Source organism: Nyctereutes procyonoides, unplaced genomic scaffold, assembly GCF_905146905.1.
Source record: "Nyctereutes procyonoides isolate TBG_1078 unplaced genomic scaffold, NYPRO_anot_genome, whole genome shotgun sequence".
NCBI lineage: Eukaryota > Metazoa > Chordata > Mammalia > Carnivora > Canidae > Nyctereutes > Nyctereutes procyonoides.
Genome location: NW_026575052.1, coordinates 30,453,434 through 30,597,612, shown reverse-complemented (window position 1 = coordinate 30,597,612; position 144,179 = coordinate 30,453,434). Strand labels below are relative to the sequence as shown.

At 46.4% G+C, this 144,179-nt stretch overlaps 1 long non-coding RNA gene across 3 annotated transcripts; it reads left to right on the top strand.

Moving 5' to 3' along the window:
- The first annotated feature begins 40,418 nt into the window (after positions 1 to 40,418).
- On the top strand, positions 40,419 to 121,440 carry LOC129513827 (uncharacterized). Of its 3 annotated transcripts, none has more exons than XR_008665306.1 (3): positions 40,419 to 40,899; positions 104,020 to 104,172; positions 120,891 to 121,440. It is a non-coding gene; the product is annotated as an uncharacterized LOC129513827 (long non-coding RNA). The 3 variants fall into 3 exon arrangements; XR_008665307.1 differs by having other exon boundaries at positions 120,878 to 121,440; XR_008665308.1 differs by lacking the exon at positions 40,419 to 40,899 and adding an exon at positions 94,424 to 94,512 and having other exon boundaries at positions 120,878 to 121,440.
- The last annotated feature ends 22,739 nt before the right edge of the window (positions 121,441 to 144,179 follow it).

The following is a 144,179-nucleotide window of genomic DNA, read 5'->3' as shown; positions in this document are numbered from 1 at the left end:
AGCCTAGGATGAGCCTGGAATGAGCTAAAATGAGCTAGAATGGCCTGTGCAGGGGTTGTCCGAGGAGCGGGCAGGGAAGATTCGTGAATCCGTGGCTTGAGGGAAAAGTGGAAAAACAGAGGCAGGGCTATTCTTTCCCTCCTAAAGCTACTTTGGTTCAGGAACATCGTGAATTTGGTCACTAGCCATGATTGAAGACAGCCCTTCTCTTCTCATCATGGATCTTTCTAGCTGCAGGCCATACCAGTCGGAGATCAAGCCTGCTGGGCCAACTTGTGTGGAGGAGAGCCATCTACACGGTCCCCTCTGGCATCGAGGGCCGGAAAAGCCCCGACCTTCCAAACCTGGAGATCGAGATGATCTTTTCGCTGCTCCTGTCCAGCTTGGGCTACGGGGTCGGGCCGTGCTCCTCGTCTGCCTGCTTCCCTCGGGGTGGCCTCTGGGAGCAGGACAACCCTTCGCGCCAGGCGTTGCTCACCACCCCCCACCCCCGTCTTCACCCTCCCAGCCTCGGCTCCCCACCCGGTGCCGTGTGTCCCCCTATCCTGGCAGCTGGGAGTCTGAAACCGAGGGGTCAGCAGGGTCAGGTTCCCTCCGAAGGCTCCAGGGAAGGATGCTCACTGGCCTCCTCTGACTCTGCTAGCAGTTCCTGACAGCCCTCAGCGTGTTGCTGCAGTGTCCCCGTCGCCGTCGTCCCCTGGCGTCGTGCCTCGTCCGTGTCTGAATGTCCTTCTCCTTATGAGGTCACGCCATTCATCGGATGGGGCCCCCGCTCATTCGGAACGAACTCATTCTAACTTGATGACATCTGCAAAATCCCTGTTTCCTAATAGTTACCTTCAGCTTCTAGGAATTGGGACTTGGGAGTCACAGTTTGAGTCACAGCAGGGGAGTGGGGCCTGGCGACCAGCATTCACCCCGAGTTCCATCTCCGGCTTCTCTGTATTGCGGAGGCTGGAAGCAAGGGACTATCTTTCTCATACCCCCCTTCGGGCTCTTGGTTGATTTTCTGCCACTAAGAAGCGCTGCGCAGTGAGTGTCACCGCTCCTGCGGTAGCAGCAGGGGAGCCTGTGGCCCTGCCAGGCGGCAAATGGGAGGTTGTGCAGTGACCTCTGGGTGTCCTCCCGCAAATCATCCCTGTGGGCGCTGCAGGAAGCCGGGATCACCAGCGGGAGCTTTCTGAACGTCCTGTAATTCCATTAGCTCCTTGGAAGCTAATGACCTCTTTCCCTGACCTCTGCTTCCTCAGCCTTAGTAACCGTTCTGCAGACCTCCAGTTCCCTGAATTGAATTCATTCCTTGAAATACCTGGAGTAGTCCCTGCTTTTCTTTTCTTTAAAAAATATTTTATTTATTTATTTGTTAAAGAGAGAGACAGAGATAGTGAGAGAGCACATGTGCAGGGAGGAGAGGAGAAGCAGGCTCCTCCCTGAGCCAGGAGCCTGGCCCGGAGCTCCATCCCAGGACCCTGGGCTCACAACCTGGGCCAAAGGCAGATACTCAACCAACTGAGCCACCCAGGCGTCCCGGTAGTCTCTGTGTTGTGTTGTGTTTTATCAACTCCTAATTTGTGTGAGAGTGGAGGGGCGGTATCATTCTGTCTTAGAGACACATCTCAGAATCTCTAAAGGCATGTTAATTTTCCATCCAGTCTGAGGTCGCCCTTCAGATTTCTGAGGGGTGGGAAAACACCTCGCCCCTCTTCATCAACATCAGAGAATCACCAGTATAATGATTTCGTACTTTCACATTTGGCTTAAAAGAGAGGCCGAAGGAGGTGTCTCTGGAGGTCACAGTCTTCAAGGGCCAGCACCCTTCATAATTTACGGTAAAATAACGGCTAACTCTGCTGCTCTTAGATCCCATGGAAGCCGCACCTCATCTGGCCGTGAGGACCTGCACAGAAGAGCCTCCTAGAACATGAGCTCCGTGTGGACAAGGACCGGTCCGTGCAGCCCTGCTGGCTGAGACTAGGCCTGGCATGTAGCGAGTTTTAAAATGATTATTGTTTAATTAATGAATGTACTTGGGCAGCCCCGGTGGCGCAGCGGTTTAGCGCCGCCTGCAGCTTAGGGCGTGATCCTGGACACCCGGGATCAAGTCCCATGTCAGGCTCCCTGCATGGAGCCTGCTTCTCCCTCTGCCTGTGTGTGTGTCTCTCTCTCTCTCTGTCTCTATGAATAAATAAATAAATTATCTTTAAAAAAATTAATGAATGTACTTATGTTTCTAAATATGTTTCACTTTGTTCCCCTACATCCCTATAGACTGAAGTCAGACTAGTTGATCATCCATCCCAACCATCTTTCTTTTGTTCTTTCTGTCTTTCTGGACATGCGCTCACATTCTTGGCTCTGTAGCTCCTTCCCTCTTCTGCGTTTTCCTTGTTGAATCCGAACATCTTTTAAGGCTTGTCTCAAAAGCTACCCTCTCCACAGGTCTTTCTAGATCTGTCCTCTTGATGGGTTGGGATCTTTGAGCTCTCATATACTATTTTTTAAAAAGATTTTATTTATATTTATTCATGAGAGACACACACAGAGAGGCAGAGACATAGGCAGAGGGAGAAGCACGCTTCCTGTTGGGAGCCCGATGCAGGACTTGATCCTAGGACCCAAAGGCAGATGCTCAACTACTGAACCACCCAGGTGCCCCTGTCATATACTTTAAAAAAATTAATAATTTCATTTTCTTTAAGAGACGGAGGGAGGGAGGGGTGAGGAGAGGGAGAGAGAGGAGAGTCTCAAGCAGAATCCACGCTCTGTGTGGAGCCCATCAGAGGGCTCAATTCTGTGACTCCAAGATCATGACTTAAGGCAAAATCAGGAGTCAGATGCTTAACCAACCGAGCCACCCAGGAGCCCCTAACTTTCGTCTTTTGGACCCGTTTCAGTTCATAGAAAAATTAAGAAGATAGTACAAAGAGTTCCTATATACTCCCCACCCCTGCACACAGTTTCCCCTATTATTATCATTGTTTATTGTGGCAAAATATGCATAACATAAAGTTTACCATTTTAACAATTTTTAAGTGTAATTTTTTGATGTATTAAGTACATTCACACAGTCATGTAATGGTCACCACCCTCTACCTCCTGAACTTTTCCATCTTCCCAGACTGAAACTCTGTACCCATTAAACACTAACTCCCCACTTTTCCTTTTTCCCTTTTCTAACTCTGCCCTACTTTATGTCTCTATGAATCTGGCCATTCTAGTACCTCATATAAGAGGGATCAAACAATATTTATGTGTGTGTGTGTGTGTGTGTGTGTGGTGTGTGTGTGTCTGGCTTATTTCACGTGGCATAATGTTCTCAAGATTCACACATGTTGTGGTATATGCCGGAATTCCATTTCTTTTTAAGGATGCATAATATTCTATTTTATATACATATATCACATTTTGTTTATTTATACGTCAGTGACCATTTGGGTTATTGCCACCTTTTGACAATTGTGAAGAATGCTGCATGAACTTAGGTGTATAGATACCCGTTCCCATCTTTGTTTTTAATTCTTTCAGGCGTATACTCAGAATTGGGATTGCTCAATCCTATGGTAGTCCTAAATTTGATTTTTTTTGAAGAACCTCTACACTGTTTCCATAGTGGCTGTGCCATTTTGCGTTCCTATCCGCAGTGCACAAGGGCTCTAATTTCTCCATATCCTTGCCAACACTTGTTAGTTTTCTGTTTCCCTTTTTTATTAATATCTTGCATTACTGTTATACGATTGTTATAATTATTGAACTGGTATCAGTACATTATTACTAACTGAAGTCCACAGTTACCACGAAGGTTGACTTTCTGTATTGTACTGTTCTTTGGGTCTTGGCAAATGCAAAATGTCAGATATCCACCATGACGGTATCGTGGAGAACAGCTTCACAGCTCTAAAAATTCTCTTTTCATCTCCCTCCCTCTGAAACCCTGGCAACCACTGATCTTTTATTGTCTCTATAGTTTTGCCTTGTCTAGAATGTCCTACAGTGGGAATCCTATAGCATGTAGCCTTTTCAAATTGGCTTCTTGCCCTTATCAGTATGCATTCAAGATTCTTTTTTTTTTTGCAGCTTGATAGCTCATTTATTTTTATTGTTGAATAATATTGCATTTTATGAACACAGCACTGTTTACCTATTCATCCATTGAAGGACATCTTGGTTGCTTCCAGTTTTTGGCAATTTCTCATGCACTTTTTAACCTGCTATCATACTGACAGAATTTTACCTGCCGTTGCAGTATTTTAATGTGCAATTTCATCAGGCCCTACCTCCTTGAGTGCATTATATGATACATTCCCTGGTGACAGAGCCTAATGTCTTTCTCACATGATTAAGCATAAAGCGCCAACAAAGGTACCTTGCCCATAATAGGTACTCAGCAAATGCTCTTTGAACTGAATAGAGTTTTCAATTTCTCACCTTCCTGGAGGACCTGAAGCCATTAGGGATGATTTTTCAGGCTTATGAGAGTGGCAGGCCAAGTTAAGACAGCTTGTCATAGCATTGGTAGGACTTGTCATTGCCTGGTCTTCAAGGGCAGTCATGTTAACTCTGCTGAGGTTCTGATTCGACTCTCACACCAAAGAAATGATCAAATTCAGCTTTTGGCTGGGACTCGTTCCGTGATATTTACGGAGCTGTCCTTGTAGCCATGAGAGGGGCAAGTAGAAAGAAAGATGCATTCTGTGGAGCTGGGGACTAGGGCACAGAGCCCATTACTGCCCATGGGGCCCTGGCCAAGAGTGCACATAGAGACCCTATTCTCATGCCATCCCTAGTTCCATGTAGCACCATCGAAGGGCATTGCCCACGTATAGCACACATATCCTGGCTGGAACATCCAACCTCTATCCACTGCCACCAAGAGCCTGCTCTTGGTCACCACTCAAGCCAATGGGTGAGCACATGAGCAGCAGTGGAGTTTGCCCTTGGGAGGACAGATCCAGGGAAGAGGCCTGCAGAGTTCTGGAAGCAGGCGCATGGTCATTGCGGGAGGGGAATACTGTATTCCTGATAGATGGGTTAAAAGGGAAGGACCGAGGTTCTTGTGGGCCCCTTTCCCTCCTGAACTTCGCATCCAGTGAGGAGAGGCAAAGATGAAGCAGAGCCAGAGCAGGGCCTTCCAAAAAGTAGGGTCTAGGGCAGAGGTTGGTTGACCAGGTGTAAGTTAAAACTAAAAGAGATGTCACTGAGATACTTGGGACAAAGAACAGCCAACCTCAGAATCAAGCATTATAGATCAAAAATTACTATATCTCTTTAGATTTGGAAAAAACCTGTAGCTTTGTGTTGCCTTTCTTTCTTTTTTTTTTTTAAAATCATTGAAAGAGAGGATTTCCTCATGAATTCTACCCTAGGGGTACGGGGAGGGGAGGGCAATGGTGAGCTGGAGCAGGTTCAAACCAGCTCACCAGAGCCAACTGTTACATTTCTCTAAGTCTCGTGAGCCAGTTGTTAAACCCAGCTATTACTAGAAACTCATCTAAAATTATATAACTTATTTAAACTTACAATGAAATGATATTGAAATAAAGATAATAAGTACCCAAAACATCACTTCCTAATAATTTTACTATTCTCTATGCTCTTGGAGTTATTTCCATCTACTGTATCTCTGCGGTAGAAACACTGTAGAATGACTTCCCTCCGCACATTTCTTCCCAACTCCATGTTTGGTAATATTATATTGGTGGCTTGGCATTGGCCTCGGTGAGAATACGCCGTAGAAACTAGCAAACACCACAGATCAGGGTTCCTTCCCCCTCTGGATGGATGGTTGTGGAACAGTTACCAGTGCACCACGGGTGGGGGTAGAGGTGATGATGGAGGAGACACAGCATTGGCGGTTAATCATTGTAAAGCCTTTCCACTTTAAAACAGTCTTTTTTTTTTTTAACAATTTAATCAATTCCAAGTATTCACAAAGCTCTCAAAGTTGGTTTTCCCCCAATTCCTTTCCTTTTCTCCTCCTCCTGGGGAGTAACTGGGTATAGGGTTAGAGCCATCCTTAGGCTCAGCAGCCCCTACATCCTCACTGGTCTGTGCCTTGAGGTGACTGCACGGGCTGCTGCTGAAATCTGGGGCTGGTGAACTTGGATGATCCTTCTTGGTTGATTTCTCTTTGACTCTTGCTTAGTACCTTGGATCATTCTAGGGTTGATTCCTCACTCAAGAAGTGATCTTTCCTAAGGCTCTGGCTATAGTCTTGATCCTCTCCTCGATCCCAGTCTCTGCTTTTAAGGTTACCAGCTACCATCAGCTGCCCTCCAGGCAGGGAGAAACTTCTGGATTCCTTCCCTCATCCAGGAGACAAGCACTGGTTGTTGAAGCTTCTCTGGAGGCAAACTCAGGCCCTTTACCCACCTACCTTCCCTTTACTCTGCTTGTCCACACCCCCTCTAGCTGTCTTGGCAACCTGGTGGTGCTGTCCTCATGGAGTTTTAGACAGACAGTGGGACACAAAACCCCCTCTCTGCTTTTGGCCAGAACTTCAGCACACCTATTTTTTTTCTTTTTTTGAGAGAGAGAGAGAGAGTGAGCGAGCGAGCTAGCAAGCAGGGTGAGGAGGGGCAGAGGGAGAGAGAGACTCTCAGGCAGGCTCTATGCCCAGCCCGTAGCCTGACTCAGGGCTCCATCCCAGGATCCGGAGATCATGACCAAAGCCAAAATCAAGCATTGGACGCTCAACCTCCTGAGCGGCCCAGGCGCCCCCAGACCTTCACCCCATCGAAAGCCGCCCCTCTCCATCCGGGTTGTGCCACATAGATGTTCATATGTGTAATCCTTGCCACTCCCCTCCTCTCCCTGCTCCCCAAAGGTGGTGTATAGGGCAGTCTTTCCCCTTCTTCCAGTCGGGCAGAGACCTCTCTGAAGTCATGTTCCCTCCCCTTCCTGAGGTGGCTTTCACCTCCACCTCCTCTGAGGCAGAAAGGGCGGATAGGATGCAGAGAGAGAAAGAACAAAGAACCCCACCTGTTACCCCTGAACCCCTGTACCTGCCTGGGTACAGCCTGTGCCAAATCGGCGTTTAGGTACAGACGGCAGGGAATGCCAACTATGGCTTTGCTTTTTTTTTTTTAATAATAATTTTTTTTAATTGGTGTTCAATTTGCCAACATAAAGAATAATACCCAGTGCTCATCCTGTCAAGTGCCCCCCTCAGTGCCCGCCACCCAGTCACCCCAACCCCCCGCCCTCCTCCCCTTCCACCACCCCTAGTTCGTTTCCCAGAGTAAATGGTGCTGGGAAAATTGGACATCCACATACAGAAGAATGAAACTAGACCACTCTCTTGCACCAGACACAAAGATAAACTCAAAATGGATGAAAGATCTAAATGTGAGACAAGATTCCATCAAAATCCTAGAGGAGAACACAGGCAACACCCTTTTTGAACTTGGCCACAGCAACATCCACGATGGCTTTGCTTTTATCAGCCTTAGCTGCCCAGGCTTTTCCTTCCCCCCACCTACCGACCCCCCTTCTCTTCTTCCTCCTCTCTGGTGCCAAGGGCATCCTGATTGCGGATGATTGGTGGAAAGGAAGCAGATCTTGTAACAGCTCACCCTGTAGTCTTGGGATTCTCCTCCCTCAGCAGAGATGGCAGGAGGAGGCGCAAAAACAAGTGACCCTGACCTTCCAGGGTGTTGGGGTGTGCACTGCCAGTGCTTCTAGGGGAGGAGGCCAAGTGCTCTGGTTGGAGCAGAAAGCAGGCCTGGAGACAGACCTGGGAGTCCAGCGCGGGGCTCAAAAGAGCCTAGAAGAGGGGCCTGTGCACGGGAGTGGCTATGAGGGCAGGAAAGGCCGGGGGTGTCAGGCTCTGCCTATTGGGGTAGTGGGGGCCTGGGCCCCGGTCCTGTAATTCCCGGGGCAGCGCTCTTTGCTCTTTACCACCGTTCTCTGGGCTTTGCTTTGCTTTTCTTTCTTCTTTTTTTTTAAGCTGCAGAATTCTAAAATGTAAGCGATGGAGGCGAGGCCGCTGTAGGTGTAATGGAGGTGGAAGGCGCAACGCGGCCCCGGCTCCCCGCTTTAGAACCTGCCCGCAACCTCCCACTCCCCGAGCACAGCTCCTGGGGCTAGGAATAAAGCGGGACGTTACCACGGCAACCCGCCCGGTGCGCTCGCCCCTCCCGGACCCATTAGCGAGGGTCGAAGGGAATCGCTCTCCCTTTGTAGCCGCGGTTTGGGCAAAAGATGGAATAAGCCGCGGGGCAGAGGGCGCGAGCGGCGCAGGCAAGTGCTAGTGCACTCGGGCCCCCCCGCGGGCGGCTCTGCACCCCCCGCCCCCCCGGGGGACCCGCGCCCCCCCCCCCCCGCAGCTGTCGCGGGAAAGGACACTTGCGTCTGGAGCATCCTGCTTCCCCGGGCGCGGCTGTCACGTGACAAGTCACCGGCTGCGGAGAGGGACAGATTGTAGATGACAGTCCCCGGGCGGGCTCGGGAAGCGGCCTGGAGCAGCTGCGCCCCGCCTCCCGCGCGGTGCTGATTAAGAGGCCCCAGTTCGCCCGGGGTGCTGGGGTGCGGGGTGCCAGGGTGTGGGGGTGCAGGGTGCTGGGGTGTGGGGTGTGGGGGTGCGGGGTGTGGGGGTGCGGGGTGCCAGGGTGTGGGGGTGCAGGGTGCTGGGGTGTGCGGTGTGGGGGTGCGGGGATGCGAGGGTGCGGGGGCGGGGTGCTGGGGTGCGGGGGTGCGAGGTGCCCGGTGCGGGTGTGGGGGGGCGCGGGGGCGGGATGCTGGAGTGCGGGGGTGTGGGGGCACGGGGTGCTGGGATGTGGGGTGCGGGGTGCTGGGGTGCGGGTGTGGGGGTGCTGGGGTGCGGGGTGCCGGGGTGTGGGGGTGCGGGGGTGCGGGGATGCGAGGGTGCGGGGGCGGGGTGCTGAGGTGCGGGGTGTGGGGTGCGGGGTGCCGGGGTGTGGGGGTGCGGGTGTGTGGGGGCGCGGGGGCGGAGTGCTGGGGTGCGGGGTGTGGGGGTGCGGGTGTGTGGGGGCGCGGAGGCGGGTGCTGGGATGTGGGGTGCGGGGTGCTGGGGTGCGGGTGTGGGGGTGCTGGGGTGCGGGGTGCAGGGGTGCGGGTGTGCGGGGCTGTGTGGGTGCGGGGTTGCACGCGGGTGCGGGGGCATGGGGTGCGGGTGCGCGGGGGTGCGGGGTGCGTGGAGGGTGCCTGGTGCGGGTGTGCGGGTGTGGGGGTGCCGGTGTGTGTGGGGTGCGTGGGTGTGCGGGTGCGGGGGTGCGTGGAGGGTGCGGGTGCAGGGGTGCGGGTGTGGGGTGCGGGCCTGCTTGCTCCCCGGGACGCCGGGCAGGAGCTCCTGCACCCCCACAGCCCACAGAACCTGGAGGAGCGGCTCCAGGAGGACGCGGGGCTCGGCTTGGCTGTGTCTGCGGTGGGGGAGACCGGGATGGCTTTTCCACCTGCGCGCTGACCATCGGGCCAGACAGCCCTCAATCCCAAGCCATCCTCCACCTGCGCAGCTGCTGAAATTCTGTGTCGTTTACTGAAAACGCAGACGCTCCTGGGAAGGGTGACAACGTGAATTAATTCCCGCTAAGGTGTCAGGCTGGGGTCTGCCCTGGGCACACCCCCACTTGTACCCTCCCAGCCGGGCCTTTAACCCACGCGGTCACCGAGGCCTCCCAACAGTTTTATGACTTGTGCTTTGAGCTCTCTTCTCATGTGTGTCTGTCGGTCTGTGTCTGTCTTATCATACCCCAAAGCTCAGTGCCTCCACTTTGCTGTCACAGTGACCCCGTGTTTGGGGCTTGGACTGAGGCTTGCATTTGCACGCCAGCTCTGTCCCCGTCTGGGAACCCAGTCGTGGCACCTGGCATAGATTGTTTGTTCGTTTTGTTTTTTGAATCTGTCATTTCCCTTCAGTCATTGATGATTTGTATGGATTGTCTCACCAGAAAAACAAAACAAAACATGACCTGTTATTTTGCACATGATTTCAAGGGTTCAGGAAGCCCCTGTACTTAGGTGCTCCTGGGATATAGTAGATTTGGGGACCAGAGAGAGGATAAGTGCTGGATGTCCAGGAGATGCCCAGGAAGTGGCATCAAAGAATTGAGTGATCATATGTGGCCTGAGCACTTGCACAAAATCACCAAAATTACTGCCTGAATTACATTTCCCAGCCAGGAATAGAAGCAATAGATTGACTTCAGGTACTGTTTAAGATTTTTTTTTCATTAAAACATTTTTTTTAATGTAAAAAAACACATAGCACGAAATCTACCACATTAACCATTTTTAAAGTGTATAGTTCAGTAATATTGTGTATTCACATCATGCAAGAAGTTTCCAGAATTTTTCCATCTCTATCTAGTAAACAACTCCCGAGTTTCCCTTCCCTTGGCCCTTGACATCATTCTACTTTTTGTTTTTATGAATTTGACAACTTTATTTATTTTTAAATTATTTTTATTATTTGTAAAAAGATTTTATTTATTTATTTATTCATGAGAGACACAGAGAGAGAGACAGAGACAGAAGCAGAGGGAGAAGCAGGCTCTCCACTGAGCAGGGAGCCCGATGCGAGACTCGATCCTGGGACCCTGGGGTCACGACCTGAGCCCAAGGCAGATGCTCCACCGTGGAGCCACCCAGGTGCCCCAAATTTGACAACCTCAGATATATGGAGTCATACAGTATTTGTGTTTTTGTGATTGGCTTGTTTCACTGAGTATATAATAGCCTCAAGGTCAACCAATGTTGTTCCATACGACAGAATTTCTTTCCTTTTTAAGTTTGATGCTAACATTCCCTGGTGTGTATATGCCACGTTCAGTTTATCCGTTCATCCACTGATGGACATTGGGGTTGCTTCCACCTCATGGCTATTGTGAGCAGTGCTGCTGTGAACACGACTATGCTAATATCTCTCTGAGATCCTGCTTTTCATTCCTTTTGATAGATTCAGAAATGCAGAATTGGGATTGCTGGATCATACGCTACTTTTATTTATAATTTTTTCAGGAAACTCTCTACCGTTTTCCATCCTGTCTGTACCATTTTACATTCCCATTAACAGTGCAAAAGGGTTCTGATTTCTACGTATCCTTATAAACACCTGTTATTTTCTGTCCTCCCCCGACCTCCATCTTTCCAGAGGTACAATTGACAGATAAATCGTAATATATTTAAATTGTACAATGTGATGTTTGATGTATGTATGCCTTGTGAAAGCATTCCCACCATCCAGTTAATTACTACGACTATCACTTTGCATATTTACTCTTCTTTTTGTTGAGAACTCAGGTTCTATTCTCTTTGCGAATTTCAATTATACAATATAATATATTGTTTTCAACAATATATTCATCATGTTATACGTTAGGTCCTCGGACTTTATTCATCTTATAACTGAAATTTTGTACCTTTTACCATCCTCTCTCTAGTCTCCCCACCTTGTAGCCGTTGGCAATCATCATCCCATCTCTCTTCGAGTTCAACTTTTGCTTTTGTTTTTAGATTCTGCAAATAAGCGATACCATGCAGTATTTGACTTTCTCGGTCTGACTTATAATGCCCTCTGGGCTTATCCATGTCACATTTGGCAGGATTTCCTTCTTTTTAAAGGCTGAAGAATATTCCATTGTGTGTATGTCTGTGTGTGTGTGTGTATTATATATATATATATATATATATATATATATATGCCACTTAAAAAAAAAAAACCCATTCATCTGTCAATAGACACTTGGCTATTGTGAATGACCTAATGAACACAGAAGTACAGACCTCTCTTTCAGATAGTGATTTCAATTCTTTTGGAAAACCCAGAAATGGGATTGCTAAATCACATGCTAGTTCTGTTTTTGTTTTGTTTTGTTTTAGGAAATGTCATACTCTTTTTCATAGAGCCCGCACTAGTTTACATTCCTATCGATAGTACACACAACTGTTTCCTTTTTGGATATCCTCACCAACATTTATTTCTTTATCTCTTTTATAAAAGATACCCTAACCAATGTGAGGTAATATCAGATGGTGGTTTGTATTTGCATTTCTTGGATGCCTAGTATTGTCGAGTACCTTTTCATATAAATGTTAGCCATTGGTATGTCTTCTTCAGGAAAATGTCTGTTCAGATCCTTTACTTATATTTTTTTAATTGGGTTGAAACCAATAGACCCTTAACTGACTGCACCACCTTGGCACCCCTATCTCTCTCTCTCTCTTTTTTAAAGATTTTATTTATTTATTCATGAGACACACACAGAGACAGGCAGAGACACACAGGCCGAGGGAGAAGCAGGCTCCATGCAGGGAGCCCGACGTGGGACTCAATCCCGGGACCTCGGGGTCATGCCCTGAGCCGAAGGCAGGCACTCCACCCCTGAGCCCCCCAGGTGCCCGTGTCTCTTTATGCTAATACCAAACTGTTTTGGTTGCTATAGCTTTGTAACATAGTTGGAGATAAAAAATGTGTTACCTCCAACTTCGTTCTTCTTTCTCAAGATTGTTTTAGTTATTTGAGGTCATTGTGGTTCCATAAGAAATTTAGGATTGTTGGGATGCCTGGGTGGCTCAGTGGTTGAGCATCTGCCTTTGGCTCAGGTTGTGATCTTGGGGTTCTGGGATCGAGTCCCACGCCAGGCTCCCTGCATGGAGCCTGCTTCTCCCTCTGCCTGTGTCTCTGCCTCTCTCTCTCTGTCTCTCACAAATAAATAAAATCTTAAAAAAAAAAGGAAATTTAGGATTGTTTTTTATATTTCTGTGAAAAATACCATCAGAATTTTGATAGGGACTGTCCTGAATCTGTAGATCAGCTTGGGCAGTATAGATATTTTAACAATATTAATTCTTTGAATCCACGAACATGGAATATCTTTCCATTTATGTTGTGTCTCCTTCAAATTGCTTCCATCAATGCATTACAGTTTTCACAATATAGATCTTTCACCTCCTTGGTTATATTTATTCCTAAGTATTTTATTCTTTTTGATGCTACTATAAATGGAATTGTTTTCTTAGTTTCTCTTTTTGGTAGTTTACTGTTAGTATATAGAACCATAATTGATTTTTGTGCATTGATTTTGTATCGTATCACTTTGCTGAATTCATGTATTCCATCAGTTTTTAGATTGAGTCTTTAAGGTTTTCTATATTTAATATCATGTCATTTAAAACAGATAATTTTACTTCTTCTTTTCTGATTTGGATGCCTTTTATTTCTTTTTCTTGCCTAATTGCTGTGCTAGAACTTCTAGGATTATGTTGAATAGAAGTGGTTAAGAGTGGGCATCCTAGTCTAGTTCCTGGCCTTAGAGGAAAATCTTTCAGCTTTTCACCATTGAGTACAATGTGAGTACTGACTAGCTGCTGGCCTCATTATATATGGCTGTTATAACTTGGTTAAATTAGCATTTGTTAGCAAAGCAGGGTGCTGGGTGGTGAGCTGTGAGTCGACAATAGGTTATAAGAGAAATTGAAACAGAAGAGTCTATTACAGGTCCTAGAGGAAGTACATGGCATGCCTCAGGGAGCCACATGGGGTGGTTAAGGTAGAGTGCTAACACGGAGAGAGAGACAGACAGAGAGAAAGAGAGAACGAGAACCTGAGGTACATGCTATTGTTAGGCTCCATGAATGGAGGGCTTTGGGATTCCTGGGCTAGGGCTGGATTGGCCAATTTAAGACAAAAGAGTGGGGTTTTATTAAACCCCATGGGGGTCTTATCTAAGGGACACATAGGCATACAGGTGCTGGGAGACCAGGGAGCTTGTTGATCACGAGACTGCTTGGGAAATCATATCTGGAACTTCTATTTGGTTGTGACTCTATGATTTGTCTCCCATTTCACAACTCATCAAGATAGTGTGTTTTGTTACTTTGATTAAAAAACCATTGCTCCGAATTTGGGAAGAGGTATAAGAATACTCAGGATTTGAGGATTTTGAAAGAGGTGGTGAAGGAAAAATTATTCTGACATTTGTCAAAACAGTAGGAAGGTTTTATTCAGGGCTATTGCAATAGGTGTCAAGGCTATTGCAGTAGAGGTGAAATTGGACTAAAGTCTAAATACAGCACAGATAGCTGAGGATTTATAGCCAGAGAGCAGAATGAGTGCGTCGGTGGGTGCAGGATTACTAACGGGTGACCTTTGGAGTAAGGGGGTTCTTGCTAAGCTGATGTAGAAGGTTTCTTGCTAAGGACTGGGGTCAAGGTCAAGGCCTAGTTGAGAAAAGGGCTCCGGGGCCCCGACTGAAGTTTGGTCAAGGAGAAAGGCTTTGCCAGAGATGTGGTGGCAGTTTCCTTTTTCAGAACTGGCTCGACTTTTTCTTTTGCCCATTTTCTGCTATTCCCCCCCACCCCATTTCTCACTTGCCCTCAGGGCCCTCCCTGTACCTCTGATCTCTGACCCACTCACTGATGCTGAAATGTCTGGAGGTGAAATACATAAGCTACATAAATAAACAAGCTGTTATTCCTCCTCATTTATGAGTGATTACTGCATTCAACTTATGGAGGGGTGCGGCCCTCCCCCTACCATATCCTGCTTAAATGTTGGAGTCCTTGTTTTTCTCTGCCTGGTTTTGAGCACCAAGGCAGAGTCTTCTTTTTCATTAGATCAGGATCTAATCTTCAAGCATAGGTAGTGTCCAGTCCATGGCTAGCCACACTGCAAGTGGTCATTATTAGATCAACTCGCAGAAAATGGCAATTTTCCACCTAGAGGATTGATTATAGGTGCCTGTGTTGGGATGCATGGCGGCCTTGTCATGGAGCTCAAGACACCAAAAGGGCACAGAGGAAAGGCATTTGCCAGTCCCAGTACACTTTATTAATACTATGAAACTCCAAATGCTGACTGGGGACCCAAAACGAATGCTTTTTTAAGATAGTTTTGACAGTTTCAAGCTCTTCCAATGGAAATTTCTACTTCATCTTCAAATTAAATTTAGAGACCCCAGAATTTTCCTCTCCATGATTTGGACCCCCTTTTAGAGAAGTTAACCCAAGGAATGACTTTTACAAACAGTGTTTTATTGGGGTGGGGTAGAGAGGTCGCAGTCAAGGGTCAGGATAACTGTGTTCTAACTCCGCTGCCCAGGAGTTCAGGACCTTACAGAAGTTGTTTGAGGCCCCAGCCTTCACATTTCCCAGCTGCAAGATGAGAAGCACATTGACTTGATCAACAAACCACCTTCCTAACTGTAACATGAGGGAATCTGGTGAAGATTTCTTCATGTTTTTGGGTTGCTATTTTCGTGAGAGTACCTTGATTTCTAGATTTCTAATTTTTAAGCAATTTTTATTTGTTCTTGAGAGACACAGAGAGAGGCAGAGACACAGGCAGAGGAAGAAGCAGACGCCCTGTGGGGAGCCTGGTGTGGGACTGGATCCCAGGACCCCGGGTTCATGACCTGAGCCCAAGGCAGATGCTCAACCACTGAGCCCCCCAGGCATCACTAGATTACCAATATTTGATGTTCTCTTGCTTTTCAATCTGTCAAGATTTTGAAAGTGTCATAATTACAGGCATTTTCCCTCAGTGTATCATGATAAGAATCGGATATAAGTTGTATGTTATTTCAGGAAGATGATTTGCGGTGCAGCAGGAGGTGGATGATAAAGCTACCGTGACAGGGGAAAAATAGCAACAAGAGAGAAGCACAGAGAAAGGGAAAAAGCCACAGGGGAAGACACTTGCTGTGGGTGAATTTCTTGCTTTGTTTAACATGACAATGGGTGAAAAAACTGTTAAGAACAGCAAAGAAGCTCTATGGCCACCAGTGCTGGTGGGAAGAGAAAAAGAAAGGCCTTGCTCTTGAGCAAAGGGTTGAGCTATTCATATGCTGGATTTGCTAGGTGTTTAGGTGTCATAGCCATACATTTATAAACTTTCCATTAGTAAAGATTCCACAAGAAAATGCCTGTGATGAGTCTAAAATCAACTTCTGTGCTTTGGAACCAAAATAGAACAGGAAAACCGAGTTGGGGATAAAGAGGAACCAAGACTGCTTGGCTGGGCAATGGAGGCTGCAGTGGGCTACGGCCTTCACTTAGCAAACCCACCGCAGAAAGGGGCTGGAGGCTTGTCGGGAAGTTGGGATCTCACTGGTTTTGACCGGAATTGTGTATTCACAATTCATTCATCATGTCTTCAGGTGGTACTAGGTTCCTGAAACAAAAGGCTAAGAAGGGAGGAAGGAGGGAAGATTTGTGGAAGAGAAGACAAAGGTCACCTACTGTAAAATCAAATTTCCCTAAAGCATTAGTGTAGCTGTTTTTATTTTTGTCCAACTTTATACTTTTAAGTGGTTTCATTATTTCCTATGAATCAAAAAAATATTTTTTTAAATAAACAACAGAAATTTATTGCTCACAATCTGGAGGCTGGGAAGTCCAAAGTCGAGGTGTCGGCACGATCACTTTCTGGTGAGAGTCCCTTCCTGGTTTATAGTCAGCACCTTCCAGCTGTGTCCTCATATGCGGGAATGGTCTCTGAAGCAACTTTTTTTTTTTTAAAGCATTCATTCATTCATTCATTTAAAGAGAGCATGAGGGGGGTTGGGGTGGGGGAGGAGCAGAGGGAGAGGGACACGCAGACTCTGCACTGAGCAAGGAGCCCCATGAGGTGCTTGATTTCACAACCCTGACATCATGACCTGAGCCGAAACCAAGAGTAGGATGCTTAACCGACTGAACCACCCAGGCACTCTTGAAGCAATTATTTTTATAATACATTGTTTTGATTGTGTGTGATTTCTTAAGAATTGTAATTATTTCAATTATTACGTCATAGCAGAATAGACTTCATTTCCTTAAGGCTAGCTACATAATTTGGGGGCCCAGTGCCAAATTGAAATGGGAGGAGTTCTTTTGTTCAAAGAGCAGGAGAAAAAAGTATTGTTGAAGGTATACACTAAAATATTAAGCTTTCCCTTTTCTTTTTTTTTAAAGCTTTTTCCTTTTTTTTCAGTCTCTCTTGTCCTAGTTTTTTTTATTTGCTATTTAATGTTGTTCTAAGTGAAGAAAGATTAAAATTTTAAATTGTTAGCGTGAATTTTACAGTTCATCTTTATATGGTATAATTCTAGTTTTAAATGCAAATATAAGAACATTTAACTCACACACAGTCACCAAAATCACACAAATTGTGTTTTGTAGCTCATACATCCATATGTATTGTGTTCTTACCAGAACAATGGAAAAGCTGCACAAAATGAGCTCCACTGTTTTCACTTCGTATGTGCACATTCGACCAACATTCTCCACCTTTGTCTTACTATTAAGTAGGGAAGGTCTGAAGATAAAGGCGTGATGGATTGATGGGCCTATCTTCTTTTTTGTTATATACCAGCATTTTTGGACTCAGTGGCCAATTATTACTTTTAAGATTTTATTTATGTATTTAGGAGAGCATACAGAGAGAGGCAGAGACACAGGCAGAGGGAGAAGCAGGCTCCCTGCAGGGAGCCCAATGGGGGACTCGATCCCTGGACCCCAGGATCATGCCCTGAGCAGAAGGTGGACAATCAACTACTGAGCCACCCAGGCATCCCTAATTGGCTAATTAACACAGGGAAGTAACCTGTAACCAAGTGAGAAAGGATGTGATCAAGTTCCTTGGTGGTTTGTGTTCCTTAGAACTCCTTTGCCTGGGCAGCCCGGGTGGCTCAGTGGTTTAGCGCTGCCTTCAGCCCAGGGTGTAATTGAGTCCCACGTCAGGCTCCCTGCATGGGGCCTGCTTCTCCCTCTGCCTATGCCTATGCCTCTGCGTCTCTCTCTCTCTCTTTCTGTCTCTCTCATGAATAAATAAATAAAATCTTAAAAAAAAAAAAAGAATTCCTTTGCCTTCTTTCTACATTTGAAGTACAAATTCTGGTTTCAAAGGAAAATGTGGCCTCTGGGGGCTCTGAGAGCCTCTGCCAAGCTGACACCTAAAATGAACCATCATAGTACCCAAGAGCATAAGGTAATAAGGTCAGGAAAATGGTCTGTGTTTGTGTCCATGGAGCCTTGAGACTTCTTTGAGTCAAGGTTAAATCCCGCTGAATGGTGGAACCAGATCCAGGTATGGCAGGAATGTGTGTGTGTGTGTGTGTGTGCGCGCGCGCGCGTGCGTGAGAGTGAGCGAGAATGAGTGTGTGTGTTTGTTAGAGAGCCAGAGATGGAGAGAATACGCGGGGGGTTGTGCTTGCAGAGGACACGTTACTCTTAGGGACAGTACGCTCTTGGTCTGCATTGTTTCCGCGCTGTCTTCTTCCGAGGGGCTGCACAGCTCCTCAGATACAAAGCTCAGGAATCTTGAAAGACTTAGGGTCTTGGTTAAGACTTAGGGCGGTGGACTCTGGAGTCATGCTGTCTGGATTCGAATCCTGGACTTGCTGCTTACTAGCACCAGGACTACAGCAGTTCACTTACCTTCCTTTGTGTCTGTGTCCTCAAGTCTGCGATGGGGAAGGTAAGAGCATCTTGCTCACGGGGCTGCTATGGGGAATAAACGAATTGAATCATGTAAAGTGCTGGAACAGTGCTTGGCGCTTGATAATGGCTCGTTGTTAATGTTGTTTTTCACAGGGCAGGACTCAAATGCTGAAAGTCTCTTTTTGAAGGCTTGTTCTTATGTGTCATGAGGTTTGGAAGCAGGAGAGAAAGAGAAACGAAAACCATCACAGCTTGTGTTTCCGTAGAAGAATACATCCGACAGATGGCATTAGAGAAAGAACACCTACCGAATCAAGGACATGCTCTCCCGAGTGCAGAGGTGGAGACCTCACTCAAGACTCATGAGTAAAGTCACATAAGAAATTTGGGCTCCTGGGTTAAGTAGGGCTGGGTGGCAGCGGCCCAGTGGGGTCAGGGAAGATTTAGTGGGTCTAGAAGGGTATACTGCATTTGAGGGGTTTCCTTCCTAGACATAGAAGTGGCTGGTGGGCCCACCTTAGTTTCCCGTTGTTCTCTCTCGCTCACAGCTCTGCTTCCAGCCTGGTGCTGGTGTCTCTGAGGTTGGCACCTCTTGCCTTTTCCGCACCGACTCTTATGTAAGAATGGACATCCGTCAGGCTGGGGTTGTATTTTATGAGGCATTCCCAGGCAGGTGGGGTTGGTGTTGGGCTGGGGTTTGGGCTTGGAGGAACAAAGCCGGAGGCTGATGCGTGTGCCTGTGTATGTGTGAGTGCATATGCGTGCATCTGCATGCATATGTGCACAACATGCATTTGGGGTTTGGAATGCTTGGAAGAACAAGTGGATGAAGTGGTATTTATCAGCACAGAGAACATCCAGGGAGGGGAACCTCCTCCTAATCCCCAACCCTTATCGTCTTCCTCTTTTCCTCTCTCTGATGTTCGTGAACAAATCATCCACTGAAAGTTCAGGAAACATTGACTGAGGTCATGGACTCTTATTCCCAATCTTTATGGCCTTTAAAATGGAGCGCAGGTCCCTGCTGGGTGCTTAGGCCGTTTGGAGAATGAGTTCAGTCATTATAATTATTTTACCAGACGGTAAGAACTCTCAGCCTCTCTCAGGGCCTGAAGACTATTGATGATCTAAGAATGTTTTCTCCCCCGTTCCGGGTTATCTGCGGTCAGCTTTGCTCTGCACCCCCAGTTATCTGCTTCCTTACAGACTAGGCTGGGAATTTGTTAAGAGGGGCTCAGAGGTCCAGGGTGAGTGTGAGTGGAGGTGTATGGTTCTGTGCAGGGTATGGTGGTGACATTCCAGAGCTAGAGGAAGATGACCCTCAAATGCTCTCTTAATTTTACCTTTTCTTTTTTTCTTGTTAATGAAGAAGAGAAATTAATGGTACAAACTCCCTACATAAATTTGAGAGGATATTGGAGTAAAGATAGCTAGAGAAAGCGGGGCTCATTTCCGTTTTCAATTTGACCTTGGAAGTGAGAAAGAAAGAGGGGAGAGTGAGAGAGTGAGAGAGAGGGACCTCACATCCTCACACGCCTTCCCGAGGTGAGGTGGGCAGCTCCAGAGCTGCAGAGGGTGTGGGTGCCCTGCCTCCCTGGCTGAGCATCCCTGGGCAGGCTTTGGGGTGCCGCTTGGTCTGAGTGTCCTACTACTCTGGTCTGTGGGAGAGAGCACTGAGAAAGGGGAGAGCCGGGAACTCCTCTCCCGGCTGGGCTTCCCAGGTGACACTAGGCAGCCAGTGTGGGTCATTTGCTTCTCCACAGCCCAGGGCTGCTCACAAGATGTTCTCTGCAGATATTTAAGTTGCCGGATTCCAAAGCATACTCCTGGCTCTCCTCTTCCATATGGTCACTGCAGCCATCTTCGCATTTCTTAATTAGGAAGAGGGCATTTTTGGAACTTTGATGCCTATGGGAGTTGTAGTAGTAACAATATCAGGGCCAGTTCTCCCCCCCCCCCACCCTCCCTCCCTCTCTGCCTGTCTCTTTCTGTTCATTCCTTTCCCCTCCTTTCAGGCTCTTTGAGATTTGTTAATTCCTGTAAGTACAACCAAGCTCAATGCCTTAGGCCAGGCTCTGCCCTCCTGCTTCTAGATGCAGCAGATGATATCCTGGAAGGACAAACTTTACATGTCATAAAGTAATGCAGTTTGTCAGTGATAGCCTGTGTATTAGGTGTTTATTTTTTATTTTTTTATTTTTTATTGCTACTGTAACAAATTACCACAGATTTAGTGGTTTAAAACAATATCCATTATCGACTCACAGTTCTATAGGTCACAAGTCTGGGTCCAGGATAACTCTGTAGGTCCTCTGCTGAGATTCTTACAGGTATCGGCAGGGCTCTGTCCTTTTTTTGGAAGTTCTGGGAATGAAACTGTTTCCAAGTTCATTCGAGTTGTTGGCCGAATTCAATTCCTTATGGTTGTTGGACTGAGGTCTGTTTTCTGGCTGTCAGCCAGGGACTGGTCTTTTGCACCCTAAGCTGCCCATTTTCCATTCTAGGATTTCTATGTGGCCCCATCTCATGCTTAAAATCTCTCTGACTTTTCCTTTCTGCAGCATCTCAGTGACCTCCAGCCAGAATAAGTTCTCTGCTTTTAAGGGCTGATATGATTAGATTGGGGCAACCTGGATTAATTTAAGATACTCCCCCTATTTTTAGGTCACCGATTAATAACCCTAATCCCACCTTTCAGTCCCTTTTGTGAATCGTGTAATATTCACATGTTCTAGGGATTTGGCATGGACATTTTGTGGGGTGGGCATTATTTGGCTTACCATACTTTCTAAATAACTCATTGATTATCTTGGCCACCCAAGGGTGAGAAACTGTTGCAACCATTGTCAGGGGGTCTGTCTACCATTTCCACTAGATGCTGGGCAAGGCTCGATAGAGAAAGAGAAGGAAATGGAAGCCAGATGCAGGGGTAGACATAAGACACTTTCATCCTTCAAAGGGAAAGAGTCTTTTTTATGAGGCTGAGAACTTCCAAACTGCACGGGTTCCTGGAGATCTGCATCTACATCTTCCCTTAAGATGGGGCAATGGGGGGGGGGGTGGGATCCCTGGGTGGCTCAGCGGTTTAGCGCCTGCCTTTGGCCCAGGGCGCGATCCTGGAGTCCCGGGATCGAGTCCCGTGTCGGGCTCTCGGCATGGAGCCTGCTTCTCCCTCCTCCTGTGTCTCTGCCTCTCTCTCTCTCTCTCTCTCCTCTCTATGTCTATCATAAATAAATAAATAAATCTTAAAAAAAAAAAAAGATGGGGCAATGGGGGCTCAGAGAAGCGACCTGACTTGACCAAGGTCAGCGGCCACACCACAGCTGAAGAGTTCTGAAAGCAGCTGTTTTTTGACATTTAATTTTATTTTTTAAAAAAAATATGTATTGGGATCCCTGGGTGGCGCAGCGGTTTGGCGCCTGCCTTTGGCCCAGGGCGTGATCCTGGAGACCCGGGATCGAGTCCCACGTCGGGCTCCCGGTGCATGGAGCTTGCTTCTCCCTCTGCCTGTGTCTCTGCCTCTCTCTCTCTGTGTGACTATCATAAATAAATAAAAATTAAAAAAAATATGTATTTATTCATGAGAGACCCAGAGAGAGAGGCAGAGACCCAGGCAGAGGGAGAAGCAGGCTCCATGCGGGGAGCCTGACGTAGGACTCGATCCCGAGACCCCTGGGGTCATGTCCTGAGCCGAAGGCAGACGCTCAACCATTGGGCCACCCTGGTGGCCCCGTTTTCCTTTTTTTTAAAGATCTTTACTTGACAGAGAACCCAAGTGGGGGTGGGGGAGAAGGGGCGGCAGAGGGAGAGGGAGAAGCTGACTCCCGGCTGAGCGGCTCGATGCCAGGACCCTGCCCCCGAGGCAGACACCGCCTGCCCGACTGAACCACTCAGATGCCCCACGGAAGCAGCTCTTACAGAGCTGGACGCGGGCTTCTCAGAACGTGGCCGGGTCTCTCGGACCTTCGGCCCTTTTGCCCTGACCCTGCAAAAGCAGGTGGCTCCAGCAGCCTGCACAGCCTGGGAGGTGTGAGCGACCGAAGCCTCTTGGCTCCTGCAAATCGTCACCAACCCTGCGGCCCAGGGCCTCTTGAACAGGCCTCTGGCCTCTCTGCGGCCTGAGGCGGTTGGCTGCGAGGGAGCAACACAGGCTCCATCTTGTTCCTACAAGGCCTACGCTTGCCACTCCGGAGTCCCAGGCCACCTGGCAGCCGGATCCCTTGATCCCTCAGGACATGGCCCCGCCTCACCCTCCCAGGCTGAGAGGCCCGGGGCCTCCTCACGTGAAGCCCCCCGACTCCCGGGGGGGCCTGGAGCGGGGCTCGTCTGCCTGCCTCTCCCTGACGGAAGCCTGGGCAGCCGCAGGCGGCAAGCGGCTCTGCGGGTTGACGGGGAGACGGGGAGACGGGGAGACGGGGAGACAGGGAGATGGGCTCCTTGTTCCTGGGCTTTGTTCTCTCATTGTCTCTGCTGGCCCGGAGCTCCTCTTTGTCAAAGTCTAGAAGCATCCAGCTCCGGGCTGGTACCTAAGGCAGAGCAAAGTCTCCTCAGGCTAAGAATATGTCCCCCCCTCCAGGCCGTGTGCTGTGGGGCAGGAACAGACTCCCTGAGTCTCTGGCTCTGAGAAAAGACAAGGCTATGAGAAACTACTGGATTAGTGGAGGGGGAGGGGTCTGTATATTTAGCACCCAGGGGCAGGGTTAGCTGCTGGAAGGTCCTAGAAGGTGGAAGCTTCTATTTGAAGAAAGAGCTTTTGGTCTTGAATGTTTGTGAGCCATTTGGCAGGGGGGCTCCTGGCACAGGTGAGGCACAGAGCCCGGCGGGTGGCGCAGCACGGAATCCCCGCGTGGGTCTCAGCAGCTGCAGAGCCGGGGGCCCTGGGGTGCGTCTGTGAACAGCCAGGCTCGGCCAAGCACTGTCTGATCCCGCACGCAGTGCCTGGGGCAAGGGAAGCGCTGGGCTGCTGTCGGGGCCACTTTAGCTCAGGGGGACGCAGCGCCAACGCTTGGCCTGCAGGTGTGCAGGTGTGTGGCAGCCCACGGGCGCCCCGGGTCTCCTGTGGGGGTCCTTGGCCTCCTGGTGTCATCCTGCCCTTGGGGAGACGCCGGGCTGTTCTTGGAGCTCATCCCATGGTGCTCTGGGGGCCTGAGGAGTATTGCTTTACAGGGTTCTCTGGGTGGAGCTGCTGTTACTGTTCCTTCCAGAAAGATCCTGAGGTCTCCTCCCGTCTGATAACTGGCGACGCAGATCTAAAGAGGTGGCCACCGCATGCCCGGTATCTGTCACCGACGGCTGGACGTGTGTCAGGCGAGGGCTGCAATTCGGGCACTCTGTCCTAGGGGGGAGCACTGCTGGCTAGGTGGCCCACTGTCATTTCTCTCTATCCCTCCTTGTTGGGAGAACCGACCTCTTTGCATTGAGGAATCAGCCTCTTTCTGTTGAAAATTGAAGATTTATTCTTTGGGAATATGCATGGCATATTGGATGCCATGGCATGGATCGGTGACTTTGGATCGAGACTGCCAAAGTGTCTGTCTCAGCTCCACCTCTTACTGTGACTTATTTAACTTCTCCTGTGCCTCAGTTTCCTTCTCTGTAAAATAAGTATAAATATACTACCTCCCCTAATAGATGGCCTTGAAGAGCACATGAGTTAAGGCATAGCAAGTGCTTATGACGGCACTTGGCACATGTGAAATACTCAGTAGATGTTAGTGGTGACTGTTGTTACGGTTGCCATTGTGTCCAGGCTCCCCTGAAGCTCACGCATAGGCGTGTTACACGTCACTGGCCAGTTGCACCCGAGAGGAATCCGCTGGGGCTTTCTGCACGGTGCACAGGAGGTTGTGGGCATATTGTCCGTTTTGGTTGCCACGGTTGGGCAACACCTGAAATTGCGGAGGCAGTTCCAGCCCTGAGACAGCCTGACTTTGGATGTTTTGTGATTTGGAATAATAACCATCTCATTGTTTAGGCCTTCTACCACCTACGGTCAAAACCACCCTAATGGGCGTACCCATTAATGGCACAGAGGGTCTTGCTAGACTTGCAATGGATTTAAGCCGCTTGTGGAATTAAATGTATTTGACAGTACTGTTAGGGTGGTTCCTTGCTTTAAATTATTTTTAAAAAGTCTTTGAACAATAATATCCCTCCATGGTAAAGACATCAAAATGTATGAAAAACTTCCAATGAAAGATCTCCTTCCCACATTGATTTTTCATGTTCTGACTTCCCAGGCCCCAATGGCCAGATAACCACTCTTTTTTTGGTCTTTTATTTACCCTTGCAGAGATTTTTGAAAATAAATGTAAAATAAACGTAACTAACCATACAAATATATTATTTTCTCTCTTTTGTAATGTATCCTAGAGAGTTTTCCGTATCGATATATGAAGAGCTTTTTAATTTCTTTTTATTGTTACAGAATACTTCACTGAATTTCCTTAACCAGCCTTCTGCTGACAAGTATCCCGGTTCTCTCCAATCTCTCACCGTTGCCTGCAATGCGGCAATAAATAAACTTTATGTGTGCCATTTTGTAGATATGCAAATATCTCCGTAAGGTATAAACTCCCCAGAGTGGAGTCACTGAGTCTAAGAGCACATACATTTGGAATTTTGATAGCTATTGCTAAATTGCCCTCCATCTGGGTTGCACAAATTTATACTCCCATCAGTAAGGTATGACAGTGCCTATTTTCTATAGCTTGGCAACAGAACATAATGTCAAATTTTGGATTTTTGCCCATTTTATGGTGAAAAATGTTATCTTAGGGAAGCTGTAATTTGCATGTTTCTTGCTATGAGTGAAATCAAGCGTTTAAAAATATATTTGAGAACAATTTGCATATTCTTTGAATTGCCTTTTTATAATATTTGTCCATTTTTCTTAGTGAATTATTGGCCTTTTATTAATCTCTAAGGCTTTATACATAGTAGGAAGGTTTTTCTTTGTCTGGGACTAGTTGTAATGATATCTTCCAGTTTGTCAGTTTTTTTGTTTGTTTGTTTTGTTTTAATGGTGGGGCTACTTTTGTCAGGGAGAGATTTAAAAATTTTTTTAGATAGTTGAATTTTTTGATATATTTTCCTGGTTTCTGGATTTTGGGTGACAGTGAAAAAGCCTTCCATGCTCTAAGATTATGAAATACTATTTCATGTATTCATTTACTACTTTCATTGATTTATTTTTTATGTTTGAAGATTTGATCCATTTGGAACATATCATGGAACCCAAAGTAATACATGAGTCCAACGTTAATATATCCCAGGTAGCTACCTGATTTTCCCATTATTATTCAGTAGTTTATTTAGATTTGATGTTTGTGTTCTTTTCCCAGACTTTCTTTTTTATTTGATTTATTCATCTATTTATGAGCCAGTACATGTTGCTTTAATTTTGAGCTTTGGTAAATGTTTTTATCTCTGATAATCCCCCTTCTTTGGTCTTTTTCTCAAAGCTTCCCTTGCAAATCTTGTTTTCTTATTTTCTATTATGAACTTTAGAATTCCTTTGTCTAGCTGAAACAAAGCTATTTACAGGTTTATTAAGAATTTGCTAAACTTAAAAGTCAAATTAGGAAAATCAGCATAATCTTGATTAAAGAGAGGATAATGACATTGGGCCATCTTTATCCAAAAGTATGGTTATGCTTTCCCATTTGTTTATGAGTTCTGCTGTGTTCTTCTGTAATGCTCTAAAGATGCTTTTTAGCATACATCCTGTACATTTAGTTTTGAATTTATTCCTAAGACATTCATCTTTTTTAATTGTTGTAGCTATTACCCATGTAAATGGAATCTTTCCTTCTGTTATGATCTTCTAGCTTCTAACTATTGACTATTTATATTAGTTTCCCAGCTCACAATATTACTGGCTTTTCTTATTTTCTTTGGTAATCTTTTCAAAAATTGATTTCCTTCGGTTTTCTAAATTGTGCATAGGGTTAGTTTTGTCTCTGCCTCTCAGTTTTTAGGGCTTAAATTTGTTTTTGCCTTTTATCGCTGGAGTGCTAGTAAAAATTGACAAAAACAAAAGGAGAACAAGACAAATCCACAAACATAGTGGGCAATTTTAGCACATCTTTCTCAGAAATTGATGGAACAAGTACACAAAAAATTCAGTAACAGGAATGATTGACAATCTTGACCTAATTGACATGTATAGAAGCTGGCATCCAGCAAATACAGAATGCACATTATTTTTAAGTGCACATAAAACATGTATCAAAATTGATTATACGCTGAGCAGTAAATCAAGTGTCAGTGAACTACAAAGAATAAAAGTAATATTAATTATGTTTCCTGACCACATTGAAACTTAACTAGAAACCAATAACAAAAAGATAACTAGAAGATCCCTAAATAATTGGAGGTTAAGCAGTATACAACTAATTGACTGATGGGTTAAAGAACAAGTTAGCAGTGAATAAGAAAATATGTTTACTGGACTGATAATTAAAATACTACATATTGAAGTGTGTGATGCAGTTAAGTATGGTTAGGGAAAAATAATTTTTTTTCTTGAAAGAGTGAGAGAGAGCGTGGGGTAGGTGAGCAAAGGGAGACAGAGAATCTGGAGCAAGTTCTACACCTGATACACAGCCCATCACAGGGTTCAATCTCATGACTTTCAGACCACGACCTGAGCTGAAATCAAAAGTCAGTCGCTTACCCAGCTGAGCCACACAGGCACCTCACGTTTAGGGGAAAATTTTTTGCATTAAGTGTATATATTTGGAAAAAAGAGAGACTGAAAAATCAATCATCTCAGTAGGAACGTAATAGCAAATTAAGCCCCAAGAATACAGAAGGAAGTAGGAAGTAGGAACGTAATAGCAAATTAAGCCCCAAGAATACAGAAGGAAGAATATATAAAAGTTAAAAGCAGAAATGAATGATGTAGGCAAAAACACATATGAAAGGGGATTGATAAAGCTTGATAAAAAAAGACTGATAAAATTGATGAACCCTTGGTAAGGCCAGTCACAAAAGAAGAAGGCATAGTGTAGTAATACTAGAAATGAGAAAGAGGATAAAACTATATATATTACAGACATTCAAAAGATAAGAGGATCTCATGAACAACCTTGTGCCATTAAATTTGACAACTTACTTGAATTTGATAGATTGCTAGAAAAAAAACTTCCAAAAGTGACACAGAAAAAGTAAAATATCTGAATAGTCCTATAAGTCTAAAAGAAATTGAACCCACAAAGAAAAATTTCCCACAAAGAAAGCTCCAAGTCCAAAGAGCTTCAAAAGAAAATTTCTAAATTACCTTAGAAGAAAAAAAAAATTAACCCTTCTCTTATATAAACGCTTCCGGAGAACAGAAAGAAAACTTTTCGACTCATTTTAAGATATGAGAACCTGACAATTTCTCTACAAAAAATAAAAATTACAAAGTAATCTCTCTTGTGAATAGAAATGCAAAAATCCTAAACAAAATATCAGCAAAGTAAATTCATTGATATATAAGAAGAAATAATAAAGGCACCTGGGTGGCTCAGTCAGTTAAGCATCTCCCTTTGGCTCAGGTCATGATCCTAAAGGTCTGGGATCAAGCCTTACATTGGACTTCCTGCTCAGCGGGGAGCCTGCTTCTTCCTCTCCTCCTGCTCGTGCTCCCTCTCCCAGTCTCTTTCTCTCATATAAAATAAGTAAAATCTTAAAAAATAAACATAAAAGGATAATATATCATGATTGTGCTTTATTAATATGGTACTGATTTTACATTAATCAATGTAATTCATGTCATTAACATAATAGAAAGCAATTATACAGTTATCTGGTAGGCATAAAAATGGATATAATTCAATATCCACTTATACTTATAATAAAGTAACTTTTGAGAAAACTAAGAATGGAAGGAAATATTTTAACCAGACAAAATGTATGTATAAAAACCTATCCAAACATTAGAGTCCAGGAATTGGGAATGAGGTAAGTATACTTGCTATGACTATAGCAAATTCTAGGTAGTGCAATAAGGCAACACAATTTTTAAAAAAAGATTTTATTTATTTATTTGAGAGGGAGAGAGAGAGAGAGAGCACAAGCAGGGGGAGAGAGGGAGGAAGGGGGAGAAGCAGACTTCTCTCTGAGCAGGGAGCCCCATGTGGGGCTCAATCCAGGACCCTGAGATCATGACCTGAGCTGAAGGCAGTTGCTTAACCTATTGAGCCACCCGGGCGCCCCAAGGTAATACAATATTCAAACAAGGGTAAATGATTGGAGCTATCATCACAGATGACATAATTGTGTATAAAGAAAACACAAAAGAATCTACATATAAACTATTGGCATTAAGAAATGAATTTAGCAAGATTTGGTAAATATGTAAAACTATTTTGATTCCAAGAAAAAGAATTAGAAAATTAAAACACTATGTCATTTATAATAACATCAAAATGTATTAAAGACCTAGTAACCTAATAAAAAATGTATGAGACTTCACCAATGAAAAACACAAAACAAAACAAAACGAAAAGAAAAACACAAAACATTGTTGATGGAGATTAATGAAAACCTCAGTAAGTGGAGGGATAGACTATGTTTATGGACTAAATAACTCAACTTAATAAAGATGTCAATTTTCTGCATATTCATCTATAAATTTAGTGTAGTCTCATTGAGTATTCCAGCAGCTGTTCAGGTAGAAATGACAAACTTGACTCTAAAATTTAGATGGAATTATAAAGGGCCAAGAATAACCAATACATTTTTGAAGAAGAAGAAAGTCGGAGGATTTACTTTAATAGATGACAAGTCTTATTTTAAAGTGTCAGTAATTTAGGTAATCTAAATTACTGGGGTAATCTACCCCCCATCCCAGCTTTAAAAAAGCAAATGGAATAGAATATACTTTAGAAATAGACCTACATGTATATGGACATCTGATTTATGACCAAGGTGAGACTTTGAAACAACAGGAAAAAAAGATGGTGTTTTGAATAAACAGTGCGGGGTCAATAAGACATCCGTTAAAAAAATTTTAACCCCTGCTTCACAAAACAAAGAAGTTGCAGATGGATTGTAGATTGAATGTGAAAAGTAAAACAATAATCTTTCCAAAGATTACATTTGAGAGTGTTCCCACAATCTTGGGAAGACAAAAATAAACAGAACACAGAAACATTAATCAGAAAATAAAGATTCATAAATTGGACCACACTAACATTTGGATCTCCCTGGCCCCTCTGCCCACTGGCAGGATCAGGCTTTAATGAATTTTTCTGCACAAGGCACAGGTTTCCACGTGTGTGGAAACCCATCACCATTTCACAAATGCATTTTGCTTCTTCTACCCCTTGATCCTTTAAGACAGGAATGAAAATGTTTGAACTCTCCTGCTCAACAATATCAGGATCTTCTGTTCTTTAGAAGATACCATTAAGAGTTACAAAGGCAAGTCACAGAGTAGGAGAAGATATTTGCAGTTGTGTATAGCAAAGGGGTCATTTGCAGGCTATAAAAAGATATATCCGTAGGAAAAAGACCATCTAATAAAAAAACGGGCAGCAGGAACTTTGCAAATGAGAATATTCAATCTCTGTTAAATATATGAAGAGCTGCTCAGTTATTTTAGTGGTCAGGGATGTTTAAATTAAAAATCACAATGCAATACTTACTCACTTGCTGGAACGACTAATACTGGAAAGACTGACAATACCAAATGTTAAGGGTATAGAACCCCTGGAACTCTCATATACCCCTCACGGGAGTGCAAATTGATACAGCCACTTTGGGAAAGCTAGGCAGTATTCAATAAAGTTAAATTCACATATACTCTGGGACCTAGCAGGTCATTCCTAGATAGATACCCAACAAATGCATACACATATGCGCTGCAAGACGTGCAAGAGAATGCTCATAGCTGCATCATTTGTAATAGCCCAAAGCTGGGAACACTCTAAGTGGCTTTGAGTAGTAGCGGAGGTACTTGTCTGTAGCATGACATATTCATTCAGGTGAATACGTAGGTAGGAGTCAACGACGACTGTGTTCCTCAACATGGATGGATTTCACAAACATGGATGCTGTGCAATTGCATTTATATAAAGTTCAAGAACATGCAAATCTAAATTATGATGTTAGAATGAACATTTGCCTCCCATAGGTGAGGTGCCCGGCTATGAAACTGAATAAAAGCATGGGGTTTAGAAATGAGAATAGTGCTCACCTTTGGGGAAGAAAGAAGGTAGTGACTACGGGCGGGGGTGGGTGGGTGGGTGGGTTCTGGGTTTTTGATAATGTTCTCTTTCTTTCTTTTTTAAAGATTTAATTTATTTATTATTTTTATTTTTATTTTATTTTATTGTTATTTATTATTTTTATTCTTTCTTTCTTTATTTATTTGACTCAGAGAGAGAGAGAGAGAGAGAGAGGAAACATGGGGAGAAGCAGAGGGACAGGGAGAAAGAAGCAGGCTCTCTGCTGAGCAGGGAGCCCAATGTGGGGCTCAATCCCAGGACCCTGAGATCATGACCCAAGCCCAAGGCAGCTGCCCAACTGACTGAGCCCCCCAGGCGTTCCATTTTCTATTTCTTTTTTTTTTTTAAAGATTTTATTTTTTTATTTATTCATGAGACACACACACACACACACACAGAGAGAGAGAGAGAGAGAGAGAGAGAGAGAGAGAGAGAGAGAGGCAGAGACACAGGCAGAGGGAGAAGCAGGCTCCATGAAGGGAGCCTGACATGGGACTTGATCCCAGGTCTCCAGGATCATGCCCTGGGCTGCAGGCGGCGCTAAACCACTGCGCCACCAGGGCTGCCCCATGTCTATTTCTTGACTAAATTATGGTAACTGGGATGTCATTCCTTTGGAATAATTTATTGGGTTTATTGACTGTGTAGCTTTCCTCCCTGTAGGTCAACAAGCACACATTTGTGAAGCACCTTGTGTATCTCCGTAAGGTTGTATTGAGCGCTGTGTCCTTTCTTCCTCTCACCCCCTTGTCAGCATCACACAGAGGGAGAGAGTCCATTCTTCCTAACTGGCTCAAGGGACAGCACAGCACAGGAGTGCAGCCAGACACCGCAAGTCCCATCTGAGTGTGAAAAGTGGGGGCCCCTCCAGGCTTAGGCCAGAGGTTTAATCACTTTGATTGACGGCGTCCACTTTAGTACTTCCCAGTCATGACAGTTCTCTGTGTACATTTAAATTTCCAAAGAATTGCACTGATGACGGTCCAGAGGCTCCTGCTCCAGAGCTTGAGTGTTCAGGTATCGGACTCTGCCATCTGGGAGCAGCAGTTGGTGGGGGGCCAGGGGAAGAGCTCGCTGGGACCTCGGTGTGCTTACGTGGGTGCGGGGCAGGTCCAAGCCGGAACTTGTGAAGACTCATGCTCTGGCTTCACATGAACTGTATCACTGATTTTCTCAGCTACGAAGCTCTGAGAACGGTAATACCCATGGTAATACTTGAGGAAGACTTGGTTGCATAATTAAATTGTCGATGACATCAGCGTGACAGTCTTGTCTCTATCCGCATGGAAGTTTCAGTTATAAAGTTAAAGGAATAAAAACATTCTGATTTGCAGAGATGGTGAAATTGCGAGCAAATTTTTCTTTTAATGTTGTTACAGTGCTTTCGTTTATGCAATTAATCGTAGCAATAAAAACAAATCAGAGCACTTTTCCCCCAAAGAACAAAAGAATTATTTTCATTGAGTTTATATTTGGACAAATGAAAAAAAAAAAAAAAACCTAAATCAGCACTTTAGACAAATTACATGGAGATATTTCTTAACTGATCTGAAAATTTAACCAGGGAATTTGGTCCAGTTTGAAAGTGACATTTGATTATTTTCATGTGGCAGAAACAGAAAAATAACCTTCCATTTATAAATATGAAACTGAATTTAGATGAAGTTTTAGAAGTCGTCATTTTGACAGGTTTAGATATAAGACGCTGACATTTACTGCTGAAAATATTTCTTTAAATTTACTTAACATATGGCCTCCCACTATGGGGAGAAGCTTTTTGTTGTTATAACAAAAGGTGGCTTCTGACTTGATGGATGAAACATTTAAATCACAGTCTGGTCTAAATACGACCACTCAACATACCAGGATGCACTTGCTTTGCTTCTTTGTGATGGAATATACTGACATCCAAGGATGTTGACACCCTTACTTATTTCCTATAGACTAATATTTATTAGCTTTACTATGGGCAAGGCACTGTATACCATATATATATATGTTTATATATATATATGCCAGCTAAGGCAGTTGCCAGCTAAGCAAATAATTGCTTTGGGTTAGGGGCTCATTTTCTTGCAATAGCAATGATCTAGGCTGGGGTAGTTTTGCAGGATAGTCCCCAAAAGCCATTTGACTCACTATGTAGCGGAGATATGCTTTGCAGCAAATACTAGCTTGGTTCCTGGTTACTGGGAGGAGCAAGCCCTTAGAAAAGGCAAGTGGGGACCAAAGAAGCCAGAGAAGAAAAGAAAATGTGAAAGGGAAGAGGGATAAAGGAGAAGATGGGGGAGGAAGAGGAGAAAGGAGAAGTAGGAGGAGAAAGCCTGTGAGGAGGTGAAGGACGGAAGAGCGTCCAGTCTTTTCTACCGCAGGACTGGGCTCCCAGACTTTTCCTTGCCAACCTCTCCTCTACTTCTGTGCCCCTTCCATTTCCTGATGCCCCTGCCCCAGAGTCCTGAGTGCTCCCTGGTTGCTCTGAGCTCCCCAAGGAGGCACCGTACCCAACATTGCCTTATGCCCCAGAATTAACATTCCTTTCATTCCTGAAAGATCTTGAATTCACCATTAATTGTACTGAGGTGCTCAGAGGAAAACCATCTGATCAAACTATCTCTAAGATGTATGAATGATTAATCTTGTATCTGTAAGAGTTGTTTGAATTGTTGAAATACAGCAGAGGCATCTGCAGAACCACGAGCACCATAAAAAAAGCAAAGGGGTGGGGCGATATTCATGGTTTAGTTGGTTGAGCATCCGGCTCTTGATTTGGGCTCAGATCATAATCTCAGGGTCGTGAGAATGAGCCCCACGTTGACCTCTGTACGGGGCATGGAGCCTGCTTGGGGCTTGCCCTCTCCCTCTCCTCTACAACTTCTCCTGCTCTCTCTTAAAAAAAAAAAAAAAAAAAAAAAAAAGCAAGGAGGGATGTTCTGAGCTTTTGGAATTAGGGGTTGAGATCTTCAGTCAGGGTAAAACCCTATAGGCAGGCCAGTCTTCCTGTGATACTGTGACACTACTTGGAATCTGCCGTGGTCAGCTCCTACAGGCTGGCCCCACTCTTTGGCTTATCATTTTCTCATTTCTGGACCACAGACTCTCCAAAAACTTTACAGCAGAAGTGGACATGCGTTACATTTTTTTTTTTTTTTGTAAGTTGGCTCTTGGTTCATTGGTAATGACCTGCGTATATGCTGTATGTCATTGGCCCCAAATTGAAGATGAGGAAATTGAGACATTTAGAGACCAAAACCATATCCTTTTTTATACAAGGAGTACTCGAATGTGACTTTTGTAGTACAGGTCTGCCCTGGCCAGCATGGCAGCCACTTGCTGCCACATATAGTGATTGAGCGCTCGGGGGGAGTGGGGGGCCAGTGCAATCAAGGAACTGAATTTTAAATTTTATAAACTCAATTTAAATGTAAAAATGGATATGCAATTTAGTTATTGGAAAACTTTTATCTGGAACAATGTGGATATATGAATCTACTCTAAGTTTTTTTTAAATTTTTATTTATTTTTTAAAAATTTTTTATTTATTTATTCATGAGAGACACAGAGAGAAAGAGAGAATGAGAGAGAGAATGAGAGAGACAGGCAGAGGGAGAAGCAGGCTCCATGCAGGGATCCCGATGTGGGACTTGATCCCGGGACTCCAGGATCACGCCCTGGGCTGAAGGCGGGGCTAAACCGCTGAGCCACTGGGCTGCCCTGTAAGTTTTTTTTTTTTTAATTTAAATTCAATTAACGTATATTATTGGTTGCAGAGGTAGAGGTCAGGGATCCATCAGTCTTATATCACACCCAATGCTCATTACATCACGTGCCCTCCTTCTTGCCCATCACCCAGACACCCCATCCCCACACCTACGTCCCCTCCAGCAACCCTCAATTTGTTTCCTATGATTAAGAGTCTCTTATGGTTTGTCTCCCTCTCTGATTTCATCTTGTGTTATTCTTTCCTCCCTTTCCCTATGATCCTCTGTTTTGTTTCTTGAATCCCACAATGAGTGAGATCATATACTTGCCTTTCTCAGACTTAATTTGCTCAGCATAATACCTTCCAGTTCCATCCATGTCATTGCAAATATCGATTTCATATTTTTTGATAGTTGAGTAGTATTCCACTAAAAGTCATCTTTTTCTTTTTTAAAAGATTTTATTAAAAAAATAAAAGATTTTATTTATTTATTTATTAGAGAGAGAGAGAGAGAGAGAGAGAGAGAGAGAGAGAGAGAGAATGCACACACAAGTAGGGGGAGTGGCAGGCAGAGGGACAGAGAGCCTGATGTGGGACTCATTCCGGACTTTGGCATCGTGACCTGAACTGAAGGCAGATGCTCAACAGAGACCCAGACACCCCAAGAGTTTTCTTAATTAACCTTTTCCCCACCAATACCCATCTCAGTCACCCAACCTGCTATAGTAATATTTATTTCTAAATAGTATATAATAAACACTGGGGAGCCTCTGACCTGCAACACCTGGGGCCATTAACACCCACCTTTTCATGTCAGCCAGTCAGCAACCTCATGAGTGTATGCTATGTGAATGGGTCAACTCAGGGGTGTCAGTAGTTGTGAAGGAAAAAATGGTCAGGGCATAGCTGGACCAGAGGAGCTCTAAGGTCTTTCTCTGAGTTTCTATAAATATATTTATCTCCATAAAGGGGGGGATCTTGTCTGTAGTGCTCAGGGACTGAACCTGAGACTGAAAAATGACGGAAGTTATTCTCCATGTATCTGTGGCCACAGGAGGGAGGGAAAGGTGTTTGGCAAGTATTGAAAACTGAGCACTCGGGACGCCTGGTTGATTCAGGGGTTGAGCATCTGCTTTTAGCTCAGGGCGTGATCCTAGAGTCCTGGGATCGAGTCCTACATCAGGCTCCCCACAGGGAGCCTGCTTCTCCCTCTGCCTGGGTCTCTGCCTCTCTCTCTCTCTGTGTCTCTCATGAATAAATAAATCTTTAAAAAAACCAAAAAACCCTGAGCACTCATGGAACAGCTCAGTGCTCTGTCATCAGTGAGAAGTAGGTTGGAGCAGCAGCTTCACTTGGGGTCACTGATGGACATTGGGGAAGAGAAATCCTCCTAATGGGCAGAGTTTTGAATAGTACATCTCGTTGTCCATTTGTATGGAAGGAGAGTGGCCCAAGGACAGAATGTACGCTGCTTCATGGGTAGCACACGGTTGTTAGGCCCCTGGTTCAGATCCAAAAGGAGCAACGCTGGAGGACGGGAGGGCAGGGGGTATGGAGAAGAATTCTATGCATTGGTCTTCTTCGAGTGAATAGACTGTGAGAATATTCGTGTTTCGTGAGGCTGCTTATCAAAGACTCCTGGTTACAGAGGGGGCCTAATAATCACACGAACAGGAGCACTTTCATTCACAAAGGCTGACCTGCTGACTGCCACTTCTTACTGTGCGGCTTGTTGGTACAACCCTGGGACTCCACTATGGTGCTCAGAGAGGGTCAGCTAGGCACATGTGGGAAGGTCGATGGCTTCGGATTTTTGTTCTCTCATGTGGAAGGCAGTGATTGGTCTTCAGTGGACTAAATTCTTAAGTTTAGATTTATTTTTTCTACCCGCAATGTACCTACTACAACTGAGGAGGAGTCAAGTTCACATGGCCTTGTGATTAGTTGCAGAAATGAAGACTGTAACGTTTACCCAAACTTTATATATATGTGTGTGGTATGTGCGTGTATTTAAATTATTTTTTCCTACCTCTCCTTATCTCCCTGTCCTTTACATAGGATATTAGTCCAAAAGTTGTACAAATCATTAGGGATTGTGATAGAACTAGAAGAAAAATGGACAACATGTAGAAAATCTTGAATTGTTAGTGGATGCACCAACTCATGAGACTTTGCTTTTATGAAAAGAGTGGATGTGAAGATGATTGCATATGGTAGGTAGGAACATTTTCATATGCACTTGGGAGTTGTAGGTATGGAGGGGGGTATATACAAAGATGGTAAAGTCGGAGGGATGAGCTGTGGTGCACACTTATTGTTTCGGTGTTAACTGCTTGGCATCTGAACTTCTCCTGAAGCTTGAGGAGTCTGCCTTTGTGTGAGTCTTGGTGGGATGCGGAGTTCCAATGTCTATGCAGGAGGCCAGATAGTTGTTTGCTCTGACTTCTAAAATCCGGGGTACTGATATATGCCTAAGCTTAGCCAATCAGATGCTCTCCGATGGGATTCTGAACCTGGAGTGAGTGGTTCAAGTGGTTCAAAAATTTATTTTGCTGGTGGAGGAAGAGTTCAGAGTTCAGTGGTTGTTGGTATGCAGGACCCAGCAAGAGAGGCAGCTCCATAGGAACTAGGCTGTTTCTGTAGCGTGACCTTGACTCTATTCTTGTTTTTTGGCCTCTCTTTGTTCCTGCCTGTTTTCTGAGCCTCTTTCTACAGCTCTTCCATCAATAGATGATTGCTCAACATCCTTCCAGTGCATTTCTATTTTGTGTTAAGTTAGCATATCGTTCATCTTTGTTGTTTCTGTTGCAACCAAGAACTTCTCTTTTTCTCTGGTTGTATTGAGGGTTTTATTGTCGCCCCTTATGTTCCAAAATGTCACAGGGATGTGATTTAACAGAAGACTTTTAAAAATGGCTAGTTCTGAACATTAAATGAGGCCTTTCAACCTAAATGCTTGTACCCTTTTTTTAGTTTTGGGAAATGGTCTTCTGGTTATTTCACTGGTTATCTCCATTCTTGTATCACCTCTCTTCTCTCTTTCTGGGAATCCTTTTTTTTTAAAAATATATTTTTTATTTATTTATTCATGAGAGACACAGATTGAGAGAAAGAGGCAGAGACACAGGCAGAGGGAGAAGCAGACTCCATGCAGGGATCCCGATGTGGGACTTGATCCCGGGACTCCAGGATCACACCCTGGGCCAAAGGCAGGCACTAAACCGCTGAGCCACCCAGGGATCCCCATCTTTCTGGGAATTCTATTAGTTGGATTGCTCCGATGTACCTTCTCTCTCTCCTTCTCTCTCTTTTGCCTCTTTGCCTTAATGTTTAACATTCTTGGACATTTTCAAAAATTTAATCTTTCCGTGCTTGCTAACTTAAAATAATTTTAATGGTCATATCGATATTTTCTGAGAATTTTTCTCTGATGGTCTCTTTTCTCTGTTTAAATTTGATGGATTCAGCATCTTTTTTTCTGTCTCTGGAAATATTAGAGTTTTCTACACTTCAGTTCTCTTCTATTCTTTATTTTTCCTCCAAGGTCCTTTTATCTTTTATTTGTCTTAGTCTTTGTATTTCCCAACTTAGGCTTCTCTCAACAGTCTGGTGATGTTGGCTGTTTAAGAATGAGACAGTAGCAAGGCTGCCCAGGAGCCCTGTGTTGGTGGGTGAGTCTCGTGGCCACTTGTAAGTGGGAAGGCAGCCACTTGTTCCTCTGAAGGGTCTCTAAATGTCAGAAGGAGAGGGTTTACTGTGGCACACAGTAATCCCACACTTGATGCCCTAGTTCTTCCCAGAAAGCTCATTCACATTTCTTGTACAGACAAAATTTCAGCTCTAATTTTAGGCATTTTTTTCCTCTGGTGCTTTTATGTAGATGCCTGGCAACCATATGTTTGGTAAACAGAGATGGTGGAAGGACATGTTAGGGTGTTATTCTGTATACAGACTTTCATTTAGTTTTTATCCTCCTTTCTCTCTCTCTTTTTTAAAAAAGATTTATTTATTTATTTTTATGATAGACACAGAGAGAAAGAGGCAGAGACACAGGAGGAGGGAGAAGCAGGCTCCATGCCGGGAGCCTGACGTGGGACTAGATCCTGGGACTCCAGGATCGCGCCCTGGGCCAAAGGCAGGCGCCAAACCGCTGAGCCACCCAGGGATCCCCAGTTTTTTATCCTCCTTTCTCACGCCTGCCCTCCATTCTATCTCCTTTGCAACCTCTGTGCTAGCCTACTTGACATTCTTCCATGCTTTATGTGTCACAGAAATATTTTGAAATCTTAAATCTTCTGATTTAAGCTTCTCTGTCTCTTAGCTTCTTCATTGAGAGGGGAGATAAGCCTATCAGTTGAGTCTGTCCTTTGAGCTAGAAGCCCTGGGTCCTTTAGGTTTGAAGTGTGTCTTTAATGTGCCTCAAAATTTAGGGCCAGCCGTGCCACGGGGCAGTGTGTCAGTGGAGGGCCTCATGGTGTATAGTGCACTTTCTCATTGGATCCTCACACGTCTGGGATCACTGGAGGGGCTTGAGGGAATGGAACTGGGGAAGTCATCTGGAAGGCTTCACTGGGTAAGGAGCCCTTGATCAGAATGACAAGACACCTCTACTACTGGTCAGAAAGCTATTGGAGAAAGAGTCTGGGCTAGGATAAGTCTCAGATTAGGGCTCGGAATTGGAAACAGGTGAGCAGCATTATAGACACAGGTGTATCTGCTCAGATGCTACTAAGTTGGCAGTAGGGGGGATGAGAGATGCGCTGAGTGGGAAGCCAGTGGTGGAGCTTAAAGAGCCTATAAGGTGATGTGAGCCATCAGTTCTGTAAGAAATTTGAGCAGAAGTCCTGCTGATGAGGGTAAGTTTGAAGCCAGAAAATAACACCGTCAGCAGTGTCACCGGCACACACAGGGGACAGTGATAGGCCCCCTCTCACGTTTCTGGGCTAATGGAAGTGATGGTAGCACGGATGAATGAAAGCCACGGCTTGCCCATTAGTTTCAGCTTCCTTCCCCAAAGGCTTTCTACTGGAACTTGCAAAATGTGCATTTCTCGTCTGTCCTTCCCCTCCCGGGCTGCTGGAGGGGACCCGTAGGCCTGGGGGGCAAGCGCTGGAGATGCAGCGGGAGCGCGGCAGACCAGGCTGTTGTGCGTGGGGGCGCTCCCCGTCTGACTTCTAGGTGGGCAGGGATGGGCGCTGGCATTGGGGCCATCGTTCGCGGGGTCCCCAGGGCAGCGGTGGCCGTGCCTCCCCCACCGCTCTTCCCCAGCCCAGGTGACTCACAGCAGCGGCCGCAGGCCCTTGGGAGGCGCCGTCCGTGTGCCCCCCCAGGGGCCTCTCAAAGGCAACCGTGGGCAGAGCTTTGCCCTGCTGTTCTGGAATTCTCTCTGTTCCATGAGGTTTGTGCTTTTGCTCTTAACTCTTTTGAGAACATTTTCTGGAACAGGTGCTCCCCCCACCCACACACACTTGCTAAGCATATTTGTAATAGCCTCATGTGCAGGTGGGTTTGTAGCTTTACCAGGTTCTCTTTTTCTCTCCTTTTCTCTGTTTCCCTCTGTCTCTCCACCTATACTTGGTGGCTGTTCCACAGCTTTGAACAGTTCGCTGCCTTTAGGGGAGCAGCCTGGGCCATGTTCATTTGTACCCATTGCCAGGGCATGATGCTTACTCCCCACAAAGACCACAGGAAGGTCCCAAAGCCTCCTGGGCCTCTAAACAAAAATACCCCGTAACTGTTTGTCTCTGACTGGAGGGAGCCTTCTCTACCCAGAGGCACCGCTTCCTTCAGGGCAAGCACCGAAGCAGACAAATAATCATTCATTTATGAAAATGAAACATTCATGAAGGACTCTCCTGCGCGGCCAGCCGAGTTTAGGCAGGTTCTGATCTGACTTTAATTTAATTAAGCTGTATTTATTTAATCAGCCCAGAGATCTGTATCCTCAGGCAGGAATGTGCTGCCTGCCTCTGCTGTGTTTTGGTCTGTGGGAGGAGGGGGGCTGTGGCCTACCCAGTGTTTTGGATCTGGGGCCGCAGAGGCAGGCTGGCCGGTGGTCTAGGTTCAGGTGAGGGGTGGTGGGGGACGCGGCTTTCAGCAGCTCTGTGTGTGTGTGTGCGCGCGTGTGAGCACGTGTGCAAATGCACATGGGTGTGCAGGGCCCGTATTGCTCGGTGTTCTGGGGTCTGGCTCTGCAGCAGGAGTGTCTGAGAAACCAGGCCAACCTGCAGTCTGTGTTCTCAGCCACGCCGGGAGGAAAGCTCTGGAAAAGAAGACCACACTGTGGGTTAAGGACCACATCGTTCCGAGTGTCCTCCACAAATCTCTTCTGGGTGTGGGAAAGCGTGCTGATGCCCAGGCCCCCCACCCAGACTTGCTGGATCGCCCCAAAGTCTGAGAGCAAATGTGTTGTCAGGTGTTACTGTCCTCAGGAGTGTCTGCATTTTAAGGATGGAAGCGGGGTGGGCAGAGGGCAATGGCCTAACCCACTCGGAAGGAATCATTGCAGCAGGCTTCAGGCATGGGGCGGGGCGGAAATTTGGGAACAGAAGTGTTTCTTGAGCCTCTGAAATCACTCCATCGGAGGACCGCGTCTGTCTGCTACAGGTAAGGGGAGATCGAGGGGCCAGCTGTCATGCTGGGCCTGCCCCGCGAGGCGGGGGTGCACGTCTGCGCTGATGCGGACAGTCCCAGTCTGCATCCAAAGGCCTGAACGAGGAGCGCTGGTGTCCAGGGGTGGGAGAAGATCGATGTCTCAGCTCAGGCAGAGAGCGAATTTGGCCTCCCTCCATCCTTTTTGTTCTTTTCAGACCCTCAATGGGCAATCCGTCTCTCTCTCTCTCTCTTATCTATCTATCCATCTATCATCTACCTTTCTCTAAATATATCTCCTTTTGGTTCTGTTTCTCTGTAGAACTGTGACCGTGTCCCCCACCTAACTCCTCCTGGGTTCGAGATGGGCACTAGCGGTGGAAGGAGTCACATAGGGACTCTTCACTGACCAAGGTGTGGGCTTTTCCTTCTTTTTTGCCTTTTTTTGCTGAATGACAGACAGGAGTAGCAGAGGGCGAGCTGGAGTGTCGTGAGTGAGGAGAATAAGGGAGAGGATGGGAGGAGGGCCGCCGTCGAGGGTAGCTGGGGGCACCTTTGACAGACAGGCAGAAATGCTGCATGTGTTTTCGTCGCGTATGCTTCGCTGGTTGCAAATTTCCTTTCATGTTGTTTCAAACTAGAGCCGAGAAAGAGAATTTGGCGTCAGCTTTCCCTGAGCTCAGGGTTCTCTCCTTTCCTCCCATTCATTTTCCTTATCTGCTTTCTCAGGGAAGAAGCCTGCCTTGCCGTCAGCCCAGGGTTGTCATGAGGATGAGAGGAAAGCTGTGGTGTGAAGTGTTGAGCTCTGGGAGAGGGGGTCCAGCGTCCCACACTCAGAAAAACTCAGTATCGTTATGGAGACTGTGAGGCTAGCAGTCCAGTTGGTTTTATCAATTTCCAGGCCTTGATGAAAGATCTGTTATGATTTTGAGAAGTCTTTCTTTTCCCAACATACTAATTAACTACACTTTTTTTTTCTCTTGGCAAAGCAGGTGCTTGGATATTTTTAGGAGATTCCCCTTTGTCAAAGATCCCTGTGGCTTGGTGTGGAGTCGTATGCATTATTCCCAGGGGAACATCTAGACTATTTGTTGGGTGAAAACCTTGCTCTTTGCTCTCCTCTAGAAGGTAGATGTGGATAAAATTGTATATAATCACATTTTCTGAATTTCTTTTCATGCCAATCTGGACATATCCCATTTAAAAAATCGGGGCTGGTTCTCAGACTTTGTTTCTTTGTGTGTACCATATGCTTTTCCTAGATAGCTTTTAAAACTTTGCTTAGCACAGGGCATTGGAGCCAGTTACTCTTTCCATTGCTGGGGGATGAGGAGTCAAGGGATGGGTGTGGACAGACAGCTCCTCTAACTCCTGTTACATTGGGGTCTTAGTCATCTCTGTTCATTCGTATCTGCCCACCTTTCCACTCATCCTTCCATTGAACATCTCTATATACCGACCTTGGTGGTGGTAAGAGGCACCGTGAGTACACAGATGAGAATGACAGTGCATGCCCTTGAGGACCTTAAAGTCTAATAGGGGAGATAAGGCATGTGGTGTCGCAGAGCAGTGTGCTAGATGTTGTGAGGAAGGAATGCATGGAAAGGGTGGGAGCCCAGAGGACGACCTCAAACTCAGGAGTGAAGGTTGAGGGAGGTCTTCCTAGAAGGGATTGCATCTGAACTAAACCTCAAATGATAAAAGGAGTAAAGGAGGGCTTTCCAAGTAGCAGGACCAGCAAGTACCAAGGTATATACTGGGGTGGAGAAGTGGGCATGGTACCAGAACTACATCTGTTTTAATATTGCTAGAGCATCGATGGGAATGGAGAGCACCTGCTGAGGCTAGAAAGGTCATCATCAGGCTGGAGGCCATGATCATGAGTTTGAATCAAGGAGGAATCCAGAAAAAACAATTTAAAGCAGAGTGATGAGATTTGCAATTTCTGAAAGCTCCTTCCAGCTTGGGGTGGAGGATGAATTGAAGGAGGCAAGACTGGCTGAAGAAAATGAGATCAGTTGCTAGCTGTTGAAGGGATGGTAGTGAGGCCCTGCAAGGAGGTAGTGGCCGTGGGAGACTGAAGTGGAAAATTAAGGACATTACTGAGGAGTAGAGTCAACAGGATCTGGTGCCAACTGGAGGGAAGGGAGGAGGAGGAGTTTTCAGTGTCAGGATGAAAGGGATGCCATTAATTCTTGCATGAGGCACAGGCAGGAGGACAGCTTTGTGGGAAGGAGCCTTGAGTGCAGGTTCCAACAATCTGAGGAGAGAGCCTCTGTCTAGGTCTTGGGTGAAAGTTCCGGGCAGGCGACGGAGATTTGACAGCAACAGGTGTAGGTGTGGGGCTGGGCTGGACCCCTGGGGATGCCCACATTTACTGAAGAGCCACGGAAGAGGAATGACAAAGGAGCCGTGGAGGGCTATCCAGAGAAGAAGGAGGAAAACCGGAGTCCTGCCAGCCCAGGCAGTGACATCTCAAGGTGTCACATGCTGCTGAGGGGACAAGACAAATGGGCATGGAAAGGTGCCCACTGGGTTTAATGGCAATGTGATGGACTGTCTTGTAGAGAGCATTTTTGGTAGGGGGTGGAGGCAGGACCAGAAAGGACTGAAGAGGGAAAGGCCTGTGAGGAAGCTGATGGAGAGATTGTAGCTTATTGTTTAAAATCTTGGCTGTGAGAAAGAAACGAGTGTCAGTGAGGATGTAGAGGAAAAGGAAACCATGTGCACTCTTGGTTGGAATGTGAATTGGTGCAGCCATTATGGAAAACAGTGTGGAGGTTCCTCGAAAATTAGAAATACTGTGTGATCCAATAATCCTACTCCTGGGTACTTGCCCAGGGAAAGTGAAGGCACTCACTCAAAAAGATCCATGTACTTTTATGTTTGTTGTAGCATTATTTATAACAGCCAAGATTTGGAAGCAACCCTGGTGTCCATCAGGAGATGAATGGATAAGAAAAATGTGGTATATATATGCAATGGAATATTACACAGTCTTGAAAAATGAGATTGTGACATTTGAGACGACATGGATGGACCTAGAGGGTATTATTTATACTAAGTGAAGTAAGTCAGACTGAGAGAGACCAATACTATATGGTTCTGCTCATAAGTGGAAACTAAAAAAAAAATTGAATAAATAAAAAGTAGAGTCGCAACTGTAAATAGAGAACAAAATGATAACGGCCACAGGGGAGAGTGGTTGTGGGCAGATTGGGCAAAACAAAAGGGGAGTGAGAGAGAGATAAGGTCCTCCAGGTGTAGGACGAGTATGTCACAAGGATAAAAAGCAGAGCATAAGGAATAGAGTCCATGATATTGTGACGGCCATGTAATGGGACAGGTGGCAGCTATACTCATGGGGGACACAGCATCATGGGCGAATTTGTCAGTTCACTAAGTTGTATGCTTGAAACTAGGGTAACTTTATGTATCAACTCTACTCCGGTGAAAAAACAAGATAGGCTAATTGCTGTAAGAAGACTAAGTCCTGGAGGTGTAACGTGACACCCAGCCCGGTGCCCGTGGTTGACGACACTGTACTATAGACTACTTGGAAGTTGCGGAGGGACACATGGGTGGCTCAGCGGTTGAGCGTCTGCCTGTGGCTCAGGTCGTGATCCTGGGATCTGGGATTGAGTCCCACATCGGGCTCCCTGCATGGAGCTTGCTTCTCCCTCTGCCTGCGTCTCTGCCTCTCTCTCTCTCTGTGGGTCTCTCATGACTAAATAAATAAATCTTTAAAAAAATTCTTTCTAAAAAAAAAGAAGAATGTTTTAAAAAAAAAGTTGTGGAGAGAGTAGATCTGACATGTTCTTACCGCAAAACACCAGTTGGTCATTATGTGAGGCGACGGGGGTGTTAACTCACCTTACTGTTGTTAATGATTTTGTGACACATACGTGGCCCAAGTCATTACCGTGCACTCCTTAAGCTTACACGATAGTCTATGTCAACTGCATGTGAACAAGGCTAGAAAAAAATTTGGCTGTGATGGAGAGAGAGGGGGGTGATAATTAGGGAGAAGATGGAAAGGGTGGGTGAGTCCAGGGGCTAGAAGTGAGATAATTCATTAAATTAATTCATTCCTCTATTTATTAGGCATCTCTCATGGAACAGATGCTATGCTAGGCGTCGTGCAGGTACCAAGAAACGTGAAGCATCCTTTCCAGTGTGTTCGGCGTATTTGGCGAAGCCTCGGGAATGCAGAGCCAAGGGAGCTATTCCCCCCTTTGCTAAGAAATAAATGAAGCCGGTAGTAGAAGGCGCACTTTGGAGTTCTCTGGTAGACCTGGGGTCAGACCCTGGCTGTTTCCCTCGGGCTGTGTGACCTGGAGCTACTTGTTTAATCTTTCTAAGCCTCGGTTTCCTCATCCGTAAAATCGAAATAATATCAGCTGTGCAGATTCCTTGAGGGGATCGGAGGTGAGGTCTGTGGTTGGCGTGGTCCAGTGTTGTCTGCAGCTCCCTCACCGCGGCCTCAGCCCCCGGTTAGTGCGGTGCCCGGGCCTTGGCGGGGCAGCGGCCTGGGCTGGGATGAACGGCAGCCTGCGGTATGCAAGGATCCTGGCGCATGCTGGCAGGGGAGTGGCCCTTCCTGGGCTGCTCTGGGGCCAGTTGCAGATCTCTCCCTGGATCTGGGAGGATGAGATCCTGAGTGGACAAGCGAAAGGCCCCCGCCTCTGGCTGCAGCGGGCCGTGGGGTGCACGTCGAGGCGAAGGGGCCTGGCCAGGGGCAGGTGAGCAGGAGGAGGAGCCGCTGCCTACAGGTGGCCTCGCTCGGGGCCGGGCTCTCCCCTTACCCGGCCAATGGCGCCTGGGGCTGTGCCTCTGCTGGGGACCCACGTGTCCCCACCCGGTCGCCCCCCTTGGCCTCAGCTCGGGCTCGCCCAGCAGCTGCGAAGGAAGAGCCAGAAGCTGAGGCAGTTGCTGCTTCATGAATTCCTGCCTGGACAAGCGTAAAGCACCGCCACGCAGGCTCTCTCTTTGGAAAACTAGGATCTCCTTGCTATTAAAAAAAAAAAAAGTCATGGAACAGCACAAACAAAAATCACTCAGACATAATTGCTAGAAATATTTTGGTGTGGTTTCGGCTTCCTGCCCTGCGCCCCCTCTTACTGGGCGCTGCGTCTAGTTTCCTCTCGTCCTTGGCCTTAGAGGATGGCAGAGCCTCCTCCTGGGGGGAGGCTCTGTGACCCGCAGAGCCAGGAGAGAGGCCACCGCACGTCCCGGACAAGCCGGAGGCTCGTAGTGGCTACTTACATCTCGCAGAATGCTCCAGAATCCCGGAGAGCGCTCCCCAGAGCTTCCCCATCAGGATGCGGATAGCGAGTGTGGGAGGCCCGGGCAGAGTGGGGGGTCCCCAAGGGCAGCCTCATCTTTCCCTGGCTCCCGGGGTGCCAGGCGTCGTGGGGAGGGCGGGCTCCTCCAGCTGTGAGCGACAGGAGGTGGCGAGCACACCCACCGTGTGCCTGGGGACCCCGTGAGCTGCCCACTGTGTGCCTGGGGACCCCCCCCCCCCGTGAGCACGCCCACCGTGTGCCCGGGGACTCCCGTGAGCATGCCCACCGTGTGCCTGGGGACCCCCCCCCGTGAGCATACCACCGTGTGCCTGGGGACCCCATGAGCACACACCATGTGCCTTGGGACCCCCGTGAGCTCTGACTCTGGTTCCATAACCTCCCCAGGATTGGCTTCCAGCAAGTCCCCTCCTCTGTCCCTGAGTGTCCCCATCTGGAACCCTGGGCTGGGGCTGCCTGCCGCTTCCTGCATCAGAAAAATGTCTGCAACACGATACACGAGAAAATAGGAGATTAGGAGCCAGCAGAGCTTGGTTTGGGACGTAGACCTGCGGGATCTTGTGGACAAGTCACTTGCCCTGTTTGAGCCTCGGTTTACCCTGCGTAACATGAGGAGACGGTAGGGACAAGGACAGTGATGCTCGCAGGATGTGTGCCAGGTGCTGGGTTGTCACACTGAGTCTTCGACCTTCTCGGGAGGGAGGCGTTATTCTCCCCGTTTTAAGGGTGAAGTGTTTGAGGCTCAGAGCGTGACTTGCCCAAGGCCCCACAGCTGGGGACAGGCTCTGCTTCACAGGAGAGTCGTAGGGCTGTGTGGGAGTGTGTTTTCAGCTGTGCAGCCGTGACACACGCGCATGTGCACACATATAATCTCACCTGATTTATCATGTCGAGCTGTCGTGAGCTTTTCTTTTATTTTTTTTAAAAGCCCTGAATTCTGGGTTATCACTATTTGATTTTATTCAGCAGACGTCATTGGACGTGCTGTGGAATGTCAGGAACTCTGTTGGGCACTATGGTGGGGAGGGCCGCACAGCCCTATCCCGTGGGGGTCACAGGCCTGCGGGGGGCTCACAGGCCTGCGGGGGGCTCACAGGCCTGTAGGAGGGTCACAGGCCTGCAGGGGGGGTCACGGGCCTGCAGGGGGGTCACAGGCCTGTGGGGGAGGGTCACAGGCCTGTGGGGGGCTCACAGGCCTGCAGGAGGGTCACAGGCCTGCAGGGGGGGCTCACAGGCCTGCAGGGGGGTCACAGGCCTGCAGGAGGGTCACAGGCCTGCAGGGGGGTCATAGGCCTGCAGAGGGGCCATGGCAGGTGTGAAACCACGTCCAAGCAGGCCAAGGCCTGGGGGGTGCTGAGAGCCGAGCTTTGCTCAACAGCGGTTGCCAACACTGGGCTCGGGCCAACCCCAGAAATCCTGAACCCCCAGGGAAGGCATGGGGCCCAGGCGTTTATTTTTTGGAGGAACTCTGTCGGGGTGGGTGGGTGCCCGGAGAACTGCGGAGCTCCTGAGGAGGTGGCCTCCCGACTGGCGGCCAAGGCAGGTGCCCGGGGCCCTGTGCTGCCAGGGCGGGCGGCCTGAGGCCTCCCGGGGGCGGGGGGGGGGGCTTGGGTACCGCCGAGGCGGGCTTCCTGGGGGGCCCGGGCACCCCGCTCCTCTCCTCTGCCGGGGGACAGCAGAGGCCACGGGAGGGTCTGGGCGCTGCCGAGGCCCGGGCGCACCCACACAGGTCCTTGCGGCCCAACGCTGGACCCGGCTGGGCTCCCTCCCCGAGCTGGGCAGTGGCGCACCCTCTGCCTCGCCTCGTGCAGAGGCACCAGGACCGAGGCGCCCTGGCTGGCGCGGGGCCGACAGGTGCAGTCACGGCCAGGCCGGCCTCACGGGCGTGCCGCTCCCAGCGTCACCGAGGGGATGCGCCGGGGCCAGGCCCTGAGCCGGACTTACCGGCCATGTGGATGCGGCCTCTGCCCCAGGGCCACCTGCTGGTGTTGACCCAGGCTCTGAAGGCCCTGGAAGCCGCTGGCCATAGGTCCCGCCTCCACACACGCCTGAGTCGAGGGGTAGAGTCCAGAAGGACCCCTGGGCTGGTTCCTGGCTCCCGTGCATCATGGTGCACCTGTTCAACCTGGGGCGTCGAGGCAGGAGTTGTCAGAGCTTCTCGGGGGGGTGACGGAAGCGGAGGGCGAGGTTCCTGGAGGCAGAGCCGCCACCCGGCCAGGGCCCTGCGCATCGGGGCTGGAGGGTCCGTGCTGTCCCCAGCCGGGCCGACCCCTGGCAAGCTCCGCTGGGGGCCCGCCACCACTCAGGCCTTGCCCCGTTCCTCCAGTTGAGCACCTCGTGAATAAATGAGATGAGCTGCCTCCAGGAAGCATCTGCTTTGCTCATTTATATCGTGCGTAACTTCATCAGTATGTGGCTTTTACTACGTGTCTGTTAAGGAAATGTCTATTCTTTACACGTCCTCGTCCTTCTAGTTAGTGCATAACTGGAGCCAAACAGAAAAAACAAACAAACAAAAATCCAGTCCTGCCCGTACTGTCGCTTTCCCCCTGGATCTGACATCTTCCTATCCGGCTTCTGCCTTCGATGACTCAGGCTTTGCCTTCGGCAACACGTCCAGGACACTGCCACTCCCAATTTGTCTCAATGCCACAGCAGTGCCACCACCTGCCTCATTGTGGCCACGGGGGAGTCTTTCTCATCATAAAATGTCAGGACTAGGAGGGAACTTACATGTTATCTAGCCTGGGGATTTTGAAAAATTCTCATTTCCTTAGTGAAACTCTTTAAAACAGAATCTTATGTGGAATTCTAAAGGTAGAGGAGCTTGGGGTGAAGCATGGCTGCGGGGCTAGAGGTATACCCGCTAGGCCCCCCTCTCGTGCTGGCCCTCCCTACTTCTCATCCCCCCGAGTTAAGAGGCAAAGTGATGAGCAAAGTGTGTCCCAGACAATGCAATCTCATAGTCAGTGAACAGTCTACTGAACCTAGATCCTAGAGTACCAGGACAAGTTGATTACAAAAAAATAAGATTGCTTTTGTTTTTGTCGTTTTCATTTGTTAAAATTCTGATATTTTTGGCGTGGGTGAATAAAAGGAACTTTTTCTTTACTAATGGGCTTTGTCTTTTAGTTTGCCAGACATTTGTCAAGCATGTGATCCTATTAAGTGCTTAAAAATTCATGATTTGAGTGCAAACAAAACTGGTCTCTGGTGCTAATCAAAATCAGAGTGCCTATAGTTAGGATCAAATGCCATTGCCAGTAGTGGGCGTCCCAAGTAATCATGGCTTAAACAAGCTGGAAGTGTGTTTCTTTCTCACTGTAAGGTCTGGCGGGTAGACAGTTCAGGGCTAGTATGGTGGCTCTGTTCCAGAGAGTTCTCTGTGATATTTAGGGCATGGCTTTAGGCTTCTTGTACCAAGATGGTAGCTAGAGCTCTAGCCATATCTATAAGACATCAGATGGAGGAAAGGACAAGAAAAAAAGGAGGCAAAGGGCGCATCCCCATTTTAATGGAATTTCCCAAACATGGCCAAAAGGAAACCTCCGTTTACATGACCTGGCTTGGTTGAACTCATCATAGATCGTTCCTAAGTATTACCCCGGGCAACCATGTGCCCAGCTAAAAATCAAGGATTGTACTATGATAAAGAAGATGGGGACAGTGAATGTTGCAGGACATTGTGCCTCAGAGTGGACTTCTCATGTTTATTTTCCCCTCTTCTTTGATTTTCATAAGCAGATTTTGAGGGAGCCTGAGCATAAGGTATGGAGTGTGTACGGAGGGTGGGGGTGGGGAGAGTAGGATGGACTCCAGACAGGGTGGGCCTGGTGGGTAATGGCTGATGGAGGCAGATGTGGGCCAAATGAAGTATGAGAGGTTCAGTGACCTGGAAGTCTGTGTCAAGTGCTCACCAAATTTTATGCTCGTGAGGGTTCACCTGTCTCATCCCCTAAGGCAAGGCTGTGTAGTCACATCGTTTATTAATCGGACAATAATAACATTGCTTAGTACAATAGAACATTATCTGGCCCTAGATCCTCTCTTTGGGGGTAGAGGAGTTTATGACAAAAAAAATAAAAATACTAAAAACCAAGCAAAACAGAAAAAAAATTTATGGGAACATTTAATACTGAGTAGTCAAGGCATGCCAAAGACCAAAAATACATTGCACAGAAGCATGACAAAGCCCATGTGGGAAAAACAAGCTAATGTGAGATGGGGGCGTATGAAACATCATGATTTCATTTTGGAGCTAATGTGGGCAGCTGTGGACAGTCAGGCTGCTTTAAGTACTGAATAGCAATTATTGAATTATATTATCAATAATGATGGGATTTCTTTAAAATTTAAGACCAGGTCATAAAGCGCCTGGGTCTTATCTCTGTGTACAGTGTACGAGGTGTGGGCGATTTCCTAGCTGCCGGAGTGCATCCCTGCCTCTGAGGTAGGAAGGCATTTAATAGACTGAATCAGTGCAGCTTTCTTTTGGGAAATTTCAATTTCATCGCAAGCAATTTACATAGAGCGTCGCAGCTTGAATTCATAGCTCATATCTCGGTTGCTTTGGAGATAGCTTCTCTGTTGGAAAGGCAATTACTATCTGCAGGAGAAGGCTGTCTACCATTAGTCTCCAGTTTTAAACGTTGACAGGTGGAGATGGAAGTGGGGGCGGGGGTGATTAATAAAAGGCTTTGTCTTTCTAGTCCACAGAAGGAAAGGGATTTAAGTGTTACGATTTCCCGGTCCCTAGAGATAATTTTTTTCCAGAACATTTCAAGCTTTTGACCAAAGTGAGAACATGAGTCCTTTTTGTAATCAGTGAGTTTTGTCTCATTAAGAATATAGGGATGAACGTGAAATGACCAAAAGTCGATCCCTTGAACTTTTACCAAGCCATGGAAAGGAAATCGAGTGATGCTGTAAAACCAATCTTGAGCCACTGGATATGGAGAGCTTTGAAATCTAGATAGTGGTTTTTGCTATAATCTTTGTTCTTAAGGACAATGGAATTGCACTCTGGTTGTTGATGCTGAGTGTTCTGCAGCACACAGCAGTCTCTGTGACGGTGTTCGTGAGATAGCTTTTCCCCTCAACAGCTAATGTGTTAAATTGTTAATGTGTTAAAATGTGTAAAATTGTTGCGTCCACGTTTTAGATTGTGGTTCAGCCAAACAGATGTGTATTCCGTGAATGACTTATTCTGTGTGAGGCTCTGACATAGCCCAGAGGCTTGTGCATTCAAATCAGAGACCTGCGCTGAGACCTGCGGGCATTTCCATCTAATTGACTTAGGCATGGGGACCCCGACTCCTTCTCCTTTAATCATCACCTTATACTCAAGGCTAAAAGGCTATAATTATTTGAAGTAGCTGAAATTTGAGTGACCCAGATAATTATCTCAGCAAGATGGGCTTAAAGTTTATTGACACAAATGCCAGTTTCATTAAAGGTTTGGTACAAAAGGCAGGTCCATGAGACAGCTGGTTGGCCGAGGTGAACTGACAGTGAACGGCACCAAAGACATAGGAATCACCAGGGACTTTGAAGTAATTACCATCATTTCCATAATACAGTTAGCAGAGGATTATGGGAGGCCAGAGAAACCTTCATAGTTGCTTTGAGTTGGAGGGCATCTTCCCTCATCATTCCTCAATGTGGAATCCAGAGCGTCATGGCTCAAACTCCACCCGGGCTTCTACTTAGTCTAAAAACTGGTTGATGAGTCAAAGCAAATGAAAACTGTATTTGTCCCTAGACTGTGGGTAGCCAAAGCTAATACTATGATAATAGTAAATTTTGCATAGGTATAGATTTTGAAATCTTACCTTACGCATCTATTTCTTTTGAAAGATAAGCACAAAGCCCACCTAAAAAAATAGCACAATACCTACCTGCTGTAAAGTTTAAAACATTTTTTTAACATTCACCTTCTGAATTTAAACACACACAATCAAGTCCTCAATACTGTATTGTAGGGTTTATTATTTATTCTTAAAGAGTGAAAATTCTACATGTGATTAATCATAGATCACTTTGGGGATTAAACACGTTTTTATACCAGTAGGCAAATGTTACTACCTACTCTTTGTTGACATGTAGTAGACGTGTTATGTTTCCCCATCTAGATTATAAGCTACTAAAGCAGGTGCCTCTAGTAACGATATTAGCACAGACTTAGTGGCTTAAAAACACATATTTATTATTTCACAGTTTCTGTGGGTTAGGAAACCAGGCATGACTTTATTGGGGGCTCTGCTTTAAGATTTCTCGTGAGACTGTAATTAATACGTTGTCAGAGCTGAGGTCTCATCTGAAAGCTTGAAGGGGGAAGAATCTACGTCTAAGCTCAAAAGTCTTCCATGTTTTTCTCTCCTCTAGCACCAAGTACTATGCTTTGTAGATGCCATAGGTACTTGTTAAGAAAAAATGGAGATTTTGACTTCCATACATGGAAAACTATATGGATGGGTAACTAAGAGTGAGTGAAGTCACTATCCTGTGTTTGACTTCCTCTTTGAGGGAATGGATGGGGATGGAGGCAATAATCGTCCAGCCTTTGTGGACTGTAACTCAGTTTGTGAATATGCCTCTGAACCGATCACGTTTCGGAGTGGAAAAGTATAAATAACAATGATAATAGCTCCTGTTCCTTGAGCACTTAACCTGTGCCTGGTACTGTGGTTAGCAGATGAGAAAGCAGAGGCCTGGAGCAGGTAAGTAGCTTGCCCTGGGATTGTGAAGTCGGAAGACCTTATTCTATTGATGCCAAAGCGCGTGTTCCCATCCACTCTGCTTTCTTGCCTCTGATAATTATTTAAAACTGCCCAGTTACCTTATACTGATAGGTGGCACTTTGGATAGGACACAGAGCACTTTAGCTCTGTGGGGAGTGAGGTGTGCTGCTGCTTTAATTTTGGGGTTCCTTTGTTCAAGGGAAGGGTTAAGAAGGGATAAAAACCCTCACAGCAAGGCACTGTTAAAATTGCTTTCCTTTTTATAAAGGCCACTTTTAACAGCAAACAAGTAATAAATCAATGTCTCACCTCTAGCATAGTTTAGCAGCTAGGGTTGGGGAGAGGAGGCAATGATCAGTCATAGTCAGCAGTAGTGTCTGGAGACCGGCAGTGAGGCTGGTGTTCCGGGGTGTCTGCGTGCAGGGGGATCAGCAGAGCATGAGGTGATAGAACAGAGCATGAAGCCAGTTGCACACATGCGATCTATGTTCCTTGTCAGCTGTCCCCCTGGCCTCTAGCCAGGGCAGGATTTTCTCCCTCAAGTCAGGTTATTGTGCCCTTGTGGTTTGGGGCCCTCAAGGTCCCAAACCATTAACGTAATAATCACATTGCTCTGGGCAGATTTCTGCCCAGTGTCCTTTGTGTTATGCTGCAAAGACAAATCAGAAACACATTTATCAGTCAGAACAAGTCAGCCACCAGTCATTTTGAAAGGTAAAAATAACTTAGCAGTTGATATTTCTGTATATTATACTCAGGCATGCACAGACATAGGCCCTTAAACACAAACACAGAGGAAGTGACAGTACTATGGGTATTTTACCCAGGGAAGGAACAAGGCTATGGTTTTCTCCAAAAAATTTCAGACCTACCATTTATTGTATATGCTCACTATGGTGACTCTTCCTTCATTACTTGTTACACTTAAAAGCTAGAATATTTGATGGTTTCTTGCAGCTTCTTAAATTGTTCCAGAATGTGTCACTAATGGGTCAAAAATGTTATACTCAGTCTGATATTTCCTGCTCCTCCTTCCCTCTTGACAGACACTGCCATCCTACACTTCCCCACCTGGGTACCATTACCATTAGGTCAAGGTGCAGAAGTACAGAGATCTACTTATCCCTCTTCTGAATGCCACTGTCTCTGGAAACTCTACAACTGGGTGGCCAATGCTATTTGACTGGAACAAAGTACTAAAGAAAGAGTGTGTACAAGAGAAGAAATGATTGTTTACATACTCAGGCAGACCAGTCTTCAGACTCAGTCTGAAGTGAGTATGCAGGACGGTGATTTGTAGGAGGAAATATCAGAATGCAGAAAAGTGACAGCTGAAAAAGAAGGGAAACAGGAAATAACCAGCTTTGCAGTGGTTTTCAAATTTTGTAGTACAATCAAAAAATTTAAGTAGTTTCAAAATTCTAATCTCTAGGCCACAGCTCAGAGCACTCACATCAGTGTATCTGAGGGTGACACTCAAGCAAAAGTATTCTTTAAAACTGCCCAGTTACCTTATACTGATGACCTCCAAGGAGAGGAGGCTGCCATTTCCAGGTATAAGCATCTTGTCAGTTATCTCTCAGTGCATAATAACACTATCACAAACTTAGTGGCTGAAATAACAGACATTTGTTATCTTACAGTGTCTGTGGGTCAGGAATGCAGGCATGCCTTAATTGGGCGCTCCGCTCTAAGATCTCTCATGAGGCTGTAGTCAATGTGGCCATCAAGGCTGAAGTTTCATCTGAGAGGTTGAATGGGGAAGGATTCCCTTCCAAGCTCACATGTTTGCTGTCAGGATTTAAGTTCCCTGTGGCTTAGGACCCAGTGGTGATTAGTAGAACTAGAAATTAAAAAAAGAAACTCAGTCTAAATCATTTCTCTTTGATATTTGATTTATTACAGAATATTTAAAAATCATGACATGAGTGCATAGACTACCTTATAATGATCACCCTGTATACCACCCAGCTTTTTTTAAAATTTTATTTATTTATTCATGAGAAACACAGAGAGGGGAGAGAGAGAGGCAGAGACACAGGCAGAGGGAGAAGCAGGCTCCATGCAGGGAGCCCAACGTGGGACTCCATCCCAGGTCTCCAGGATCACGCCCTGGGCTGAAGGCGGCGCTAAACCGCTGAGCCACCCGGGCTGCCCTACCACCCAGCTTTGTAAACAGTTTGCCATATTATAAGAATGTTGTCACTTCACTCTATTTATTTTAATAAAGAAGCAGTTACATGGAAGGAAAGGGTGATCTTGTCATGGTGGGTAACAGGGCAAATTTGTTTGTTTTTACCTCTTTTATTTCTATGGTTATGATGGGAGGCAAAGATTCCATTCACAGCATGATTCATGGCATGATGCACATTAATACCTGTAGCTAGTGAGGCCAAGCCTGGGAGACTGACAAGAGGGGTAAAGGGTGATCGTTTTTCCAAACAGCCTCAAAAAGGTGAGCAAGGTGCTTACCAGTCGGTGTGTAGCAGGAGGACAGATGCTCTTGCATTCAGACCACCATCCATGAAGACATATTGAACGTAAACCTGAGGGTATGCCTGGCCAACAGTTACCAAAAGCCGCTACCTATGGCAATGGGTGAGCAGAATTGACAATTCCAACTTGCCTGGGATTTCTGGTGCGGATCTCTACTTCCATCTCCTGACTTTGGCCTAAATGATCACCTGGGTGTTGAATTCCACACGGGCAGCTGAGGTCAAACCACAAGGATCATGAGAGTGCTTGCAGAGTTTAGGGATCTGCATGGCCCTTGTTAGGATTTCAAACAGATTTGGGAAAGGGTTCTGAGTAAATCATAGGGTTTTCAGGTTCCAGGCTCAGGCCAGGGACAACAGATGGTAGGAACACGTGAGGTTTCAGGAAGGCCAGCCTCAGGAAGGCCCAACAGGCTTTGGTAGATACGTCCCCTTACTGCTTAAGTATTTGGCTCTTATTTATTTTGGATATGCTCATCGCATAGTTATCTGCATTTCTTTTGCATTCAGCTAAAAAAAAAATCTCACTTATGTCCAAAATACTTATAAGAATATTTAAACCTGCTTCACCAATCCAGGAAATGGTGCCTGGTAAAAACTAAAAATAAACCAGAAAGGCTCAAGCAAGGTTTCAATAGCAGAATCCAAGGAGTTCGAGGGATTTCTAAACTTGGCCAAAGGATTTCCTGATTTTCTATTTCAAGTTCATCCACGTGTGGATTTTCAAAATCTGAAGATCATTTCTTCCTTTTCCTGATGTTGAAAATAGAAGAACTCTGGCTTCACTTTGGAGCAGATTGCGATTTACATTTTGGTCCTTCTGTGATGTGGTGGCGAATGTATAATGAGGCAGCAAAGGTCCTGGCCATCAGAGTTAGCCTGGGTTCCAATCCCAGCTGTCACTGAGTGTGAGACACTAGGCAGGTGACTTACCCGCTCTCAGCATTTCATCTTTCTGCAAAATCAAGATTGATATGGGGATTAAATGGGATAATGTGTGAATTTAACATGGGTCCTAGGACACAGTAAGTGTCCAGTAAATAGTGGCTCTTACTCTACTCCTATTGTAGTAAATGTAACCATCTTTTGACTTTTGGTAATGGTTCTGGAAATGAAGCATTGTTATTCTAGATTTGTGTAGGGATGGGGGCATAAATATGCATACCTTTTATGTCAGAGACAGCTAACTATTCACTAACTTACTTCCTTATGTTTCTGGGCATTTGTCTAAGACTACGTTCCCCGGGCTCCCTTGCAGGTAGGTGATGCCATGTGACTAAGTTCTAGCCAACTGAATGTGCACAGAAGTCATATGTCCCATTTCTAGGCCTGGCCCATAGAAGTCTCCTGTAAACACTCCTCCATGCTCTTTATCTTGGGACGGAGCTGGTTACGATGACCTTAGAAACCATGTAATGAGGGCGGCACAGTCAATGTTGGTCTGAGACTTTGAATGACAGCAGGGGAATGGAGATAAGCCAACCTCCAAGGAGAAATGTCCATCTTGGTCTGAGGTAAATAAACCTCTGTGGTGTTTGAAGCATTTTGTCTTGTCTTTCTTTCTTTCTTTCTTTCCTTCTTTCTTTCTTTCTTTCTTTCTTTCTTTCTTTCTTTCCTTTCTTTCAAGATTTTATTTATGAGAGAGAGAGAGAGAGAGAGAGAGAGAGAGAGAGGCAGAGACACAGGCAGAGGGAGAAGCAGGCTCCATGCAGGGAGCCTGATGTGGGACTGGATCCCGGGTCTCCAGGATCACACTCGGGGCTAAAGGCAGGTACTAAACCGGTGAGCCACCCAGGTGTCCCACATTTTGTATTTTCTTATTCGTTAGAGCAGCTAGTTCTAAGTGCCCAGCCCTGTCTTGATCACTGCCTTCCTTAATACTCCTTTGCTGCTTCCCGTTTCCTATGTGAAATCCCTGAATTAAGTAAAAGGGTTACAGCATAAGTGTTGTGGAAGGACCCCACCACTAACCAAAACGTACATCTAGGAGCTTCTGTTAATTTTTTTTTTTTTTTAGCTTCTGTTCATTTTTATGGATTGCTTCCGCTTCTTGTTTTCTAAGAACCAGGAATCTTGGGAAGTAAGCCTTATTGCGACAGAATTTTGAGAATGGATGTGCGAGGCCTCAGATTACTTGGATTTTACTACACTTGACGTCAGAGTAACAAGTAGCGTTCACCTAGCCAGGTAGCTCCCTTTGAGCATCCTCAGAAGGGGTCATGAAAATGAAGACATTGTTAGGAATAACTGGAATCATTAATGGAAATTAGATACAATTTGACATATGCAGTTAATTGCAAGAACTTTAAGGAACATGCAGTAGGTTTTCTTATCAGTCTCCAGTTCCCGCTCACCACAGAACATTCAGTCACCCTTAACAAATAAGGTTGAGGAATGAGTCTTTGCTCCGAGGTAATCTGCATCCTCTTCTGTGGGTCCCCTGGTGCTTTTGTCCCTAGAACCAGCCATCTGTCCATCCTTCCTGCCTCCAGGTATCCTTCCCTTTCTCTTGGTCTCCTTTCCTTCCTTCCTTCCATTCCCCCCCTGGCTTCTCTTTCTATTCGTGTACTTGCTTTATATAGTGAATCTTACTAATGAATGTTTCCAGACAACTCTGCTCTTCTCCAATGTACCTGGCAAATGTTGGCTGCCTCCTTTCCCTGTTGGTAAAACGGCTGACTGACTGTTAATGAAAAGGATTTGTTTCACAGGGCCCTCTGGCTGCCCTCTCTGTGCCATAGTGATAAGAATAAAGTTTTAAGCCTCTTTGGAAAAGAAGGTCACTTCTTGCTTGGAGTCTGAAAACAAGTTCCACGCTTAAACAGCACCTTGATGCGTCCTTAACGATGTGCCACTTCATTAGCCATCCCTCCAGCAACAGGCACTGAAAAAAATTGCATTCTAGGCCTTGTTTTTCATGCAAAATGGCCTGGCTGCAAGCTCCACTCTAGGGTTCTATCCTAAGGGCTTACCACCAAAGAAGTCATTCTGTAAATGTAACATGTGACCACAAATCAAAACTCCTTATTGGGTTTCCTAACTGCAGGAGGGCTTCCCCATAAGGCATCCAGGAAAAGTTCTGGCAATCTGGAAACAAGTATCAGGAGGGGTACTAAGGGGTTGTTAGAGTTTGAAGGAATGGTCCATCAGGTAAAGTAGGTGCTACAGAGCTCATAAACAGATGTGTAGATGGACAGATTAAGCCCTGGATTGTCGGTCGGTCGGCATTGCTAGTTAAAAAAGAACAGAACCGTAATCATAGATATGTCTCCTAGGACTCACCCTGTAGTTACAGAGATTAAATATTATTCAAAAGAAAGGAATTTGTGTGAGAGAGAATTCCAAAATCCCATAGCCTTCATATTCCAAGAATATTTTCTCATGAAGAGAATTCCAAGATTTGTTGTAGAACAGATTTCTAATTTTTAGATCCTTATTAGGAAACCTCTCTGTGAAATTACGATAGAGCAACAATAACTTTGAACAGGTAATGAATAATTAATTTGAAGGCAAGTCTTAAATTAGAACTCCACTTAAAGAAGGCATATTCAGTCCATTTTGTCCTGAACTTTTGACTGTTTGTGGCAGTTTTTTTTTTTTTTTTACTGAACTAAATTGGATGTGAAGTTTTTGAAAGAATTCTCCATGGAATGGGAAGGACAGTTCTCCATGGAATGGGAAGGGCAGTTCCTATCTGGGCATATATTTTCCTAAGGGAAAAAGAAAAAGAAATATAGGTTGAGCACTTGATATGCAGTGCGTGCTTTGCGGCTATATTATTTATTCATTGATATATTGCCTACTCTCAGGACTCAGCATAGTCTTATCTCTGTTTTGCATCTCTAGGTAAGCAACTTGAATAACTCAACTGTTAAGTGGAAGACAGTACCACGATGCAGGTCTCCCAGGCTCCACACTCCTGTGTTTTCACTGTTCACTGCCCTGATATTTATCAGAGTTTGTGCATACCGAGTTCTTGTCCAACAGAATGGGGATGCTTTAAGAATAATGTGAGAATGAATTTTCTAATGTCAGCATGAAGTTCTCGTTCTGTAATTGGGCCCTACGACTTTCTCCTTTAACACTCAAGTAAGGGTCTTGTCTCTTCCTGTGTTTCAACTCTTTCTGACCCAGGCTGAAATAAACCCTTTGAAATTAGTAGAGTTTCAATTCATAGTGATGTGGGTATGCAGAGAAATGGGTAGGCTTTGATTTTCCAAGACATTTCAACCATCAAAGCTTACTCTACTTTCTTTGGCCTCCAATGAAGTGATTGTCCAACTTTGGTATAAATAAGAAACATCTGAATAAATTGTCTAAAAACGAATGCCTTGGTGGGGCACTTGGGTGGCTCAGTTGGTCAAATGTCTGACACTTGGTTTTGGCTCAAGTCATGATCTTAGGGTTGTAAGATTGAGCCTGAATCAGGCACTGTGATGGGCATGGAGCCTGCTTAAGATTCTTTCTCTCTCCCTCTCCCTCTGTGCCTCCACCCCTTCTCTTGCTCTCTAAAAGAAAAAAAAAAAAAGAATGCCTTGGCTTCCACCCTAGTGATTCAGGGGGTCCACAGTGAGGCCAAGAGTTTGCATTTTTCACAAACATTCCAGATGGTCAGGAGAATTTGGGTTTTTAAGTACTCAAATTTTCCTAGTTACTCTGATTTTCCTTTTTTTTTGTTTTGTTTTGTTTTGTCTTTTGAAATCTCATGTCCTTTGGGGGTTGAAATTTCTTTTCTAAGCCATGCTCTTCTAGAACTGTACTGCTAGCGTATGGTCTGAGATTATGAAGGCTCAGCATTAAAATCAGAAAAACAGAAGTAAGATCTCATAGCCAGATACTCTACAGGGGACGGTAGGAGAGACGGAAGAGGTTGCTAAATAAAATATTAGTGGCAACATTTTATTCTGTTGAAAATAAAATGTGCATCTAGTCAAAGACAAATTCAAAGGATGACACAAACCTGAAGCAATCATGCCGGAAAGGTGAGATCCCAGAGCAAGCTGAGGCTCGGGGGAAAAAGGTTAAGGGCAGAGCAAGAGCTTTTTGGAAGCTGCACAGGGATCAAAAACAATGAAGACATAAAGGCCAGGAGCAGATGATGTAATGTTGACAGATGACAGGGCCGGCAGCACTGCTTATTTCCTGTTTTTCTTCCCTCCTCCATCAGGGACCAGTATCTCCAAACTGAAAATTTGCAAAATAAACACAGCTTAGAGAAAACATCATCCAAACATAGGAGAGGGGGTGGGAAGGAAGACCTACTGGCACAAAGTGAGTACAAGTTTCAAGACCAGATGAGTCATACCACAGGGTACCAAAGATTGGCACTGGAGTTATAAACCTGTTATTGGTTCTCTTTAAAGAGGAAGAGGTGCCAAATGACTGGAGGCAAGAAAATCTCCTGTGTTTTCCTTTTTTTTTCCCCTGAAGTTGTTTCTAGAAACCACAGATGTTAATTCCCTGCAAAATCCTAGAAGAGATAACAAATCAGACAATTTGGCAAAACTTAGAGAAAAGAGTGGTGGTCACCAGGGGCCCACACGGGCTCTGCAGAAATACATTATGTGGGTCAGATTCCGTGTCTTGAGCATGTGCTCAGGAAGCTACTTTTAAGGCAAGAGGGTCCCACCCTTAGAAAGAGGCCTTTTCAGAAACCCAACGACTTACATCAGCCTCTGGAGTCGGGTGGTTTCTCTTGCTTTCCATTCCCCTTTTACATCATTTAGATCCACATCGTTTCTTGTACATTCCATAGAAGTTGCCATGGGGACAAGGTTCCAACTGGCTTCAGATCCAGCTGCTGAGATCTGTCCTGTCTCTTCAGTTTGCGTTGGGTGTTCAGCTCCGCGTCTCTCTAACTTGAGTTTCCCAGTTGACTCCCCTTTCTCCAACAGCCTGCCGCGCTCAAGTCCACATTGTAATGTCTCAGTTGCCTTTCCCAGCTCAGTTCTTACCATAGTAACTTCTGGACTCCCACCCCATTCTCCAACAGATAAGCTCCTGGCAAAGTTCCTCAGGTGATCCTGTATCAGGGATTGACTCGATGGCTCACTGGTCCCATGCTTAGAAGAATGCGTAGCTGCCCGGATGATATGCGCAAGACTACTCTTTTATGGGCAGATGTCCCTAGTAGATAATTAAAAACTGACTGCCTCAATAAAAAATAAATTTATGAAAAAAAGAAAACTGCCTTCCTAGTACATATTTTGATTAAAATATTAACAAAATATTAATTATGGGTAAAGACACAGAAGGTTGGATTTTTCAAGTAGATCATATAGATCTTAGATGAGAATATATTGGAAGGGGAAACTGAGATTAAAAAATATAGATAGCAGGGCAGTCCGGGTGGCTCAGTGGTTTAGCACCACCTTCAGCCCAGGGCGTGATCCTGGGGTCCCGGGATCAAGTCCCGTGTCGGGCTCCCTGCATGGAGCCTGCTTCTCCCTCTGCCTGTGTCTCATGAATAAATAAAGAAAAAAAAAATCTTGAAAAAAAAAAAAAAAAGAATCAACTGCTTAACCAAGTGAGCCATCCAGGAAAAAAAGAAAAAAAATATATAGATAGCAAAGACGGTAACACTCAGTAGAGACAAATGTAAAGTCCAGTCCTTAGTTTAAAACAGACAAACAAACAGTTGCAAGTGTTTGTGACCATCGACCACGTTAACAGGAGTTAATGTGAAAGTCACTTTAAAGCTTCTGTTAACTATAAGCTCTCTGTGGGTCACCGATATGATGTGCCTACCAGGAGGGGAATGTCTATCAGCTGTGTTAATAAAAATGTAGACTCAGTTTAAGAGAAGTAATTATGCTGTCAGTGAAGGACATGGGGAGAAATCCTAATGTTCCAATAATGACACAAATCTGAGATAATTATGTAAGGACAATTATGTCATAGAATGGGCTGAGGCTTGCAAAAATAGACTCTTCTAGGCTTTTTATTACATAGGCTCCTAGAATCAATTGCAGTAGGGGAATGGTAAAAAAAAAATAAATAAATAATGTATAGATTTAATTCTGAGTATGTTTCTTTTTTTTTTTTTTTCTGAGTATATTTCTTTTGAGAGGGGACACTGGCAAAGAAACACATGAAGGCCAGTGCTGTGTTTGCGAGTCATATCCCAGGATTGGTACTCAGGCTGTGTGATGGTCAGCTATTTAGGCCGTGGAAGCAAAGAACTGAGAGACGTGAAAATGCATCAAATGCTTTAATGGGCTCTCTTACCGAAGGGGACTTAGTCTCCCCCTCACAGGGTAGATGTGGGACCCAAGGATCAAAGCTGTCAGGTGCTAAGCACAGACACCTCTGACCTGTGGTTGCATCCCAGAAGCCTTGTGAGCTAGTGAGAACTCCGGCTGAGGCCTTGGGCTGCTGCTGAGGGGGTTCCCTCCTTGAGTCTCTCTGCTCTAGGGCTCTATTCTTTGGAGGAAAGAGGTCCTGAGGTGTCCTGCGAATTGCTCAGCTATTTCCCTTGTGGTGCTCAGTATTGACAGCTTCTGTGAGCAGAGCTGGAGGGGGTGAGGGAGGGAGCTGGGTCTCAAGCTCGAGTACCTATGGGAGGCACTGCCTTGTGGTACCTTTTTAGCCTGGACCCTTGGTGCCCGACTGCCTGGAGCTGGGGGACGAGTAGTTGGCTCTCTTCAGGCTCCACTCAGAGAAAGGGCCTGGTAGAAAGCACTGTACCCGAGAATGCAAACAATTTCCTGGCAACAGCATCTCCTCTGCTCGGCCAGAAGAAATGTGGTGTGTGGGGAGACTAGGGGAAAGAGAGTAGGGTAGCAGGAGGGGTGGAGAGGAAAAGGGAGGAGGAAGGGAAAAAAGGCCAGCGTTGGTGCTTTCGTCTGGCATTTGGCACCTGCTGGCACCTGAGTGCCACCAATCTCTGAGTTGGTAAGAATCCAAAGTGAAGGAATGACCCAACAAAAGGAAAAATAGGGAGTCTGTTATACCATCCAGATCCCTTCTGATCCTCCCAGCTGGTGATGGTACCGGGAAGAGCATAGCGGCCTCTGAGGAAGGAGATGCTGACCACCAGGACCTCTGTGAGGATTTACTTCAGGGCCACGCTAGTGTCACCTTAATGCAGAGGTTCTTAACGGGGGGTAGAGCAAGATCAGCCCCCCCCCCCGGAGATATTTGGCAAGATCTGGAGATGTTTTTAGTTGTCACATCATGCGGAAGGAGGTGCACTTGGTATCTGGTGAGTAGAGGCTGGGGATGCTGCCGGAATCCCTATAATGCCCAGGACAGTCCCCAAAACAAAGAACTGTCAAGCCCAGAATGTCGGTGGAGCTGAGGTTGGGAAACCATGACTTAAAGGGATTTAACACTGGAGGCCTCAGTGCCCAGGGCCACCCCTTGGAACCAAAAGCTTTCCATATCTTTCTGCTCTTACAAGTGAGGGATTCAAGGCTCAGCGAGTAAAGAGATTTGTGTGGGGACCCTGGCCTTGGATAGAGATGAGTAAGAGCCTTGGAGGAAGACGGAATAGTTTAAATCCCAGTTCAGTAAGTTAGTATCTGTGCGACTCTGGCAAGTTGCTTTACCTCTTAGAGCCTATATATTTTTTTACTCATTAAATGGGCATCACGTAGTAACTCCCTTATGGTATTGTTTTAAGAAATATGTGAGATAATGCCTATAAAGTGCCTCCCATAGCGTGTGGCCTAGAGTAAATGGCACCTCTAATTATGAGTAGCAAGCTAGAGTTAACTTGGCTCCCATGCCCAAGTTCTGTTCTTTTCCATTTTATTGCTTTAGTGAGTCCCAGCCAAGGCTAGCCATCAGTTCTGAGAGGTTTGCAGCACAGTGGTTGTGCGTTCTGGTCCTTGGCCCTAGTGGGCCTGGCTTCCAAGTCCAGCTCTGCCACTTCCAAGCTGAGAAATTACTTCATCTCCCTCTAAGCCTCAGTCTTCTTATCTATAAATTGGGAAATTGCTAATACCCGCTCTATAGGCTTGTTGTGAGACTTAAAATGAGAATTCACATTAAACGCGTTACCCCAGAGTGTAGACTATAGTAAGGAATCATTATATATTAGTTGTTGCTAATTTTTATGGCAGGTTGTATTTCCCCAAAATGGCTGTCACGGTGTCTCCCATTCAACATGCTCCTCTTCCGGTGCAATAGTAATTCTCCTTCCACAAGAGATGGGTCTGGTTTTTTTCATGAATGTGTGTGGACATGTGGCGTAAGGGGGAGTGATACTTGGTGACCTCTAAGGCTAGGCCATAAGAAAGTGATGCAGCATTGGCTTGCTTCTCCCGGGATGCTCACACTTACAGCCCAGCCTCCATGCTGTCAGGAAGCCCAAGTCACCCCGTGGCAAGGGTGACTGAGGAGGAACAGACAAACGGTGGGAATCTTGCCAGACTCATGAATGAGTCACTGGAAGAGTGGAATGCCCAGTCCTAGCGAGGCTGCCCAGCTGATACTGAACGGAGAGAAATGAGCTGGCTCCACGGAACCCTGCCCAAATTACAGATTCATGAGCAAAATCAATGATTAGTTTGATCCAAAACCACTGAATTTGGGGACGGCTTCTTATTCAGCAGGAATAACTAGAGCAATATTATTTTTATTAAATTCCAAAAAAAAGTTTTCCATCTGCCCATTTCACCTTCTCAGCCTCAACATCAACATCAGGAAGAAAAACAGATGGTGCAGGAAATGCTTCTTCTTCTTCACAGATTGGTGGTTTTCATGGGTATCTGGAGGAGGTGAGCCCACCCTGTGACTGTAGTAGATGGAGAGTGAGGAAGCTGAGGGTTTATCCGGGGAACCCAATTGGACAAATATCCTTCAGGGACAGATTAATTCCATGGCCTGAGAGTTGTCTGAGAGCTTGCAGACAGGGTTCCCAAGAGCATGTATTCATACTTCTTTCCTTCCTTCTGCCTTGGTTTCTGCTATGGGCATGGGGTCAAGAATGCCCCGTCATCCATTTAAGCTTACTCAGTCCTCTGTGCCTCCATTATGGTTTTGAGGGATGTGAGGTGAGGATAGAGGCCAAGGTCTGAGGATGAACTGAAGATCTTCGTCCTTCTTAGGAAAGCAAATAAATTTTTTTTTTTTTTTTTTTTTTTTTACCAACTATGGTGTGTTCGTGTGTGTCTGTATGAGGTAGAAGGGCAGGGGTCAGTGTTATTGAAATGAGAAGTTCAGGAATTCCTTGCTCTTTTTCCTGGGCACAGGAGTTGTTGGGAATCTCCTTTTACCCTGGAGGAAAGTTACCCAGCATGACCACTCAGAGCCTCAGAACTACTAGGCCCGGTGAGATACCTTCTTGAGGGGTGAGGGCCACGTAAGAGCTCTACGCTTCATTCACCAAGACAAACCAGCCCTGCTTGTGTTTTGCCAAAAGGGTGGAATACTAATGAGCTATGTGCTCACTCTCCCTGGGAACTCTACTGATGCTCTGGTCAAATGGCTCCGCTCTCTTGAGGCAGGGGTCCAAGTCAGGGATCCTGGGATGGGTGAAGGGCAGACACTATGATTTCTGGAAAATTGACAGTATATTAGAAATGCGACTTCCCCCTGCGTCAAGTGGAGAGATTTACGGTTCTGAAGGCCTCACATGCCATGTCCTCTGCATCCCCCACCTACATGTCTTCTCCTTTCTTGAAGGACCCTCAGGAGAGCTCTGGGTTCCACTCTAGGATGTCCACAAAAAAAAAAAAAAAACCCAAAACCAAAAAACCCTAGTGAGAAGTGGATTTGCGACCTGCCCCCCTTCGTATTTCCCAGGTAACCTGGCCATTGGAGTCCTACTTTGGGAATAGCTGGGAGAAAATGTTTGAGTGTGGCTGAAGGGAGCTTTTATTTTCAACAGAAAACCACTGTGGGCTTCTCAGTGCCTTTCCAGGCCCGGTTGGTATGAAGACTCAGCCTAACACCTTCACAAAGTGGTGTTTGAGCGATTTGTGGTGAACAGGCACTTAAGGTGGGAGTTTTTTCCTTGTCTCCCCTTCTTAGTTATTCCTGTGTAAGAAAATTTGGCATGTTTCCTAATGACATTCACCTACTGGGGAGTGGCTTCTAGCACGTTACACGCGTGGGTTATAAAAGTCGAGAATCCAGCCGATCCAAGGTCTCCAGCGAGGCTGTTTACTGAAAATGGTGTGACTTGCTATTTTAAAAGGTGGCTGAATGGTCTGTGAGCTGAATGGGGAGTGTGCTGGGAGAGAGCGGCCTCTCTGTTATGTCCCCGGGGGAGGAAGATGGTGCTAAGCGAAGCCACTGCAGGGAGACTGGACCATGAATCACACCAACACGAGTGGGCTTGTTGGCAGAGCAAGTACGCCGAGTGCTCAGTGGTGTTCAGTGGCTTTCCTGGGGGAGGAAGTAGTGTCTGCCCCTCTTTGCTGGGTCATGATGATCTCATTTTTTTTTTGGCTTCTCATCGTTGGCTGTGAAAATAGCCTTTCACCTCCAAAGAATCCGTTAAATCAGACAAGGAGTACAGAGAGCAGTGTGAGTCATCCGCTTCCTTTTGGACTTCCCGGGGAGCTTGAGGGACAAATTTGTGAGGCCCCACCAGCAGCCATGCTTTGCTGGTCCCTGGACAGAACTGCTAGTGAAGCAAATACCTCTGAGGGGAGTGACAGGGATAGGGGATGCCGAGAACCCCCTCCACCTCACCAGCAGGCTGCCAGTCACGGACTGCCCCCTGGTCAGACTGGCCCGAGCCCGTAAAGTGGTTTGCTGATGCTTTGGCAAGATGCCCTTCTTGGTTGCCCCCCACCCCCCTGGTGGTCACAGGGGACTGGACTTGACCAGGGAGTGAGGTTAGACGCCGGCAAGACTGGAGGCTCCTTATCTGGCCCTACTGGAGGTCCTGGGGCAGCTCCTGGCTGCCCTCACCCTCTGACTGGGGACAGCAGTGACTCAGCTGGAAGGGGAGGAGGGGCTGGTGTCATCAGCTGTTGTTAGGAAAGAACGGAGGAGCCTGGGGGAACTCTCCAGTCCTGGGAGGCCGGGAGGCGGGAGGCAGGTTGCCTAGTAACAGTGCCAGCACATCTCCTCACACGCCTTTCAGGCAGCTGGGACCTCCTGGCAGCTCCTAGTTTGCAAGCTCTTCCTTCAGAGCTGCTCTCTGTACACCTTTTAACCAGATTTCACCAGGCTAAAATGCTCCTGGGGGTGTGGGATGTGGGTTGGGGGGCAGCAAGGGTACGTTTTCTTCTGGATCACGGAAAGCCATAGAGAGTTCTGCTCTTCATTGACCTTCCCGAGGGGAGGACAGTCACAGTTCAGAACTCACAGGCTCCACCCAGATCTGGGTTCAGATCCAGAGCCAACATCTAGTAGATGTGTATGCTCTTGGGCAAGTTTCTTAATTCTTTCAACGTTTTAGTTTTTCTTTCTGTAAAATAGGAAGAACAATAGCATCTACTTCAGGTGAGGCAACGTGAGGATTTGGTGTGAATAGATAAATGGGCAGGAGATGGACAGACAGGTAGAAGGATGGACAAACTTAGAATAGAGCCTCACGTGTCGAAAGTCTGCATATGTGTCAGTTCTCAGTAGGCTTGGAGGACAGCCGGACACAAAAACGGCCTCTCAGTGAGCTGGGGAAGGGGCCTCAGAGCTCTCGTCTCTTGATGGCGTGCTGGTGTTGGGCGATCTGGGTCCAGGCCTGGTCCCAAGGCTCGTGTGCCGGGGGGCTTGAGCAAGTCGTGACTTTCCTTGTCTGCCCCCAGTCTCTTCATCTGCAAGATCAGAGGACAGGACTGGAAGGGCCTGGAAGGGAATTTACTCTCATTCTTCCCCGCCTTACACCACTGGGCCATGGATCGAATTATGAACCACCTCTGTTGCACAGTAATGGGGGAAAATAAAAAAATGAGACAGCGATAGGAGCTTCTCGGTGAGCCCCAGATGGATGGTTTGGGGGAGCCCTGGGGGCGGTCACTCCCCGTAGCCTCAGTTAGGGGAACTGTCTAGGTGAGACAGGGTAAGGGGCCAGGCAGCTGTGCTCATGGCTAGATCTCCTTGTATTTATTTCTGGAGGTTGCTCTAGGAATGACAATAGGCAAATCTAACTTTTCACATTGTATTTAAATTTAATATTTGACTATTTGAAGTAGAATGTAGAAACCTCACAACTCTCTATGTTCCTTTCCCCTTCCTCCCTTATGTTATACGTATACATATGTCATAAGTGTTACATCTGCAACATTAAGAGCCCTCTACTCCCCAACGATGTTATAATTTTATGACTTTTCATAGTCATACATATTTTGAAAACCTAAGAGGAAAGTAGTTTATTATGTTTATTCAGATGTTTACCATTTCTGGTGCTCTTCCTTCTCTGAAGTTCTACTTTTCCCTCTGGGGTCATTTTCTTCTATCTGAAGAACTTCCCTTAACGTTTATTTTAGAGCAAGTCTGTTGGCAATGAAAACTTGTAGTTTTCCTTTGGTAAGAATATCTTTATTTCCTTTCTGAAAGGATATTTTCATGGAATGTAGAATTCTGAGTTGACAGTTCTTCTCTTTCTACTCTGCACGTCTGCTGTCAAAAATGTACAATAAAATTTTTATTCTCCTACTTGTAACATGTCATTTTTCTCTGCTTTCAAGATTTCTTTCTTTCTTTTTTTTTTACAGTTTGATTATGATGGTTTTGTGTGGATTGGTCATGTTTGATGTTCCTTGAGCTTCTTGCATCTGTAAATTTATGTCTTTAACTGAATTTGGGAAATTTATTGTCATTATTTCTTCAAAAAACGTTTTCCATACTATTATCTTTTTCTTCTCCTCATGGGCTCTGAGCACATGCACATCACACCGTTCTATATTGTTCCACAATATAGTTAATTTTCTGAGTTTCTGTTAATTTTTTAACCTATTTTCTGTACCTTTTGTTTATTTTTTACATAAAAAATTTTTTTAGAGAGAGTGTGTGCACATGCTCACGTGCGAACAGGGTTAGAGAGCAGAGGGAGAGGGAGAGAGAGAATTCTAAGCAGGCTTCACACCTAGCTCAGAGCCCCACACGGGGCCCAGTCTCATGATCTTGGGATCACAACCCGAGCTGACATAGAGAGGTTGGACACCTAACCAACTGAGCCACCCAGGTGCCCCTTTATTTTTTAATTTCTGTTTTATTTGAGTATAGTTGACATACAATATTACATTAGTTTCAGAGCACTACGTAGTCATTCAGCTTCTCTGTATGTTATATTATGTTCACCACAATGTAGTTACCATTTGTCAAGATACATTGCTCTTATAATGTCATTGCCTGTGACAATGCTGTACCTTTTATTTCTATTATTTGTTTCATAACTGGAAGTCTGTATTTCTCCCTACCCATTGTTCATTTTGCCCATCTCTCCACCTCCCTCCCTGGCAACCATCAGTTTGTTCTCTGTATTTATGGGTCTCATTTTTCTCTTCGTTTGTTTATTCATTGGCTTTGTTTTTTTTTTTCCTCAAACTATTCCAAAAAATAGGAGAGGAAGGAAAGCTACCAAATACATTCTATGAGACCAGCATTACCCTGATCCCCAAACCAGATGAAGACACCATTAAAAAAAAAAAAAAAAAAAAAAAAGGAAAGAAAAGAAAACTACAGGCCAATATCCTTGAGGAATATGGATGCAGAAATTCTGAACAAAATATTACAAATTGCATGTAACAATACATTAAAAGGATCATTCACCAAGGTTAAGTAGGATTTATTTCAAGGATGAAAGGATTCATTCACTATGCATGAATCAATCGACATGATGCACCATATCAACAAAACAAAGGATGAAAATCATATTAGAATCTCAATATGCACAGCAAGCATTTAACAAAATTCACTATCCATTCATGATAAAGACTCTCAACAAAGCAGGGAACATACCTCAATATGATAAAACCCACACCTTATATCATACTCATTGGTAAAAAGCAGTTTTTCCTCTAAGATCAAGAGTAAGACAAAGAGATCCCCTCTCACCACTTTTCTTCAACATGGTACTGGCCACCCTAGCCACAACAGGACAAGAAAAAAATGAGGGCTCCATATTGGTAAAAAAAAGAGGTTAAACGGTCACTATTTGCAGATGACTATTTGCAGTCGTCAGGGTTTTCTACTGTACTTAGAAAACCCTAATGACTCAACCAAAAAAAAAATGCTAGAATTAGTAATAAATGAGTTCAGTAAAGTCTCAGGATACAAAAGTAATGTCTGGAAATTGGTAGCATTTCTGTCTGTTCTTTAGATCAGAGAATTTCTGTATGTATCCTCAAATTAAGTAATGCTTTTTTCTGGTTCTTTTTACTTTTTTTTTTTGAAGACAGACTTCAATTATTTGAGTCACTCCAATGAAGTTTTTACTTCAGATAATATATTTCTCATCTAAATTCCATTTAGTTCTCTTTTTATGGTTTCTGTTTCTTTGTTGTGAATTTTTCATTCACTTCAGGAGCACTTGCTTTTTGCCTCATGGAAAGCGATGATAATAGATGCTTTAAGGTCTTTATTTGTTCATTCCAATGTCCAGGTAATCATAGAGTTGGCATCTGTTGACTGTCTCTTCCTTGGAGAATTGGTCAGATTTTTCCCTGGTTCTTGACAAGCTGGGTACTTTTGGATGATATCCAGAACAGTTGGTATATGAAGTGGTAAGACTCCGTGTTAAAATCCTCCAAAGAACGTGGAGCTTTTTGTTTATGCGGGCAATCACCCAGTTAGGTTTAGATGGCCCGTCCTGAGACTGGTGGTTCCACTGCCCACTCAGTTTTCAAAGCCTTCGCGGTGCTTTTGTGGGCTGCCCCTTGCATGTGGCACTCGGGGTTGTCTGGGACTTGAGCGGTGATTTACACGATCTAATTCTCAAGGGCTTTGCTATACTCCTTGGGATGTGTTCCACGCACCTACGCTTGGCTGTGAGTTCAGGATTTGCGTTGGCTTACGCACAGAAATGTCTACCCTCCTCGCCTACCTTCCGTTCATGCTAGCATCTTACGTAAACCGGATACGTTGACCCAAACTAAGAAACTGATGTTGATACAATACCCTTAACTAAACTGCAGATTTTGTGCTAATTTCCCAGTTTTTCCATTCACGTCTTTTTTCTGTGTCAGGATCCAAGTTCGTTTGGTCGTCTTGTCTTTTTAGTCTCCCCCAAACCACAACATTTCCTCAGTCTTTCTTTGGCTTTCATGACTTTGGTACCTTTGAAGAGTAGCGGTCAGATGTTTTATGAAATGCTCCTCAATTTGGGTTTATCTGATATGTTTTCGTTGATAGGATGAGGTTATGGATTTTTGGAAAAGCATCACAGAGGGGGAAGCACTCTTCTCATCTCGTGATATCAGTGGGCACAGGGTGTCAACATGCTTTATCACCCGTGATGTTAACCTTGATCATTTTGTTAGGGTGGGATTTGCCTGGTTTTTCACAGGAATGTTGCTGTCTCCTCCCACGTGTAATTTGTTAGAACTGAGTTTCTACATCTGGCCTTTCTCACTTCCTGCAGGGCAGGGTATCAAAGAATTTGTGATCTTATGTTAAAACCATCACAATAATTAGAAAATCTGGAGATAAATGTTTTGAAGATACGTTTCTCCTGAAAGGTTGTCCCACTAAGTTTAGTATTTATCGATGGATCCTGCTTAGAAACCGAGATCCGAGCATCGGTAGGCTTTGTGGATGCTGGGCCGTGGCAGCTTCTAGGCCCTCCCTGCAGACAGAGCTGGGAAATGCGCCCACGTACACCCACCAGCATATCCTCGTGGCCCGTGGTTCAGCTCTCTCCTGAAAGAGAGATGTGAGGTGCTGTCACCCATCGCTCTGTGGCTGCTCGTGTGCATGGCTTCCACCCTTTGCCACCTCAACAACTTTTACAGAGCACAGCTGATGCTTGAGCCACTTATATAACCATTGGGGACCTGGCGCAGGTTAGGAACCGGGTACGTGGTCAGGGCCCGTGGGGACGGGTTGCTGTGATCACAGGCTGTGTGCTCGGCTCGCTCTCTCTTCTTTGATGGCGAGAGGCACAGGTGTGGATTGGAGGATGGTTATTTGAAGTTCTGAAAGTCAAGTTTCGCCATCTGAGGGGAGATCCACGCGCGGGGAACGACTGGGCCCCTAGCAGTGCTGGGAGCGGGGAAGTTCCTGCGCTGCTGCTGGCAGCTGCTGGGGGGCCTGGCTGGCTGGGGCGCCCTGGTTAGCTCTCTGCACCACCCGCCAGTCCTGCTCACCCCGTCACCCTCGGGCACGTGCCCGGCAGGACCCTGGGCAGCCAGGCCTGCTCCTTTGGTGCCTGGTGAGCCCTGGGGCTGCGGGGGGGTGGTGGTGGTGCGCACCTCGGCCACTTGTCCACCTGTCGGCCCTCATCGTTTTTAGCCCCCGCTCCTCTCCCAGGCCTTCTGGGCAGGAATCGGCCGGCCTCCGTGGTTGATGCTAATGCCTCTCCCGGCCACCCCCCGCCCACCCCGTACCCCATTCTGGTGCTGGGGGCCTGCGGGTGGTGAGCAGGTGCTTGGCGGGCTGGGGTGGGGGCACCTGGCCCCCTGGGGCAGGTGCGGCGCCCTGGCTCTGGCTTCCCCTCTTGCACAGCTGCCTTCTCCCCCCGAGGGAGAGCAGCGGCACGAGAGGCCCCCCGACGGCCCGGAGTCCACGCCTGCCTGATGCACCTGAACTGGCGGTGGGGACCGTCGCGTCCATGGGGCCACTGCTGTCCGCCGTAGGGATGCCTGCCAGTCGCCAGAGTCAACATCCTGCGGAGGCAGGGGGAGCCGGAGATGGGTGGCCCCCCGAGATGGGCGGCGGGAGTGTGTCCCCAGGACCTCGGTGGCTCTGTTCTCAGGCCTGTGCACACCCTGCCCCATTTGTCTCCCTGGAGCGCTGATCTGGGGCCCTCTTCAGACCCTGAATGTCACCCATGGAAGTGGGGGGACTCCTCTGAGCGTCACCTGCCCCTCAAGGCACAGAGCTGCGGTCCCGGCACCTGCAGAGCAGCTGGCTCCCCGCGTGGCCTGGGCGGAGGGCAGGTCTACACTTGTCTGGCCTCCTGGTCCCTCAGGCCCTGCCCATCTGTCCTGTCCCAGCGGGAGGCCAGCGGGCAGAGTGGGGCTGCTGAGGGGCAGGGGCAGGGCTGTGTGCCTGAGGACTTGATTCATTTAATGGCTCCAGACCGGCTCCCCTCTCCCTTCCCCGTCGAGGCCATTCCATGATATTAATTTCTTTTTTTTTAAATTTTTTAAAGATTTTATTTATTCATAGAGACAGAGAGAGAGAGACAGAGACAGAGACAGAGACATGGGCAGAGGGAGAAGCAGGCTCCATGCGGGGAGCCTGACGTGGAACTCAATCCTGGGTCTCCAGGATCTCGCCCTGGGCTGCAAGCAGCACTAAACCACTGCACCACTGGTGCTGCCCTAATTTCTTTTGTAGTATTTTTTCCCTGCGTCTGGTTCACGGGCTCTTGTCCTGAGAACACAGATCGGGAGCATCAGACCCCCACTCAGATTTAGCAAACTCCTCATGTGGCCGGGAGATGACTTCCTAAGGCAAACTAACTTGAGAGGTTTCCAAGACCGAGGAACTGCTGGGAAGGTGTCTGGTGGCCCTGGTGGCAGCCAAGGTGATCCTGGATTCTGGAGAAAGAGAAAATAGCAATACCTTGGAGAGCTTCTCTTAGTGAATCTTCTAGAAGAGACAAAAATATTCTGGCAAATGGCAAACCTTAAAAATACCACGGAGGTTATTTTTAGGTGGACAGATAGACATGTTTCTTTGTTTTTCTTGAAGAGTAGCCATTAAACCTGATTTATTTCTTTTTTCCTTTTTTGGGGGGAGGCTAAGTGGCACAGGCCGCTAAGACTGTGGTGTCGTCAGTGTATTTTGAGATGTGTGGTACTGCTCATCCCTAAATCTGAATGATCCTGGATGACTAAGCCTCTGGAGCTCTTATCTTTTTTTTTCCCCCTACATTTTCCCTTCTGCCTTATTTACTATTAGGTTGTGCATCATAAAAATGGTTAGATACGGGCAGCCAGGGTAGCTCAGCAGTTAAGCATCTGCCTTGGGCCCAGGCCGTGACCCTGGGGTGCTGGGATCGAGTTCCACGTCGGGCTCCCTGCAGGGAGCCTGCTTCTCCCTCTGCCTGTGTCACTACCTCTCTCTCTGTATCTCTCATGAATAAGTAAATAAAATCTTTTAAAAAATAGTTAGATAACAATCAAGGAATGAACACATACATTAGAATTAATAAACAAGTTCAGTAAAGTCACAGGAGACAAAAGTCAATTGTATTTCTATGTATGAACAACGAACAGTAGAAAAAGAAAACAACTCCGTTCACAATGTCATTAAAAAAGATCAGGAATAAATTTAACAAAAGAAGCACAAGACTATACCCTGAAAATTACAAAATGCTTCTGAGGGACAGTAGAGGTCTAGATAAATGGCAATATATTTCATGTTTATGGATTGGAAGACTCAACATTGTTAAGATGGCAGTCTTCTCCAGGTTGATCTATAATTCCTATAAAAATTCCAGCCTTTTTTATGTACAGAAGGTACCAGGCTATTCCTGAAATTTATATGGAAAGCAAAAACATAGAATAACCAATTTTGCGAAGAAGGAAAAAAGAACCAAGTTGGAGGACTTTCTCTTCCCAATTTCAAGACTTGTTATAAAGCTACAATTATTTTTTTTAAAGATACAATTATTAAGACAGTGTAATGGTGGCATATGGACAGGCATAGAGCTCAACAGAGCTGAACTGGGAGCCCATTAATAATCCCTTAAAGTCATTTGAGTCTGATAAAGGTGTAAGGCAATTCAGCGGAGAAAGAAGATACATGAACTGTCACTAAGGACGTCATGGGTCATGAGGGAAATGCTAACTCAAACCCCACAAGATGCCACGTCACCCCATTAGAATGGCTGTGGTCAGATTAGGTGACAGCAAATGCTGGCTTAGATGTGGGAACACGGGGGCCCTGCCACGTGTAACATGTACGGCCACTTTGGAAAATGGTCTGACAGCTTCTTAAACAGTTAGACATGAGTTTACCAGACAGTGGAGCAATTCCTACTACTAGGTTTCCACCCAAGAGAGTGGAAACGTACGTCCGTATGAGGACTCGCGCACAGATGTTCATGGCAGCATGATCCATATGGCCAAACACGGGAAACCATCCCCATGTCTATCAGCCGGTGAATAGATAAATAAAATGTGCTACATCCATACCATGGACTATCATTCAGTTATAAAAAGAAGAGAAATTCTGCTACAGGCTGCCACATGGATGAGCCTCGCGATCACTACGCTAAGCGGAGGAGGCCAGGCACCAACGACTGTTCATTGTGTGATTGCCCTGATATGTAATGTGTAGCCAAGGGCGAGAGGGGGATAGAAAGGAGACAGGTGGTTGGCTGGGGATGGAAATGGACTAACTGCCCACGAGAGAAAGGGACTTTCTTGAGACAGTGAAACTGTTGTAAAACTGGATGATGGTGATGATGGCCTCACATCTCTGTAGACTCATGTGACGCACTTGAACTTTAGTCCTCTATTACATTGTCAGCTTTTCTACCAGGAGTGCCTGGGAGGGCAAAGTCCTGTTTTATTCATTTTCTTATCCTCCTTTCTGGAGCATAGTAGGTCTCAATGAGTCTTAGTAGAAGAAAGGCATGAATGAACAACGAGACCACTCGGTTGGTTGCTAGAACCTTCTTGGCTCCCAGAGTGTTAGGGAGGGCTGTTCCCTGTGCCACACCTATTGCAGCTCTCCTGACCCCCCTCCTCTGACCTGCTAGAGGGCTGGTGGTTATCCCATCACAGTGTCAGCCCTCTGTCGTACCCTGGGTGTGTGTCTGGTCAGGAGGGTGGCATTCTCGTCCTGCCGCCCCCTGGGTCCCTCAGAAAGCCCAGCAAGATCATCTCATAGGACATTATGCTCGGTAGCATGACTCTTTGCTCATAACCCGGAAGGTGTCTGGTCACGGGGGAGGCAGAGCCAGAGAGGGACGGCTTCAGATGGGGCCTCCCCCAGAAGCTCATGGCTGAGAGGTACACCAGCCAGGTGTAAGCGCGGGAGCCCAGCCGGGGGTCTGCAAAGCTGAGTCTTTGAAGCGAAAGGCCGGATGTTTCAGTCTCTGCGAACCAGACTGTTTCATGTTCTGTACTCTCTGTTTATTTGTCCCCGTCCATTACTTATTCCCTCCCTTTGGTAAAGACTGCATGTTTTCAAAATGTGGCAAATGTTCTTGATCTATAGATAGAAGATGTCGCCTTTTTTATACACAGGGAGGAGAAAATACAAAACAGATTGCATTATAATCGATGTTTTTAAAGACCTTTGTCTTTCTTTTTTTTTTTTCTTTCATACCATAGAAACCACCTAGGTTAACCCTGTGTATTTTACAGAGAAGAGAATTGAGAGCCAGAAAGGAGGGGGGAACCCCCAAAACAACCCTCACCCAGATTGGCATGGTTTGGAAGTAGCACAGACAGAAGATTCCAGTTCAGTTCAGACACTGCCGAGGCCAGTGGGAGCCCAGCTCCAACCACCAGAGCCAACGGCGTGTGGGAAGGGCAGGCAGGAAGGCCAAGTGGAACGACTTGATTTCTACATCTGGGTAAAAATAATTCCTCGATTTGCAGACACCTAGGTGATCACGGGCTTGAGGGTAAAAATAAAACTTGCTTTCTGACAGTGCAAATCTTGTCAGACTAATCTAATTTCTCCCTGCTTTGGGAGCTGGGCTCGGCCGTTCAGGAGGAACCTGCTGCGGGGTGGGGCTGCTGCAGTGCCGGGCAGGGCCTCCCGGCGGGGGGGACAGCCCCAGTCATCTCCGGCCCCGTGTCTCTGGAACCTGCTGCCAGACTGGATGGAGCGTCCCCAGCCTCTGCCATCCCAGGCGGGGAGTCTGTCCCAGGGGCGTCGGGCCACCAGGAAATGAGGGGAGAAGAAGTCAAGACGTTGTGTCTGTACAAAGGGTTTCAGTTGCTCTTTATTCCCTTTGACTTGATGCCAGCTGTTTGGATGTGTGGACATCATCTCAGCCCTCCACCCCGAGGGGGGATCATTCGGTCCTTCTCATATGTCCAAACCCTCAAGCTGGTGTCTCACTGGGTGACAGGGACAGGCTGCAGAAGGCCTTGCAACGTAATAGTGTGGGGATGAGCTGTGAGTTTGCAGCAATTGACCCTGCGGTTGGGATCGGAGTGTAGGGAATGTCCTGTCCCAGCTTTTGTCTCATGGAGGCCAGAGATCAGGAGCCATGGCGACATCTGCTCGATGCCACCTTTTACCTTATTTGGATGCAACTGGACAAGGTATTGCTGCACGGGTGTGTGGTCCTACCGAGAGAGCGAAGCTATCGTGATTTCTAAACCAAAGGATCGCTGACAAATGACTTCCAGAGGGTGTGTGTGGTCCGCGTCGCAGCAGGTGGAGGCGCTGCAGGGCCCCGGCCCGGTGTGCGCTTCAGTCCGCTTCCCGGGAGGAGTGAAGAGTCCTCTACTCTGGCATCGTGGGGCCTCAAGCCACCTAGTGCCTGTCCTGCCTGGGACACCCACCCGGGAGGGGGAGCTTCAGGAGGGCCGCCGGAGGGCCTCGCAGGGGCATCCTGGGAAAGCTGGGGGTGGTATTTAGTTTCTCCTTTCTCATTCCCTTTGGTGTCCTCCTCTGTCTCTGTCACCAAACTGGCACCAACAGTGACACATCTGCCCCATGTTTCCAATTTCGTGGCTTCATCACTTTTGACCCCATGATTGCCAACGGGGTCTATGCCGGCCTTCCTGCCACGGCTGGCTCCTCTGCTCTCACACAGTTTCTAAAATAAGACTTGGGTTCTAGTGTGTCCCATCACCCAAGGTCCGGCCCCAGCCCCACCGATCTGGGCATTTTTTTATTGTTCCCTGGTCATGCCATGCTTCCCCTAGGCAGGTCTGCTTGTCCCTCTTGGGGCTGAGGCCACCCTCACCTTTGCTTGTGCTGCTGCTTCACCTAGGATGTTGTTGTTGTTGTTGTTCTTCCTCCTACTCCTCCTCTTCCTCCTACTCCTCCTCTTCCTCCTACTCCTCCTCTTCCTCCTCTCCCTCTTCCTCCTCCTCCTCCTCCTCTTCTCCTCCTTCTCCTTCTCCCCCTTCCCCTTCTTCTCCCCCTTCCCCTTCCCCTTCTTCTTCTTCTTCTTCTTCTTCTTCTTCTTCTTCTTCTTCTTCTTCTTTCTTCTTCTTTCTTCTTTTCTCCTCCTTACTTCACTAGCAATCTTCCTTGGACCTTTAGGGCCCAGATGCTACTCACGATGGAAATGTCACCCAGTAGTCTGGCCCATGCTCGTGATGGTGGTGCTGTGGTCGTGGTTGAAGATGGTGTCCCAGTAGGGACCGTGGCAGATAGCTAAGCACCTGCTGAGTCAGCCGCTAGGGCGTTGTGGGGAAGACAGCTTCCAGCAGTCTGGGTACCGATTCTGGTTCTGTCCCCTATGAGCTACCGACCTCGGGCAAGTTATTATACCTTAGTGACTCAGTTTCCCACATACATAATGGGGATGATAAGAGCACCTACGTCCTGGAGCTAATCTATGTAACGCGACTCGCTATGTAATACATATTACAAGGCGTTATCACCATCTAGTAAATAATGTGACGTATCTGTGATCTCTAAAGCAGCCCACGAGGGCAAATGTTCTTATTTCCATTTTACAGATGAGGAAAGTGAGGCTCAGCAAGATGAAGTGAGTGTCCAGGGTCGCTCAGCTAACGCGCAGTGGGACTGGAATTTCGACTTTGGTCTCGCTGCCCTGACGGACCAATGTCTGCCTTTAATTTCTGGAGCACCTGGGGCTGTTGCCGTGAGGGTCACTGTCGGGAAACCCTCTGGTCCCTCCCCGTGTGTGCTCATCTGTCTCCTCGGATTGTAAGCCTCACGAGCCTCATTGTAAGCCTGGCCTCGTGCACCTGTGTACTTGTCCAGCAGTTGCCGGAGAGGCATCAAGGGCACAGGCACAGTGTCTGTGGATAAGGGACACAGGCAACTCCGAGGGTCCGGCCTCCCAGGGTTGTGGAGCAGCCGGGGGCGGCGCTCTGCCTCTCGGGGCAGAGCCATCCACACGGCTCCGTCCTTCGGGGTCAGCCTTCGGCTCCTTCTCCACGGTCACCTGGCCCTGGCGATGGGATAGTCCTGCCACCGCCCGTCCTGGCCCCGCGGGCCCGCGGTTCCCGCCACACCGCTGCTGAGCCTTCCTTTGGGACGGCCCCTCGGGGTGGCCTGGGGTGACGGCCCCCGTGACCTGGTGGGTCCTCACGAGCCTCCTCCGCTCCCTCCGAACACCCAGCTGCGCTCCTGGGTGACGGCTGGGTCACAGGGTCACCTCCGGCTGCCCGGCGGCTGTGGAGGCCACCTCTGGGAGGGACGACAGCCAAAGGGAAGGCCGTTGGGTACCAAATATCTGCCACAAACGATAAAGATGTGGAAAGGATTTTAAAAACAAACAAAGACATCCGGGCTCAGCCCCAGGGCCGCGATCTGCCTTCAGAGCTGGGCCCTGAAGGAAGCCGGGCCCTGCTGGGAGCACGGGCCGGGGCCTCGGGTTCTCCTGGCCGGAGCCCCTCTGACGGCTGATGCCCGTGGGTGGCGGTCCCGCTACTTGGCAACTGCAGGCTGCGCTGGAACCTGACGGGGATGGGAGGCTCGCCGCCCTGCAGCCCGAGGCATCGGAGGGCGCGGCCCGTGGGGCTCACCCCTGGTGCTCAGGCCCCCTCCCAGCTGCGCTGTGCAGCCTCGGCTCCTGTGGCCTCTGCGAATTCCTGCAGCAACAGCTCCTGGCAGCTGGGCCTCGGGGCGCTTCTCTTCCCCACCTTAAGGAACTTCCCTCGACGGGGTCGGGTCGGGTCGGGGCGGTCGTTGGCCTCAGGACCCCCCGCTGCTGCTTCCCGCCTAAGGAGATTCGTTTCTGGGTGTGGTTCCCGCCAGGAGTGCCCTGCGGCCGCCCATTCCCCGCCCCCGCCCCGAAGGCCAGGCGGCCCTTCAGTGTCTCCTTGGGGCTGCGGCCGCATGGCTGTAGGGCTCGGGGCCGCCAGGGTGCTGCTGCCGCGGGAGCCCCGCAGCCTGTCCGCCCCCTGTGGCCCCAACACGTGGGCCGTGCCTCGGAGCCTAACCCCTCGCGGGCGGCTCCCGAGGTCCAGGGGACCGTGGTGGGACGGAGACGGCCGTTCCCCTGGAGATGTGGGAGCCTCGGAGGGGCCGCTCCCAGGGGGGCCGGCGGGGGGGGGCGGACAGGGGCCGGCTGGCTGGGGCCACTCCTGGGAAGGGGCCGGGAGCAGCCCCGGGGGCGCTGAGTTAGTGGAAGGATGGAGCCCGAGGGATGCGGAGGCCGGCGGGTGCCTGGGCCGGGGCGGGGGGCCAGGGCTGCCAGTGGGTCTGCCAGTGGGTCTCTGCTGGGCCCGTGCCTTCCCCCCACCCCAGGCTGCCCATGGGCTCGAAGGCAAGGCCGATTGGATAACGGCGGCGAGGAAACCCACCAGGGTGGGTCGCGGATGCGCGGGGGCGCAGGGCAGGGCCCTGGGGTGACAGGGGCTTCAGGAAGAAGTGCCCACGCTAACATGTCAGCGTCATAATCATCAAGGTTGCGTCCAAGGCCTGGGAACAGCCCACCGTCCAAAGAAGGTGACGGTGGGAGGGAGGGTGCAGGCGGCAGGTGGAGACCCTGATGGCTGGGCGTCGGTGCAGAGACACCTGTCCTGGAATCTCGTGTCTGGCACGTCCTGTGCAGGTGACCTCAGCGGTGATGTCCCCTCCCTGGCAAGGGGGCGCTAATGCCCGCCTTGGGCTGCCAGGAGGACGAAGCAGGAGATGGCAGGAAACGAACCTGGCCCGGGGCCTGGTGCACCGTGTGGCGCGGTGAGGTAGGCCCGGCGGGAGAGGTCAGCGTCACTGGAGCCAGCTGGCCATGGCCCGGGCGCGGGTGGCTTGGCCCCAGGCAGTGGCCGGCCCTCCACTTGAAGGCCTGGGTCCTTCCTCCTTCCCCCTGGATCTGCGGTGCCAGTTGGGATGGCGGCCCGCGCAGAGGCCGGGCCCTTCTGTGCCCCAAGCTCTCAGCACCTCTTCTGATCAGCACCATGAGTGGATGTGCAGGGTCTCGAGTCTTACAAGGGCCACGTTCGGGATGTGCAGGGGGGCCGCCTCCTTGGACACCTGCCTCTGCGCACCCTGGGAGGCCCTTTCGGAGCGCTTGGTCTCCTGTTCGGGCTCCCAGGGGCCGGCCTGCCTTTGCTTCCCCCTAGAGCAGCTCTCCTCCTTCCTGCTCCCACCCGAGCCCAGGCCGGGGGGGGGGGGTCTGTGCACAACTGAGAAGGGCAGGCCTCACTGGCCCTCGGTGACCCAGGGTAGCCTGGCGCCTCCCTCTGTGGCTGGGTGCTGCCCTGGGAATCACCGTGGGGCGAGCGGTGGGCAGGGGCCGTGGCAGCCGAGTGCCATAAAGGAATGTGGCGTCAAGATTGCAAGGGCCCTCTTCCCTCCTCACCCCCATCCTGTGACACCAACCACCTTTGATGACTCTAGGGCCCACGCGAGTATGTGGGTAGCTGCCCCTTGCTTCCCCTCGTGCCACCCCAGATTAAGCATGGTCTTGCATCTCTTTCTTTTTTTTTGAGACTTTATTTATTTATTCACGAGAGACACAGGCAGAAGGAGAAGCAGGCTCCTTGCATGGGGTCCGATGCCGGACTCGATCCTGGGTCCCCAGGATCACAGCCTGGGCTGAAGGCAGATGCTCACCCACTGGGCCCCCCAGGTACCCCCTTGCATCTCTCAAAAAGGAGACTCAGTCCTCAAGGCGTTAGTGGGAATGTGGGCTTAGCTCATGGCTCGAAGTGGGCAAGACGGTCTACACGGCCGAGCACCCAGAATTTCCTGAAAGGGAGACAGGGAGGAGGACACGTGGGGAATGGAGAGGGAGGGAGGGAAGGGGCGACACCTGCATGGGGTCTTGCTTTCCCGAGTGTACTTCTCGGTGTTTGGCCACAGGCCCCCCTCCCTCTGTGCCCCCCCCAGCCCCGAGATCCCCCCCTAAGGCCCCGCTCTGAGCACTTCCCGCAGGACTTCTGGCTCTGGGCCCTGTCGCTTCAGCTTGTGTCCTCTGTGTCATCCCTCACTCAAAAACATTGTCCGGCGCCCTCCCCAGAGCCCCTCGACCGCGGAGGGGACCATGAAAAATCAAATCTTGCCACCAGCAAAAGGAAGGCTGCAAGGGTGTCAAACAGAGCGCATGGCCCACCTGCCTTGCTCCTGCACCTCAGTCCCATCCCTGCCTTCTCTGGGGGTCCCTCCAGCAACCCCTACCCGCCCCCTGAAGTCCCGTCGTGGTGACTCCTGAATGACTTAGGACTCTCTTCCTTCCAAGGCACGTGAGCACTTCTATTTGCTGGGACCCGGGAGGTGCATGTGGTTGCCAGGGGGTTGATTTTTTTTTTTTTGGTTAGGAATTTTGGAGAGGCCCCTCGGCACTCAGAGGCAAGTCACTGAAGGGGACGCTAACCCTGCCTCCCAAGTACTTACTGAGCGACGGTCTCACAACTGTAACGGGACTAATCATAGCAAAGTTGCTTTTCTGGTACAAAACATTCTTTCAAAATGTGCTAGACGCCTCGTGCTGCACAGACCCCCCCGCCCCGCTCCCCGGACTGAAGCAGAGGACTGGGCTCCCCTCATTCGCTGCCCCTGCGTCATGTCGCCCTGTCGTGGGCCTGTGCTGGCGGGCGGGCAGGCATGAGTCTTGCAGGGGCAGGGGTCCAGGAGAGCAGTGCACGGAGGGGAACAGGCGTGCTTCCCACCCGGCATAGCCTGGCGTGATGGTCCCCGTGCCAGTCTCAGTCCCCATCACCCCCATGCCCGCAGCCCGTTGGCACACCCCGCCAGAGCCACCGGCCAGTTTGGGCAGGAGTAGTAGGAGAGGGGAGTCGGGTGTGCACCTGGTCGTGCTGCAGCACATTCCCTGCTGTGGCCTGTCTGCAGTACACACGGCAGGAGCCTTCGGGCAGGAAAATAAGATGCCTTTATTTTATTTGTTATTTTATTTTTTTATTAAAATGCTTTTCTTTTGTTTATTTTACTTTTTATTAAAATGCCTTTATTTTATTTTTATTAAGTCTATGGAAATTTAAGTTGAAACAGAAGGGGGTATTGGCTGAAATTTTCCAGAGTTGTACTTTGTTTTCTTTTGGAGAAACTGCAGATCTAGTTCTTGATGGACATGACAAAGCATGTGACCCACTTACTTCAGGAGTATCCTTACTACATATATATATGTATATGTGTATATATGTACATAATGTGTATATATGTGTATATACACACAGATTTATATTATCATTCTCTATACCTCTGCAATACATATAAAATACTATGACATGTCTGTCTGTAGGGTATATGGGCTTCTATCTGTCTCTGTCATATGTCTGGGAGACTGCTGCATGAAGCAAATATATGCATGTGTCTGTATACGTGGGTGTATATAAAATGTCAGGGACACTTGGCATTAGAAGCCCCCCTCCCCCCCCAGCTATCTATAGCATTTTCATGGGACAATAAATAGAAAAGTGGGCAGACCGAGGACGCACCCCAAACTGCAGTTGCTTGGGGAAGAGGACTGACATACTGATTCACCGAGCTGCGCTGATTGCCGCCAAGCAGCCCGTGTCCAGCTCCGTTCCCCAGCTGGCCTCTGGCGTCCCCCGTTACAGCCACGCAGGGCTGCAGGTCCACACCCGGTGAAGCGGGCGCTGCGGCCCCGACTCCCGGGCTCCGTGCCCACCCGGCTCTGCGCAGGGCAGGCAGGCACTCCCGCCCCGTGAACCCAACCCAGCCGGCTGAGCAAGGTGCCTCAGGCCAGGAAGGGGGTGGGTGGGCAGAGATTTGTGATGGAGGTGACGCAGGGCAGGACGGGTTGGTGAGGCCTCCTTTTGTCTATGCTGCTGCAAAACAGGGTGGCTCTCCCCACGTGACTCACATCCTTAAGGCTGCTTCTCCTCCTGGGGCTAATTAGACCCACCTGAAGCTCAGGGATGGTGAGTTAATTGCCAAACGCTTACAATTATCAGGAGCCTACGAGGTGCTTCACCACCATAAAGCATTACATCTAATTATTGTTCATAATCATAAAGGTTCAGGAGTGCCAAGGGCTCCCATGGCAACCTTAACTCTTCTCTCTCTCACACACACACACAGTAAGAGATTTTTCATTACAGTATTAAGTGCAGCCCATAAACCTGCCATATTATTGGACAAATATTTATTTTTAAAGCTGAGCTGATCATAGGCCGTTCTGGGGTAATGATTCTTCTTCTAAAGACTCCAGACAGCTCCGGTCCTCAGCGTGACGACACACACAAGGCCCAGAATTTCAGCCAGTGCGCCAAGCTTGCTTCATCCGCAGCAGCGAATTATCAGACAGACGACACGGCAGAGGACACGGAGTGTGACTTTAGTGTCATGGTATTTCAATAAGAGTAGCCCAGATCACCCGAGAGTATTTACTCTTAGAAATAGCAGGGATGCCTGGGGGGCTCAGTCAGTTAAGCGTCTGCCTTCTGCTCCGGTCGTGATCTCAGGGTCCTGGCATCGAGGCCTGCATGGGGCTCCCTGCTTGGTGGGGCATCTGCTTCTCTGTCCCTTCCTCAAATAAATAAATAAAATCTTAAAAAACAAAACAAAAAAAATCCCCCAAATATTTTCCAGGCATTTTCATAGGCCAAACAGCACTGGGCTCTGAGTTGCATGAATGCATTGGACAGACGCGGTTCCTGGGCTGGTGACAGTCTCAGGAGAGTCGGGAGGTATCACGGTACAGGAGGCGGGAGCACACATCACGTTCCAAGAGCAGAAGAGGTCCTGGGCTACCCCTAGGGGCGGGAGGTCAAGCTCCCCGTGGAAAGAAAGACCAGCCATTTGGAGTTGGTGTTTCTCTTAAGCAGGATGGGTCAATTTTGGTGGAATCTCGTGGCGTTCTTGAAGCCGTGGGGCTAGTCCCATGATGTGCACCGACCCGGTTCCTGGACACGAGACAGCCGAGTTATGGTAGTTCCAGCAGAGGCTTCACCGTCTTTATGTCATCGGCGCTCTGAGGCCTTGGATGGGGTTGGGGGGGGGGGTAAAACACTGGCGGCCAGAGGTGCAAACCCAGGACAGGGCCTGGAGCTGCTGCACAAAGTCTAGGAGGTCTGTTCCCCTCCACAGATGTCCCCGAGCAACAGAACAGACTGCAGAGTGGCATACAGATGATTGCAGATTTGAATTTCATATTTCTGAAGGGCCTCAAGCACATACACGAGATGTTTAGAACACATAATAAAGTCCATGATAAGTGTCCCTGCGCCATCTCTCACCCCCCACCATGGTTCTTTGTCCATTTGCCTTCCAGGGAACATAGGAAGTTTACAGAGGGGGCTGAAACCTGCACGGCCAGCAAGGCCATGATGCCGGGTATGCAGCGTCGCTTTTCTTCCAAACCAAGCAGGAGTCCCCTTTTTTATATGCTCCAGACACTTACCTCCTAGACCTCAGGGAGGTTCCTCAGCCGTGCGGCTCTGACCTTCACCATGTAAGACACCTAAAGGACGTTGCATTGTTTAAGTGTAAGTAGGCCAATAGCATTTTCTCCTCTTCACACGGAGCACTCTGTAAAGTCAGAGTGTAAATCTCAGTAGCAGCTGAGGGGAGATGGGAATAGCTAACAGATCTAAAGGAAAGCCCTGTGTTGACAGAATCAAGATTCGGAATTCACATAGATTAGATTACTCATTAGCTGCTTCTTCTGAAGAACCGTGGTATTGCTCCATATTTTAAGCATCTCTTAAATAAGATTAATTTTTAGAATGACAGGTAACGCCACTCACAAGGGGAAAATAACAATTTACTTATCATCCTCGATTACTTGTTAAAAAGCATTTCATTGCAGTCTAGTCTGGTGAATCAGAATCTTCACCCAGAGATCAGTTATAACCATCCTGGTGTGAAGCTCATTTACTGGGGGGAAATGTGGAAGAAACAAAGACAACAGGGAGGACTAGGTCCGCAGGAGACCCGTGGGTGTTGAGTAGGCCTGTCTGTGGCCACACGAGGAGCCTGCATGGGGTACCAGGCAGCTTTTTTTATAATGTATTTAAGCACCAGCACTGTCCTTGTTGATCTTGACTTCAATTTAAATCATATTTATGTTCTGATTATAAAGTAGATACATAGCATTCGTTGGAAATATTTAGAAAAGTCTTAAAAGGCACAGAGGAGAAAATAGCTTTAAAAATTTTTTAAAAAATTTTTATTTATTTATCCATGAGATACACAGAGAGTGAGAGCGAGAGGGAGGGGGGAGGGCAGAGACAGAAGCAGGCTCCATGCAGGGAGCCCGATGTAGGACTCGATCCCAGGACTCCAGGATCACGCCCCCGGCTGAAGGCAGATGCTGCACCGCTGAGCCACCCAGGGATCCCCCGAAAATAATAGCTTTTAAAGGTGCACTGAAGACACATACTGGTGGCATCTTTTGTCTGATGCATTTATACCGACAGTGTTTTGAAAGAGGAACAGTGCTTGCTGGGACGTGCAAAGGCCCCGTGGTGAGAATAGGTTGGCATTGGCATATCCAATGAGGCACAAGGAGGCTAGTCTGGCAGGAACAGAAAAGACCAACAGCAAGAGGAAAAATGTTAGAAGAGGTGGTGGGAGAGATAAATCAGGGCTGGAATCTGCTTTCGTAGGTTAGAGTAAGGACTTGGGGTTTTATTCTGAACAAGATAGAAAGCCATTGAAGGGTATTCGTCAAGGGAGTGGTATAATATGAATAATCTTCTACGAGGATCTGTCTTCTTGGGAGAGGAGAGGAGGGTTGTGCAAGGACAGAGACAGGAAACCATGTCAGCAATCGAGGCGAGAGACGACGCTGGCTCTGACAAAGATGCGCGTGGTAGAGGTGTTAGACAAATGAGCCAAGGTTAGATTCCGGATCTACGTTGAAAATGGAGCCCACAGGACTCCTGACAGATTGTATGTGGAGTTTCAGAGGGGAGCAAGGATGGTTCCTGTATTTCTGTGTTGAAATACAGGAGAAGACAGTTGCCATTTACTGAGAAGTGGCAGGTTGAAGTCGGAACAATGGGAGCTTGGCTGTGGGTACATCACACCTGAGATGTCACGGGCACACGAGTGGAGGTGTTAAGTGGGCAGCAGGTGCATTTACAACTCTGGAGTTTAGGGGTGATGCCTGGGTTGCAGAATTAAATTTTGGAGTCGTCAACGTGCGGGTGGTATCTGAGGCCACTTGGCGGAGTGAGAGCACCCAGAGAGCGAGCGGACGTAGCGGGAAGATCTGGGGACCGAGGCTGTGACGTTGAGAGGACGACGAAGGAGCACGAGAAAGGAGCAGCCGGGCAGGCTGGAGGAATGCCAAGAGGCTGGTGTTCCAGGGTCAGGTGAAGAAAGGCTTTCAAGTGGAGGTAGTCTCAGCTCCTAAAAGAAAGCTGATGGTAGGTTCTGGAAGATTCGCTGAGCAATGACCGTTGGGTTTGGCGATGCTGGACTCGTCAGTGGCCTCGGCAAGAGCAGCTGCTGTGGGATACTGGAGGTGCGGGGGGTTCGCTAGGGGCTGGGAAGGGAGAAAGTGAGAGCGCAGCACTGGCCAGACGGCAGCACACGGTGAATGGCTGACAGCAGTCTCGAGACATTCACGGTCAAGGTGGTGGAACTAGGAAACGCACAAGCACCCACTCAGGAAAGAGGGACACACTTCCTTCTCTGGGCGCTGTTGAGGACCGGCTTGCAGGGGCGTCTGCCAGATTGGGGAGGGCGACGGCGTACAGTACCGAGAGCCTCAGACGCATGCACATGCAGCTGGCACATCTCTACAGAGGAAACGGAAATGCCCAGCAGAGAATTCCTTTGCCCTCCATCCACCGTCGTCAGAGGAGCAAGGTAAAAACGGAATAATTTGATAAAAGCAGCTCACGGTTTCCTGATGGTTTTCACTTTGCAAAAGTGCCTTTGCGCACATCACCTGATTCTCACAGCAGCAGGGGAGGGAGTCACTACCTCGTAAGTGAGGAAATAGGGACGTGGTGAAGGTCACGGGTGGTATGGATGGAGGAGCTGGGGCTCGACGCAAGTTTTTTTTTTTTAAGACTTATTTATTCATGAGAGAGAGAGAGAGAGAGAGAGAGAGAGAGAGAGAGAGAGAGGCAGAAGCAGACTCCATGCAGGAAGCCCAACGCGAGACTCGATTCCGGGACTCCAGGATCACGCCCTGGGCCAAAGGCAGGCGCCAAACTGCTGAGCCACCCAGGGATCCCCTGGACGCAAGTTTTTTTGACTCCAAATCCCAGCTCTCTCTGCTTTATCATCCTGCCTCTCCTAAGAGGCACACGTTGCTATCTTTTTTTCCAAGCCTGCCTTGCAACAGCCAGCTACCGGTCATGGGTCAGGCCCTTCCTGCGAAGAGACCATGTAATGCTCAGAACAACCCCATCACACAGTCACCATTGTCACCCTCACTTTACGGACAAGGAAACTGAAAGAGACGGACAGACTAAGCAGCCGGCCAAGAGTCATGCAGCGAGGATGTTGGGAGCTTGGAGTAGACCCTGGTTTCTTCACTGCACTTTGCCATTTTGTCTTCTTCACACCCGGCCCTTGAAGCAGGGAAAGCATCGGTGGACTTGACCATGGTCACGTCGATGGACGTTGATCCTAGTCCAGAACTCTGATAACTGGATCAAGAGAAGGGAATTTTGTGCAGCACCCTCTGGGGGTGGTACGTAGTGTTGGATACTTTGAAGTTGGGCATAAAGTTTCTTGTTCTGAGGAGGTGGTGGCATCAGCCAGCGCGCCATCCACGGTCTTACCCGACAATTCTGGAATGTAGGGCGGTAGGTCGAGTGGGCATTGCTTAGCCCCTTCTCCCCCTGTGCCTTCCTCCAACCCGAGGGCCAGTGCTCGCTTGCCTGGGTTGGACCTGGCCGGGGGCCTGCGCTGGCCGGTGCATGGTGGGGAGGTGCCGGGCGAGCACGGCTGTTGGTGGGCTTGTGGGCTGAGCCTCGGTCTCCGGCAGAGGACGGTCCCCGTGGCTCCTGCAGCCTGGGCCCAGAGCGAGGCGCTGAGCTCGCTGGGACTGGGCCGTACACCCGCGGGAGAGAGTCCGTGGCTTGCTGCTCCCGTGGCCCGGGTTCCAGAGTTGCCGGGCGCCCTGGCGGGGAGCGTCCCCTGGATGTGCCCACTGTAGCTGGAAAGTGTAGTTAGCAGCTTTAGCAATAAAGGGAAAGGTGGCACGGCGCGGTGAAGGAGGTCCAGGGCAGTTCAGGGTGGTCACGGGGGCGACCTCAGTGTCCCCCCCCACTCCGCCAGCTCTACTTCGGACGAATCTTTGAAGGGGAGGACACCAAGCTCCCTGTTTGTTTCTTTTGTCTTAGATGGTGACGGGGAGGCCGGGCACAGCCTAGCACCGCATAGGCAGTGGGCAGGGCAGGCGGACAGGGCGCGGGCCTAGGCAGGCACCCCAAGTCCTACCGACGTGACTGCGGGCGGCCGACTTGGGGGTCAGCTCGAGAAACCTGGTAAGCCCAGGCAGTCACATCCCTGCTCAGTTGAATGAGGGAACACATACCCTTCGCAGGTCGTGTAAGTCGAGGCGCAGAGAAAAACTGGGAGGGATGGGGGGGCCCAGTGTCGGGGAGGGGGGTATCCTGGAGGTCCTCCTGCAGGCGGCCCCGTGCCCTCTGTGCCCCAAGTTGCCCTCCAGCGGCCCCCGGGCCCTTCTGGTTTGAAGTTCCTGGGCTGTTCCCCCATTAGGCGTGACTGGCCGGCCACCTCCAGCTGAACCTCAAGCTGACCTGGGGACCTGCTGTTCTTCGCACACCTGCCACCCGCCCTGCGGCCACCCCAGCTTCCTTGTCCCCCTCACCTCCGTGGCTCTGAGGCTCTTTCCTGTGCTGTTTTGATGACCTTCTGTGATATTGAACGTATAGTTGAAATGCAAAGAGAATCAATTGAAATAAAACACCACCAAGTGTGTCCCTTTCCAAGTGAAGGGCAGGGAGGATTTGCAGGCTGATGATTAGCACGCACAACCACAGATCCAAGCTCAGGATCTGGCGCTCGGCCCATACCACACAGAAGCGGGGGGCAGGTGGCCTGCGGCCTGAAGGAGGAAGCTGCCCAGCCGTAGGGCCAGACCGGGACATGAGGCCCCGGGCGGTGTTGCCTAGCGTGGTAGACCAAGTATCATCAGCACTTGCTCATTTACAGAGGGAATCTAATTTCTTCTGGCAGTGATAAGAACACGTGGGGTTGTTACTACGCCCCATTTTGAAAAACCGTCTCATCATTCTTATTTTTTTTTAAAGATTTTATTTATTTATTCATGACAGAGAGAGAGAGTGAGGGAGAGACATGGAGGGGGAAGCAGGGTCTGTGCAGGGAGCCCGACGCAGGACTGGATCTGGGGACTCCGGGGTCATGCCCTGGGCTGAAGGCAGACGCTCAACCACTGAGCCACCCAGGCATCCCCAGCTCATCATTCTTTTTTTTTTTTTTTTATAAATTAATTTTTATTGGTGTTCAATTTACCAACATACAGAATAACACCCAGTGCTCATCCCGTCAAGTGTCCCCCTCCGTGCCCGTCACCCATTCACCCCCACCCCCCGCCCTCCTCCCCTTCCACCACCCCTAGTTCATTTCCCAGAGTTAGAAGTCTTTATGTTCTGTGTCCCTTTCTGATATCTCCCACACATTTCTTCTCCCTTCCCTTATATTCCCCTTCACTATTATTCATATTCCCCAAATGAGTGAGAACATACACTGTTTGTCCTTCTCCGATTGACTTACTTCACTCAGCATAATACCCTCCAGTTCCATCCACGTTGAAGCAAATGGTGGGTATTTGTCGTTTCTAATGCCCAGCTCATCATTCTTAAAAGCAAAATGAGTCTTTTGTTTGTCTATCTCTCTCTTTTTTTCTTTAAGCTTTTATTTATTCATGAGAGACACAGAGACAGAAGCAGAGACCCAGGCAGAGGGAGAAGCAGGCTCCCTGCGGGGAGCCCCATGCAGGACTCGATTCCGGGACCCTGGGGTCACGACCTGGGCCCAAGGCAGATGCTCAACTGCTGAGCCACCCAGGCGCCCCTGTTTTTCTATCTCTGAACCATAAAAAGCCAGTTTCAAGTGCTTCCATTGTGTCTCCTTATTCTCTACTCCTGGCATGAAGTCAAGGGGGCTGTGTGGACTGGAGCCGAAAATGGAGGCGGCAATAATCTTGGCTTGTAGGACAGGAGTCTGTGGTGCTCTTCCCACCCTGTCGACCAGATGTGGGCACTAGATGGGGCCTGTCCATTCAGGCCTGGCCAGGAAATCATCACTACAGTGTTTTAAATGTACAATGAGAATCTCTTTATAATAACAAAGAGTGGATAATTGATTGCTCAGATAACGCAGAGTAGCAAAGTAACATAATTTTCTAAATACAAAAAAAAAAAAAAAAGGCTTGGACAGACTTCAAGGGTGTTATGCTGAGTGGGAAAAGGCCAGTCTTTATACATTGCATACTGTTCCTAAAGTGACTGACAGAGGTAGGGAACAGCCCAGCGACTGCCAGAGGTCCGAGATGGTGGGGGCGTGGGCATGAGGACAAGGGGGTAGCACGAAGGGGATCCTTGGAGTGATGAGTGGCTCCATGTCCTGATCGCAGGGACTGCTGTCCAGCCCGGAGCATGTGATGAGAGGCGCAGGTCTGTGGACACAAGAGCCAGTGTCACTGCTGGTTTTATCACCGTATTACGACTGTAAGTTGTAGCCATTGGGGTAAACCCAGTGACCTCCCTGTGCTGTCTTTGTGATACCCTGTGGATCTACGAATCTATGGTTATTTCAAAGTGAAAAGGGTTTTTGGCTGTTTAGTTTTATGAAACCAGCATACTGTGAGGAAGAAAGGGGAAAGACAGACCACCATAGGCTGGGAAAAACTTTTTGCGGTACATTTATGCTACAGAGGGCTCATGTCCAAAGTTACAAAGCATTCCTGCAAGTCAATAAGAAAAGGGCGCAGGACTCACAACCACGAGCCACTCGGGAGCCCCCATCTGCATCTTTCTACCCCAGACTTCTTCTTCTTCTCCTTGTCGCCTTCCAAACTTTTGAGCAGGTGCATCAGCCACTTGCTACCGTCTGTGGATCTGTGTGTATTTTAACCCCTGACCACTTCTTCGGTCACATAAAGGGAATGACCAGATTTCATGCCAAAGTTCTCCCTGAGAGCTCCCTCCTCGTACCTTCAGGTTCACTCAAGAGTATGAGTTGTCATCGGCTTTCGGCTTGTACTCACATTCAGACCAACCCATCTACGAACTGGACTTAGGCTCTTCTCTCCTCTGTCTTCTGGTCCTAAGAGATCCCCTCACGTGGCCGTAGGTGTGAGCTGAAGGAGAGGCACTCTTCAGTTGACGCCATTCCCAGGGAGGGCTGAGAGCTGGCCGAAGGCCCAGCACTAGGAGGAACTTCTTGAAGGACAATCCGAGGGAGCCATGGCAGTGTCCACCAAAAGTATCAACCAAAGCTAGACACATGCCGACGCTATCACCCAGATATCGCGCTCTTGGGATCGGTGGGAGAGAAAGGAGAGTACATTTGTCCAAAAACAACAAAAAAATGACATAAAAAAAATTCAAAATAGCTTTTGTTCCCTGAAGAGCTCCAAGCTGGAAACAAACACCACACAGGTCCATGAGTAGGAGAAGAGCTAAGTACAGTAGGACTATGGTCATACAACGGAATATGAAACCATAATATAAAGGAATAAACTACCGATACCTACAATAGTGTGGATGAGTCTTACAGACATTATGTTGAATAAAAAAGCCAGAGCCTAGAGTAGATACAGTCTGATTTCATTTCTATCATTTGTCAGGGACACTCAAAACTAATAGTATTTGAAGTAAGAATAGTCTTTACTTCCAGTGAGTTTGGTGGATATGGCCTAGGAGCTTTCTGGGCTGGTAGAAATTTTTTGTATCTAGATCTGGACTTTGATTACATTGAGGTAGATAGAGATAGATAGAGATATAGAGAGAGACACATTTCATTTTTTTTGTATTTTATATCTCAGTTAAAAAAACAAATAAAAAGCATATTCAAGGGAAAGAGAACATGAAAGTGTATGATAAAGAAGCCATGTGAGTTCCTTAATATGCGACACCTCTGTTTGGACTTTCTTGGTTCTTTTTTAAGAGGCAAAGCCTCAAGGCATCAATACTAGGTAAATTCCAGTTTGCTATTATTGATACTTTGCTTAGAGTCACAGTGTTCTGGATTTACCCGATCCGATTCTTCTTTGGGACTTGGGGTTTCTACCCAACGCCCCTTTCCATTTTACAGCAGCGTCTTCTTTCTGACTTTTCCTGGAATAATTTCTGTTTCTGGAACCAACTGCCTTCTGCAAAATATAAATGTGCTCCAGTTCCCCTGCCTACACCTGTAAATATTGGCCCGCAGCTGATGTCCCTCTTTTATTTTGGAAGCATTTGATGTCACTGTCCCTTAGCTATTTTCAATTACCCTGTCATTTCCCTTTCCCCATCCCCCAAGGCTTTCCATGTGTAGATGATTTAGCAGGATTCAGGAATCAGATATTTAAAGGGACCAGCTTCTTTTGAAACAAGACAGTTTTTTTTTCCTGCACCAAATTAGCCCTGTTCACACTACGATGTGAGTTATGATATGATAGGGTCCAGTGTTGTTCCCATGGTGAATATACCAGGCAATCATCTATCAGTGTCGGGGGGTAGACAGGTGCAATGGGAGCATTCTGATCGCGTCATTTAACCCTTTTCTTCCACTGTAAAATAGGAAAATAGGAGGCAATAGAATTGCTGTGGGAATTATGGCAACACACAGAAAGCACTAAAACAGTTGCTGACAATGGTGAGCACCCTAAGGAGAATTTTGATCAGAGCCATGTCGCTCACTGAGCATGTGCAGGACACATCCATGGAAACCAACGACAGTGGGAAAATGTCTCCTGCACAAATAAATGCACCTCGCTTGGGAAGGACGAGTCCCGAACAGGAAATGATCTCCAGTTGTTGAAAGGTAACAGGGAAAGAATGATTTGTGACGTAGGGAGAATTTCTTTAAAGACCGAGCTGAATTAATTATTAAAGACGTACGTGATGCGTAGGCAGGATAATATCAAGGAGTTCTAAATTATTCATACTTTATCGCTCTTCGTCGGTGGGTGTTTTTGACACGGCTCATCTTCTGCTGGGGGATTCTGTTCTTGGCCCAGAATATTTTCTGATGATGCGCCTCTCCCTGAGAAGATCTCGAACCATCTCATTCATTTGAAATAATCAGTTTCTTGAAGTCCTGGTCCCAAGCATGCTGCTCTTAGCAATATCTTCAGGCTGCAGATCGTAGCTCCTACTTTAAGGGTGTGTGAGATGGAAGAGAGGTCTCCGAGGAGCAGGCCAGTTTTGAATATATAATCAACCCCCTACCATTCCTGAAAATCTTGGTGCTAGAGGTAACAATGAGGTTAGGGGGGCCTCACCCTTCGTGTGCACCCTAGCACTTCCCTATGGGTCGTCACCTGGTGCCTCGGAGCTCCAGATGGTCTGGGGAGGCCCATGTGCTCTATCGAGTGTGTTAATTAAAGTCACGCAGCTCTTGTGACATGCCCACACATTTCCTGAGCCAGACACAGGTGTTATGGGAAGGGGGTGGAGAAGATCCCCTGATACCAAACTGCACGGAAAAAAAAAAGAGGGAGAGTGCTTGTGGTCAGCTATGAGGAGAATTTTGACAAGGGCTGAGGGCTCCCTGAGGAACCTGGGTCTCTTCCTCACCTTTAACCATAAGGAGAGACTCAGAGGCCTAAGAGTCCTGTGCAGATTAGTTGTGGTGGGTGTATCGTGAGCATCCCCATCCTCACTCTGCCTCCCCAGGATAAAGGATCATGGGGTCCCAGCAAAGGTCAGATGTTTAGGATAGGTTCTAGAAGAACCTAATCCGATCTATCTATCTATCTATCTATCTATCTATCTATCTATCTATCTATCATCTATCTATCTATCATCTATCTATCTATTTTTTTACGTGAAATTTTCCCCAATCTACAGAGCCCAGGCTATAAGAGAGCCTAAACCTAGGATATGGGGTGGATGTGGGGCAGTGGGGGAGTGGGGAGCAGGAAATGGGAGTTTGATTGGGTTTCTCTTTGACCACTGTATCTGGCCATAGATGTTTCTACTCTAGGAATCTCTATGCCAAGAAGCTTACTTGACTGGTGTCCTTTGAATTAAATTAGAAACTAGGAATTTGAGAGAGATGATTAAAACCTTAATTGAGGGGGCGCCTGGGTGGCTCCATCTGCCTTCGGCTCAGGTCATGATCCCGGGGTCCTGGTCCCTGCTCCCTCTCCCTCTCCCTCTGCTGCTTCCCCTGCTTGTTCTCTATCAAATAAATAAAATCTTTAAAACTACACACACACACACACACACACACACACACACACACACACACACCTACATACATACCTTAATTGGGCCCATCCACAGCATTTATCTTCATTTTGTAACTCTACCATTATCCGTATCTCACTTTTTGACATTCTGGCCAGCTTCATTTGGGTTGATTGATTCCATTTATTTAATATTTTATTTAAATTCAATTTGCCAACATACAGTATAACACCCAGTGCTCCTCTCACCACGCGCCCTCCTCAGTGCAGTCCATCGATCCTAATAGGGTTTTGGGGTCTCTAGAAGGTGGGAGAGGAGGGGCCGCCGTTCCTAGTCTTGGGTGTCAGGCACACCTGTGAGGCCCAATCCAGTCCGGCCCTGGGTCCTCCCCGGCGGGGCTGGGCAGTCCCGTGGGATTGCCGGGTGTCCCCGGGGACGGGCTGGGGGCCAGGAGGTTCGGGACGGTGGGGCTCCCTCCCACTGCCTTCTCACGTGCCCGTTGCACCCCCTCCTGTGCCCTCCAGACCCCCAGGGCCAGCCTTCTTCGAGTGAGTTCGTTCAGAAGAGCGTCCCCAGGTGGGTTAGTGTGGCTGCTCCTACTGTTCACCTGGGTCAGGGGGGAGGTGTCCGCCGCCTCGTCCCGTCCGCCTCGCCCCACACGACAGTGACCCGTGCCGTCACTTCCAGCCGCCTGTCCCCGTCTCCGCTTCATGTTCGGCCTGCATTTCTGAACCCGGGTGTCTCCCCTGCGGACCCGCGGGAGCCCTGGATGCACCTGGCGGGGGACAGGCCCTTGGCCCCCGCGGCTGCCAAACTGGCTGACCCCTCAGTGTGTCTGCAGGCCCTTTCATTCTTTTTTTCTTTTTTTAAGATTTTTTTTTTTAAATTGAGAGAGCATGAGAGTGAGAGAGAGGGAGGGTGGGGAGATGGGCAGCGGGAGAGGGAGAAGCTGACTCCCCGCCAAGCAGGGAGCCCAGAGGAGGGCTCACGGGCTCGTGCCCCCCGCCCCCAAGGCAGACGCTGGGCCACCCAGGCGCCCGGGCCTTTTCATTCTTAGGACTCAGTTTCCCCTCCCTCAGATACCTTAGGAAGTCTCCCTGCCGTGTTGTGTGATGGCTCCTTAGATCTGTGCACGCATTTTCTTGCAAAACCCCAGCCCTGTCTTGCCCCTTCCAGCAGGAACCCTGGTTTTCTTCAAAAAAAGGCCCCCCGACAGCTCTCCTTGCCTTCCTGCCTCCCCTTGGACAGGTCCCCCATGCCCGCCAGCTCGTCTGCGGGTCCATGTGGGGGTCCGGGGAGGCCTGGGGCCTGGGAGCGCGTGGGCCAGACCCACCACCGGATTTCTTGCTGTATCAGCGTGGCTCCAGGAGAAGGAGCTTGGGGTGGGGGGCCTGTAGAGGGGGGCTCACACTCCCTTCCCTGGGCTCTAAAACCTGCGGCTCCGCATCTTGCTGACGCCCAGGGCGGCGTTGTCCCCCCGGGGCTGGGTGGCCGGGGTGCAGGGGCATCTGGCTGGGGGTGTGTGTGTCCCCAACAGACCAGGTTTGGCTACTTGCCCCTTGACAAACCCAAAGGCAGAGAGAGGAGCGGGGGTGAAGCAAGAAGGGCACTAATGTAGGGGGGCCGCCCCCCACCCCCGGGAAGACAGCGGCTGGGCTCGGCAGGCCCCGGAGTCCAAAAGTGCCTCCTGGTTACACAGGGTGAAAGTGGGACAGGGGCCCTGGGCAGCGGGGTCAGGCCATCACTGACTTGCGGTCAGCTAGGGGCAGGGACCTGCGGGCTCAGGGCGCCTCCGTTGCTCCAGGGGCTGGTTTGGGCCCTGATGCCTTCTCTCCAGTGGCCAGCAGGGACGGCTGGCCCAGGGGCTGAGCCTAGGACAGCGGTCACTGCACTGAGGCCCGGGGACCCCAGCGCGGGAGCCCTGCCGCAGCGCCCCCGGGGCAGCTCTGACCCCCAGCCACTGGGGCCATGGGTCGGTCTCCCCATCTCCCACGATGAGCGTGTCACACGTGGCCTTCTCCTGGGGCCACCTCGCCGCGCCCACCTCCCCTGAGGGTGGCACCCGCCCTGCTCTGTCCTCCCTGCTTGGAGGCGCCGCTGTCCTCTCCTAGAAGGGATGGGGCAGTCGGGGCGGACCTGCTGGGGGTCACCCTGCGTCCCCCCACCAGGCACACTCATCCCTCTTCTACAACTTTGCACCTGCGCCTCTGGGTTGCCCGTCATGGCCTGGAGCACGGCGGGCAGCCCACACACGCGTGCCGAGTGCGGGAATCTCATGGAAACTTGCTGTGTAGACGTGTGGTGGGTGACGGGGCGGCCGGGAAAGGAGCCACAAGCTTGTCGGGCAGGGAAGGCCGAGGCAAGTGTAGGACCCGGACGTGCGTGTGTGCCCATGGCTGCTGGGGTCGCCGCGGCCCTGCCCCGGGCCTGCCCGAGGGCGCACAGCTGAGCCAGGCGAGGCTGGTGAGGACGTGGGCCTGCCCACGCAGGTGCTCGCAGGCAAGCCCCCTTGGTCCCTCCATTGTGTGGGCGTCACTGTGACCCCGTCATGTCCATCCCAAGCCCCGGGGCCAGGGCAGGTGGGGGCACGGTGCCAGGTGCGGCGGCCTCACAGGTATCCAGGTGGCCGGGGAGCGTGGTGTTCATGGACCCCCCCCTCCCCCGCCAGCTTCTCAGCGACCACAGTGTGACCTTCATGCACACAGGCTGTTGCAAGATCCTCTGCTACCATCGGCCTCGTTGTCTCAGGAAACCTTCGGCCAGGCCTGGTTGGACAGTTCTTTCCTGCCGGGCAGAAATACGTGCAGAATAGTGCTTGGCTCTCCATTCCTTGCCCCTCCACTACCCACCCCCTTCTTCTAGAAGCTTCTCCTCCCTTCTCAAACCACCCGGAGAGATTTTCGGAGTGCGTTTCCCAGCCAGCTCCCCTGGCTACAAGGAGACCGATGTACAGGAACAAAGTGTCCCCACGTTATCACTGGGTCACCGTCCAAAATTCAGTTGAGAATCAGCTCCCGGAATGAACAATGTTTTTATTATAATTTTTTATTTTAACATCGAAACACAGAAACAATGGTGGTGGAGGGCATATCCCACTGCAGCCTTTTTATCTGTAATGAAGCTGAATTGAGATCCGAGGGAGGGGGTTTAGGAATGGAAAGATGATCTGTGTGATCCAGGAGGAGGGTGCGAGGGAAAGGAAAAGAAGGGGGGAGTGTCCCCCGTGTCTTTGTTAGTGCAGTCCTGGGCCAGGGCCACAGTCTGCGGTTATCGGGTCCCGAGCACACAGCTTCTTGTGCTCTCAGAGCAAGAACCAGTTGACGTCTAGGGCCTGACCCAGGTTAAACACACTCGGAAGAGCTTGACGTAGCAACCAGACACCAGGTCACCCACCAGCACTGGTGGCTGCTAACCCCCCTGGATGAGCATGTCGCTACCAGCGCATTTCCTCCGTGGAAAGAAATCTGCAGAGGCAGTCAGAGGGGGTCAGAGAGCCCCACGGGGTGCCCGGGCGGCTGCGTCGGTGAGCAGCTGCCGTCAGCTCAGACCGTGGCCCCCGGGTCCCGGGAGGGGCCGTGCTGGGCTCCGTGCTCCGCGGAGAGTCTGCTTGCTTCTCCCTCTCCCGCTGCCCCTGCTGGTACTCTGCTCGCGCTCTCTCTCAAATCAATAAATAAAATCTTTTTTTTTAAAAGACAGCTGGCTCCGTGGTGGGCCTCATGTAAATCAGGGCACGAGCTGTGCAAGGACTGCACGAAAGCACCCGAGGCCGCGCTGCTCTCTCCTGTAAGTGCCGTATGCACCGTTAGGCTCAGGCCTTGCTCCTTCCCTCTCATGTTCCGAGCCCCCCGCCCCGCCCCCCCGGCCTTGGCAGGACGCGCTCTGGCCCTGGCAGTAGGGGCGTCTCCAGCCAGCCCAGAGCCAACGCGTGGGCCTGGGAGCCCTACCGACCCTCCACAACTGACGTAGCCTCGCTCGCTCTGTTGTGACACGACGTGTGGGGATCTAACCAGCAGGAGACGACTTCATCTGCGTGTCGTCAGGGATCACTTCCATTTAACCTTCCCGATCTCTTCCCTACTGTGTGCCAACCATACTTTCCAGGTACGGGAGGGGAGGGGAGAGCGGAACGTGCATCCTACTCCCTAAAATCCATGCTCAAAATTAAAGATATTTGCTGCCTCGGATCCTTTTTAGAAGTTGCAGGAACATAAAGACATAAAGTCAGAACAAAACGTGAGTACATGGAGAGTCCTTACTGACTTCTATTCTTTTTTTCTTTTTGAGAGCGAGTGAGTGAGCAGTGAAGGGCAGAGAGAGAGGGGGACAGAGGATGCTAAGGACCCTGAGATCATGACGTGAGCCAAGATCAAGAGTTGGAGCCTTAACCTACTGAGCCACCCAAGTGCCCGCCCCCACTAACTTTCATTTTTAATTAAGACCTCCTCCCTTAGCACAAATAATCTCAGCTAGATGTTAGAAAGAAAAGTGGGTGGGCTAATTTATTCTAATGTGAGAATGACTAGCAAACACCTCTCCTAACATCCTGGGAGTTCTTTGTCTTTTGAAAAGAAGGGATACAGTGATGCATATGCATCTTTATCCAGTAGGATTTCAGGCAGGATGAGCAGCTATTTCACAGATTAGAAAATGCAGGGAGTGTTGTAGGAAACATTTCAGGTTGAGGCTGATCTTTTGCTCTAGAGTTCTGCTTCCCTCAGCTACTTATAGCGTGTTTTTGTTTTTGTTTGTTTTTTTCCATTTTTTCCTGAACAATGTCAGAGATTCATGAGGCCCTAAAGCTTTTGGCAGGAGTGTTCATGGCAGTACCGTCAGGACCTCTAGCTCGGGGGTGAGGGGGGCAGTGAGGACACTTGTTGGCACCTTTCATCAACTAGCTCAACGTGACCCTTCATCCATTTCTGTTGCTCACATTTCTCACCCCTTTCCAAATGCCCCCATTTCATTTTTCCGTATTGCTTTTATTTTTTTATTTTATTTTATTTTATTTTTTCCATATTGCTTTTTAAAAGTGAGCTTGGCACCTTGACAACCCAAGCGTTTCCTTTTATCCCCCTGATGTCATGAATGCGTTCTCTCCCTGCCAGCCCTCCTCCGTCCTGTAGCCTTGACCCCCAGGACCCCACCAGATAGAGCCAGTTCCCGTTTCCTAGCAACTCGGTTTGAGGCTGGCTTTGCTGGGGGGGGGTGGTGGTCTCCTCCTCCTTCATGAGCTTCCAGACCTCCCCCCACCTGCCCGGCCCCCCAGCTTGGGAAGAACTTTCCTCCCACTTCTGTGAGTATCTGAGACTTGGGATCACCGTCAGCCCCGCAGCCCCCGCAGGCTGCCTCCCCTTCTTGGACACCCCCCCACCCCCCCACTGCCCACCCCTGCTTCTCATTGACGGGAAGATGAATAGTGTGTCTGTGGGGTGAGGCGGTGACATCATGTGCCCCGTGGCCACATGTCCACGAATCCCCAGCTCTGCGTCTAGGTTGAGAGTAATTGTCCTTAGCTGAGGGGGGAGGGGCTGGGAAAGATATCAGATAAATTTTGGGGTGTTTTTTTTGCTTTAACCTTCACATTGTGAGGTCTCCGGATATAAGCGCGGCCCGTGTCAGTGTTGGCCCGAGCGACCTCTGGGGGCCTCCGCTGTCCTTTTCTTTGAATCTTGGCTTTGAACAAAGCAAATGAGGTGGGGGCACCATTGCTAGGGACCATAGGGCACAATTAGGATGTCTTTCACGGGGACCCTGCCACCCTCTTCCAGGAGGTGACTGATATTTCCTTATCACTGCTCCAGCGCTTTTCAGAGATTCTTTGTCTTCAGTTGCCAGGAATCTCGGGGACCTAGTTAAACGTTTAATGAACTGGCTCCGTGGACACGTAAGCAATCATTTTGTTTGCGTCTGAGAGTTGGAGAAACTAATAGGGTCAGCACCAAGAAGTTGAAAACGCTTCCACGTGGGTGGGTGGCTACTCTCAGGAAATCAGTTCGTAGAAGCCTTCTGCAAACATGGGGTGCCTACTACGTGCCCGGCACTGTGCGGGGCCTCGGGGACACTGGTCAGGGAGTAGGGAAGCTCCGTGGTCGGCACTCATGGGTGTTACAGTGACTTCAGGGAGGGCCCCTGGCTCAGGTCATGATCTCCGGGTCCTGGGATTGAGTCCTGTGTTGGGGTCCCTGCTCAACAGAGAGTCTGCTTCTCCCTCACCCTCTCCCTCTCCCTCTCCCTCTCCCTCTCCCTCTCCCTCTCCCTCTCCCTCTCCCTCTCTCTCTCCATCTCTTGCTCTCTATCTCAAATAAAAAAAAAACTTTGAGGGGGAAAAAAATCAGAGGTCCATGCTTTCACAGGAGTCAACCCCGTGTTTATCTGGGGAGGGCCTATACCTGGATTCTCATGTCCTGCCTCTTGCCGGGTTGATGGGTCCCGAGGGCGCAAGCTTTGACCACTCCGCTGTGCCCTCCTTGTCCCTGGGCTGCAAAGGCGGGGACACCCGGAGCCCTTACGCCCCATCCCTGGCATTCGGGACTTCGCTAGGCCCAAACCCCAAACCTACGGGAGGCCAGGAGGGCCTCCACTCAACCTCGCTCTTACCTTGGTCCACACGGCCAGCGAGGCCCTGGCTCCTCCTCCCTCCGTCCCTCTGTCTGTCCTGGCCTCGCTCCCCCAGGGCCTTGCTCTCCCTGCCAGGGCCTTGTTCCCCCTTCCAGGGCCTTGCTCTCCCCCCAGGCCCTTGCTCCTTACCCCCCAGGGCCTTGCACACCCCCAGGGCTTTGCTCCCCACCCAGGCCCTTGCTCTTCCCCCCCGCCCCGGGGCCTTCCTCCCCCCACCCAGGACCTTGCTCCCCCCCCAGGGTCTTCCTCTCCTCCAGGGTCTTGCTCCCCTCCCAGGGCCTTGCCCCCCCCCCCAAGGGCCTTGCTCCTTCCCAGGGCCTTGCTCCTCCCCAGGGCCTTGCTCCCCACCCCCAGGGCCTTGCTCCCCACCCCCCCAGGGCCTTGCTCCTCCCTCAGGGCCTTGCTCTCCCCCTCAGGGCCTTCCTCCTGAGCCTCATGCTCTTCCTCCAGGCCGGCCCATCTGTGATCCGTCTGCAGCCCCACACCTGCACCTAAGACGAGTGTTCGAGGCCCTTGCTAGTAGAGAGACCTCCTGCATTCCGGGCTCACCCTGCTGTTTTCCATCATAGCATAGTCATCATTACCTGCCACACTGTGCATCCCTTATTTTGCGTTTAAGATCCGTTTGTTGAGACCTGAATACCAGGTCTGCTTGGGAGGGATTTCATCTGTGGTCTCGAGCTAGATCCCTCATGCCCAGCCTGTGCTGGCCACAAAGTGTGCTCTCCCTAAATGTTTGATTGATGGGTATATCTCCATCTTATAGACAAGAATGTTGAAACTTTGAAAAATTAAGTGACTTTTCAAGGCCACACCACTAGGAAATGCCACAGATGGGATTTGAACCTGAGTGATCTTAGGCCAAAACCCAGATTCTTAACCAGTCTGTGTGTGTGTGTATGTGTGTGTGTGTGTGCGCGTGTCTTCCTTCCTTCTCCATCAAGCCCTCAGATTCCTGGCAAGCACTATTTGTTTGATATCCTGTAGCCTGGGTGCTTAAAGAGAACAACACAGGGAGGAGATTTTGTGAATAAAATATATCAATCAATCTGTAACCGGCGTGCAGATGGACCGATGGAACAGGCTGAGAAAGGCACTGACGGTCGTGCAGTGTAGACGGACAGGGGCCCTAAGGGACGCACGGGGCAGAGCCGAGGTGCCAGCCCGCAGGGTCTAGGTGCCTGCCTGCGAGGCTGCTGAGCAGCACGGCAGCTGCGCCAACGACACCTACCGCGTGTGCGGTCCTCGCGCCCCTTCCAGCCCCGGGGCCCTGCCCTTGCCTCTGCCTCCAGGGCACCCGAATGCTTTGCTAATCCTGCGGACCCCTCAGGACAAGGAGGTGGGGCCGTGGCGCCCGTGGGCCGCCGTCCCTGCCGCAGCGATGAGGGGCCGCAGGGTCCCCGCTGGCTCTGGATGTCGTCCAGGCAGCACAGGCGACGCTCACGCTGCAGATTCCGAGCCCAGGGAATCTGGAGGCACCTGAGCAACAGAAGGATTTATTTTTGCTACCTCCACACAGAGCTCTGGACCCTCGGGAGCAGGGGACAGCTTGGTAGGCATCGGTGCAGGATGGAGCTGACTCCCTGGACTTTGCCGGCCCTTCCTCTGCCCCAGCTCGTCCTCCGGCCGTGGGATGCTCGGGATGCTCGATGATGCGCGCAGGTGCGTGCAGGTGAGTGCAGGTGTGTGCAGGTGCTTGTAGGTGTGCGCAGGTGCGTGCAGATGTGCGCAGGTGCAGCGAGAGGTGCAGGCCCTGACCTCGCCTGGGGCTGCTCCCTCTGCGGTCTGCCCCAGGTGTTTAGGGGATTTACTCTCTGGGCTGAGGGATCAGATGTTCCTCTACAACGTCGTGTAAAATTCCTTTCGTTTTTGCCACTCACGTTGGAGCCTTAGGTCATGTGCATGGACTTCTGGGTGTGGTACGAGGTAAGGCTCAGATTTCGTTTGCCATAGATTTTCCCCTTTGCACAAAGCTCACCGTTTCCCTGCTGATGTGCAACGTCTGTTGCTCGAAATCCAGTTTCCACATGTACATGAGTCTGTTTTGGAGGCGCTCTGGGCTGTTCTAGCCACTGTTTGTCTGACTGGATTTGCACTGATTTTAGAGGTACATTTTTAAGAGAATGGACATCTTCATGAAACTGAGTCTCCTTATCTAATGGCATGGAACAAGACTTCCTCTATTTAGGTCTTCTCTTTCAGTAAACTTTCATAATTATAATTTTGTCCAGAAACAGCAGACACATATCCATTTTTAAAACTACTTTTTTGGGGACACCTGGGGGGCTCAGTGATTGAGCGTCTGCCTTCGCCCCAGGGCGTGATCCTAGGGTCCTGGGATTGAGTCCCGTGTTGGGCTCCCTGCATGGAGCCTGCTGCTCCCTCTGCCTGTGTCTCTGCCTCTCTCTCTCTGTCTCTCATGAGTAAATAAATGTTTCAAAATTTTTTTCTGTTTTAGGTTTCTTTGCTATTGCAAATAACATCTTAAATACATCGAATCTTTTGACTGATATGTAGAAATGCCATTGATTTGGGAATATTGATTTTTTTAAAAAATCTACTAATCTTCCTATTAATTTTAATAATTATCTACAGATTCTTGGTATTTCTTCCTGAACAGTCATAGTCTCTACAATAGTAACAATAACATATATTTTTCAAATATTTATACTTCTTTCCCTTTTCAGTCTGAATGGATAGGATCTCTAGTCCAGTGATGAGAAGTAGTAGAAGTAGACCTCCTTGTATGCTTCCTGATTTTAAGCATCCTACCATTAAGTGTGTTGTTTATTGTAACTTATGTGTAGGAAATTTCTTGTTAAAAAAAAAGGAAATTAAAAAAAAAGGAAATTACTTGTTATTCCAAATTTAATAAGAGTTTTATTTTTTGTTAAAGCTTAGAGGGTGTTATGTTTTATCAAATGCTCTTCTTCCTTTACCTCCTGTGATGGTCGTATATATTTACTCTTAAAATGTGTTAATGTGATGAATTGCATGACCCAACTTTTTAAGGTTCAGCCAGTCTTCCATTCCTGGGACACACTCAACTTGGTCAGGATGTTTTATCTTTCTTTACACATTTCTGAATTGTTAATAGTTTGCTTAGTATTTTTTCATCTACTTTTATCAGTTATATTGTCTGCTATCTTCCTTTTCCTTCCCCTTGGGCTAGATCCATCATGATGGAGATTGCAGACTCATGCTACTGTGTATAAATTATCCACAGTAGCATTCAGCCTTCTTAAGTATTTGGTTTGATCACTTCTGGGAAAATGTACATGTTTTCCAACCACGGTTAAATTCTAGAATACTTCTATCACCCTGAAGAACTGGATAATATATACTTGGATCTTCCTTTTTTATCCAATCTGGCAATCTGTGTGTTTGATTGGAGTGTTTAGTGAATTCACATGAATGTACTAATTGGTATGTTTGTATTTAGACATATCTTTTTGCTATTTGTTTTCTATTAGTCTCATTTATCTTGTGTTGTTCTGTAACTGCTTGTTACACCTGATGTGTTATAGCTGGGGACCCTTGTTGGGGGGATTAGTAATGGCTTCAGACATGTGGCATAAGGTCAGTTGCTTTTGTGAATGTGTTCTTTTCTATTCAGATCAGAAAATGAGATTAGAATTCACATTTATATGGAATGGACAATGAATATTCATTTGCAGGGCTATGTTAGCTTTCTCACCCTCCAACATAATATATTCCAAAGAGATCTGGACTGTCTAGACATCCTGCAGAACATCATATTGATCTATTACGTCATGCTGATTGGGGAAAATGAGCAGAAGGAAGTAGTACACTGAAGTCCGTTTAAGACCCATGGGCTCCAGATAGTGGGAGAAAACCTCTATGACAATTCAGGAAACTATCCCTTTAGTAAAGTTTTTAGGGTCTAGTGGTCAGGGATGGGCTAGGCTACCTCTACGAAAGTAAAATGATGGCATCTCACATTCCCTACCACAAAGAAGGAAGCACAGTGCCTGGTAGGCCACTTTGGGATCTAGAGACAACACATTCCCCATCTAGGAATATTGCTCTGGCCCATATATATGGTGAAACAGAAGGCCATCAGCTTTGTGGGGTGGGGGGGCCCGAATATGAAAGAGCTCTGCACCAAGTTCAGGCCACAGTGCAAGCAGTCTTGCCATATAGGTCATGCAGTCTAACAGGCCCTTGGTGTTAGAAGCATCGGTGGTGGGAAAAGATGCAGTGTGAAATTTATAACAAGCCTCTGTGGGAGAATGGCAATGCAGGCCTCTGGGGTTCTGGAGCAAGGTCATGACATCTGCAGTAGAGAAATACATGCCTTTTGAAAAATAACTCTTGTCATGCTACGGGGACCTGGTATAGATTGGGGTGGTTGCTTGGTTATTGGAGCATCAAATGATCCTGCACCTGGAATTATCCCTGCTGATCTGGGGCCCATCAGATCTGTCAAGTCATAACATTGGACAAGCCCAACATCAGTCTTTTATAAAATGGAAATGTTACAGGCTCAAGCCTAAGCCTAGGAGAGCACAAGTTAACTCCACAAGCAGGTGGCCCACGCTTCCACGTCACTCGCTGTAGTTGCAGCAGCACCCATCTCCCAGGCCACACCTACGGCTGTAGGGAGGATTGCATATGATTAGCTGAGGGAGGAGGAAAAAGCCTGAACTTCGTGCACAGTTGAGTGGACTCAGTATATGGCAGTGAGCTGAACACGGAGAGTGCATTATGTCCACATTTGAGGGTGAACTTGAAAGATGGAGAAAAGCGAAAACCTTCCCAGTAGGCAGAGCGGCAAGTGGCACACCTGGTCATTCACTTTGAGTGGAAAGAGAAGTAGCACAAGGTAAGAATCTAATACTGCAGATTCCTAGACAGTGTACAATGGCCTGGCTGCTTGCTTAGGGCCCTGGAAGGAAAACAGGCTGTCCCATTAATTTCTCTCTACTAAGTTCCGACTGAAAGAGAGAGGCCCGAGGAACCATGAAGGAGTTGCTTCCTGAATAGGGAGAAGAGGCTCTGTTACAGCACAAGTGGGATCTATGGCCGTGTGGAGGTGAACTGCTCCAATTGACTTTAGGGAGACCTACTGGGGTCTTTGGGAAATGGGGTCTTTAGTTGAATGACAGCTTCTAGCGACTGCCCCTTCCATCTACTGTGGTTTTTATGCCAAGGTTGTACCTTCCCTGGCTGCTACCAGCCAATGACTCAGCATCATGAGGAGCACTAAAGGCAGTCCATTTTGGTTTTTTTTTGTTTTTTAAAGATTTTATTTATTTATTCATGAGAGACACACAGAAAGAAAGAGAGAGAGGCAGAGACACAGGCAGAGGGAGAAGCAGGCTCCACGCAGGGAGCCCGACGTGGGACTCGATCCTGGGTCTCTAGGTTCATGCCTTGAGCCGAAGGCGGCACTAAACCGCTGAGCCATCCAGGGACCCCCAAGGCAGTCCATTTTGGCCTAATGCCAGACACAGCCAGGGGACAACCCTTGCTTAGGGACTCCTCTTCAGCTTAAACAAGACTTCCTTAGGACTGTGTTGCCATTTGAGAGTCTACCTCCAACTTTTTCCTCCCCATTCTTCCTCCACAGCCTGAAGGATGTCGCCGCCTCCTCCCTCTTGCTCCCTCTTTATGCTTCACAGGTGTTCCCCATAATATTGTATAATAATCCCATTGGTGTCTGCTTTTCAGAGAACCCAAACTAGCTCTGTTAAAATGTCTTTCATTACATGTGAAGTGATATAACGTTAATCAAGATAAAATGGGTTAAGGATGGGCATTGTGTTTCCTAGAGCAACCACTAACAATATAAAACAAAGACATACAGCTGAAAAGCCAATAGGTGAGGTAAAATGAAATCTAAAAAAATTCTCAATCAATCCAAGAGGAGGCAAATGAAAGAAAAACAAAGGAACCAAGAAAGATATAAGATACTTACTTATATAATAAGTAGCAAGATGCTAAAATTAAACCCAACCATAAAATTCAGTGTAAATGGACTAAATACTCCAATAAAAAGGCAAAAACTGTTAGAGGGAATAAAAAGGAAAGATCCACTTGTATGTTATTTATGAGAGACACATTTTAAATATAAAGAACAAGAAAATCCAAAACCAGCAGAAGGAAGGAAATAGTAAAGATTAGAGCAGAAATAAATTATAGAAACTAAACAAATAAAATAAAATGGATCAGTGAAACCAGGAGCAGGTTCTTTTTTTTAAGATTTATTTATGATAGACACAGAGAGAGAGAGAGAGAGAGAGAGAGAGAGGCAGAGACACGGGAGGAGAGAGAAGCAGGCTCCATGCTGGGAGCCTGACACAGGACTCGATCCCAGGACTCCAGGATCGCGCCCTGGACCAAAGGCAGGCGCCAAAATGCTGAGTCACTCAGGATCCCCAGGAGCAGGTTCTTTTAAAAGATCAATGAAATTGATAAACTTCCACCCAGGATAAAAAAACAAAAGTCCCAAATAAAATCAGAAATGAAAAATGAGAAATAACAACCCATACTACAGAAACACAAAGGATTGGAGGGGAATATTAAGAAAAATAATATGCCAACAAATTGGACAACCTAGAAAAAAATGAAGATCTAGAAACATATAACTTACCAAAACCGAAGCAGGAAAGGAAAATCTGAACAAACTTATTGCAGCAATGAAATTGAAATCAGTAATCAAAAACTCCCAATCAACATACCAGGACCAGACAGCTTCACAGATTAATTCTACCAAATATTTAAGGAAGAGTTAATACCGATTTTTCTCAACTATTCCAAAAAAAGAAAAAAGAAAGAAAAAAAAGAAAAGAGATGAGAAAAGGAAACTTCCAAAAGCTACCACACACACAAAAGAGAAGTGCAGGTCAATATTTGTGGTGAACATAGATGTAAAAATCCCCCTCAAAATACTAACAAACTGAGTTTAACAATACGTTAAAAAAATCATTAAAAAAATGATCAAGTGGGATTTATTCCCAGGATACAAGAGTGGTTCAAAATTCACAAATCAATGTGATACACCACATCAATAAGAGAAAGGATAAAAGTCATATGATCATTTCAACAGATGCAGAAAAAGCATTTGACAAGGTACAACATCCATTCATGATAAAACCACTCAACAAAGTGGCTTTAGAGGGAATATACCTCAACATAATAAAGGTCTTATATGAGAAACCCACAGCCAGCAACATACTCAATGGGGAAAAACTGAGAGCTTTGCTTCTAAAGTCAGGAACATGACAACGATGTTCACTTTTATTCAACATAGTATTGGAAGTCCTAGCCTGAGACCATAAAAGGAATGAGACCAAAAAAAGGAATAAAAGCATTGAAACTGGTAAGGAAGGAATACAATTTCACTATTTGCAGATGACATGATACTGTATATAGAAAACCTAAAGACACCAACAGAAAATACTAGAACTGATAAATGAATTCAGTAGAGCTGTAGGACACAAAATCAATGTACAGAAATCTACTGCATTACTATACACTAATAATGAAGCAGCAGAAAGTGAAATTAAGAAAGAAATTCCAATTTTATTGCATCCCAAACAATAAAATATCTGGGAATAAACCAGAGGCGAAAGACCTGTATTCTGAAAACTCTAAAATACCGATGAAAGAAATTGAAGATGATACAAAGAAAGGGAAAGTCAGTACATGCCATGGGTTGGAAGAACAAATATTATTGAAATGTCCATACTACCCAAAGCAATCTACATATTTAATGCAATCTGTATCAAAATACCAACAGTATTTTTCACAGAAGTAGAAAGACAATCCTAAAATTTCTATGGAGCCCCAAAAGACCCCTTATAGCCAAAGCAACCTTGAAAAACAAAAACAAAATGGGAAGTATCACAATTCCAGACTTCAAGTTATTTACAAGTTATGTAGCAATCAAAACAGCATGGTATTGGCAAAAAAAAAAAAAAAAAGACACATAGATCAATGGAAAAGAAAAAAAAAAAACAGAAATAAATCCACATTTATTTTCAATTAATCGTTGACAAAATAGGAAAGAGTATCCAATGGGAAAAAGTCATTTCAACAAATGGTGTTGGGAAAACTGGACAGCTACCTGCAGAAGAATGAAACCGGACCCCTTTCTTACACCAGACACAAAAATAAACTTAATATGGATTAAAGACTAAAGGTGAGACTTGAAACCATAGAAATCCTAGAAGAGAACATAAGCCGTAATGTCTCTGACATCAAATACCTCAACATTTTTCTAGCTATATCTCTTGTGGCAAGAGAAACAAAAGTAAAAACTCCTGGGACTACATGAAAATAAAAGACTTCTGCACAGTAAAGGAAACAATCAACAAAACTAAAAGGCAACCAACAGAGTGAGAGAAGATATTTGCAAATGACATCTCTCATAAAGGATGAATATCAAAAATATATAAATATATAAATTATATTTAAAAATATAAAAAATATACAAATATATATATCCCACCTCACACCAGTCAGAATGTATAAAATGAACAAACCAGGAAGCAACAGATATATAAATAGGAATGAACAAGAAAGGAAGCAATAAATATATAAAACTTAAGAATCTAAAACCAAATAATCTGATTAAAAATAAGCAGGAGACATGAACAGACATTTCTCCAAAGAAGACATACAGATGGCCAACAGACACATGAAAAGACATTCAACATTACCCATTATTAGGGAAATGCAAATCAAAACTACAATGAATGATCACCTCACACATGTCAGAATGGCCAAGATCAACAACACAAGAAACAACAGGTGTTGGCAAGGATGCAGAGAAAAAGGAACCCTCTTGCACTATTGGTGGGAATGGAAATGAGAGCACAATATGTCGAAATATGTGGGATACAGCCCTAGAAACCCTTAGAAATTTATAGCATTAAAGTTAGACAACAAGAAAGGTATAAAGTCAATAATCTAAATTCTTACCTAAAAAGCTAGGAAAAGAAGAGCAAATTAAACCAAAATAAATAGAATATACAAAACATAAAGAGTGGAAATCAGTAAAACAATAAGCCTGTAAACCGCTGGCAAAATCAACAAAACCAAAAGTTGTTTCCCTGAAAAAAAAATTAATGAAATTAATGAATCCAGAGCAAGATGGATAGTAAAAAAGAAAGAAAAAAATACAAATTAAGCAATATCAGTAATCAAAGAGGACATCACTATCCTATAGACATTAAAGGGCTAATAAGAAAATATTATGAACAAATTTTAATGGCAATAAATTTGGTAGTTAAGATAAACTAGACACATTTATTGAAAGATATAACTCAGCAAAACTAGCACAAGAAATACAAAATCTGAATAGCCACATATCTGTTGAAGAAATTCAATTTATGATTAAAACTTTCACACAAAGAAAACTCCAAACTACGTGATTGCACCAGGGATCTCTGTCCAACGTTTCTGAGTAGGACATGATATCAATCCTATGCAAACTTTCAGAATAGAGAGGAAAAGGGGAATATTTCCTAACCAATTTTATGAGGTCAGCATAACCCTGATATCAAAAGCTGACAAGGACATTGAAAAAAATGAATTACAGACTAATATCCGCCTAAGCCTTGATGCAAAAATCCTTAACAATATTAGCAAATTGAATCAAACAACATACAAAGAGGATAATACATTAAGACCAAGTGGGGGATTGTTCCAGGAAGGCAGGATTGGTTTAATATTAGGAAATCAATAAAAGCACATTAACAGAAACAGGAGAAAAATTATGATTAGCTCAAGAGATGCAGAAAAAGCATTTGACCAAATTCCAATATCCATTCATGACAAAAGTAGAAACTCTCCACAAACCAGGCATAAAAGAAAACTTCCTCACCCCAATAAAAGCCATCTATAAAATAACTATAGCTTATGTCATATAACGTAAGTAAAATACTGAATGCATTTACCCCACCTCCCACCCCCAGCCATCAGTAACAAAGCAAGAGTATCTGTTCTTATGACTTGTATTCAGTCCTGTACTGGAGATCTTAGCCACGACAAAAGGAAAGATTTTTTTAAAATTTTAAAAGGATTGGAGGGCAGCCCGTGTGGCTCAGCAGTTTAACGCCGCCTTCTGCCCAGGGTGTGATCCTGGAGACCCGGGATCGGGTCCCACATCAGGCTCCCTGCATGGAGCCTGCTTCTCCCTCTGTGTCTCTGCCTCTTTTTCTCTCTGTGTCTCTCATGAACAAATAAATAAAATCTTAAAAAAAAAAGGATTGGAAAGGAGAAGTAAAACTATCCATTTTCACAGAAGATGTAGTTATATACACAAATAATGTGGTTCCAAAGGAATGTACCAAAAACTATTAAAACTAATAAGTGATTTTAGCAAGGACACAGGATACAAAGTCAGTATCTAAAAGTAAATTGTATTTCTATATATTAGGAATAAAAGCTGGCAAATGAAATATAAAAGTTTACAGTTACAACAGAATTACAAAGCATAAAATACTGAGGAATATGTTTATCAGAAGATGTGTCATATGGTAGCTCTATTTTTAACTTTTTGAGGAATTTCCAGAGTGGCTGCACCAGCTTGCATTCCCACCAGCAGTGCAGGAGGGTTCCCCTTTCTCTGCATCCTCACCAACATTTGTTGCTTCCTGGCTTGTTCATTTTATCCATTCTGACTGGTGTGAGGTGGTATCTCATTGTGGTTTTGTTTTGTATTTCCTTGATGCTGAGTGATGTGACCCAGCAATTGCACTACTAGATATTTATCCAAAAGATACAAACACAGTGATCCGAAGGGGCACCTGCACCCCAACGTTTCTAGCAGCATTGTCCACAACAGCCAAACTATGAAAAGAGCCTAAATGTCCATCGACAGATGAATAAAGATGATGTAGTATATATACACCATGGAATAATATTCAGCCACCAAAAAGTGAAATCTTACCATTTCCAATATGTGGATGGAATTAGAAGGTATTAGGCTAAGTGAATAAGTCAATCAGAGAAAGGATTATCATATGATCTCACTCATGTGGAATTCAAGAAACAAAACATAGGATCATAGGGGAAGGGAGGGAAAAATAAAATAAGATGAAATCAGAAAGGGAGACAAACGATAAGAGACTCTTAACTATAGGGAACAACCTGAGGGTTGCTGGAGGGGAAGTGGGTGGAGGGATGGGGTACCTGGGTGATTAAGGAGGGCATTTGATAGAATGAGCACTGGGTATTATATACAACACTGAACTCTACCTCTGAAACTAATAATATACTATATGTTAATTTACTGAATTTAAATACAATTAAATTTTTGAAAAGATATGTAACACTCCTATACTGAAAGCTAGAAACTACATTGTGAAACAAATCAAGAAGGCAAAAATAAATGGAGAGATACACCCTATTCATGGTGGATAAGACCCAATACTGTTAAGAGATGATTTTTTCCCAGTTTTGCTAAATATTCAATTTAATTCCACCCAAACAATCTATAGATTTAATGCAATCCCTATCAAAATACCAACAGCATTTTTTTTAAAAAACAGAACTAGAGCTCCTAAAATTTATATGGAACCCCAAAAGACCATGACTAGCCAAAGCAATCCTGAAAAAGAACAAAAGTGTAGGTATAAAAATCCCAGATTTCAAGCTATACTATAAAGTTGTAGCAAGCAAAACAGTATGGTAATGGCACAAATACACACGGATTAATGGAACAGAGTCCAGATATAAACCCACACTTCTATGGTCAATTAATTTATGACAAAGGAGGCAAGAACATGCAAAGGGGAAAAGTCTCTTCCACAAATGGTGCTGGGAAAACTGGACAGCAACATTCTAAAGAATGAAACTGGACACTTTCTTACGCCTAAAAATAAACTCAAAATGAATTAGAGACCTAAATGTGAAATCTGAAACCATAAAACATCTAGAAAAAAACATAGGCAGTAATCTCTGTGACATCAGCCGTAGAAATATTTTTCTAGATAATGTTCCCTGAGGCAAGGGAAACAAAGGCAAAATGGAACTACTGGGACAGCACCAAAATAAAAAGCTTCTGCACGGTGAAGGAAACCACCGATGAAAAAGCACCAAGAATGAGAAGGTATTTGCAAATGACATATGCCTTAAGGGGTTAATATTCAAACTATATAAAGAACTTATATGACTCAGCAGCAAAAACCCCAAACAATCCAATTAAAAATAGGCAGAAAACATGAACAGATATTTCTCCAAAGATGACGTGCAGGTGCCAACAGACGCATGAAAAGATGCTCCACATCACTCATCATCAGGGAAATGCAGATCAAAACTTCAATAAGGCACCACCTCACACTTGTCAGAATAGAATGGCTAAAATAAAAAACACAAGAAATAACAAGTATTGGTGAGGATGTGGAGAAAAAGGAACCCTCGTGCATTGTTGGGGGGAATGCACACTGGTGCAGCCACTGTGGGAAACAGTATGGACATTCCTCCAAAAATTAAAAATAGAATTACCATATGATCTGGTAATTCCACTATTGGATATTTGGCCAAAGAGTATGAAAACACCAATTTGAAAAGATATATGAAAAAAAAAGAAAAGATATATGTACCCCTGTATTTACTACAGCCTTATTTACAAGAGCCAAGATATGGAAACAACCCAAGTGCTTATCAATCAATCTATCTATCTATCTATCTATCATCTATCTATCCATCCATAGACACACACACTCATATATATGGAACGTAAATAATATATATATACTAGAATATATGATGCAATATTATTTATGTTATATAATATTTATTTATACATACACATATATAATGGAATGTATATAATATATAGAGAATACATATAATGCAGTATATAATATATAATGGAATATTAATCATAGAAAGAAAAGGAAATCTTGCCATTTGCAATAACATGGAAGGATCTAGAGAGTATAATGCTAAGTGAAATAAGTCAGTCAGAGGCAGAAAGATACCATAAGATTTCACTCATGTGGGATTTAAGAAACAAAACAAATGAACAAGGAAAAAGAGGCAAAAGAAAAAAAAACTTAAATATAGAGAACAAACTGGTGGTAGGTGGGAGGATGGGTGAAATAGGTGAAGGGGATTATGAGTGTACTTATCCCGATGAGCACTGTGTAATGTATTTGATAGTTGAATCAGCATATTGTATACCTGAAACTCATATAGCACTGTAATTAATTATACTGGAATAAATAAACAAATATTTTAAAAATGCAGCGGGAAGAAAACAAGATTCATAGTAATCCCAATTAAAACCCCAGCAGTGATTTGCTGTTTTTTTTTTTTTCTGGTAGAAATTGTCAAGCTGATATGGAAGTTTAGATAAAAATAAGAAGGAACTAGAATAGTGGAAACAACTTTGAAAAAGATTAACAAAGTTGGAGAACTTACATTCCCTACTTTCAAGAATAAATTTAAAGCTGTAGTAATTAAGACAGTTGGTAGTGACATAAGGATAGACAAATAGATCAACTGCACAGAAGTAAGATTCCAGATATAGAGTCAGCTGGTTTTCTATAAAGACAGCAGAGCAAATCAACAGGGAAGGAAAAGCCTTTTCTACAAGCAATGCTGGAATAACCAGATAGCAAAAAATGAACCCCAAATACTGCCTTATGCCATATACTAACTAAACTTACCTTGAGATGAATCATATACCTAAAGGTAAAGGTTTCCTAAGCCTCTTAAAGAAAGAAAGAAGAATATAGTTCCTTGTGAGCTTAGGGTAGGTAAAGAATTTTTTTTTTAAGGCAGGAGACAGCACTAATCACAAGAAAAGAATTTGTAAATAGGACTTCTCCAACAGCAAAAACTGCCCAGCTTTCTTCCAATCTGAGCTTATTTTCTGACAAATGATTTGTAATCAGAGTATTTAAAGAACTCCTTAGTATCAATAATTTTTTTAAAAAAGCACAACCCAGTATAAAAAGTGAATAAGGAGTTCGACATTTGACAAAAGAAGATGTGCAAATGACCTGTAGGCGCATGAAAATATCCTTAATATTACTAGCCATAGAGAAATGCACGTTAAAACCACAGTGAGATGATAGGATGAGCACTGGGTGTTATTCTATATGTTGGCAAATTGAACACCAATAAAAAATAAATTAAAAAAAACAGTGAGATTCTATTTCACTCCCTAGGGTGGCTAAAATTGAAAAGATTAACACCAAATATTAGTGAGAATGTGTGTTGCTGACATAATCCTTTCAGAAAAATGTCTGGCTCTTTTCTTAACAAGTTAAACGTACATCTATCCTATAACCCAGAAATCCATTCCTAGGTATTTACCCAGAGATATGAAAACATATGTCTACAAAAACGCCTCTATAAGAATATTCATAGCTGCTTGAGTCATGATTATCAAAATCTGGAAACAACTCCAACATCTACCAACGGAAGAAGAGACAAACACATTACGGTATATTCCTGAGTGTCGTCTGCTCAGCAATAGGAGGAAATCACTAAAAATAATAATAATAATAATAAAATTAAATTTAAAAAAAAGGAGGAAATCACTGAAACCTGCAAGAAAATGGTGAATCTCAAAAATAGGAAGTGGAACAAAAGAAGTCAGATAGCATAGAGCACAGTCTGTCCTATAGTATCAGGGCCTCCGTTTTGAAGAGAGGCTGCTGGGACTCAGGTTCAGCAACTTCATCAACGTTGACCTGGGGCTGGAGGTGGGACTTCTGACCCCAGAGCTCGTGCTTACCATGCCGTCCTATGTTGTGTTTCTTAATTCGCTTAACCACATACTAAGCAACAGGTGCTTTCCTTCATCTTATACGTAAGGAGCTGGAGGCTCACAGGCCTCCAACAACTTTCCCGCTGTCTTCCCTCGAGCTGGAAGGAGAGTCCAGCCTGCTCTCTGAAGCCCACAAACCTCCTGAAAATGCACTGCGGGGCTGTGTGTGTTACGCTCCTCGTTTGCCTGCCTCCTCACTAAGGATTGTGTTTTTTTCTTTTGCTCCAGTCTTTAGAGAGTTTTATTTATAACTCCCTTGAAATGGGCTTCCCGAAAAACCCATCACTCTACACGGCAATGTTTAGACCTGACTGCCCAGGCAGCCTCTTTCATCAGCCTCGTCTCGGGGAGAATTTACTTGATTTACTTGCTTTCAATTTGTAAGCCTTCATTTGTTTGCTTCTTTAATCAAACAAATTAGACCTCAAGTCTTTAAAGATGGACTATCAAAGAGGCTATATCATGTGTTCAGCCTAAAAATTAAGCGAAGTCTACACTCAGGTGTTTAGAGAGAAATAGTTTGGTCAGATTTGATCACAATATACCAACCTTTTTCTGGGTTTGAATTTTCCCTTGAACTCAGGGGATAAATACGTTGTTGAGCTTCCAAGGCCACCTGGTTTGGCCCTAGCATTCCTGCAGATAGCCACAGCTCATTGCATAGCAGACAGGAAGATCTTATTCTACGTACAGAAGTTTGGCCTGTAGGGGCTAGAATTTTGACAGGGCCAAAGAAATCAGGAGACATTATAGTAAAGTATAGTATTCCCCAAAAAATGACCCAAGGAAGGCTTCATCCACGGCTTAAACTCTTCCATATAACCCAAAGAGAACTAATAGAGTTATTCAAGTTTCTGTCCCACTGAAGGGTGGCCATTGGCCTTACGTCCATAAAGCTGGCCTCCCACAACTGTGGGGAGATGTGTCAACCACGGAGGTATGCTGCTGAGATATCCTTTCAACAGAACCTGCTACAAGGAAGATAATTAGCAGGTATCTTTCAGATGCTACAAATTTAGACCTCCACAGAGTTCACATTGAAGCCATGCTTCCTCTGGTTTGACACCAGCCAGGACTGATGATAGCAGGGACACTAGAGCCATGACATTCCAGTTAGACATAAGACTCCCATAGTGGGAAATCTTTGCTCTGGGCATCCTCATCGGCTTAGAACAGAGATATGCTCTGCAGTCTGGGGTTCTCCTTCCTTCTCTCCTTTCTTAACTCTCTCCTTTCAAATATCATATTTGAAGACAAGTTCCACCTATTTCTACTCCTTCACAAACATTCTCCTGGTGAATCTCTAACATGTCTAATTCCATCTTGGTGTCCACTCTTGGAGCACTCAAACTTGTACAGTTGGTACATAAAGTGGGGTTTTGGAGACTAGCTCGCTCACCTCATAGCTAGCAAAAAGAATGCTAGCGCATTTGAAATGTGGGGCATAGATAGTTCCTGGAATAAGACGGTATGCCTCCACTGCGGAAGATTTCATGAGTGGTGACCTGGAAAAATGTCCCCATGGAGGAGAATGTCTTTGCCAATGAAGTGACTCAGGCAAAACATGAGGGAAACACTAACTCCAAGGCCAGTTATTACTAAACTGTATAGACACACTGAGGAGGGCTAATTAGAAACTGGGGGCCATTAACAAACAATTCAGGACTAAGTGTAAGAGCCAGACAGCCTTTCTGAACACTTGCAGAGTCTCTCATCTCTGCAGTGGAATAATGATCATAGTTGAAGAGAAGACTCGGGATCTAGAAGACTTAGGGTCTCCAAGTTTGTTAGACCTCCAGAGATATTTAAAGACAGGGCTGTTATGCTAGCTGGGAAAACCTTGAACCATGAAATCTTGGATGGGGCATCTGGGTGGATGCACCCAAGAAATTTATTTATACCCTAGCAGATGGTAAAGGATGGGGTTTGAAAACTCAAGGGGGGAAAGAATGCTAGAATCAATATTTTATGTGAGATCAGAAGACCCACCTGAGGACTGTATTGTCTCGGAGAGTCCGGAGGGCACGGCATTCACCAGGGCCATCGGGAGTAGGCTGGGAAGTTCAGTAGCGGCAGGGCCAAGCTGGGCTTACTGACGCCAATGGAAAGTGGAGTCTGGAAGTGATAGAGGCCAAGTAGCAGAATTTGACCAAAGCTGGGAGGCTGCAGTGTCAGAGAGGCAGTCGAGGGCACGTGACACGGGGACTGGTGAAGATGGTTGGGAAGAATATGACCAAATAGATGAGAAGCCAAGAGTGCTTCTTAATACAATCAGAGGAAGAAAAGAACAGAGGAGAAGGAGACTGAAGGCAGTCGTCTCAATAAGAGGTCAATATCATGTGTTCAGTTAGTAGCCCTGCGCCAGTTTTCTGATTTGAAATCCAATGACTGAAGAGGTGGCCAGATCTCCAGGAGAAGGGCCTGGCAACACGACGGCAAGTGTATACTATGACGACTCCCTGAGTCCTCCCTTGGGAAGACCTATGGCCATTTACTTGAGTGAATGCACAGTGGTAGGATGAATACCCAGACATTTTAAGAAGTACTGGACACGGAATCTTAGTTGACACTGACGACCAAAGACCCCAAATATTTTCATAACCCCCTAGTGAATGGAGACCTGGCCAGTCTAGTTTACAGTAGGTTTATGGGTCCATAGACCCATATGTGGCAGTTGGAGTACTGACTTCCTGGCCTGTATTTAAGAGTGAGCATAACAGGGGAAGGTCAACTGGAAGCCTCTAAAGTAAATAAAAACAATTATCACATCCAAAGTTGTTTTATTTTTTTTTAGAAGAGGGTGGATGGATGACTAGAGACTACCATATTCTCAATCAAATAGTAGCTCTGATTACAATGTTGCTTCAGACATGGTGTCTTTGCTATAGCTGATTGATAAGGTCTCAGAGGTAGACAGTATGTGGCTATCGACTTGGTGTCTTCATTATTTCTACTGCAGTCAAAAAAAAATCAGAAGATCAGAAATAGCCTGCATTTACATGGAATTTCATGGATTTATTTCATGTCACCCCAGGGCTATGTTAACTTTCCTAGTTGCAGTCAAAATATAACCTGAATAGTTCTGAACCAGCGAGAAACTGAGAGGGTGAAACAAGAGCAGCCCCACTGACCATCCCTCTCGGTGACCTCCCCCGTCCACATGGGATTTTGTGCCTCCCATTACACAGTTCTGGGCTTTGCAGGGTTAGAGGCTCTAGTCACTGAAGAGAGTACCCTCTTGTCAGAGGACCAAATAACTGCTTCCACCCAGGCACCCTGGACTTCTGGTGTCCAAGGACCAGCAGTTAAGGAGGGGAGTCATCATTCTCGCAGAGGTAACTGCTTCCTATGAGGAGGGCGATCTACTCTTATACAATGGGGATGGAAAGAAATATGTCTGAAATGCAGTAGAACCAATTAGACACTTTTAGTAGTCTTTGCCTCGTTATGCTGGAGGTTCAGACCCCTTAGCAATGAGAGATTGGGGTCTACCACCGGGTAAGCCATAGAGACCTGCCCAGGTGACACTGAAAGTAAAGAGAATTTACAGTGGATAGTGGATGAGGGAGACTGACTAAATGCAGAAATGGAACTGTTAGTTCATCCAACTAACCTCTTCTAGGTTTCTCCTCTAGAAAAGAAGCCTGTGTGATCCACAGAGATGCTGCTTACCGACATAGTAGGGTGACGGATCTCTACGGCCCAAGCTGTAGAAATGGCAGCCATGGAAGCAGTCCACGCAGCTCTCCTTCCAAGGGAAGCAGCTCTGCACAGAGAGTCCCCGGGAAGCCTCCAGCTTTTCACCTTGGATCAAATGCAGCTTTCATTCTGAGAACTTGCTCTCCACGGGTTGCTCCTAGCCAGTGGCCAAGCACAGCAAGGAGATGAGAGCTGGGCCATCGTGGGACGCCTGTCATGGGTGGTCTTTGCACGGGGGCTCCCTGTTGGCCTGGCTGAGATGTTATCAGAGTTTCTCTGCCATTGAAACCTCCCCCTATTCAGTTTTCCTCTCTTCCCTTTCCTTGCACAGCTGTCAGCTCTGCACAGGGGTCTGAAGGCTCTCCCTGCTCACTCCGGCTCCCTCTCTCCTGTACCCTTTATAAACACTTCCCTTCTGCATGTTTTATTCTGGTTGGCATCGACTTCCCAGAGGACCCAAAGTAGTACAGGAGGCCTCAGAAAAAAGCAAAAAAAAATCCTAAATAAATAAATAAATAAATAAATAAATAAATAAATAAATAACTGGATGGCAAAGTCATTGGACAGGGCTTTCAGATACACACTTTCTGGACATTTTCAAAATTGCAAGGAAACAAATAATTGTCATGGAGAAAATATTTAGTCTAAAGCTATTTTCAAGCTTCTCTATAATTCCAATTTCTATTAACTTGTGTGAAAGCTCTTATACTTGTCAGATCAAATTGTTGTTCTCGGCCCAATTTGGAAGTTTCCCTTCTGAGTGGGAAAGGACAATAATTGAACGTGTAGTCCTGAATCTTGATTGGGAGAGGATTGGCCCAAATCTTATTTCTCCCCAGTCTCTCTGGGATCACTAAGGGCAGCAGTCCTCTTGACTTTCAGAGGAAGTTGTGAAAAAACATTAACACTTTATACATTATAGCTTGTCTTGATGGACTGCAGAGCACCTCCTTTACCCATTATTTATTATTTTCAATTGTGCACCCACCAGGTGAAGGACAGTCTCTGTTAGCACCTTTATATATATAAAAAAGATTTTATTTATTTATTCACAAGAGACACAGAGACAGAGAGGCAGAGACATACACAGAGGGAGGGGAAGCAGGCTCCATGCAGGGAGCCCGATACAGGACTCGATCCCAGGACCCCAGGGTCATGCCCTGAGCTGAAGGCAGACGCTCAACCACTGAGCCACCCAAATGCCCCTGTAGCACCTTTTTTAAAGCAATGGATGATTTGCCACTCGCATTTTATTATGTGCTTAAAAGCAAGATGTACATTTGACTCTTGAACAACAAGAATGTGAGTTGCACAAGTTCACACATATGTGGATTTTAAAAAATAAATAGGGTACTGTAAATATATTTTCTATTCTCTAGTTTATTTGATTGTAAGAATCCGGTATATAACACATATAACATACAAAATGTGTGTTAAACAACTGTATCACTAAGGCTTTCATCAGTGATAGGCTATTAGCATTATCAACAATAGCCAAAATATGGAAAGAGGCCCAATGTCCATTGACTGATGAATGGATAAAGAAGATGTGGTGTGTGTGTGTGTGTGTGTATAAAATGGAATATTACTCAGCCATTAAAAAGAATGAAATCTTGCCATTTGCAATGGTGTGGATGGAACTAGAGTGTATTATGCTAAGTGAAATAAGTCATTAGAGAGAAAGACAAATATCATGATTTCACTTATATGTGGAACTTAAGACACAAAACAGATCAACATAGTGGAATGGGGAAAAGGGAGAGGGGGAGGAAGCAAACCAGAAGAGACTCTTTTTTTTTTTTTTTCCAGAAGAGACTCTTAATGATAGAGAACAAACTGAGGGTTGATGGAGGGAAGTGGGTGGGGGATGGGCTAGATGGGGGATGGGGATTAGGAGGGCATGTGTTGTGATGAGCACTGGGGGTTGTGTGTAAGTGATGAATCACTGAATTCTACTCCCAAAACCAATATTGCCCGTTAACTCACTGGAATTTAACAAAAATTTGAAGAAAAAAAACCTCCTAAAACCCACAGTAGGCTATTGAGTTTTGGGGAGTCAGAAGTTACACATGGATTTTCAACCGTATAGGGTGGGGCAAGGAGTGCTTCAACTCACTCAAGTGTTCAAAAGTCAACTGTAATGTAAATTGAATTGAAACTAGAGAGGCCAAACTAAAAAAGTGACATCTCCTGCCTTTGGTAGAAGAGTATAAACAAAGCCATATGGGAAATGGTTGAGAAACAAACTGATGCTAAAAATAGGTGAGAAAGAAAAGAGATCTCTAACTCTTTAAGAAAGAGGCACCAAGGGATCCCTGGGTGGTGCAGCGGTTTGGCGCCTGCCTTTGGCCCAGGGCGCGATCCTGGAGACCTAGGATCGAATCCCACATCGGGCTCCCAGTGCATGGAGCCGGCTTCTCCCTCTGCCTATGTCTCTGCGCCTCTCTCTCTCTCTGTGACTATCATAAATAAATAAAAATTAAAAAAAAAAAGAAAGAAGCACCAAGTGCTCTCCCTACAACAGATCATCTTATCAGATCTTTATCTTTTGAATAATTGGCTTGAAGACTACTGAAAAAACATTTTTTTAAAATTAAGATTTATTGGGAACCCCGGGTGGCGCAGCGGTTTAGCGCCTGCCTTTGGCCCAGGGCGCGATCCTGGAGACCCGGGATGCATGGAGCTTGCTTCTCCCTCTGCCTGTGTCTCTGCCTCTCTCTCTCTCTCTCTCTGTGACTATCATAAATAAATAAAAATTTTTAAAAATTAAGATTTATTTATTTGAGAGAAAGAGAGCAAGATGGAAGGAGGGAAACATTGAGGAAGAGAGAAACTCTCCAGCAGATGACCTGCTGAGTATGGAGCCTGACATGGGGTCCATCTCACAACCCTGAGATGATGACCTGAGCCGAAACCAAGGGTTCGATGCTTAACCAACTGAGCCACCTAGGTGCCCCTCTGCTGAAAAAAATTTGTTCATATTTCATCACCCAAATCAAGAAATGAAAAAAGAAAATATCTATAAATATCTATGACTTGGTTTAATCAAATTTTCTTTTTTTTAATTTTTTTAAATTTTTATTTATTTATGATAGTCACAGAGAGAGAGAGAGAGAGAGAGGCAGAGACACAGGCAGAGGGAGAAGCAGGCTCCATGCACCGGGAGCCCGATGTGGGATTCGATCCGGGGTCTCCAGGATCACGCCCTGGGCCAAAGGCAGGCGCCAAACCGCTGCGCCACCCAGGGATCCCTAATCAAATTTTCTATCAAAACCTGAGTCATTCCATGAATGGAGGAAAGGAGGAGACTGGATTGAAATGGCTTTGGTTACAGTACCAATTGTTACAGTTGCTGAGCGTGTTCAACAACCAGAAGCTTCCCCAAAACCACTCTCACCACACAAGGAAGGACACTACGAAGTCAGTATACTTTACCCCATTGTACAGAGGAGATCCCTGAGACTCAAAGATCCCTGGTATCTTTCCTGAGGTCAACTAGATTGGGATGGGCAGAGTCCACATGGGTCAGTGCATGTCCAAAGCTAGTCCACCCTCTCACCTTCCTATTTTCAGGTGAGAAAAAGATGGGGGAGAGGCAGGGGTAATATTTAAAAAAAAATTTATTTGAGAGAGAGAGAGAGAGAGAGTAGAAGGGGTGGGAGGAGAGGCAGAGGGAGAGAGAGAGAATTCAAAGCAGACTCCAAGCTTGATCTCATGACCCTGAGATCACAGCCTGAGCCAAAACCAAGAGTCCGCCGCTCAATCCAATGCACCACCCGGGCACCGCTGGGGTAAGCCTGTTTTAAGAGCAATGGCATATCTCTGTAATGAAATGCAATCAGACTGCACACAATGTATTTTATAATAGTTGGAAAGAATGAGAACAACACTGATAATTGTGGGAATCCTGTAAAATCTGGGGAATAATCTTGGTTGGGAACATTTGAAAAATAGATAACTCTTCCTCTTCTAAACTCCTTTGCATTTTATTTGAGCACATCATCGACCATATTAGGGCTCAAAAGATATTTTGAACCAATAAATAAATTTGTACTGCTATTAAAATAGCATTGGCTTTTTGCCTCATGTTGTAGCTATTTCTATGTGCTTTAAATCTCCCTTCCTGGACAGTGTCTTCATATCAATGGTCTCTTGCATTTATATAGCAATTTACGGTCAAATGTTGTGTATATCATCTTACTCAGAGCAATTCTGTGAGGTTTGAAAGGTGGGCATTCTTAGACACATTTTGAGGACTTTGAGGCTCAAAGAGAAATGATTTACTCAAAGTCACATACCTGGCAAGGGAGAATGCTTGAACTTGAAGGTAGGATTTCTAATTTCACATCTGTTTTCTTTCAAATACACAGAGTCCTCTTAAGGAAAACTGCCCCTCTGATTCATCATTGTAGTGTAACAAGCTAAGCCCTACACCTTACTCATGAAAATGTTCCATGAGTATCTGTTGGGTCATTTTTATGAATGAATGATCAAAGACATGAATGAAACCCTCCAAGAAATGGTTGAATGAGGTTTGCATTTGGGCAATTTGACTTTCAGATCTTGGTGGAAAATGTTCTAGTAAATTCCTCTGTCTAGTCACATTTCATTTAAATAAATGTCCTCCCAGATATCCTCAAAGAAGCTAGTTTCACCACACTTCCTAGTCGAAAAATATTTGTGTTTTGGTCCTTTCAGAGGCCATAAATCTCTCTAATCAGTGCCTAATGGTTTTTGGGATGACTCTGAGTAACTATCCCATTAATTGAAAGAAGAATGTTGTCATCTGCCACGGAGATTTCTCATTATGTTTCATCAAATTCAAAACAGAGCCCTGTTTGGAATTCTTTTATGAACAGTGTAATTACACCACGTCCTATGGTGTTTGGAAGTAGCGCTCACAATTAGCATCCCTGTCATGAGTGGGAAGTGATCCGTGCTAAATAGGAGCTGGGCCAGATGGGTCTTGCTAAGACCCCTGCCCCTCCCCCTTCAGCTCCATTAAATTAAGCTGTCCCTACATGTGCAAAAAAGACATAAATCTATCTTTTACTTCTGTGTGTATTAAAGAAATGCATCCGCTTCCATTAATTAAAAGTCAACTGCTCCTGTTTACGGTGATCAGGGTAGAAGACACACTTATGCCAGGGAATTCCAGAGAAGCAGGTCCTGGTGAGATGCCCCAGACCTCTGCAGGCTGTAAAGCAAGAACTAGGACATGAACGAAACGGTCGTTGCCCTAGAAAGTAAGAGCAGCATCCCAGCAAACCCAGGCCTCGATTCTCTGTATTGCAAAGTGGCCCCAACTTGGGAACACAGCTGATCATCTCCACGGGCACGGAGAACACAAGGCCCTGTCTGATGAACAGCAGCCATTGGGCCTGCCAGTCATGGTAGCTTGGGAGCTCCATTTTCTTCCTAGTTGTTGTTTCTGATTTTCCTTTTCATTTCAAATTGCTCCTCTCCCCTACTCCCCATGAGTACAAACATACTCATAGTCTTTTCAGGTACTCAGAGTTCTCATTTCTGTTATTCCCCTCCCTACTTGCAGTTGTTCCTACATCATGTCACAACTATCTGCACCTTAGTAAGAAGCTCAGCCACTATTTGGTTCCCCATATATATATATATATTATGTTATATGTTGTATATCTGTATATAAATGGCATATACTCCACACATGCAGCATATAGAAACATACATATAAAATAAGCATAGTTCCTCAATATGGGAAGAATATAGGTTTTGTGCCTGATTAGAGAACTAGACTGCCTTCTTACTTTTCAGTGTCCTTTTTCTGTCATGAAATAAATCTCCTAATAGACAAATTGGGGATAATTTTTAAATAAAAAGTAAAAGAATTTTGCCTCCAGTCCTATCCCTGAGAGTCGACCGCCTTAAATATTTTGGTGTATTTTTCTCTCTTTTCTACTTTTAAGATCACAAAATGTTTGTTGCTTACAAAAAAGCATAGAGAAATGCTTACTCTTGTTTCAGGCATGATTCCAACAACGTTGGTTTGATTTCCCAGTCCACAGTAGATTAGAAATAGCAATTTTATGTATTTATTTTCAAAGATTTTACTTATTCATTCATGAGAGACACACAGAGAGAGGTAGAGACACAGGCAGAGGGAGAAGCAGGCTCTTTGCAGGGAGCCCGATGCAGGACTCGATCCCAGGACCCCAGGAACACAACGTGGGCTAAAGGCACTCAACTGCTGAGCCACGCAGATGCCCCAGAGATAGCAATTTTAAAGCAGGGAGATCGACAAGGGAAGACAGCAGGTAGAAAAGAACTGAGACTTCCTAACTCTGTTCTTCTGTATTTATCCTCTTGCAGGCTGACGAGTGAGAAAAAAAACAGAGTCAGACATAAGAATCAGGGGCAAATAGCTCCTTGTACACAACTTGAAACTGAGTCATCAAGACATAGCAACCTACTGAATGGGAGAGGGTTTTTGCAAGTGATACATCTAGTAAGGGATTCATATCTAAAATATATAAATAACTATACAACTCAATACCAAAAGACCAACAACAATCCAATTAAGAAATGAGCAGAGGAACTGACTAGATTTTTTTTTCCTGAAAAGACAGAGATAGTCAAAACAACAACAACAACCCATGAAAAGATGTTTAACATCATTCATCATCAGGTAAATGCAAATCAAAACCACGATGAGGTATCATCTTACACTGGTCAGAATGGCTGGTATCAGATGGACAAGAAATAACAACTCTTGGTAAGAATTTGGAGAAAATGGAATCCTCATGCACTTTTGGTGGGAATGTAAATTGGTGGAGCCATTGTGGAAAATAGAATGGAAAATAGAATAGAATAGACGGCTCAGTGGTTTAGCGCCTACCTTCAGCCCAGGGCATGATCCTAGAGTCCTGGGATTGAGTCCCACGTCGGGCTCCCTGCATGGAGCCTGCTTCTCCCTCTGCCTGTGTCTCCGCCTCTCTCTCTCTCTTTCTCTCTCTCATGAATAAATAAATAAATAAAATCTTCAAAAAAAAAAAAAAGGAAAGTAGAATGGAGTTTTCTCAAAAAGCTAAAAATAAAAAATACCATGCAATCCAGTAATTCTACTACTGGGTATCTATCTAAAGAAAATGAAAGCACTAATTCAAAAACGCATATGTACTCCTATGTTTATTGCAGCATTATTTATAAGAGCCCAAATATGGAAGCAACCTAAGAATCCCTTGATACATGAATTGAAAAAGAAGATGTGGGGTGTGTGTATGTGTATGTGTGTGTGTTGGAATATTACTCAGCCATAATGAAGAATGAGATCTTGCCATTTGTAGCAATATGGATAGACCTAGAATGTATAATGCCAAGTAAAACAGGCCAGACAGAGAAAGACTTATGACTTCACTCACATGTAGGATGTAAGAGATACAACAAATGAACAAATAAAGGATGGAAGAAAAAGACAAACAAAAACCAGACTCTTAAATACAGTGAACAAAGTGGTGGTTGCCAGAAGGGAGTGGGGTGGCGTGAGAGATGAAATAAATCATGGGGTTAAAGGGTACATTTACCCTGAAGAGCACTGAGTCATGTATAGAATTATTGAATCACTATCTTGTACACCTGAAACTAATATAACACTGTATGTTAATTATATTTCAATAAATTAACAAATTTAAAAATAAACTAGAGAAGATCGCAAGGTTTGTGATATATTTTAGCAAACTTTCCATTGCCAGTTCAGACCTTTGGAAATTTTAACTTTGGGAAGAAATAATACTTGGTGTATACCAAGTTGATATTTCAGTTAACTCTTTCACAAAATTTGTCTTCACAAGTGTGTGAGCCTAGGTTAGGCAAGCATTTTGCTTAAGAATATAAAAGCTGAGACTCAAATAGGCTTCAGGGTCTTGCCTGGTTGGCCAAGCAATAGTTCTTTTGGCTCCTCACCTTGCGTGTTTTCTCCCCTGCACCGCCACCCTCCTTTCCTGGGACCCTTCTCTGGAGATCCAGGCCAGGGCACTATGAGGTCAAAGCCAAGAATACTGATTTGACAGAGATGCTGGATGTGGTGTTTAGATCTCACACCTGAGGGCCAGACAGCCCAGGTTTGACTCCTGGTCAGTTACTTATTGTATGTGACCTCTCTGAGCCTCAATTTTCCTACCTGTAGAATGGGGATAATATCCTACCTAATCTTAGGGTCACTGGCATATTTAATGAGTTAATCCAAAGTCCTTAGACAGATACTTAGTGCTAGGCGGTAAGTACAATATTCAGGACTTGACCTATAGCAGAATAAATGTGATTTTGAGAAAAAAAAATAGGATTTAAGCATAGAAACTTGAATCATGCATTCTTGTCTTTCATAGAATATTTTAATGCTTCTGTCCTATTTTATTATTATTATTTTTTAAGATTATTTATTTATTTATTCACGAGAGACACAGAGAGTAGAGAGGCAAAGACCTAGGCAGAGGGAGAAGCAGGCTCCATGTAGGGAGCCTGATGTGGGACTCGATCCAGGTCTCTAGGATCAGGCCCTGGGCTGAAAGCGGCGGTAAACCGCTGAGCCACCTGGGCTGCCCCATCCTATTTTATTATTAAGTAGATTTTGTTCCAACTTAAAATAGTTTATTTTTTAAAAGTTAACTGTATGATTCAACAAACTACATTTGAGGTCCAGCAAACTGGTATAGTCTGTCCATGCTTTTGATTCACAGTGTGAGTCAAGTCTCTGTTTTCATCAAAGTTTGGGAACAGTATTGATGACATTTTAGTAAAAAGAAACTTTTTCACTAAAAAGTCTTAAGTATATTAACAAAGGCCATGCTCTACTTTCCACCTCAACTGCTACTGTCAAACCTCAGGAGGAGGGGTCTGGCTCTAGGGAAATAAAGTCACCACTTTTTTTAAATTATAAAAATGTTTACTCAATATCAACTGTGCAATGTTTATAGGAAGCCTCAGAAGGATCCTATTCTAGTGGCAGCTGGGATGGTTGGAGTTGCCACTGGGAAGCTGTCAAAAGCTCACAGTCGGTCTTTAGCAAACAAAAATTCTGATGTTATTTGATGCAAAACCCCTGGAATGGGCTGGGAAGCTGGGAAGGAAGGAAGGGTGAGCTGCATGGTGGGAACCAGTGAAAACATCTTTCTTTTCATGCCTATTATTAAAGCAGCTCCATAAGAACTGTACCCTTTCTTGTTCTGTTTTCTCCTAATTATTTGATTATTTCCATTTATGACCATAATTGCTATGTAATTGTAATCTTAATATGTGTACTACTTTGCATTCTTTATTTTTCACTGGGAAGCAATTTAAAACCATTTCTACAAATTCTTCCCTTTTTTTTTTTTAAGACTTTATCCATTTATTCATGAGAGACAGAGAGAGAGAGAGGCAGAGACACAGGCAGAGGGAGAAGCAGGCTCCATGCAGGGAGCTCGATGTGGGACTCGATCCCAGGACCCTGGGATCACTCCCTGAGCCAAAGGCAGATGCTCAACCACTGGGCCACCGACATGCTCCCCCTTTCACCCTTGAAAATGTGCAATATTTTATCTTATAAATTCGGTACAAGTTTATGTGACCCTATCCCTGGACATTTTCCAATATCTTTTTTTATGTATCCTTTTTTTCTTTTTCTTCTTTTGAGTTGTTACTTTGGCATCATTTCTCAAAGCTAGGATCAGCAGGTCAAATACCTTTCTTTCTTTCTTTCTTTCTTTCTTTCTTTCTTCTTCTTTTTCTTTCTTTCTTTCCTTCCTTCCTTCCTTCCTTCCTTTCTTTTTTTTTTTTTTCCAGCAGGTCAAAGAATATGAACACTTACTTGCAGTTATTGTCACCTAACACCTAAGACCCTGATAGGGTCTTCCCAGAAAATGTGAACTCGGAGGAACTTGTGGAGGTGATTATTCATAAGAGAAAATGAAATAGAATTTTATATTTTCAGGAAGAGAAAGACAGGGTAGGAGACTAAATAAAAGAGAAAAAAAGACATGAAGAATAGCTTTAAGGGCCCTTTATAGATAGGATATAAATAGTCCTGAAGTCTATGAGGTGAAGCCAGAAGGGGTATGGAAAGGAGAATCCCGCTTCCCCTTTCAAGAGGAGACTGCTCACATATGAGGTAGGCGAATCTGTAAGAGTCCAGTGATCCTCCCTTTTACTTCAAGTGTATCCAACAGAATCGTTTCCGTGCTAGGCCGCTGGCCAGGAAGTTCTACAATCAGGGCCTTGTGGTACTTTGGTCCCCACACTCTTCCCGGTTTATTCTTAAGCATGTGGGTGCACCCTTGGTGAAGTGGGTACTTTTCTCATCAGGGGATTATGCAGTGAGCCTCACACATCCAGCAAGTGACAGTGTGGATGTGGATGTTGCCAGACGCTGGGGTTCCTGCGTCGAGCCATGTAATAAATGGGGGGGGGGATCCCTGGGTGACTCAGTGGTTTAGCACCTGCCTTTGGCCCAGGGTGTGATCCTGGAGTCCCGGGATCGAGTCCCACATCGGGATCCCTGCATGGAGCCTGCTTCTCCCTCTGCCTGTGTCTCTGCCTCTCTCTCTCTCTCTCTCTCTGTTTTTCATGAATAAATTAAATCTTAAAAAAAATGAGGGAAGGGGGGAGGTGGAAGATTCTGAGATTTAGTTTCCCTCTAGTGAACCTCATGCATATAACAAAGCACCCCACATTTGTATTGCTGCCGACTGCATTGAGCTGAGGGTTCTCTTACTCTGATATTCCCAGGATGCATCACACTAAATGCATGGTTGTCATCTTCTGTTTGGTGATCCTTAAAAGATATCCTTGCCATGACTGGTTTTCTTTCCTTCCTTCCTACATTTTATTTATTTATGTGTGTGTGTGAGAGAGAGCAAGAAAGAGCATAAATTGGGGGGCAGGGAGAGGGAGCAGCAGATTCCACTGAGCAGGGAACCTGACACAGGGCTTGATCCTAGGACCCCAGGATCATGACCTGAGCTGAAGGCAGACACTTGGCCAACTGAGCCACCCAGGTGCCCCACTGGTTTTCTTTCTTGAAGCATGTTGGAAACATAGGCATTGTTTTTTTCAGTCTGTAAGAATCCCAAACTCAAGGATGTGTTGAATTTCAAAAGCAACAGTTTGGAGGTTTGTCACTTAAAATATATTATGAGTTCCCATCAGAAAAGATTAGGACATCTCACTTTTTAACCTGGTTTTACAGCTTTTAGATATTGTTCAGTGGTTCAAGTGTAGTGGATGTGCGATTTCATTTGACCCTCACGACATTTTTGGGTCAGAAGTATTATTAATCCATATTAAAGATGGTTGGGGGGAAAACAGAAAAATAAGTCAAGTTTTTCCAAGTTTATGGAGCAAGTGAGCAGTGGAGCTATAGGCCTCTAACCTGTGTCTCTAGCCACCCGCTGTCCAGAGCAGCACCCCTGACCAGGTTCCTGGTTGAACACATAAAAGGCTGTTTTACCCATAATTATTAATATAGTGATTTAGGAAAAATATTTGCCTCCCAATTTCAGGATGTGAGGCAAATGAGTATGTGAAATGATCTGTAATCTAGTGATGTTAAAGTGTTCTAAGTTGGTCTTTTGAGCCCTTGGGCTCTCTTCCTGTACCCCAGATCCAAGTAGATTAAATCAGATTGTCCCGGTTTGTGGTCCAAGATTTTGTATTTAAACACACACACACACACACACACACACACACACACACACACACACACAACATAAGAGAAGACAAACAATATGGAAAGGTAAACCAATTTCCTGCATAAGAAAACAGCCTTACAACATAAAGATATCATTTTCCCCTAGGCCAAGCTTTAGGTTAATACCTCAAAACAATACTTTAAGAAAAAAATTTTTTTCAGTGATTCACTGATGCCAAAGTTTGCTGTGGAAAAACTAACGAGCGCGAACAGGCGGGAGCTTCTGAAAAAGGAAAGCAGTGGGGGATTTGCTTTAAGGGATTTTTATAACATATTCGGAAGAAGCCAGCTCCCTCCATCTTCAGCTGGGCCCCTGCCTCACAGGCAGGCCTAAGGTAAACCTACAGTCAGGGTGTTTATCTTCATCAAGTCAGAACCACATTTTTGAAGAGACGAAAGTCTCACAGTGAACAGAGCACGACGAGCCAGACGTAGGAATGACTTAGTTCTACCGACTTTGGGGAGACAATGGCTGGAAGGATTGAGGAAGACCTTGCAGTGGGGGCGTGTAGAAACGCGCTCTCACATGCTGCCCACGGCTATTTATCCTCAGATGCAATTGTGTGAAAGACTTAGTGTGCAAAAGTCTTCCTTCTGGAACATCTATCTTCTAACCCTTCAACAATGTCATTTGTTTTTTCACTTCTGAACCCATCCAGGTTTTAAACAATTACAATTTCCCAAATCTCTCCATTTTTAGGAGCAACAGAGCCTTCAGGGGGGAACGGGGTGCAGGAAGGCATCCTCTCAGGCATACTGTTTGTAAAGCACCTGTGTCCAAGTGTCAAGTGGAGTGGCCCAAATCCACACACTCCTCCTCCATGGCTACTGTCCCACCATAACTATTAAAAGCTCCTCCCATAGATGTCCTCATTTGTGCGGTAAACTCTATGATCACCCGATACAGAAGGCAAGGGCTACCTATATTTTAGTGTGGGAGGAGAATAATTGTGCCTAGATGACCTCAGATTCCTCTCTAGGATACAGAAGAGGGTCCCACACATTCCAAACTCTCTCAGCTTAACGTTGCTTGGATTGACTCGAGGACCTTCTGGGATGCAGGCCTTCTGGCCTTGAGTCCTCACAAACAAGACGGGGCCCCTGAGTGTTCCTCAAATGCACTCCCCCCTCCCCCAAGCTGCCGTTCTGTTCCAGTTACATAAATGGGTGTGGCCAAAGCCTAATCTTCCCGTGGGAAAGAAGGAAAGTGGAGATACAGGGAGAAATGCTCTTTATGACTGGAGGTTTCTCTTCCATCTGTTTGTAATATGAAGGAAGGGGAAAGGGGGAAAAAAAGAGAGAGAGAGAGAGAGAGAGAGAGAGAGAGAGAAACAGATTGAGTTAAAGCCACCAGTGACTCCAGGGTCCTCCTCCTCCCCAGTCCCCAGGCAGGCATCTCAGGGAGAGAGAGGCTTTGATAGGAAGTCTGTTCTGGAAGAGACACTGCTCCCAGAGCCGCCCTTCAGAGCTCCTGTGACGTGGCAGTTTCTATAGAGACGAGTCTCTTTCCTAGGAGAGCTCAGTAAGCAGGATACACAAAACCTAGCAACCAGTTGAAGGTTTTTTTTTTTTTTTTTTTAAATATGAGGATTTTCTGTACTTGAATTCCAAAGGCTCTCCCTTCCCTGGAAAGGCTGCTTTGTGGCAAGCAGGAAAGGGTGGACTCATTTGCTTGGGGGCTGAGAATCTGGAAATAAGATTAGAAGGTTGTAGGTGGATGAGGGTAGGGAGAGGAAGGAAGAGAGTTTGCTCCTTACTGTGCCAGGGGGGCTGGTTTCAGCCTGAATTCATCTTCCAGCCTGCCCTAAGGGAGCCCAACTCCACTACCAGGAGTCCATGAAATGATCCCCGGAGGGAGAAAACAAAACTGTGATTGCCTTAACGACCTCATTGTTGTCTTCCCTTTCACCTGCCAATTCCAGGCATTTTTAGCAGGGAGAAGTCAAGTGCTCAGAGGATGCAAACCTGGAAGCTGTGCAACATGGGGAACCTGCTTACTTGGCATTAAGTAAATGCTCCATTTAGCTGACGTGTAGCAGCTCCATTTAGCCGCTCTTCCCATCACAGCAGCTCAAACATCACTTCTCAGGGAAGTCTTCTTTCTTTGTAAGAGATTGTGTTTGGCTACACGGAAAGAGACCCCACTGAGGAGTTGAACCAGATAGGGATTATTTTCCACCTAAGAAGAAATCCAGAAGGGGGCAGTTCTGGGGCCTCTCAGCTCGGCAGTGTCATCCATGTCCAGCTGCCTCTGTCTCCCTGCCTGGCCATTCTCGAAACATTCCATGCTCATGGTCCCTCCTGTGGTCAAAGACTGTTCCAACCCAATCAGCATCCCAGGCGGGATGAAGACATGGTAAAACCAATGAGGAAGGGGCGGTGCCCACAGCAGGAAGCTACCTTTCCCTGCAGATTTCTGCTTCTGCCTCCCTGAGTAGAACTGGATCATGTGGCTCCAATCTTCAGGGAGGCTGAGATATAAATGGGTTTTCGTTGCTTTTTAGCTGAGCAAAGTGCCAATATAAACAGCGGCTATGTTTCAAGACCAAAGCTAAGAATAAGCACAAAGAGCTAGTGGCAGATGCCAGGGCTTCCCATCCTCTCTCCCCACCTATTACCTCCAGGCTGGGTTCTCTGTCTCTGCTCTGTGACCTCGTACACTAGCGTGCTGATAAACCTTTAACTAGCAATCTGGGACTAAAAAAGGGGGGGGGGGGCACTCATTTGTAATACTTGCTGATTTCTGTGGTATAAATACCTCCATTGTGGCCAACTTCAAACTACCAACACGATGTCACTGAATACAGAGTTAGGAAGAGACACGCGGCCACACATTATTCTATCTGGTATTGCAGATCCAAAAGCCACCATCTCAAGAGCAAAAATAATACTGGAATGTAAAATAACTCAGGTCTACATCTCTGTCCAACACATACATATTAGAAATGGAGGAGCATGGTATAGCGTTCCTGGCTTAGGGAGCTCAGCCCCACAAATCCTAGCTTTATGTTTGGTTCTTGACCCATGGGATATCTTGTAGAAGATTAATATATGGTTGTCATTCTAACACAGCCCAAGCCTTGCTCACGTCTCAGCCCACGGCTTCAGCCTGTAACACTCAAGCAGGAATGAGACTGGAGAAAACTGGCACCTCTGCCCCCACCTCTTTGGAGATAACGTAGCATTGGGATTGTGGTAAGGAAGGAAAATAGAGAATGGCCTGGAAGATTACCGAACTGTCTTAGTACGCATGGCTGGCACCACCGCTGAAGAAACAAGCTACGATGTCGTCTGCATGTATCTCTCCGTTGGGATCTGACCTTGTGACTCTGGACTCTCACAAGTTTTATGAATCCTGCATTCAGCCAATTAGTTGGAAAGCTGTTCTTAATTTTCTGCTGTTGAAGCCAAACTACATGAGGCATGGGTTTCAGGATTTATTGCCTGTACACATTAACAAGTTTTCTTCTCCAAAATGAGATGCAAATGTTGCCAAGTTGACAGAGGATGAGGCTACCTGTGATGCTACCTTTTGGACTAATCACTGTAGACTGGACCATTTTGGATGCATTCAATAAAGCTTAAAGGAGCATATTGCATGCTTACCTAAGAGATGGTGAGCAGGATGGGTTTCTTTGTGAAACCAAGAGCAAAATGTGACTAGGAGCCTCATTTTGAGGCTGTGAGAAAACTCAATTTATCAAAATGACATCAGGGAGAGTCTGTGACTTGATTTATTTAAAATATTTATTTCTGAGTCCTTTCAGGAACTAGAAGGCTCTATAAAGAAGTACAGACTTAGTTCCAGGTCCCAATGTACAGCAAATGAAGTTCACATTTATTGTGAAGGGGCCGTTATCCAAACCTGGGGTTTTGGCTTACATGGAAACCTCTAGGTAACTGCCATTGGCCATCAGCTTGAAGTGTCTAAGGAAGTGTATAATTTGTGATTTTTGCAGGCTAATAGGCAACACTGTCCCTCTCGTGTATAAACCTGAATTGCAGGCCCAGTGCCTTGGAAGGACCAATCAGCAAAAGGAAGGAGCTATGTCTTACAAATTCAAATACAATAATAACTTATATTTTTATAGGACTTAAAATTTTAAAATTTCTTTCACGTGCAATCTTTCTTTTGACTCTCACAACCATTCTATGAAAAACAGCGTTTCATTTTATAGATGAGGTTATAAAGGTAAGCTATTTACAGGACCATAGAGCTATTAATAGACTCAGGTCCCTGACTTTAAATTTCAGCCTCTTTCTACCACCATCGTGTTTCTTTCTTCTTCTGGACTTCAAAATGAGCTTGCTCTGTGTCCTGGCCAACTCTGGGAAGTAACTACAACATGAAAATGATTATGATTGTTCCTTGTCCAGCCGATGTATTGCCCCTGCCCTATGTAACAGCTCAGAAAACACTGGTTTTACAGGGAAATGCTTTAACTTTAAGAGATTAATAGTGAAAATTTCAGGTGCTACTGAAGACAGTGGAAGAGTGTTTTCCAACTTCCTGCTCAAACCTTGGAAGCAGGTTCCTATTTTTATCCTGAGCAGTACTGGGGTTGGAAGGAAACTGAAGTTCCAATTGTACCATAACAAATAAAATAGCTAGGAATTGACTTAAGCAAGGAGGTGAAAGACCTGCACTTTGAAAACTATAAAAACAATGATGAAGAAACTGAAGATGACACAAACAAATGGGAAAGTACACCATGTTTGTGGGCTGGAAGAATTAATATTATTAAATGTCCATACTACCCAAAGCAGCCTGCAGATTCAATGCAATCCGTATCAAAATACCAAGAGTATTTTTCATAGAACTAGCACAAATAATACTAAAATTCATATGAACTCAAAGTGACCCTGAATAGCCAAAATGATCTTGAGAAAGAACCAAATTGGAGGCATCACAATCCCAGATTCAAAGATACATTACAAACCTACAGTAATCAAAACAGTATGGTACTGGCACAAAAACAGACACATAGCTCAGTGGAATTGAGAGCCCAAAAATAAACTCATGGTCAATTAATGTATAACAAAGGAGGCAAGAATATATAATGGGAAAAAGATAGCCTGTTTAACAAAAGGTGTTGGGAGAACTGGACAGCTACATGCCAAAGAATGAAGCTGTACAAAACTGTACCACTTTCTTCCACCATACACAGGAATAACTTAAAATGGACTGAAGACCTAAGGATAAGACATGAAGCCATAAAACTTCTAGAAGAAAACAAAGGGAGTCATTGCTTTGACATACAGCTTAGCAACATTTTTCTAGCTATGTCCTCTCATGCAAGAAAAACAAAAGCAAAAATAAGCTACTGAAAAAATCTTCTGAACAGTGAAGGAAACCATCCATACAACAAAAAGACAATCTAGTGAATGGGAGAAGATAGTTGCAAAGGACATATCCCATACATACCAATAGGAGATTCATATCCAGGGACGCCTGGGTGGCTCAGCAGTTGAGCATCTACCTTCGGCTGGGGGTGTGATCCCGGAGTATTGGGATGGTATCCCACATCGGGCTCCCCACAGGGAGCCTGCTTCTCCCTCTGCCTGTGCCTCTGCCTCGCTCTCTTTCTGTGTCTCTCATGAATAAATAAATAAAATCTTAAAAAAGGAGATTCATATCCAAAATATATAAATAACTTATACCACTCAACCCAAGAAACCCAAACAATACAATTTAAAAATGGGCAGAGGACCTGAATAGACATTTCTCCAAAGAAGACCTCCAGATGGCCAACAGACACAGAGAAAGATGCTCAACATCACTCATCACCAGGGAAATGCAATTCAAAACCAAAATGTGATATTATCTCCTACCTATCAGAATGGCTAAAATCAAAAACACAAAAAACAACAAGTATTGGAGAGGATGTGGGGAAGAGAAAATGCTCATGCACTATCGGTGGGAGTGCAAACTGGTGCAGCCACTGTGGAAAACAGTATGGGGTTTCCTCAAAAAACTTAAAAGAGAAATAACCATATGATCCAGGAATCCCACTAGTGGGTGTCTTCCCAAAGAAAACAAAAACACTAATTTGAAAAGATATATGCACTCCTATGTTTATTGCAGCCTTATTTAGAACAGCCACGATAGGGAAGCAAACCAAGTGTCCATCAATAGATAAATGGATAAAAAGGATGTCGTACATGTATACATACAATGGAATATTAGTTGTAAAAACTAATGAGATCTTGCCATTTGTGACAACGTGGATGGACCTCGAGGGTACTATGCTAAGTGAAATAAGTCAGAGAAAGACAAATATGTTATGATTTCACTCATATGTGGAATCTAGAAAACAAAATGAACTGGCAAGCAAACCAAAAAAGAAAAAGAAAAAGAAAAAGAAAGAAAGAAAGAAAGAAAGAAAGAAAGAAAGAAAGAAAGAAAGAAAGAAAAAGGGCAGTAGAAACAGACCCAAAGAATGTTTTTGCTACATTGTACTACCCTAAAATAAAAGCTATGGATGCTGAGTATCCCCACTGCAGGCACATGTACACACATGTAACACACACACATAACACAGGCACACATATAATAGGCTTCTTTCTTTCTTTCTTTCTTTCTTTCTTTCTTTCTTTCTTTCTTTTCTTCTTTCTTTCTTTCTTTCTTTCTTTCTTTCTTTCTTTCTTTTCTTCTTTCTTTCTTTCTTTTTTCTTTTTTTATTTTATTTTATCCATTCATTCATGAGGGACACAGAGAGAGGCAGAGACCCAGGCAGAGGGAGAAGCAGGCTCCCTGTGGGGAGCCCGATGGGGGCCTCAATCCCAGGACCCCGGGGTCACGTCCTGAGCCAAAGGTAGACAGATGCTCAACTGCTGAGCCACCTAGATGCCCCATAGGCTCCTTTCTAAATGGATTTTCATCTTGTTCTTTTTGCCACAGACCTTGTCTTGCTCATGACATAGAACAGAGTGGAAAGAAAGTGACCAGACAAAAACAGGGGCCCCTTCTGCAAAGATTCATCTAGGCTCAGGGCTGTGCCACCAAAGGCCCGACACGTCCACCAGGTCCCAGGCTCCAGCTACCGCCCAGCAGGGAGCATGTACTAGAGTGGGAGGGCCTGGCCAGCTCCCCAGAAGGGGTGTCTCTCCTTACCATGGAATTGCTCTGCCTATTTTTACATGCACAGCAAATCTCTGCCCCCAACTTTGGATGCAAGGACTCTTCTCCAAGTAATGAGGTGCTTTTCAGCATGGAGCTGCCGAACTACAGCTTCCCAAAAAAGACCCTGGGTAAAGCTGTGCAGCTTGTCCTCAGCCAGGTTCCCTGATTCTGCAGGAAACTCAGAGGAGAGAGGAAAGAGCCTGGGCAGCCCTTTACCCGAAGCCTCAGTCACTGGCATAGCGTCCGCCTTGCCAGGGCCACTGCCAGGGCTAACCCAGGGGGATGGAAGCACTGTAGGTGTGTGGTTGAGGTGGAGGGGTGCTTCACATACTTTGGCCTGACTTGTTTTCCTCGAATCTGTATCACTCATCTCATCTATCCCAGAACCAGCCCATGAGGTACATGCTTTGGGCAGTGTGAAGAGGGTCAGAAGGAAGATAGCTGAATAGTGAAGAGGAGAAGAAATACAAAAACACTTCGAAGAGAAAGAAAGATGTGAGTAGTGGCTTGAATGGAGAGACCAAGAGAAAAAAATTCTCCTTCAGTTACCAGGGGTACTAAATGGACGGGCAGCTGATCAGGATGGAGACCTCCACGCCAGGCTGTAGCCCAGAATAGAGGGCTGGGGTGTTCTGTTTTGCTACTTACTTAAGCAGGAGGGAGACCTTGAGAGCTTGCTTGGTTTTTATCAAATACTTTTGCTGATTAAAGAGGAGAAGGTGCCTGGGTTCTTTAACTCCTCCGGCCTCTTTAACTCCTCAGGGCTGGTAGATGAGATGCACAAACATTCATCTGAATTTAAAGGGAGTACAGGAGCCGTGGCCCTAAGGTCCCAACCCAGCAGGCACCCAGGCTGGCGCTTACCTCTGTCTTAAAGACTCTGAAGGCCTGGAATCTGACCCGGGAACAGAGTGCAAGCATGAATCCTAGGGCAGAAGAGAGCTGGGAACCACTGGCTGAGGTTACAAAATAACTGTGCTTCGGGTGCAATCATGGTCTGCTAAGGAGCTGCAAAAGAAAGATAAACACTTCTGTGACTCATGCTGACCCAGGGATGGAGCCCTGGGGAGGCCTAGTAGTGAGAAGGGAAGGGGGGAAGAACCACCAAACAGGCCTGAGGTCAAATGACCTTGTGGCCTGACTCTAAGCACCCTGCCCCCTGTCAAGTTCCTGGGCTTGGGCTGATGGTTAAGCTCTTCCAAGGAAAATAATGATCCTTCTGGGTAAGAGGCCAGCTTGTGAGGGGTGCAGAAGAGATTGTAGCCTCTGGTTAAGGAGCCCCAACACCAACTCCGAGTAGAGGCCAGAGCACAGAGGCTTTCTTGGATGAGGGCAAAACCTTGGCTGGATCGTGGCCATATCTCTGGACTCAGCCAACAAAACCAGAGGGAGCTCTGAAGGTCTCAACTGAGAAAACAGGGTCTTTTCTTTGTGCCTAGTTACTCCTTTATTCTCAGGCACAGTATCTCCCTCAAGAAAGAAGAATCTGGAAAATATTAATGATGCAACTGTGGGTTCCCAAGCCTACCCTTCTCATTTTACAGTTGAGGAAACGGAGGTCAAGGCCTCACAGCCAGTGGCAGAGTTAGGACTAGAGTCTAGATTTCCTCGTTTTCATATTTGCTTCAGTGCACCCCACCCTGCTACCTCTACTTTGTGTCCCCTGCAGGAATTTTTTTTTTCATGTTGTATCCTCTTTATTTATTTATTTTTTTAATTTATTTTTTATTGGTGTTCAATTTGCCAACATATAGAATAACACCCAGTGCTCATCCCATCAAGTGCCCCTGTCAGCCCTGTAAGAAGTTCTAGCCAATCCACCAGGCTCTGTGAACTGAGAATTTTTTAATCCACCTTTTTTTTAAAGATTTTATTTATTTATTCATGAGAGACACAGAGAGACAGGCAGAGACACAGGCAGAGGGAGAAGCTGGCTCCCCTGCAGGGAGCCCAATATGGGCCTTGATCTCAGGACCTCAGGGTCAGACGCTCAACCACTGAGCCGCCCAGGTGTCCCTAATGGACTATTTTTTTTAAGAGTAGTTTTGAGTCTACCTCAAAATTGAGTGGAAGGTAGAGAGGTCTTGCTCACACACACACACACACACACAGCCTCCTTCATTATCAATATTCCCCCCGAACCCACCTTAGGGTTGTCCATTTTTGACCAATATTAACCTACACCAACACATCATAGTCACCCAAAGTCCATAGTTTACGTTAAGTTTCCCTCTTGGTAGGTGTGTTATATCATCATACAGAACGGTTTCACCACCCCCAGCACCACTGCACGGAGAATTTTCATGACAACTCTTGTTAATAAAGAACCAATCATTGGGCTTAGCTTCTGTGAGTATAGGACTCATCTCTGGTGCACACTCGTTTGGGTGCCCACTGGCTTGAAGACATTCCTCTCCCCCACATTCCTTGTTGGCACCTTGGATGGAAGTGCTTCCGACATGCAGGCTCCGGATTAGGATGCAAGCATGTCAGCCTGGCAGACAAGATCAAGGCAGGGCCAAGCTGTCATTGTAGACAAAGTTTGTCCTTGAAAGCTCCCACTTCCACCTCCAGAATACCTATGTGCATGCACACGCCCTCTATCCCTTTCTTCTAGTAAAATCAACTGCTCTCTATCCTTCCTAAGGATCTTAGTGACCTTTGCAACATCTTCTGTTCTATCAAAAAACAAAATGCTTCTGGGAAGGGATCCAATGCCAATTATTTGCTATTCAGTGTTGACTGAAGACATCACATTTTTGTTCCCAGGGATGTGTGCACCATGGGCCTTGGTTCTTCTTGTAAAAAGAAGTCTTTGTGCTTTAAAAATTTCCGGTACCTAAAAGCAGATGGGAAGAAGGAGGTTCTCCCCTTGGTCCTTGAAATCACCCCAAACAGTACCTGCTGCTTCTGCTTTGCATAGCATAGGTTCTGGCCTCCCTTCAGCCAGAGATAATAATGAAGAGCCAGAGCTGACACAGGATGTAAACAGAGATGGGGATTTGAAACAGAAATGGTCATTGGGCAGGGGGTGGGGGTGGGGAATCCCTGGGTGGCTCAGTGGTTTAGCACCTGCCTTCGGCCCAGGGCGTGATCCTAGAGTCCTGGGATAGAGTCCCGGGATCGAGTCCCACATCAGGCTCCCTGCATGGAGCCTGCTTCTCCCTTGGACTGTGTCTCTACCTCTGTGTGTGTGTGTCTCTCATGAATGAATAAATAAAAATCCTTAAAAATTTTTTTGAACATTAAAAAAAAAAAAGAATGTAATTTCCTGAAGAGTAGGAGGACCTATTTAAAAAAAAAAGAGAGAGAAAAGAAATGGTCATTTGGACCAAAAACTAAAGTTTAATTTTTCCAAACTATGAAGCAGGTTAAGAATAGAGCCCTGGCTTTCATGCTGTGGTGCAAATGTGCTGGTTTTAGAGGAAAGAGCATTGGAAAAGCCTGGATCCCGGTCCTGGGTCTATGTAAAAGTAGCTTGGTGACTTTGCAAGTCACTGTACTTCTCTGAGCCTTGATTCTTCCTCTCTAAAATGTGTGGGTTGGATTAAATGCTTTCTGCAATTCCTCCTAGCTCCAGCATTTTTCAGTGCTAAAGTTCAGAGGAGGAACTGAAAGGAAACCAGATGAATCCAGGTTGCCAGGCTTCCCACATTCTTTGCTTTTGACAAAAGTAATTGAAGTGGTTTGAAGAAGCTATTTTCACCAAACCTTGCCCTGCCCCATCCCAGGAAGAAGGTGCTAATGCCCAGCAGACTGCAAATACACTATGACAAAGAACGCAGCTCTATTTAAAAAAGAAAGCATATTGATTTTTAGCATTGCCATCTCCTAGCGTATGTAACTTTGAGCCAAACCAAGGAAATGTATGAGGGTTCAGCTCAATCTTATAAAAATTTTAAATCAGTAAGTGCTGCTTGGAAGAGATCTGGCCATGATCGTATCTCAAAGAGGTAAATAAAACAAGAAGACTTATGTTGGTACTAGGTGTTATGACAGAGGGCAAGTCTGCTGCCCAATTTCTGTGAATCATTACAGCAAATTATTAAACCTGAGGGAGGCTTTGTGGGAACTCTCGATTTGTAGCCAAGTTGGACAGAAGCGTGGGTAACCTGGGAACCCATTCCTTGTCATTGGCATCTAATAGGGGAAGTTTTATGGGACTGAGCCCTTAACTTGAGAGATCTGATGCAGCTAGGTAGAAAATGTGAGAACTTAGTTGAGTTATGGAACACCCAGAGGGTGTTGGAGAATTGGTCAGTGTGGGAAAAAAAATCTATACACTGGGGTCACCAGAGGTGTGAGTAGAAGAAATAGGGTTTTTTCTCCCCTGCTTTCAATCCTTACATGTGGGTTTTTCTTTCAGCATTTGTTTTTTATTTTTAAATAAATATTGAAAAACTTTGTCTT